This window comes from Lactuca saligna, chromosome 9, assembly GCF_052625555.1.
Source record: "Lactuca saligna cultivar CGN05327 chromosome 9, ASM5262555v1, whole genome shotgun sequence".
NCBI classification, from domain to species: Eukaryota; Viridiplantae; Streptophyta; class Magnoliopsida; order Asterales; family Asteraceae; genus Lactuca; species Lactuca saligna.
Window position 1 is genome coordinate 189,789,983 of NC_136425.1, and position 144,179 is coordinate 189,934,161.

Below are 144,179 nucleotides of genomic sequence, written 5' to 3' on the forward strand. Positions count from 1 at the left end.
TTTAGGTCTAATCAACATGCAACCAACCTAACCTAGTTAATTGCTCTAACATAATATTCACAAGTTGAAAGGGTTGAGCAACAAAAATCCTTTAGAGTAACAAAAAGAAATTAAAATTATTTGTTTTTTTTGTTTTGAGATGGGCCGGGTTGATCTTCAGGCATATCAGCCCAATCATCTTCTTCATCGTGATATATGTTTTCAGCCATCTTCCATATCTGAAGAATGTTATCTTCAGCAACACCAGCAATCACCCACTCTTCATTTGAATTCCATGAAAATTCCGACACTTTACTCGTATGCCCACCATGAATAAACACCAACTCCGGTGGCCCATCTTTCACATCTTCCGGCACTTGCTCCTCTCCAATCCTACAAACTCGTAATTAACCTAAGGGTAAAAAAGTAATTTCCTACTAAAAATGTGTATAGTTACCTACCTACTGATATCCCATATCATGAGTCGTCTATTAAGACAGCTAGATGCTAAAACTGACTCATTCTTCGGACTCCATGCAACTTGAATTACCTCGTCCCTAATGATCATGAGAGTAGATTGATTAATTTACGGAAAAGGGTAAAAACGTAATTTCATGCAAGAACTCTTACTCATGACTAAATGTGTAAAGAGCAGTCGTAAGTTTTCGTAAATCGAATAGCTTTACAGTCTTGTCTGTTGACCCCGTTGCCAATGTCCACTCGTTAAAAGGGTTGAATGATAACGACATGACCTAATATTTAAATACATGAATAATCAATTAAAAAATTTAAAATATACACGTATACATATATATATGTATGAACAAATAGTGAATACACATATAGTTATATATATATATATGTATGAAATATGAATATGTACTTCGTTTTGATGAGCCATTAGGGTTTGGATAGGTTTGGTGAATGTTGGAGATCGAAGATCAAATATGTGCAAGTATTTGTCATCACCAACTGAACCAAATAAATGTTCATGCTTTAAATGCCAAGATACATCTTCTACGACTCCTTTATGAATCTGATAAAAAGGAATTAATTGGGTATTAGAAATTAACAAAAACTTTATTAAAGATTTTTTCTATGGTGACTATTGATAAAGCAATTTCATAAAAAAAAAAAAAAAAATGTGTTTTACAAAATTGGTGGTTGTTTAGCGATAATTAAAATTTATTTGAAGAGATGATCATTTTTATGATTCTTGTAATAATTAAAATAATGTATAGAATAAATTTAATGAGCTTTTATGATGTTAAATTCTTTAATTCTTGTAATAATTAGAATAATGTATAGAATATATTTAATGAGCCTTTATGATGTTAAATTCTTTAAATCTTGTAATAATTAAAATTAATGTATAGAATAGATTTAAAATTATGCATTGTGTTTAGAATCAAATAACAAGATTCATATGGAAATTCATTTCATTCTTAAATTAATGTCAACCAATAATTAACATAATTAATATTATGTTTAGACTTTAGACTTTAAATGTACCTTGAAGATTTGCATAGCATCAAGAGTCTTATTTCTTGGAGTTGCATGAACATCCCACAAACAAATTCTAGAATCATCAGAACCACTCAACAAATAACCTTTCTTGAATTTACTCCATGAAAGACCAAATCCTTCAGCAGTGTGACCCTTCAATCTCAAATCAGGTTTGCATTCTTTTTCTCTTTCTGAAGGTGGATCAGATTCACATGGATGTATGCGATAATCAAAAACATGAACCTCTGCATTTATCGTCTTTGATGCTATCACGAAAGGGTTTTGAGGCATATAACGAGCTCTGTTCACCTCTCCATCGTGATAAATTTTCTGAATCACTTGTACCTTCATCAATAAACGCACAGTTAACTCCATTATCGAAACTAAAACCCCAGAAACCTAAGGATGTGAGAGTTCTCATGGCATCAAGATCGATAGCGAATGTCAAATAAACAATCAAACGAAACAAAATCATGGAGACGAAATTAGTAGAATCTAGATACTAACCTTGCCATTGGTGCATCCAAATCCGCCAAGATCAGGGCGGCTATCGTCGTACTGAGGAACGGCGATTTCAGCGTCTTTGACAGGCAAGTGAACCTTAGCGATCATGAGGTAATTAGGCTCGCCGACGGAGGTGTGGGTCCCGAGAATCAACTTCTGTACAGAATAGTCTTTTCCGGCGGGTTCTTCAAGATCAGGGAGCCATTCAACGGTGAGCGACGGCCATTCAAGCGGATGAGTCATGACCAGGTCGTATAAGAACGGGGTGTTCTTCTTCCAAATCTTGTATTCTTCGTTGATTTTTCGATCCTCAGCTTCACTTCTCATATCACCTTCACTTGTCGCCATTGTCAGTGAAGGATTTTGTGGGTGGGTATCGCTATGAATTTTGCGGATTCTGTAAATGGATTGAAAATTTGGAGGGAATGTGAGAGTCGAAGAGGAAGTGAGAGGTTTGTATACAAAATACAGTTGCAAAGAAAGCGGAGAGAATGAAACGAAATTAACAACTCAATGAGTCTTGTTAATTTTTATTGGGTATCCAAACCAAAATGTGTGATTTTCTTTTGATAAACATTGTATATTTTTTGTGAAAATTAATCTTAAATATGTGTCAAAAGATATTATGTAGCATTATCTATTTATAATTTAGGTTATTAAAACAAATTATTATTTCTATCGTATTAATATTAATTTAGTTTACTCGTTAATTTTTACAAATTAATGTAAAAAACTATTCAGATAATTGATACTTCCAATTTGCTTTTAATAAAAATTCTGAAAAATAAGTTATAATTTGAGGAAAGCAAAAAACTAATACATATATCTTATTAAAAATCAACAGTTGTTTGAAATATTAATCATAGTTGGTTATTTAAAATTTTAATGTTGTTTTAAATGATGGTGTATTGATAAAATTGTTTCTTAGAAACCAAGCTATTGATAAAAATGACCTACACTTTCTTCGTTTTGATAAATGACCACGATCTTTAGAAATGGACTGTTAGAGATATGAAGGTTTACCGAAATATGACATGTCACGGGAGACTCCTTATACATTTTGGACCAAACATCAAACATTTAGAATGTCTTTAACTTCATATTGAAATTCGAGGCCAAATGAATCTAATGGTTTACCGAAATATGACAAGATATCTTATTAAAAATCAATATTCTTCTGGAGTACAAAACATATTGGTGAGACAACATATAAAGGTTTATCAAAATAATACATGTCACGACCGGACTCCTCATACATTTTGGACCAAACATTGAACATTCTAGAACATCTTTAACTTCATATTGAAATTTGAGGCCAAATGAATTTAATGGTTTATATGATCTAAACATTGGTTTAGAGGTTGATGCGTCCCAATCCAAAATTCTATTATTGAAAATGAATTCATATAATCTAATAATTAGAGTCCTTGTTTGTAGTAGAGGGTGGTGGGAGCGAATAGAGGGTTTTATGCAACACATGGCATCAAATTACACATATTATTGTGTGGATTTAACCTATTATATCAATTTTTCTAGGTCGGTTAACTTGGTGGCTTTGAAGTCCAATTTATATACTAATTATATTTTTGTCTTTTCAATGTCAGGGATCAAACCTTGTTACACAAATTATTGACGACAATAATGTAAATATTTGCTTAATAGTATTAGCAATATTTTGTTGAACACAGTAGAATTGTTTCTTGTGAAACATGTTGTCGAAAGTGGTGTTAACCGATCACTTACACTTCTACAAACTCCTATTATAAATTAATTTCTTGGGGAAAACCGTTTCGATGGCAATGGGTCATCATGCGCCTAAATTAATCAAATATCTAATATATTACCTGTTACCTACGAGGCTATGAATTTGAGTTATACAGACTGTAACATCCGGACTTTTATCAGGTATCGTGTAAATTGTATTTTGTTGATTTGTGAGGGGGACTCGGTGAGTTGGAGCTCAGACTCGCCGAGTAGAGACGCGGATTTGGACGAAGGATCGCGCCTGGACTCGGCGAGTCCAGGATATGGACTCGGCGAGTCTGCGCTGAGTAATGAAACCCTAAATTCTCGGGTTTGAGACTTATTTAAAGGGCCTAATGGCCGTCATTTGTGCCCACCATCCCCTTGAGTGAAACCCTAATCGTGTGTGAGCACTTGAAGCTAAGTAGGAGGCCATTATTGACCTTGGAGGTGCCATTTTTGCAAGGAAGAGAAGAGCTAGCCAAAGGGGAAGCAAGAAGGAGCCATTTCTGTGGGTTAGGAGTCCAGAGCATCATTTTGTGGTAATAAATCCGAATTACCTTCTTGTTTGTTGTTGTTTATTTAGATTTAGGGTTTGTTAAACCCTTTAATGGCTAGATTTGGTGCCCTTTTGGCCCCTTATGAGGATGGAACCATAGATCTGGACCCTTAAAGGTCCAGAGAGTCCCTTTACCCAAAGCTTTTTGGGATCAATGAAGGCTTTGGATTGGAATCCTCATGCCTTGGGTCAAAAACGCCATTATTGAGTTATAGGGTGTGTTATGAGCACCAAGATAGGAGCTTTACGTGATGAATCAGTCAAGGGAGGCCAGATCTATAGTTTTTGGAAGCAGATCTGACCTTAGAAGCGAGTTGGAGTGGTTGCATGGCATGGACTCGCTGAGTCTGTTCATCCGACTCGGCGAGTAGCTTGAAGATTGCCTTGGGACTGCTCTGCGAGTGGTCCAAATCGAGTCATGGGTAGACTCAGTGAGTCAGGGTGAGTTGGAGGGGGTGACGAGTGGACTGAGTCAAACCTGGACTCGCCGAGTTGTCCTTGAGACTCGGCGAGTTGAGTCGGGGTGGCCCCGCGATTCATTCAGGTGAAACTTGTCGAGTAAAAGGGGGGATACTCGACGTGTAGTAAGAGGATTTCAGAGAGTGGTGAAAATGTCTAGACTCGCCGAGTCTCCTTGGTACTCGCCGAGTCCGGTCAGAGTTGACCGTTGACCGTTGACCAGAGTTGACCTGTGTTGACTCCTTATAAATAGTCAACCTTAGAGATACAAAGTGTTAATTAGAAGCATATAATGTTATAGGAGGATTAGAGCTCGGAGGATCAAGCACGAGGGATTTCCAGGATTCGTGAGATACCGAGATACGCGAGGTGAGTCTTCTCACTATACTATATTACCTTGAGTAGGTAACCTGAGTTATGTGACAGAGTATTGTATGCTATGTATGTTATGTGTTGTACTGCATTATTTCTATGTGATTTATGTAGTGCATGTTTATCAGAGCTAGAACCTGAGGGTTCACAGAGTTTGGGTGCACGAACCCACAGAGTTATAGCCTCGAGTGGATAATATGTGTTATATGTGGTATTTTGGGGAACTCACTAAGCCTTGTGCTTACAGTGGTTGATGTTATTGTTTCAGGTACTAGTGACGATCGCGGGAAGGCGCCGGCTTGATCCGTACACACACACGCTCGGAGTTTTACATTGTGATCTTGGGATTTTGTATTGACCTATTTTGGATAATTAAAATGGTTGTTTGATGAATATTGATGGAATTATGTCTTTATAAAAATTCAAAAATTTGTTTTGAATTTTACGGTATTACACAGACACAGGTGGAGTCATATGTACATGTGGTTGATGGTAAGTGTAAAGTTAAGGAAGTCGATGATGATGATCTTGCATATGATGCTAATTAATCAACAAATGATTATGCATACTTGATATTGTTGGTTGATGATTCAAACAATATTTCTTCATGGAAAACCAATAGAAAAGATGAAGTGTATATTGGGTTCAAATGAAACTAAATCTGATAACGATAATAATGAGTCCTAATATCCCAAAAAGAATAATTTTTCATTTTATTTTTATGTATTTTATTCATCACACAAACAAAGATCATCGATAACCTCAAATACCTCATCACATATCAAATTGTTTCAATTGTTTAAAACCAAAGAAAATATTAAGCTATCATTGGGAATGGAATTTGGTGAGGAGGGATTTCGGATTATAACCAATAAATATGCAAAAGACAAATTTGAGAAGATTGTCGTGCTAAAGATTGTAAATGAAGTATCAAATCTACAAAAAAGATAAAATTAAATAACTTTTTCAAGTTTTTAAGTTTGTGGACGAGCACACTTAACTATGGTTGTAAACGAACCGAACATTTGGTGAACCATTCATGAACTGTTAGAGGGGAAGTTCGTTTATGTTCATTTATTTAATAAATGAATGAACATGAACACAAGTTGTCATTCATTTAATTAAAAGAACGAAATTGAACAATGATCTCGTTCGCTCATTTATGTTTGCTTATGTTCGTTCGTTTATTTTCATCTATGTTCAATTGTTTTTTATTATATTACTATATTATATGTTTGTTTATGTTTGTTTATGTTCATATATATTTAATTGTGTTTTGTTTATCTTTGTTCGTTTATGTTCGTTTAGCATGCTCATAAAGATAAACGAACGAACATTAACAAGAAAAATCTTTCATTTATCTTTTCGTATTCGTTTGTTTGTTCTGCTAACTTAAACGAACAAACATGAACAAACCATTGTTCGTGTTCTTCTTCTTCATTTACAACCCTACACTTAACACACAACTATGTCCCATCATCCACATGCCAACAAAAAAAGTGTTGTCACTTCATAAATGATATATTGGTTGATAGTACAAAAAAACATATTGCATACAAAGCAAATCACCCGAACTTTGAATGACCACTACAATGTTTATATTCCTGTGGAAACGGATGAAAACAAAAATAATCATAATAATCAGTCATAAGCATACAAAAGTATGCAAAAACTAACCTAAAAGTTGAATTGAATAAGTTCCTTTTCTACATTACATATTCATGTAAAGTCATTATTGAGAAGGACCGAACATCAAGGTTTTAACAATCTAAGGAGAAATTCTGTAAAAATGTTGAAGTTTATGAAAAAAACTAATGGTAATCCCACCATGGCCCAAACATAGTCATCTTGTTTCGTGTTCGTGTAGGGTTAAAACTTAAATGTGTTGAGATAGTTTGACCATAACCCAAATCGTTTAATTATCGTATCATGTCATGTGAACCCGTTTATTATCGTAGGATTGGCAGGTGTAGGTTTTAAACCATGTAAATATGGTGTTTCGTGTTACATAGAATACTAAGTAGGTTGAAAGAGTAAGAATATATTGGTGGAAAATGAAAAGTGAAAAACATGGAGGAGGAGTAGTTTCGGAGGGGAAGGGGGGAATGGGATTGTGATGCATAGAATACTAATAAAAAGGTGAAAACAAAAAATAAATATCAAGTGGGCGGCTAATTAGCAGCTTCCACATTACAAAACGATTAAACCCAAAAAAAAAATTATTTTTTGTTTTGGGCATGTTTAGTTTAACTAAAAGAGTAAAAGAAATTTCATATACATAAATGGATCATTTTAATGTTGAAAGTTTGGGCCCTAACATTACTCATTTAATTAATCGGGTTGCAATCTCCGACCTATATTTGTTCATTTGCGTGTTGAGTTCGTGTTATCTTTCGTGTCGTATCGAGAATTATCACCCTACCCAAATGTTTCCGTCTAGACATGTCACATGCTACCGTGACTTCAAAAACCTAGAAAACCTATTACTACCGGTTATAATGGCCGCTTAAAAAACGATTACATTTTCACAACACTCATTTAGTTTAATGACCTTTTTCAAGTTTCAAGATCGAGATCTTATTTTAAAATCGTTTTTCATTTTGCAAGATCATGATTGGAAGATCCTACAAAACTAGTTTCCAAATTTTCTCACAAGGTATTGTTTGTGTGGTACCCATCATAGCTTATGCATTTTGATCAAGACATTGGTGGTGGGATTAACTTTAATTTTTGGTGCATTAACCATACATATTGTTGTTGCATACCGCAAAGAAAACATCTTTAGTAGAAATGGTGATACTAAAGCATTAGATCACAATGAAATTATATGGCTGTAACAATACACTACTTAATTTGAAATAAGCTTAATGAAATAATGATGTTGTATAAGACCTTTTGCAATCTAAGATTTTGGATTTCAAGTTCAATGGATGAATTTTTGAGGTTTAGATAAAGACCAAAGATGTGAGATCCAAATCAAGTTAAGATTTTAAAATCCTAATCAAGGATACTATGAATTTTTTTTTTCTCGTATCTACATCATTTCTACTAACATCTTAACATTTTAAGAACAATACGAGATCTTAACAACCAATATACTTTTTTTGTAACTTTATATTATTTGTTACCATATATATGTTATTACTTATTATCGTAATCATATTTACACAGAATCGTGGCTATTTATACCTTGCCGGTATCAACTAATTCAAAAATCTCCAGGGCGGGAAAAAAAAACGATTTCAGAAAAGTGATCAAATGAGAGGCCCCACCGGACGCCACCCTCTAACGGAGGGCTTTGTACCCGACCACCGCCTCTCGACTCCAACACCTGTAGATCCATTGAAGTTCAATGTCGGCGGCGGAGGAACCTGCCGAGATTCTGAGGGTATTTTCTCCGGTAGCCGTCCCTCTTCTTGCTACTCTGCTGGCGTTAATTACCGCCGTTCATCCTCCGCCGTCGTCATTAAAAACCGTTCCAACCAAAGCCACGCTATCTCCGCCATCAATTCCTACCTCTCCGAACGCTCCTTCCCGATCTCCTTTAAACTTAAATCTCTCCCAACCAGCAAAGACATCAACGACACCCTAAAATTCGTTCTCGCGCGTCTCGATTATCTGCCTAGTAATAAGATGGAGGATGATTTGCTTATGGTTTTGAAATACTTGAATTGCCCGATTAAGATTAGCAAGTCGGCCTTAAAATCCCCAGGAACTGATCACGTGTTTCCTACTGTTTTAGCGATTCTTCATTGGCTTGTACAGATTGCATTGTACAACGAGCACCTTGTAAATTCCATTCAATCACAGTCAATTTCGGGAGACAGTCTGTTCTATTATACTCTGAATACTTACATGGATTGCTTAAGGGGATACGATGATGAAAATATCATGGAGAAGTTACAACAGGTAATAATGTCAGTTTTCTTCGTTTAATCAAAATACCTAATAAAAGGTCGTTGATTTGGGTTCCTAAAACGTTGATAACAGGAGAAAAGCTTTCTGGAGGAGAATATAAAGATGAAATTGGAAAATGTGAAGGATTTGGAGGCAAAGCTAGAGTCAATAAAGTCTGGGCCATCACTGAGGGAATCAAAAGAGGAGGAACAGAGGATGCTGGAAAAGGATATTAAGAAGTTCAATGAATTAATCGAACAGTTGCAGACACATGTTGTGGCTATGGAGAAGCTAATGGAAGAAAAAGAGAAGGAATTGAGAATTAAAACAGAGGAGAGGATTAGGATGTGTGAGGAGAATGAAGAGATGAAGAAGAAAGTGGAAGAACAGGGTATGAATATGAGAGAAGCAGAGAGGTTGAAGAGAGAGTTACAATCAGTGGAAAGAGATATTGAAGAGGCAGAGATTGAAAGGAACAAATGGGAGGAAACGTATTGGGATCTTGATGCTGCCATGGGGACAAACTTAAAGGAGCTCGAAGCACTTCAGATTGAATGCAACCATACTATACAGAGGTACACTTTTTTTGAAATATGAATGATCTTTATCAATTATCACAACCTTATTGATATTTCTGGTTTCTTTTAGGTTGAAACTAGGAAATGGCTTCCAATATGATCTGAATGCAAAAGGGTTAACACCTGTTGAGGTTCTTGGGATGGATTATAAGTCAACACTGAAACCTGCACTAAAGTCTGCTAGTGATGATGTAAAGAGAAGTTCAATGGAAAATCTTGAAAGTTTGAAATATCTTCAACAATCATCCCGTGACATTAATGCAAAGATTGATGCAAAAAGAAATCGTATTCTTGTACTAAAATCACGAATTGAGGAAGTAAGTCCCAACTATTGCTGTTTATAAGTACTTTTTTTTGAAAACATTTGGGAATGTTTGATTGTGGAGAATAACTTGTTGCATATTGCGATCATTGAGGAAATGTAAGTGCATTTTTATTATTGATCAAGTGGAAACACGAATAAACTTGATAAAGAAAGAAACACAAGATTACAACTCACAATGTGCTATGGAAGCTCGGAAATTGGTAGAGAAATTTGAGGTCGAGTCTCATAAAGTGGATGTTGTTGAAAAAGAAGCTCGTGAACTTGTTAGGGTAATTCCTCAATTCATTTATTTACTTTTATGTTAATTATTTGAAATAAACAATAATGTGTGTTATGCATTTGTGAAGAGTTCAAAAGTGAAGTTAAAGGAAACAATGATGCGAAATGAAGAAGAAGTTGAAATGTGTGGTGATGAGTTATTGGCATTGATTGATTCGGTGTCCAAGTGTAAAGAATTTATGGTTTCAAAAATATTAAAAATGAAAAATGAGGTTTCGGAAACCGGTGTTGATATAGCACAAGTTCACAAGGCATCATTATAAACTTGTTTATGATGTTGATTGAAATCTTACCTTTCGTTTATATTAACTTTAACATATGATCCGGTTAATTAGAGTTTATTTATTGTAAATTGAGAATATTAAACATAACTTATAGAAATAATTTAACATATGATTTGGTTAGGTTTTTTTTTTTTTTTATATACAGTTATTATGGTTATTGCATTTGTATTATGATTTGATCATGGATGATTGGATGGTCCCTATTGCACTTGCACTGTTTGGTAACACCATCGGTCCTCGGACTTAACAAGGCTAACCGAATGGGTGTTAAATCTTTTAAAAGTAACAATATTGCCTTATACCACATAAACAAAAAAAATGTTATACATTGACTATTTTTGTAAAAACTGTAATTTATACACAAGACACTTTGGCATAAGAATCTCCACAACAACACAAACACAACCACCATCACATCTTGAAACCTGCAATGTGAAAACAATTATGTGGAAAAAAAAATCATTAAAATTCAAAGTCTTTTTATTATCCAACCAATTAACTCCAAAGACTTTTTATTATCCTGGATTAGCCTATAAATAAGTTTGCAATTTTAACTTTCTTACCCACAAATTCCCTCCAAATTTGATTGCAAACACAAAAACGGTATCATGTTGCATTCTTTGAGAAAATGACAACAAGAAAGCAACAATGACATATTTGAGACTCAAGGACAGTAACACCTCCATTTGAGCTTTATGGTTTTTACAATGCCATGTATTTCATCATCATAGTCGTTCATGTGGGTTATTTCACATTTTCCCCATAATGTTTTTACATTAAACCTATTGTTAATTATATCGAATGAGTAGACATAAATAAGTTGGCCCTGGGAATGCTTGAAGCATTACACAATCAGTGGTGTATCATGACAAGGTTCACTGCTATTGGTTGAAAATGGAAGAATCATTGCTCATCAAACTACAAAATAACACTGACATCGATCAATTTTGTAATGTCTCAAATTTTCGACCAAATTTTCTTTTTAAGCATAATTTAAACAACCAAAACCATTCTCTTAAAAGTAACATGAATATCCATTGGGTTTCAAATATCATAAAAACATAATCCGTTAAGTGAAAGTCTCAAAATCATTAACAAAATAAGAGTACAGTCACGTCGCGCTCTTCCCTTTCTCACCTGTAACAACCACCTCGAAAAAAAAAAAACATAGCAAGTAAGTACAAAACTTCGTGAATTCCTTAGTATACCACATCTTTCATCACATGCACACACATTGCATACCAACTATAAGCTCACATCCAACACGTTAGTAGACATATAGGCTTACAACCATCGTCCTAACAGACTTGTAGATTCCTAACCATAATTCCATTTGAGCCTAAAAGCTCATAACCAACACCTCAGTGGGCCTGTAGATACACAACCATCATCCCATCTGACCTGCAGGCTCCCAACTATAATCCATTCACCCCCTTTAACATGTCACATACCATAACAAACGACTACTCTAGTCTAATCACATATATGTACACTAACAGTACACAAGCATCATACCACACACAAGACATATAATGTCACACATAATATAATAAGAAAACTCACGTGGATCTAGAAGTCCAAGTATTACACGCAAGACTCCTCAAACAAACCGACTAGCACAAGCCACCTAAATTCACCATTAGCGCATTTCATTAACCATTACCACCAAGAGGTTAAACATCAATCCAAAACTCCATGTCAATAAAAGGTTGACCAAAAGTAAAACCGGCCAAAAAGTCAACGTTCAACAATAAACACATTGCGACCACTACAATCCAAAATAGTAGCGAACCAGACCAACTTTTGTGTCACGACCAAGCCTTGGTTGTGTCCAGCTTCTTTGGCAAAACAACCACTTCTTATTAAGTGCTTAATCCGTTAAGTTAGTGTCTATAACTTTCCAAAAACCATCTAGGTAGGTTCTTAGTGGATATAATTCTAAACATTATGGCCATGCAAGTCCCTAACATAAACCCTAGATCTAAAACAAGCCAAAAAAACTAAGATTTTCTTGCATGATTCAAAGAGAGCATATGAATGCACTCTTTATTGGGTTTTATTTCAAAATTAGTTTCATAAACTAGAAAATTTGGCAAAAAGAAGACTTGAGATTTCGAAAGAACATAAACAAATTTATAACCCACCAAGGATCTTCTTGCAAAGTTTGGAAAGATAACAACAACCTAAGAAGAAGAAAAACATAAAAACCTATGTAGCCTTTGAATCCTCAATGGGAGGTTAGGAAGTTGATGTAGAATGTGAGTAGAACTCTTTCCTTTGTGGACACCAACAATAATCCAACTTGATGATGATGCTAGTCATTAAACTCTTAAGCTCTTAAGTTTTAAGTGCACACCAAAATATGACTTAAAGAGAGAAAAAATTCAAGCAACAAATAACCTCCAACACTTTGAAAGAGAAGAATAAGAAAAAGTTGGAGGAGCTACAGTTTTTTCATGCCTTAAGCATGCCAAAAGGAAAGCCCCATGTTATGGTATTAAAACAAAGGTAATACCCTTAAGGTCTTAACATTTTTAAGACCTACATGCCCTAATGTTCCGCATACCTTTAAGCCATGTTTTCTTTTACTTAAAATAATGAAAAGGTCATGCTTCTTTTATTCATTCTTATAAAGATATAAAAGAAGACAAAAGTTTATAAATTTTGTAAACTTCTTTTATAAAATATAAACTTTGGTTTTTGGTTAAAAGATAAAAGTCTTACTAGTCTAAAATAATGTACATGACTTAATAAATCATACCATATGATATATATTATGTTACTTGCTAATGAAAATTAATATTTCCATGAATTAAATAATTTCTGGTTAATTATAAGAGTTTATTGAATATTTAGTAGAATCAATTTCTAATAAATAATCAATAGTATCAAGTTGTTGTTGGAACCTTTAAGATCATATGTTAGTTAGTAATATCATTTTAATATGACTCTTGAGCAACTAGATATTTCAATCTCCCACTTGCGCAAGACTCATATTAAACTGATATTAGTGGTGAACGTCTAGCAATATTTTACTGCCCCATCAACATATGACTTTGTGACATTCTATCAACACCTAATTCTCCAGAGACTCAAAGCTACAATTGGTGTATAAGGTAAGTTTATCGGTTATCCCGTTGTCACAGACATCATATTGAACATGACATACGGATCGCGATCAATCTCATTGGGTGTTCAACTTTTGGTAAGGCGTCTTAGATGTCTAACTCTCAACACATAAGAGGAACAAATCCCATATTGACTACATAAGCCTCTTTCATAGTTCACATTATACCTAAAAATGGCTTTTATAACTAAGCAACATTTGACCATATCAAAGCACAACACTCCTTACACTTAAGTCCCACTATGTATTGCAAGTGTTAAGGATACAAAGACAATACCTTTTAATCAAGTATCATTCATGATAGCGATCCATAAGATGATCTTGATGCATGTAAATTCAATACTAGTTCTCTAACAAGTACCTATAAAACTTGGTTACAACCCATTGCCTAATTTCATATGGTGAAAGTCAACCAATCTAATTCATATAGTCTTACTTCATAATTGCACCCACATTTATAACCTGCTATGAACCTTTAGAATAATAAGATTATTCATGTATTAAACATGTTAATATAGAACACAACAAGTATTGACATTATGATCATATCCCAATATATCAAAACATTATATAATAGTTGTTATAATGTTCCAATATCCAAATACTAAATCCAAATCAAAATCCCATTTCTAGAATAATAAAGTCTTATAGCTAAAGTGTGGCCATTCATACTTAGCTCAAAAGAAGGACTTTATTAATGGGTTCAACTAAACTTAATCTTTGTGAATTCTGCGAATACTATCATCTTTATATTTGACTTTACCTTACGTATAGTTAAATACCTTTGAGTATATGATTGTTTTTCTTTCATGACATAAAGTCTCTTAGATTGATTAAGTATACTCTCGAAGCCACAAAGATTTCTATGTGATCCTTGAATAGCAGAATTCAACATAGTTTTTTTAATGAACTCATTCATCTAATCATATTAGATTTCAAATTCTAAAGTGGTGTATTCTTATTTTATATTAGATTGTATCATTTTGTTTTACTTGGACCTCATTCCAACTTAAATTACTCTTCATCCCACAATGAAGTCATAATCCAATTATAATTCATAATTATCTATATTTTCTTAGAAATCAGAATCTTATGTAGCTCATTACATGAATATTTTATTCTAAACTAGTTATCTCTTATACATTCACTTGGTTCTTCTAAGAAATCATAACATGATCATATACCTGGTCTTATGCATAATATGGCATAAATGATGGATTTATTTGCCAAGCAAATCGAATATAAATCATTTCAATTAGTTCAAACCTATGAGCTAGGTCCTTTTGAGGTTGGATCAAACTTAGTGTCATGTGACGATACCAAGATTCCTCTAAAGGAATTGTGTATCTTGATCCATTTCAAAGATATTGTCCATATATGCAAAAATATATAAAACTTTTAACATTCATTTTATCTATCTCTATTGATTTTACATTCCAAGAATGTATCTTGTTTTTCCTAAGTCTTTCATTTTAGAAACACATTCTGAGTCGAGGTGAAAAGGCCTGGAATGGTCAGAATGGGATTTCTCATGATTAAGTATGTCTCATTCATACAATATTAGGAATATCAATATGCTCCCACTAGTTCTTAGTAAACACACATGTTCTATTCATTTTGATATAAAAGCATATACCTTGTGGTTTTATATTAAAATGATGATTGCAACCTTGAGATGTTTACTTTATATCCCCAAGTGGATCTAAAGTTTTACACATTTTTTAGGATAACATGGGTTAAGAAAACTTCCAAGTTAATCTATATTGATATCTTTTAATAGTATTCTATTAAGAAAAACATTATTTCTTGAAATCTATTTGTTATATCTCATATTAAGAATATGAATTTAAAGTAAATAATATCCATGTTGATCTAATCATAGACACTTTTGAAAAATGTTTGATCATAGTCAATGTCATAAGTATGACGAGGACCATAGTCAATGACATGAGTATGAGAAAATCCTTTTATAACAGGTCATGCTTTAAACGTGTATAGTTATCCATGTAATGTATTCTTTCTAGAAGAATCGCTTACTCCTTCTAGACTGTATATGGGGAGGAAGGTTAATCAAGACCATACTTGATAATTATACATGGATTACATCTCATGTTCATGACTCTAAGTCATTTATCAAATTCAATATCTCACATAGCATCTTGGTATTTGATGGATTTTCCAGAAACCATCAAGAAAAGCTCCTCAATGAAAGATTCCACATTTCTCAAGTCATAGATGATTTCTACCACTAATGAAAACAATTTGTGTTTGTGAATGTCTATTATTCAAGTTTAACAATCCTTGTTAAAACTGTGTCAATTATAACTACACCAGGTTGTGGCTCTTGAGCTGCTTCAAGTTCCATGTACCTCCTACTCGCTTTGTCATTAGAAGCTTGCTTTCTGCTTACTTAACTTTCACAAAAATAAAAGAACCTGTCTTGGTGGGTTTACATATAATAATCTAAGCCGCATTTTAGATTATTGTATAAATATGTATCTAGTAGATTTAGAGTTTAGAAGCTTTAGTCCAACATATGCTTCAAATCCATAAAACATTTAAATAAGCTCAGAACTAGTTTAGCCATGAAGTTTGTGTTCTTTTGGTCCCATGAGTTTGGTATTTTGAGTATGAGCTACTACAATCCATTTAAGTTGTCCTTTCAGACGTTTTGGGGTGTTTAGAAGCATAAAAATGTGGTATTAATCATTATTTCCCTTCCATGCATGAGTTACAAGGTCTTAATTGGTTAAGAAGTTATGGTTTTGTGTTTGGGCACTTAATGGCCATGCAAGACCACAAAGTGGGAAACTTTATGGTTATGGATGTTATTTTAGGGTTGGATCTGGATTATAGACAAAAGAGCGTAAGGATTAAGCTCTTAATGGAAAGGATGATGGGTTTTGAGCATTACATCAATCCTATGGTACACATGCAAACCCTAAAGCTTTGGATCTAGGTTTTTCTAATTGTACATGCAAATCATCCAAAGCTTGTAAACCCTAGATCTAGCATAAAAAAATAGAAACTAATAACTAATACAAATTTAGATGATTACTTTTCAATTAAAGCTTGAAGATCCTTGACTTAGAGAGCTTAGTATCACAAATGTAATACCTCTAATCGATCACAAACACCAAGTCAATTGGAAGAATGTAAGAGAGAGAGGAGGGAGGTGATTTTCGGCTATAGCAATCCTTCTAAGGTTAGGGTTAGCCGAAAATATGATGCCTAGGGTCCCTATATATAAGTGAGGAGTTAGGGTTTCAGTTAAACACTTATCCGGTTACTTAGGCTCTAAGCAGCCCATAAAATCCTTCAGGAATCCTTTCCTTGGACGAATTCTTAAGGCCTTATCCACAAGAATTCGTCCACCCTATCTTTAGAGTTTCCTCAGCCTACTTTACAACTATCTAATAATTACAATATCAGTCCCCCAAGTTTAATTAATATCTTTTGATCACAAAATTAATTCCTAATTAATTCTTGACCAATATTAATTAAACAATATGATTTCTCTTTTAATATAGACAAAACTTCAAAAATGGTCCCTATGGTTTTCGAAAATATCAAGTTTAGTCCCTAAGTTCAAAAAACCTCACGGATCGTCCCTGTGGTTTCAAAACTTTAACATTTGGTCCTTCCGGCTAACTCTGTTACCATTTAGCCGTTAAGTCAGGGGCATTTTTGGCATTTCACTACACAGGGACCATTTATGAGGTTTTCTATTACCTTTTTTTTAAATAAAAAATAAATAAAATTTAATATGCTTGGGTCCCACCCTCTCTCTCCCCCCTCTCTCTCTCTCTCTCTCTCTCTCTCTCGCTCTCTCTCTCTCTCTCTCTCGTGAATCAAGAAACTATACAGTCGACGGCTCTTCTGATGAAGCATCACCTTCTTTTTGGATCTTCAACAAAAAAAACTCGAAGTATAGGTGGAGGAGCAGGTCATATCGACTTGGCCGGAACCTGGATACAAGTAGGGTTGCTACACCTCCGTTTTTGTTCATGTTTGTTGGAAAAAACCATGGCAGCATAGGAATACCCAACTTCATGTGCAGTTGGAAAAGAAGAAACCCAATCAGAAGCATGTGTAGGAAGAAGCCCCAAAATTTTCAACTTCATCAGTTTGTAATTCCTCCAATGGCTCAGGTTCAACTAAAAATCCTATCTTCCTTATTGTGTCTTTTTACCATTTACTGGAAGAACAATGATTACATATTTTCCTTTATCTAAATCAGGATCAATGGTGGTGATATTATCTTCAACGAGACCTTTCATCTTCGAGAATCTACCACCCAGATTTTATGTTGGCATCTTGCATTCATTCCTCAGCTATCGGACTCCACACCAGACCAGTTTCGAAAGGAACCTACACACCATACCCATTTGCATGTTGAGTGCTTCCAGATTCTTTCTATGCTTTTGGAGAATTGATATGTAAAGGACAACATGGATTTAAACAAGAACCTCCAATCACGTATGCTATCTCTTCCATTCTTCTCCTTTTAAAAACGTAGGTACCTAATGAAGTCGATTTGTAATCAGGTTAGGTAAGATCGATGAAATCGGTTTGTAATTCCCTTTATTTATCCACAGACCCTACTGGTGTCAAGATGCATATATTGACGGTTTGTAATCGGGGTTTCCTAGAGATGTGTAATCAGGGTTTTCTAGTGGTTGATCTATGACTACAATCTGAGTTTTGGAAACTCCTCGAAGTTCTTGGAGGAACTGAAGACAATGGCCACAAGGAGCGACAGAGACGACTATATTCAGTAGTTTAGGACCGCCACCGTGCGCAACGAGATTGGTGATAAGGAACTATTCTACATAGGAATCCAAGATTCCAAACATTGAAACAAAAAAGAAACTTGTAGACGGATACATAGATGCATAGTATACACAGATGCAAAAGTTCATGAGAGAAATGAACCTTTCTTGTCCAACAGTATCCCAAATCTGAGCCTTGACAATTTTATCATCAACATGGATACTTCTGGTAGCGAATTCGACGTTGATAGTTGACTTTGATTCGAGGTTGAACTCGTTCTTAGCAAATCTAGAAAGCAAGTTCGATTTACCGACACCAGAGTCTCCGATCAAAACTAAATTGAACAGATGACCGTAGTCACAGTCGGCTTTGTAAGCCGCCATGATTAGATACAGAAATGTAAAATTATCTTCGAATTTCAGTGTCTGAGGAACAATTTGAGATGAAACTACTCCGCTTCTACAATTATCAAGTCTTCTGTGGGTTTATCTGAAGATCACCGAAATCGTGTCGACAAGATTCACGAGAGAGATAGAGAGAGAGAGGGGGAGAGAGAGAGGGTGGGACCCAAGCATATTAAATTTTATTTATTTTTTATTTAAAAAAAGTAATAGAAAACCTCATAAATGGTCCCTGTGTAGTGAAATGCCAAAAATGCCCCTGAATTAACGGCTAAATGGTAACGGAGTTAGCCGGAAGGACCAAATGTTAAAAGTTTTGAAACCACAGGGACGATCCGTGAGGTTTTTTGAACTTAGGGACTAAACTTGATTTTTTTGAAAACCACAGGGACCATTTTTGAAGTTTTGTCTTTAATATATTATTCATATAATATATTAATAAACCACATTTATCCTTTTTATCTATAATTCATCTAGTCAAGTTGCTTTGGTGAAGGCAACCCAAAAGGACCATGCTACAACCGGGTCAAGTACATACCAAATATAGTTATGAGATTAGACACATAATCCAACAAAGGAAAGGACTTAGACGTGAGCGTTGGGCGTTCGTGGTCAATCATCGCGTTTTTTAGTCAACTCGTGTACGCCAGACGTATAAGCTGAGTACACCAATTGTACTCGGTTGTGTTGACCAAGTTTGAATATTTAACGTTAACTTGTTTTGGCCAAGTTGACCTAAGGGTATTTTAGATATTTTGAGTGGTAATTGATAGTGCTCACTATTTGATGATTAGGTGACACGTAGAGTTAGGATTCAAAGCAGAGACCTATTTAGCTATTTGTTCATAGTAAGAGGTGAGTTTTCCTCACTATACTCGTAGGTCGAAGGCACCAATGTCGGCCAACTGGATTATGTATCATGGTTATATGTTTATTTGTTGTTGGATATATTTTATATGTTACGTATATATCGACATAGTATGGTTGATTTGAGGTAGTACTGCTTTGTGTTGTAGCCAACAAACCCAGGAGCAAGCCATACATAAATTATGGGCCCGGAAGGCAAGCCAAACTTACGTTGTAGGCTCGAGAGCAAGCTAGATATGAGTTATGGGCTCATTAGGCAAGCCAGACTCATACTGTGGGCTCAGGGGTAATCTATTCTTTTAGTTGTGGACCTAGTATATGTTGTTATTTGTTGTGTGTTGGTACTTTGGGGGAACACACTAAGATTTGGCTTACAGTTTTCAGTTTATTGTTTCAGGTACTTCAGAGGATCGAAAGCGAAGGCGTGATCGTGCACATCTTCCTGTTTTTTTTATGACATTGGATCTTGGTATACTCTTATTTTGAATAATACTTTTGAAACAATGATTTTATAAACACTTTATGGATGAAATTGGTTGTTTTTGAAAAGTTAACATTTATTGTGATTTTTGGGATGCTACAGAATACACAAAAACTGAAAAACACACAATGGTCGGGTTTTACAACACTATTCGTTTCAGTAAGAGATCGATCGGGGAGTACAGTGATTCTGTAACTCGCCTCGATAAGGGGACGAGTAATTGGCAAACTCGGCGAGTTTTACAACACTGGTACCAAGGACCAAGGTTGTTACCAAACAGTGCAAAAATCACAATACTAGAACCAAAAGTGATGCTTTAGGCAAACCATAAGAACCAAAACTCTAGTTTACTCTAATTATTATGATTATGGCTAAAAAAAAAAAAGAAAAAAAGAAAAGTAAGGATACAATGTTATAGATAAAAAAAATGAACTCACAAGCATAAAACAAAATATTAACATGTATCATAGAAAACAAACATAATTACATGAATGGTCATGTCCTTTGTCAAACTATGTTAGTTGAGTACAATTATGATAACCACTATGTGATTAGTCATGTGGTTTCATTTTTGGATGGTTGGCCATTGTGGTTTTATATTGTTTTATAATTGATCTAAAATTACTATTTTACTCTTATTTGATTTTTTATTATTTTTTCGGTTTTAAATTTATCTTTTATTTTATATATTTTATATGATGATATGAATTCTACCACAACCACCGACCATCACCACCACCTTCAGTCACCACCTAACGAACCACCTACCAAACACATACACACAAAAACTCCATCTAACTATGTTCCCCCTCTAATAAATATTGTTTAGTGACCCAAGAACATAACACACGTCCAAAACAAAGATGAAGAAACGGGTTTGTTGCTATTCACATATCTAAAATGAAACCTTAATCAAGAAATCAAATTAGTGATGTGTTTGTTCTTTCTTGAAAATAAGATGGAGAATGGTAAATCTAAAACGAAAACCACACACAAAACTCTAAAACGGAAAGCTACACACAAAACCATAATCCAGAAGTCGGAGATGGTAGTTTGAGAGATATATAACCACCATTGGCAAAGAACACATAAGAACTTCAATGAACACCGCCTAAAGTGACGGAGAATACGATGAAGATAATGGCTACCTGAAATGACAATGAACTTTGCACTCTGAAACGATAATTCCCCATGATGGAGAGAACAAAGATGGAGAGAGATAGAGGAGGGGATGGAGATGGTCTAATAGGGTTTTATTCGGAAGGGGTTGGTTTTTTTATTTTCTTTTAACATAACTTAAAAATGATATGATAGTTATTTTACATGTCTAAAGGACCAACCACGCAAAAATAGAAACTACAATGATCAAGCCGGTGACTCTTAATTGTTGTCGACTAACATGTTTTGACAAACTATAGGACCAACACATAATTTTTTTCTAGAAAACGCTAAGGTGAGGAGCTCGAAATGCAATGAAAACAATTAGAAAAGTTTAAGAGACTTAAACCATTATCTAATATTGATGTATAACCACTATTAATTCACATGATATACATATATAGTCATTTATCCTCCTACTTTTTGTTTCTACAAATCATTTTACCCAGTTAAATAGTGACATTGTAACATTTAATTCTCATTTAATAATATTTTTGTATATCAATATGACACATGTTATTATTTAAATAGATAGAATGATTGATCTAAACAAAAAATAGGAGAATATTTAATTTCTCATTTAAAAAAGACCCCTTCCATTTATTAGGTTTTTATAAAGTTGTCTAACATCTTTTTTGTTACAAAAACTTTATAAATTATATAAGTACATAAATAATCCATATATAATACATCATTACAATGGAATTAATCATTAGATTATTGAAACAAACGTTTTATTAAATAAAAAAAAATTACATTCATTACACATTGACAAATTTTTACAAAGTATTCAAGTGCTTAAATATATTTAAAGCATTTATTAATTTAAAATGTAACCATATAATTAAACTAATATAAAAAATATATAAACTTAATCATCGAATAACAGAAAATAAACTAGCAATGTATATAAAGTATAAACATCAAACTTGTAGAACTAAAATTGACATGTGAAACTTTCCATTTTTAGTGTTAGGAAATGGAGTTGGATTGGAGTATTTCGACTGAAATCCCCTAAATCTCAACAAACTCAATGTGTACTATTGAATGCTCATCAATAATACAAGTACAACATGTTCTCTCTTGTTCTAATCATTAGCAAACCATGCGAGTAAAAATGACGATTTTACCCTTTCCATGATAAATCTTAGGTTTGCTTCACTCACATGGTTTTCTGTGAGAGGTTAAAAACAGGAGAATACGTGTGTCGGAGGATGATAGTGATCATGACATAAGTGTTAGCAGCAAAGAACAATAAGCTTGCTGCCCAAAGCTGTAAAAAGACTTGTTTGCCCTTGAACTCAAGCATATAACCCCAAAACAGCCAATGAAGTTGAGCTCCAATCCAAAAGGATACACAGAAAACACCTTCCCATTTGAGCTTCATTTTTGTCCATGGCAGTATCAATGGCAACAGACAGAAGAACCACACAAAATACTGAGCTGTTATCACCTGTAAATAACAACAATATCACATATTTATATCATCATATCAAAAAAATAAAAAAATTAAATTAAATTAAATTAATTTCTTTCTATTAGTTTCTTTACCTTATTAAATGCAACAAACGCAACAGTCTGAACAAAGAAACAGAAGGAAAAATCATGCACGAAGCGGAACACCAGAAGAAGCTGCACCATCAACTGAGGCAAAAAGGAGACGAGTTTTTCCAAAACCGAAAACTGGCGTTCATAATTCAAATAAATATGATAAAAATAAATGGAAAAATTATGTCTAGGATCCGTTCGTGTTAAATGGTACAACAAGGCCTCGTGTAAGAACTCCCATTCGTATAAATAAAAGAATATTCCCGTGAAAAGGAAGAATACGGATGCTGACGTCAGCGAAAACAAGATTCTTGATCTTGAAAAGGGATTGAAAGATTTGGTGGGGCCCGAAGTGAGATGTGTTTTGTGGTGTTTTGAATTCCAGTTTGTGATAATGGGCTTTTTATTGGGCTTGAAATGGGAAGGATCAAGAATTATGACAATTGGAAGGGCGTAAATTATCGGGTAGATTCTCATGTGTACAACAACCCCATACCAAATTGCACCTTGAAAAAGATTACCTACAAATTAAAATATTGATTTTTCAAAGTAGAATATTGTAATAGGAAGAACTAAAATCAAGAATTTGATTATATAGTGATTGTACCTTTCATAAGACAAATAATGACCCATAAGATAATGGCACAAACAATGGGCTCACAGTTGCCACGTGTTCCAATTGTGAAAGTGAAAGGGTTGAAAAGCCAAACAATTACAGAGTAAATGCATAAATTTTCAGGCACTCCACGAAGCTTTAGAATCTTACGTATAAAGTAGCCCACAAGTAAATCTGCATTTTCAAGACAAATAATGACCCATAAGATGCTCTTTTTCCATGAAAGCAATAACTTTTTTTTTTCAAGAAATTGTTTACCTGAAGCAGAAAAGAGAAACTTTCCCCATGATTGATGAATAAAGGAATTTGGTGTGAGAAGAAAAGCGATCAAAGGAGAGTAACGATATGTGGATCTTTTGTAAGGGGATTTTCCAGAAACTATTAAAGCAGCAGCATCCGAGAAAACAAGGTAATCAACATCTGTATACCTAACTTCCATATGAGTATCTTGCCATTCTCCATAGACAATTAAGAAGACACGTAGAAAGGCTGAGAAAATTATAAGGGAACGAAAATTCAAAGCTTTCATTGATCCTTCAAGCTACAAGAAAAGATCATATAAGATTAGCATCCATTGATCGATATTGTATTTGAAAAGTGCTAGGTTTAATGTCAAGATTACAAATGTTCCATTTGTTTACCATGTTTGGAACTTAGGGAAAACTAGTTTGAGTCTTATGTGATTACTGGAGAGCCTTGCATATACAATGGCACTTCAATTTGTACTTGATTTCTTTCTAGTCCAACACCAATGTAGTATTGCACTACTCACTTCTTCTATGAGGCATTATTTCAAACAGTTGGTATGCATGTTGTCCAATTGTCTTATGCATCACAGAAATCACACAAGATCTATCGCAAGCCCACAAATATAAGATGAAAATCATAACCAATACATAACGAACAAGTTGAAGAAAAGGTTAGGAAGAATGATTTCTTCAAATCACCTGGGGGTACAAATTAATGACGAATCTGACCCACTTTAAAGAGTCGTGCAAAGTTGTGACGTTGATTTCTTTTTCATAGCATCTGGAGGACCATTAATCGTTATTAATCAAAGAAATCTGAAGAAGTTGGTAGCTATGGACTTCAGTCGAGCTGAATTTAGAGAATATGAAACCCCTGATCTTGTAATTCTGAGAAATCTAAGAATTTAAGAGCGGAAGAGCGCATAAAAGACGATAAATGTTACCCTTTGGCCCCTATACTTTGAAAATAATAAAAAAAAATGGCGGAAACTGAAACCCAATAAAAAGGCTTACAAATTTGCCGCGACTTCAACCACATATCAAAATGGGTCACCAGATTTCACCTCCACTGCCATTAACAGCAAACCTCCCCCTTCTTCAACGTTCTTCTTGTTTCGTTGACAATCTCGTTTTCCTTTCATCACCCATCAAACACAGATCAATTTACTCATCACCCAGAAGATCGTCGTTATCCTACCACAAACCCTCATGCCATCGAATTGAGAAGAACGCGAGATTACAGAGAGCCAGGGTTTCTTTCTTTCAGTCGACGAAAAGTGATGGGTTTGAGAACAACCTTAAACAGGAGCTTCTTGAGACTATAGCCCCACTCGATCGTGGTGCCGATGCTACTCTTGAACAACAGGAGCACGTTGATCAGGTTTGGATTTCGTAATCCTGTTGTTGAAGCAATTTAATGTTATTTCTTTGCTAATGTTTTAACTGGAATTCGAATTCACTGTTTCACATATACCATAGCATAAACATTTTGAAGATCATACTTTAATAATTGTGGAAACTACTTTATCCTCCTTGATATTCCTCAGATTGCGCGTAAACTTGAAGCAGTGAATAAGGTGAATGAGCCACATAAATCTGAATTGCTAAATGGAAAATGGGAGCTTCTATACACAACATCTCAATCAATCTTGCAAACAAAGGTGACATTTTATTCACACACAAGATTTCCATTTCACTGAAGGGTATTTTGGTCTTTTCATTAGAAGTCAAATACTTTTATTTTACCCATCATTTTTTTTGTAGAGACCTAAAATCTTAAGAGCGAATGGAAAGATTTACCAAGCAATCAATGTGGACACTCTCAGAGCACAAAATATGGAAACTTGGCCATTCTTTAACCAGGTGTTTATAAATAAATAAATAAATAAATATTAATATCCTTTAATTACAACAACTAAAATCATCTAATACATTTTTTTCAGGCTACGGCTAATTTAGTTCCTCTTAATGCAAGAAGGGTTGCAGTCAAGTTTGATGCTTTTAAAGTGCTGGGATTGGTAGGTTTAAACATGTTAAATGCAAGAAATAACAATTTACTTTCATTGATTTGTTTATTAAAATATTATAATTGGGTAATTTTTCAAAGTACAATGCCTTGATAAGAAAAAAAAGTGAAAGTAAAATGTATTGATTTGTAGATACCTATAAGAGCTCGTGGAAGTGGTCGTGGTCAATTGGAAATAACATATTTGGATGAAGAGTTAAGGTACAAAAAAAAAAAAATTAAAAGTTAAAAGTACAATGTTGTAAATTGTAACAGAAAGAAATGAAAAAAGAATTTTGTAATACACAAATATATGAAAGTATGTTGTTGTTTCTTGCATTTAGCCCTTTCTTCAATGATTTGATATTGTTCTTGTAGAATATCAAGAGGCAATGAAGGAAATTTGTTCATATTGAGGATGGTGGATCGAACCTATAAAGTCCCTCTTTAAATAAAAAAAAGTGTCAAATTTACCATAGTTTGAGCATGTTTGTAGAAGGTCAAATATGTAATTACACTTTGACCATGGATGGTCAAATGTTTAGTCAAGTAAGATGTTGATTCTTTTGTAAATTGTACACAAAAATATATATATATGTATGAAAATACATGATCACCTCCACCTTTATCTGTTTTGGAGTGTCCTCTCTCTTCTCAAGGGGTATTGTGGAAAGAAAATCAAAAACTCTACATATCTAAGGGTTTTTATAAAAGTATTGTATATTGCATTATAACATACAATTTCTCAAATACATTTATATCATATCCCTTTATGGAAAAGTTATTAAAAATCAACATCAATATCCAATTATCCATGCTATGACTTAAAAGAGATTATTATTTAATTCGTATATATTTACGAAAAATCATCTCCAATTCTCCATGCTATGATTTCACACTTGCATCATGTGGGGATTCGGTAAGAAGGATCAATCATCTTTAAAACAAACAAGTTTCCCTTATCGCCCCTTGAGACCCTATAAAACATAGTAACAATATATGTTATCTCAAGTTTTGAAAGATTTGAAATTTATGTAAATATTGAAAATTTCACCTCAATTCTTCATCCAAATATGTTATCTCAAGTGAACCTCGAGCTGAATCGGGTGCTTTAACCGGTATCTGTATGAAAGATTCATCAGTTTATTAATTACATAAATCGTGCATGGATTTTCATTTTAGACAAAATAAATAAATAAAAATGAAATAAACATATTGATATAATTTATTAAAAAAAATCTTACCAATCCCACAATCTTGAAGTAATCAAATTTCACTGCTACCTTTTTGGAGTTCACTGGTGTTAGATCCGCTGTTACCTAGAGATAGATGAAAACAAGTTAACGTAATAAATTTGTTGCATGTTATTTTTTTAGTTTCAATATGAATGGAAGACAACAGATATTAAAAAAAGATTAGTAAAATACCTGGTTAAAGGTAGGAAACGATTCCATATTTTGAGCTCTCAGTGTGTCTACATTAATCGCTTGATAGTTTACACGTGACCTAAGGAACTTGGGTCTCTGTCAAAAAAAAAAGATACTTGGTGCGTAAAAAAACAGTTGTTGTTTTTCTGTAAATCAGGTACACAACAGTCTGCTAAATAACTGACAAAAGATAAGTGTCCAATACCCATAAGGAACCCGATCCACAACAAATAAACATGAATCTTTGTAAGTAAGAGAAAAGATGAAGAAAAGAATAAAGGTAAACCTTAGTTTGTAGAATGGATTGTGAAGTGGTGTATATGAGTTCCCATTTTCCATCTAGTAAAGGAGACTTGAGAGGATCTTTTGTTGGATTTGCTGCTTCAAGTTTTTGAACTATCTAAATCAAACAATTTAGGTCCAAGCTAACCACAAACACAATAATAGATCATGAACTTTCATGGAAAAAATATAACCTACATTTCATTATTTTATGGATTTAGCTACTTTAAGTGTCTTTTTTAGTGATTAAACAATTATATTTTTTGACGTTAGGTTTTTTAAACTATAAAATATTGTATCTAGTTGTACTAGTTAACATTTTCTACATGTTAGGAGTCAATGCTTACTAGTAGACAGATGGAAATTTGACTCAAATTGTTACAATTTGGCATAAATGTTTGTATCTTTTCATAGTGTTTCTTTTGTTATGTTCCATAAAAGCTCAATTCAATTTTGGTATTGAAAAATAGTCCTTTTGAGTTTTGACTTTGACCCTGTATACCTTTGGGGCAATGAAGATCAAGAATCCAGACAGAGTATAATTCAATCCCAATTGTAAGACGAGAACCCAAATCATTGAAAGAGTTGATATTTACAAACAATTGTTTTCTATTATCAGATAAAAGAAAAAAAATAATAACTTTTCAATTTTGATTAGAATGGAAGGCTGACCTCCTCGATTGTCTGTTGGTCTTCAGCGGAAGCTTCAGCGCCACGATCAAGGGGAGCAATGGCGTCAAGAAGCTCTTCTTTAATGGGTTTGGCGTCTTTGGGTTTGTTCAAGAAAGATGTTAGAAAAGAGACATTGGTCCTCCATTTTGAGATGGGTGTAGCTGAAAAGAGGTGGTGGGTGGTGGTGAGTTTGGCCGGAAAAGTTATGGTGGAGAGGGAGGAGTGAGAGTGGAAGAGTTTAGGGAGTTGGTGTGTGGTGGTGGTGGTGGTGTTGACGGCGGTTGAGGGAGTGGATAAGGCCATAGAAACGGGAAGAATTGGTGGTTGTCGATGGTGGTAGTCTTTTTTTGTTGATGTGGGAGAGATTTTGTCAGCCAAATGGTTCGACTTGATTGGGAGAGTGGTTGGTTGTATAAATCATGATTTACTTACCAAAATTCATATTCACGTGATATAAGAATTTATATTTTCCTATGTTTTCACAATGTTATATTTAATAATTATTACTTAATTAGGACTTTAAATGATAGTAATGAATTTAAGTTGAATTTTGACGAATATATTAATAAAAGTTAGGTATCGTTAGTAGATAAATATACAAATCGGTACCACATATTAACTCCAATTTATGTTTTCGAATGAAAATGTATTATTTGACAAACCTCATATGTAGAAAACATATATAAAAATAAAGACGAAACGTACACAAAATTTAAGTTGAAATGTAAAAATTAAAAAAAAATTAAAAAAAAAAAAATTACTACAAACACGTAAATAAAAATAAGCAAGTAAGATTATTTTATTGTAAGTTAACAAATGGAAGTTTAGATAATCAAAAATATATTATATGTATTTAAATCATACATAAGAAGGGTATATAAAAATAAACATAAAACATAAAAAATTATATTGAAACGTAGATAAATTATAATTTATACTGGCACGTACAAAAAAATAATTTTTCTAAAACAAATTGCCGAACGAATGTTGTAAATTCACGTCAAAACATTGACTACATCGAATTTATACGGACACATATATAAAAATAAATACATAAAAATTAGTTTTTTTTAAATTGACAAAAGAAAGTTACTAAGGAAAATCAGAATATATATTATACATGTAAAGATGACAATTTAGAAAGTCAAGAGTCAACATAACATTTTATAAAGTCAAGAGTCAGCATGATATTTTATAAAGTCTGAGGGTGGTAACTATAGAAAAATCAAATTATATATACTACAAGTAATAAAAACAATCTTTCAAAAAATATGAGGTGAAAATAACATTTTAAAAAGTTCAAAGTTAACGAGATCAAAATAACATTTTAAAAAATAAATAGATGAAAAATATTATTTTATAAAGCCAATAGATAATACCAACAGTAACTCCACTTAACTTACCAAACCAAAGTGGTGCCATATAGATAATTTGTTTCACTAATACTAAATTATTATTTTGGATTATACTAGGGTTTTGGTTAAAGAATCAAACCGAATATTAATTTTTTATTTTATTTATATATGTTTAGTTTATTAGAGTTCTTTTTCTAGATTATATTAGAATATGTTTGGCTTGATTATACTTATTAGTACATTTTAAAAAAACAAATCATATAATTTTGGAATGTCTCAAGTCATGGCTCTTGAAAATCAAATTGTGAAACTTTTTAAATTGTAATATGTTTTTTTAACTTGATTTTAATGTAGTTTAAACTATTCAGATTTGTAATTTGAAAACCAAAATCATCTTCGATTCACGTTGGATCATATTGAACCGATCCATCCTATTCAAACAACCATGCATGGTTTTTCCTTTCTTGTATGCAAAGTTTAAACGTATAGACTCAACGTTTCCGTAAGTCTCAAGATTTGATAATTTTATTTTATTAAATATCAAACAACTGAGAAAATTAAAAAGACAAAATTCAATACAATACCTAGAAAATATAGTAAACAAACTTAATAGTATTTATGAAACTCAAATAACAATGTCACAATGTGTAACAAATCTAAACAGCAAACAAAATCAATAAAACAAATATTAAAGTAAAAGGAATATCAACCAAGTATTGTTTAAATATTAAAAAAGGAATATCAATCAATTATTGTAAAATATTAACAAACGAATATTAAACAAAGTGTATTAAATAAATATCAAGAAGCTAGTTTAGACATAAAAGCGAAACTAGTAAAAACAAACCAAGTTGTAAACAAATGGCTCTTTAAAGAATTTAAATTTAAATGTGTGAATATATAGCAACCATTTAGACATCACTACAAAAAAATTAGTGAAAACCGAAAGGACTGACAAATCTAATGGTGAAGAAAGATAGTATCAACCGTTGTGGAGTAGAAAGTAGAGCCCGACGATTGAAGAGAAGTCGGCATTTGAAGAAAGCACAAATTTAGAACAATTTAAGTGAATTATTTAGGTCAAAGTGTCAATTAAACAGGTAAATTTTATGTTTGGTTTACATGTATAAAAATCACAAAAAATATTACATTTCTTATTTACTTGTTTGGCTTTTTATAATGAGAGAGAGAGAGAGAGAGAGAGAGAGAGAGAGAGAGAGAGAGAGAGAAATTGTGGTCGGTCGTAGTTCCAACCATGACCACGGCACCCTTGGGGTGGTGTTCTCGTTGATGACGCCGATCACCACCGAATAACGCCCATACTCCATGTGTTCTTTATTTTATACACATTAATATTTGTTACCCATGATCTTTATGTCCATTTCTTTATGAATATATGAACGTTCTTTTATAAAATTATAAGTAAAATATATTACTTTTTAACGAGAATAATATTAACGAAAGTTGTAGTACACTCAAATACTAACATGTGCATATAAATATCGTTAAAATCTGAGATCGTACGAAGAAATTATAACGTTCAAAACAAAAGAGTTAAGTCAAACTTGTTAAAGTTGAACAAGACAAATCTCCCAACATCTTCATTTCTTATCATTAGAGGATTAAGAAACGGAAGGTTTTCAAGAACTTACAACTGAAAATTCACTACATAAACCCTAATCTACTCTCTTGATTTGTAACACTCAGCCTAATCTAGTCTAGCAATCTGTAAAACCCATTTGAATCAATACACAAACAAAGAGTATACACAAACTCAAAATACAGATGAACAATTGAGAGATTAAGAGACGAAGAGAAACCCTCTTTTAGAAACCTTAACTTTTGATCTGAAAATATCGACTGAATGAACAACTCTTCACTCTCTCTCTCTCTCTCTCTCTCTCTCTCTAGCTATATAATGATCCAATCAATACCCGGATTAGATCCGATTTAGGATTACGACCCGCGTGCTTCTTTTACCTGCAAGTTTCCTTTTAACACCCTAAAGAACCATTTTGAACATACAACAACCTTTTAACAATTTTTATTCCAATTATCTTAATAAGAAAAATAAATATGAGATTGTTATATATATTTATTATTTTTAACAAAACTACAAGACCTAAACAATCAAGCAGTCGATGCCACAATAGTCATAAGCATCAACAACCTCAAACACTTCATTAATGATTATCTCACGTATGATGACGTGACAAAAACCTAAAAAAAATAGTCATAAGTACTAAGTGTGTACAAAAACAACAATGGTTTATTTTGCAACAAAAAAAATATTAAAGACAAAATGTGCAAAAAATATTAAGGAATAAGTGTGCAAAAAATATTAAGGACTGAATGTGTACAAAGTGAAAAATATATTACCCTTTTAAGTTATTTTTCCCAGTTTACCTGAATAGCTGGTCATAAAGACTGTATGTTTACAGATTAACAAGTTGAAGATATAAATATGAACAGAAAAAACTCAGTGAATAAATATGTACAAATCGAAAAATATATTACCCTTTTAAGTCATTATCCCTTTTACGAACCTCCATCGTAATTATTGTGTGCGCCATCTATAGAGTAATTTCCTAAGACTAAACAAATTTGCAAATTTATTGTATGATGATATGATATTTATTAAAAAAAAGGTAGTTGTTTGTCATAGACACCCTTTCTTTTTGGTTAGTGTCGCGAGTAGCCCAATTATTTACCTATCCATGTGACCAATATTAGTATAACATTTTAGAAATTTGTGGTTATTGCATACGTCATGTGATATTCTTGTTATCCAAACAAATAACATAGTTTCAAAATTGTGTTTTATTTTAGGAACAATGAATAAGAAAAGTGACTTTTTAAACTTGTGAATAAATGATTATTATCCATCAACTACAAAAACATAACATATTGTCCCGGAAAAACACCATGTTTTTATAGATTTGTGGATAAGCTAGAAGTTATTTTCATTACAAATTTGAGTAAATTACACGAATGGTTCCTGTGGTTTGGGGTGATTTGCATGCTTGGTCCCTAACTTATTTTTTTAACTTGGAAGGTCCTTATTGTTTGTTTTTGTTACACGCTTGGTCCCTAGAATTCGTTTTTGTTACACGTTTGGTCCCTATCTTACCTAAAAAGACTATTATTTAAATAGGGAAAATGGTGATATAAGTAAGGTAATGTAAGGTGGGTAGGGTTGGGGTGTGTTTATTTTTAAAAAAATTAAAAAATCAAGGGCAAAATAGTCTTTTTAGGTAAGACAGGAACCAAGTGCGTAACATAAATAAACATTAGGGACCTTCCGAGTTAAAAAATTAAGTTAGGGACAAAACGTGAAAATTACCCTAAACCATAGGGACCATTCGTGTAATTTACTCTACAAATTTTGAATTGTAGGGCCAAAAAATTCATACATAAATCCAAAAAAATTCCACATAAAATCTGTAAACTCATACCCGAGCCGTTTTGGTAATACCGATAAATGGATCAATCATTAAACACCGTCATTGGCCACCTACCACCACCATGTGAACAAACTCACCAAAACAAACACTCCTCTTTTCTTTGTCGACAACCAAATTTCCTTATTCTGAACAAAAAGCTTCTGTATATGAATCTTCAACAGTATACTCCTTTTTTTCATCTCACATAAACAAATTCAAAAAAAATGAAAACAAATTTCCCAAAACCCCCTCAACTCTTTTCCTTAATCCTAAAACACCACCACCAAGCTTTCTGCAAGATCGTTTCCTGTTCCAACAATTCTTCTTCTTCTTCTTCTTCAGAGAACAAAAATGGTTTCAAGCTTATGCGCCAGTCTTTTGGTGATATGAAATTGCGTCTAAATGACTTCAATCGCAGTGAGTAGTATTGACCATATCATTTATTCTTCATTTAAATTGAATAATTCACTCTTTTAGTCGAAAAAAAAAGTCCTGTTTTCTTCATGGGTTTTCGTTAAATTTTATCTGTTATCAAGATTTCCATTGTGGGTTTTCCTGAAATTAGTTATCTTGATGAGAATAAGTCGAGGGTAATTTTAGTCGTTTTAAAGTCAGTTAATTGTGCAATTAGTTATCGTTTTTCTTTATTTATGTTGTGAAAGGTTCGATGCAAGATGCTTTAAACATTTGGGTATCAAAAACAACGAACTTTTTTAGCGAAGTGGCATCTCCACTTGTGAAGAATGTTCAAGATAAAAACCCTACAAAAATGGGAAACGCATATGAGATCGATGACATGGAGGAATTCTTCATGGCGGAGCAGACTGTTGATAGCAGAACAGCCGGCGGTGATCTTTCTTTGGCTGCCATTGTTTCTATTGAGCAGTTTAGCAGGTGAGCATAACCTTCTAAATTTCAAAAAATAGCAACCAACTTTCATTTATTTGTGAAAATCTACCCAATTATATAAATTGGTTGATTTTTCATTGTATAATTTTTTAATAGGAAATGCTTTATAAATAAACCAAAAAAGTGCTTTACTATTTCTTGCATTACACCTAACATTTTAGCATTTCCTGTTGACCTATTTAAAAAACAAAGATGTGAATTTGTAACTTATTTGCATTGAGTTGGAACTTACATCGAATTTCCATGTCATAAGAAAAAGAAAAAATATATATATTTATCTATTTAGGTAAACTTTGATTTTAGTTAGTATTTGTAGAAATGTAACAAAAAGCATAAACTTTCATGTGAATGGAACAAAAATGAAACTCGAGGTACCTAAGTGTAACACATCTGAAACTTGGTTACTATTTAATGACATTGTTCATAAAAATAAACAAAAAAGTTTGTAACTTTTTGAAGTTTAAGCTATGCAGGATGAATGGATTAACTGGGAAGAAAATGCAAAGAATCTTTAAAGCACTTGTCCCTCAATATGTGTCTAATGATGCACGTAATTTGGTTGAATATTGTTGCTTTAGATTCTTATCAAGAGATAGTTCCGAAATTCATCCTTGCCTTAAGGTTCGTGGGCCCAATTTACTTTATGATTTCTCAAATTTTCTTTTCATACTTTGAGCTAAAAAGGGATATTGACTTTCTTTGACTTTGTTTTGACAAATTACAATAGGATCCAGCATTCCAAAGACTTGTATATATAACCATGCTTGCATGGGAACACCCTTATGCAAATAACAAGGATTCTTGGAGTGATATCGGAGAGAAAGCTTCATTTCAGGTTCACTTTTCTGTACGTAATACTTCCCTTGTTTTTCACTACTTTTATTTTTTATAAATCAAGATACTTTTTGGAAATTAAAACTTAAGTAACTTGTTATTTATTTTTATTTTTTTTATATATATTGAAGAGGAAGCTTGTAGGAGAAGAGGCTTTTGTCCGAATTGCCCCTGCTATTTCAGGCCTAGCAGATTGGGCAACAGTGCATAATCTTTTCAAGGCTCTTGCTGGTGATCAAAGAAGCATCTCATTTCATGCATTTTCCAAATATATCAATGAACTTCTCAAGTGAGCTTCTTGCTAATATTATCCTACTTTTGTTTCTTTCTATTACACATTGCACCTTCAATCTTTTCTCTTTGGAAAAAAAAACTATCCAATTATAATATTGTACTTCAACTTTTTGATCTTGTTAGCACATTATAAACAAATAATTTTCTTGATGTTTTGCAACTGATGAATGATTATTTTTTTTTTCTTAAGAGTGTATGAAGGAAGGAAATCATATCTTCCAAAAGGAACTCCTCATATTTCAACAGAGAGAATCTTATGCCTTGGATCTAGCAGAAAGAGACCTGTTCTTAAATGGGAAAATAACATTGCATGGCCTGGAAAACTAACACTCACTGACAAAGCACTTTACTATGAGGTACATTTTGTGTCACTTTACAAAAACTTAATATTGTTTCTTTTTTACTTAATCTGGTAAGCTATATATATATATATATATATATATATATATATATATATATATATATATATATATGAGTCTTTCTTTTTGACTTAATGCAGAAAGAACGACTTAATAAGCCTTTCCCATTAAGTCCTAACATTTTACAAAACTACCCTTGTTTATTTTTTCCATAACTTAATCTTGTAAGCTATATATGAATACGAGTTTCTTTTTTACTTAATAAAGAAAGAACGACTTCATATAGAAAGTCAAGAAAACGAGCCTTTCCTGATGAACTTTAAAAAAAAAAATTCTTACAAAATTGCTCTTATTTATGTTTTCCTTTGTAGGCAATTGGATTGAAAGGCCAAGGGGATGTTATTAGAATGGATCTTACAAGACCCGGGTCACGGGTCGAAAAAACACGGGTTGGCCCATTCGGGTCGGATCTTTTTGATTCTGCCATTTCTGTTACCTCTGGTCCCGAGTGAGTAAGCTTTCAAAAACTCATCTTTTTCACATATCAAGAATCTTTATCATCAACTCACTAAAATACATTCCCAAACTTATCAGATTAAAGCCATGGGTACTTGAATTTGTTGATTTGGGAGGTGAAATGAGGCGAGATGTATGGTATGCTTTTGTTAAAGAAGTCATTTCTTTATACCAATTCGTACGAGACTTTGGACCTAAAGAAGGTGATCAATCCATACACCATGTTTATGGTGCTCAAAAGGGCAATAAACGTGCCACATCTTATGCCATTAATAGCATTGCAAGACTCCAAGCTCTTCAATTTAGTAGAAAACTCCTAGACGAGCCTACAAAACTTGTCCTCTTTTCATATTTACAAAACGCACCCTTTGGAGAAATCGTTTGTCAAACTTTAGCAGTAAATTGTTGGGGTGGACAATTGACTTCAAGATTTACAAAGATTGAGTCATCTTCAAATGAAGGAGCTTATAGTAGTAGTCATGTGTTTGATATTGATGGAGGTGTTTATTTAAGGAAGTGGATGAGACATTCTTCATGGAGTTCTAGTAGTTCGGTTGCTTTTTGGAAGAATAGTTTGATGAAACATGCACTTGTTTTGAGTAAAAATCTTGTGGTTGCGGATAAAATGTTGGTTGAAAAAGCATCAAAAATATTTCGGGAAAAATACACGGAAGTTGAAAAGACACAAGCTACAATTGATGCTGCCATGATTGAAGGGATTCCTAGTAACATTGACCTTTTCAAGGTTAAAATTCATAATATCTTTTAGCCTTTATTTAGACCCCATTTGTTATGCAGAACAAGACATGACAAAACAGGTTGTACTGTGGTTGGTGTGATTGGGACCAAGACTGAGACCGATATCAATGGGACAAAAGTTGACATTTTTGCCCCACCCGATACATATGAACTAAAGACAAGACTTGCTCTTCGACCTCTCGTCTATGCAAAAGACATAAATGCCCTCCTCATCCTCATCATCAAAAACATCCCTAAAAAGTTTGTCTAGTCCCATACTGTCAGTCCCACGTAACAAACACAACCTTAGTCAAAATATTGAAATTCATAGCATCTATATAATATCTTTCATCATTTTCTTTTTATACTTTAGGAGCTCATACTTCCTTTAACATTCATTGCAAAAAACTTTGGAAAACTTCGACGTTGGGAAGAACCACATATGACCACATCTTTTCTTGCATTTTTATACGCACTCATCTTCAGGTAAAAACCTATTAAATACTCTAGTATAAAGTATTTACATACATGGAATAAGTAAAGCTTTATACTTAGTTATGTCTTTCTATAAGTTGAAACATACTTACAAGGTATAATGCTATTTTGGGTTTCAGGAATTTGTTATCTTATGTCTTCCCAATAACATTGATAATTTTGGCATCAAGCATGTTAATATTGAAGGGGTTGAAAGAGCAAGGGCGCCTTGGAAGAACATTTGGCATAATCACCATACGTGATCAACCACCTTCTAACACCATTGAAAAAATCATAGCTGTTAAAGAAGCCATGCGTGATGTGGAAAAATATATGCAAAATATTAACATTTCTCTTCTAAAAATTCGCACTATCCTTCTTGCAGGTCAACCTAAGGTTAGTTAATACTTATCCACTTCATCAATCTTTCCTTTTTTGGAAAGTGATACTTTTGTTCCATTGACATCAGTCTCGGTCTTGGTCCCAATTCAAGCCAAACACAGACGCAGTACGACCTGTTCTATCCTGCATAACTACAAAATGCGGACTATAAATAGTTTTTTTTTTTTTTTTTTTTTTTTCAGATAACAATGGAAGTTGCCATGGTACTTTTGTTGGGTTCTGTGGTTCTTCTTACTATACCTTTTAAATATGTTCTTTCCTTTCTTGTACTTGATCTTTTCACACAAGAACTTGAGTTCAGGAAAGAAATGGTTAGAAAGCTCAAAAGCTTTTTAAAAGCTCGTTGGAATACAGTGCCTGCTGCCCCTGTTTCAGTGTTGCCATTTGATGACAAAGATGCCAAAAGTCAAAACAAGGAAACAATTGACTTTCCAAAATTAGAAAGAACTCGGGATAAGCAGTAAAGTCAAAATCCATTTATCGTGTTGTAACTTTTACTCGATAATATTTGTACAGAGATTGATTTTGTTCATAGAATTTAGGTAGCATGATTATATACTGTACAGATGATCTCTTCAAGATATAATTCGGATTTGAATTGCTATTGGCAAAAAAAACATGAAAAATAGCCATATGTAAGGCGTTGACTTTGACCTCGTTGACCCGTTACATACAAGTTTATTATCATGATACGAGCATTGTTGTGTCTGATTCCTGCAATTAGCGGGAAAAAAAACAAAGTCAAAGTCGATAAATAGTTCTTATCGAATTTTCTTGTTTGCATATTATAATAACTCGTCCCACATGATGAAACAATCACAAATTCAAGTGGGGTTGTTTATACTTTATACAACGGATCCCTTATTAATCTTTAACATAACAATTAAAAAAATGTTATTTTTTATTATTACAAAAGCCTAGACATGAAATTTTGTATAAGCTTAATATCAAATATGGCATCTAAATTAATATGCATCTTAAACGTGTCACTTCTATTTTAGCAAGCTTTCATAACATAAGATATTTAGAAATTAGAAAACAACTAATTAAATATCATAATTGTTATGTTCCAATAAAAATAGTGCGAGAATAAAAAGAATACGCCACTCTATTATTAGAATATAAATACATAATGTTTTTGATGCGTTATTTAGTGTGGCTGGAATGGAAATAAAATTTGGTGATAATGTGTTTTTTGGTGTTATGGTAGTTAGAAAATAAGAATCGTATGTTATTCGCTAAATTTAAGTTGTGGGTTTATTTTTACACATACCTTGGCGAACAAAATGAGACCACAAAATCCGTAGTAGAACATGTTATAATGCTGGTGGGATCATCATAAGCATAGCTATATGCAACGGGGCAAGCCGTTTTGAAAATCTTTGAGTAATTTGTTGCCACACACGTGACTGGATTCGAATACATTCCTTTACAACAAAACTCATCGGAATCAAAAACATTACACGCACTCCGACATGCAACCGTTTTCCCATCTAACCGGAAACTTAGCTCCGGTGGGCAGTTAACCCTAAGATCCGTATCACACCCAACAATACTACATTCCCCTTTCCCTTCAATCGGTGTAACCGTAAGTGGCAAGTTGAATCCATCTACAAGGCTAACATCGTAAAAAGCAGTGTCACCGAGGGTAAATTCGGCGATTGATGCGGGCGGGGTGCCTGGGGTGGTGCAAGTTAGCGTTGTACCGCATGATCCGGTTTGGCACGTGCCGTTGCCGTTTTTGTCGAAATTGCATCCTGTTCTGCCCCATATTCGGCCGCCCCACCCTGATGGGGCGGCGTAGATGGCGGTTTCGCCTGGTTTCAGGATGAAACCGCCACCTGGGAGGGTGGTGTTGGTGGCGGTTATACCCGGCCAGATGGTTTCGTGACAGTTGTTGATGATTGTGAGGTTCATGCAATTTGACAAGTTTGCTATTGATAAAAGGGTAAATAGGAGGATGATTTGAATGGGAGAGTGCATGATGGTTAATGAGTGTAGTTGGTTTGGTTGTGTGTGTGTGTGAAAGAGTGTGTGAGTGTGTGTTTTTATATTGGAAAAAGAAATGGGAAGAAAGAGTGTTAAGGAGTGATAGAATACTTACTCATCACATTATACCTTGCTTCCACCATTTTTGTATGCTCATATCTTCCTTGTGACACCAGAGTGTTTTATGTACCATACTACAGAATCATATGTGCACTTTATTATTATTCTAACAATTTACCATACATCCTTATAATAACAACTTATCAAATAATATTGGGAATTTGCTAACATAATAATATCTTATTAACATCGTTGGACCATAAATTAGTAAGTTAACAGTCGAATCCCATTTTTATACATAAAGATTGGGGTTTTAAATCTTTGATTTCTTTTAAAAAACAACAGTTAGTTTCGGTTATTCAATATATACATCTCATAACATTAATTAAAAAAATTAGAAATTTCTTTTATTTACCCAAAAGGTAAAAACTATAAAAAATATCGTAAATGACCACACACACAAATTATATTATTATCTTTAAATGAACCCCAATATATTAAAGGGATGAAAATTTTAAAGCGAATGAGCTCCAACATCTAGTTTTCCACCTTTATTTCATTTAAACTTGATTATCTCATATATTTAGCTTTCTAAAACATATATCAAAACGACTTGACAAGGATATAATCGAGTCTAGTTGATATGTAACTTTTTTTTTTAAATCACTTTTTACCTTTTTACTAACATTTAAACAGGAATCCATTTTATAGAGATGATTTGGTCGTTTAATGCCATGCCATTTTGAGGCCGTGTATCTTCTTCCGATTTGAGAAGATGATAGAGGGCAATTTGGGAAAATAAAAACTATCGGAGGGAATGGAATGAAAAAATGGGGGTACCCCAAGAAATGAAAACTCGGTGATTTGAAATTTTGAATGAATGGAATTGCTTCCATGATGGGTCTTTCCATTCCTTACCAAACATGCCTTTTTCCATTACCCTTCAATACCATATTCCATTCCACAGTTTGGCATCAGTTGAATGGTGTTTTTCTGTCAAAAGCAAAACATGCAACCTTGAACCTAAAGTTCATATAATCATGCTGTTCAAAGGAAGTCTCGGATGGGTCTAATTGGACCAACAAGATGGTCTTGAGCATGTGATATTAAAGTTGGTGTTTGATCCTGTATTCAACAATCATGAAAGCGAGGATTCAATCTGTCGTCGAGAATGGGAGCATTCTCTTTCAGCAAAATAGCAAGATAACCCAGTTTGGCAAAACGGGTAGGGTCGAAGAAGCCTGTAAATTGTTCAACGAAATGACTCATCGGAACACTGTGACATTCAACTCGATGATATCTGTCTACGCGAAAAATAGAAGAGTTAAAGATGCATTAAACCTATTCGATAAAATGCCTCGCCGCAATCTTGTTTCTTGGAACACGATGATTGCGGGTTGTTTGCACAATGACAGAGTCGAAAAGGCACGTCAGCTGTTTGATCAAATGCCTCAAAGAGACGTTTTCACCTGGACTCTGATGATCACTTGCTATACTCGGAACGGGGAGCTTGAAAAGGCTAGAAATTTATTTAATTCAATGCCTGATAAGACGAACCCAGCTTGTTGGAATGCTATGATTTCAGGCTATGTAAATCATAGAAAACTTAAGGAAGCTAGACAACTGTTCGATGAAATGCCTGTGAAAGATTTAGTCTCTTGGAATTCAATGCTTGGAGGTTATACCCAAATTGGAGAAATGAGTATAGCTTCAAAGTTCTTCGAGGAAATCCCAGTCAAAGATGTAGTTTCCTGGAACTTAATGGTCGATGGGTTTTCTCAAATTGGTGATTTCGATTCTGCTTGGAGTTTCTTCAAGAGTACCCCGAATCCAAATATCATTTCTTGGGTCACAATCTTATCTGGGCTTGGTAGAAACGGTCAAATCATGGATGCCAGGAAACTGTTCGATGAAATGCCAGTTAAGAATACAGTCTCATGGAACGCCATGATAGCAGCTTACGTCCAAAACTCCCAAATCCATGAAGCTTTAACCCTATTCAACCAAATGCCAGAAAAAAACGCAGTCTCGTGGACCACCATGATCAATGGATATGTACGTATTGGTAACCTAGACCAAGGCCGCCAACTGCTCGATCAAATGCCTTACAAAAACACCGGAGCTCAAACTGCAATGATCTCAGGATTCGCCCAAAACAATAGAATCACCGAGGCCCGTGATATCTTCAATCAAGTACACAATCGAGACACTGTTTGTTGGAACACGATGATTGTGGGTTATGTTCAAAACGGAATCATGGAGGAAGCACTCGATCTTTTCAAAAAGATGGTGAAAAAAGACGTGGTTTCTTGGAACACCATGATCGCAGGTTATGGTCAAGTTAATCAAATGGATAAAGCCCTTGCGTTCTTCAACAAAACAGAACAAAAGAACATAGTCACTTGGAATTCCTTAATTTCGGGTTTTACCCATAACGGGTTTTACATTGATGCATTCAAGTATTTTGGATTAATGTTACAAAATGGTTATAAACCAGATGAATCTACATATGCTTCAACTTTAAGCTCATCCGCAAATTTAGCATCTTTACAATTGGGGACACAAGTTCATCAGATAGTTTTGAAGACAGGTTATGAAGAAGACATATATGTGACAAACTCTTTGATTACTATGTACGCAAAATGTGGTCACATGTCAAGGGCAAAACGGGTATTTTGTTATACCACACGGACAGATGTCGTCTCGTGGAATTCTTTAATCGATGGGTATGCTTTGAATGGATATGGGAAAGAGGCAGTGAAGGTAATGGAGGCTATGGAGGTCGCCGGAGTTATCCCGGATGAGGTCACGTTCATTGGTGTTTTATCTGCGTGTGGCCATGGTGGTTTGGTGGATGAAGGGTTTAGGGTTTTTGAATCGATGGTTAAAAAATACTCGATTGATCCATTGCCGGAGCATTATGGTTGTATGGTGGACTTGCTTGGAAGAGCAGGGAGGCCGGAAACCGCCTTACGGATGGTGGAGGAGATGAAAATGGGTGGTAACGCGGGGGTGTGGGGTGCTTTGCTTGATGGTTGTCGTGTGGGGGGTGATTTTAAGGTGGCCGAAGTTATGGCGGAGAAGCTGGCGGAGATTGAACCGGAGAAGGCTTCGGGTTCTGTGATGTTGTCGAATGTGAATGCGGCGGCAGGGCGGTGGGAGGTGGTGGAGAGAGTGAGGGAGAAGTTGAAAGAGAGAAGAGGATTGAAGCAACCGGGGTGTAGTTGGATTGAGGTTAGAAATCAAGTTCATGTCTTTGTGTCTGGTGAGGGGTTGAAGGGAGAAAATAGTAATTTTGGTGGTGACTTGAAGGCACTATTGGCTCATGTTAATGACACAAATGAAACTTTTTTTGATGCTACATAAATTAGTCATAAGAAATGTAAAGGTTGAATAACTATGGTATACGATTAATGTTAGTTATGCAAAGTCAATTAGATGTTGGAAAATTCTACAAGGATCATGAACTTCAAGAAATATTAAGATGATGGAAGGATAAAATGGTAAAAGTTGTCTAGAAACTTCCTTGTAAATATCTAGAACACAATTTTCTACAACAGCTTCCATTTATTTGCTTGTCTACTATAAATAGATAGTTACTTGTAATTTGTTTGTATACATATCTTATCTTGACTTCTTGAGTAGACAATGTAGTTCTCTCCTATATAAGCACTTGAAGAGTAATAGAGAGATTATAATTTGCATTTAGTTCTTGAGTTGTTCATACATGGTTTTACTTGCTTGCTTTGCCTTGTTTGACATAGAGGTTCGATTTAGGTTGATTTGGTATGAGGACTAAGTGTCGGACAATGAACTTGTAGAAACAAATTCATGACAAGCATAACAAGTGGTATTACAATGGGTTCGTTTAATGCATAGGAGAAGGTTCAAGAACAAGAGGGGTTGGGAAGTGGAAAAAGGAGATTCAAGACAACATAAGGTGCATCCTCAGCATCCCAAGATATCCATGGACTATGAGAATCGATCACTGAGGAGTTTCGTTAATCCATAATGAGTTGGGTACATGATCTATAGTGAGTAGGACACGTGAGCTATAGTGAGTGAGATTATGGAATGTTAGTAGGAGAGCTTGCAAAGTTAAAGAAACAAATAGAGGGAGAACTTATGCGCACATATATAACAAACTAACATCACTCCTATCGTTGCTAACGTAGGTTACACACGTAAAACATATAGCCAATAATATTGAATATGGAACATGAAAGGAACATACATGTATGTTATGATTGTTATAAAAGTTAATTAAACTAAATGTGCAAACGTTTGTACATGTAATTAACTAAATTGGGAGACTCCGATCTTCTTAGCATGACCAAAAAGGCGTATCTGCCCTTAGGTGTTGTCAAGGGAAAGGTGGCCAAGCCCTAGGTGAAACCTGATGCTACTTGATATTTAAGGAGTTGTCATAAGGCACTGGATAGTTAATGGTCAATTGTAGTTTAGAGAGAAAACATTTTCTTGTGGGGTATAAACTATGATGCATGGAAACGCCAATTAGAGGCCATACCCGTATCTGAAACGTGGGGAAACGGTCGGGAAACGTTTCTGGGACGTATTAGAAACGTTTATGGTAAGTTTCCTCAAAGTTTCCATTTTTTTTTTTTTTGCATGGGCTTTTTAAGTCCAAAAAGGCTAATGGAGTAATGGGCTATAGTAATCGATATTACCCTACAACTACAAGCCTAAACCAATCACTGCCTCCCTGGTTAATTCTAATCATTTACTGCCTTGCTGTCGTCGATCCAAAACAAGAAAAAATTCAGCAATCAGTCACCTCTCACCAATTCAGAAATCATATCGACTATTATGGCTTCTCAAGAACAAGAAACACAAGGACCATCATCAAGTACATCAATAGACCAACCTCCATTGTGGGACTATGTGAGTAAACTCGAAAAACTTGCTGGAGCAGGAGGATGTTTGTAACATCCTCAAAAATACGGCCAAAATTTTCGTTTTTAAATCATTAATAAAACCATAATTATCATCATCATAAATCATGTATCTCAAAAATATCATAACAGCTGTATCAAAATCACATATCAAACATCAGAGTGAAACATCTCAGGCTAAAAAGTTGTGGTGTGTGTCATGCAGTCATCCCGAGCTCTTTATCTTGCTAATGGAAGTATCTGAAACCAAAACTGAAAACCGTAAGCACGAAGCTTAGTGAGCTCCCCAAACTATCAAATACCATACACATAACATATAACATAAACTTTGGGACTCCGCCCAATTGCATCGGGACGAACCCGACATCAAGATTGCCCCGGCATACATACAACATATCATAAGCATATAAACATAAGCACATAACATAAGCATATAAACATTCATCGGGCTTGCCCCGACATCGGACCGAAGCCCGGAACACATGACACATAACATATAAGCTAACATGCATCGGGCTTGCCCCGACATCGGACTAAAGCCCGGAACACATAACACAAACACATGCAAGAATCACGAAGTCATCAAGCATACAAACATTCATCGGGCTTTCCCCGACATCAAACCGAAGTACGGAAACATATAATCTACATCGGGGTAACCTCGACATCGGACCGAAGTCCGGAAACATATAATCTACATCGGGTTAACCTCGACATCGGACCAAAGTATGGAAACATATAATCTACATTAGGCTAACCCCGGCATCAGACCTAAGTTCGGCATATGCTAACATACATAAACAGGCCGGCGTTGGTGCCTTCAACCCGTTCCTACTAGAAGAAAACTCACATCTCAAGCTGTCTGCTGAAATCTCATGTGAGGAATCTCTTATGGCTACTTCAACGACTCCCCGGCTATCATCAACACAAAACACTTAGTCAAATTCTGATAATTTTCACAGGGTAAAATAACCATTTTACCCCTGGTCATAGTTAGCATTCTGATTTACTCAAATCGCCTGTTTTTTCGGATGGCTGTCACGGCACGGTCAGTGGTTGGCCACAACATGGTGGCTGACTTTTGATCAGTTTGACTTTTGGTCAAAGTTGAGTAGGACTGTGTTTTTTTTCTAAGGAATGGTCTCAGTTTGACATTAGGTACCATGGTATGATATTTTGTTACTGAGGTAGTTGTTGCGCTTTTGATGAGTAGTTTAAGTGAGTCTTCTCGATATACTATATAGGTTGTTGGACTGTCTTTGTGACTTTAGCATGATAGGAGGACCATGGCTCTTGTATGGAAGATCATTGGAGGACCATAGCAACTACATGAAACACCATGGAGGACCATGGTATCCGTACGAAAGACTATAGGATGACTATAGCAATGAAGATTGTAGGAGGACTGCAGCATTGAATGACTATAAGACTTTGGGGGGACAACAACATTCATATATTTTGTAACATCCCATTTAAGATAGAATAATTAAATAATAAATCTGGAACCCCGAGCGGCAATTATTATTATTATTATATGTTATTATAGTCCAAAATCAGATAATAATTAGTGGAGTGTTGGTTTCGGGGTGCCAACTGATATATTTTGATTACCGAGGGTTAAAAGTGTGAGTTTCGGATGGGTTTCGTAAATAATTATGAGGGCAAGGACTATAGGGTAATCATTGGGACTTAATATGAAGAGATGTTGGAAGCTAAGGGCTAAATGGTAAATTTCGGACCCAATTTGTAAAGAACTTTGATGGCGGGGGGTAAAAAGGGAAAATATGGATCTTCTTTGAAAGAAAAAGGAAAATGAGGGGTTGTTATAGTCAATATGGGTTGAAGTTTAATAAGGGACGGGATATATGAGGTCACCATTCTCGGTAACCCTAAGCCAACGCATGATACAGCCGACACCCTACCCCCCTCTTCATCCTCCAACCTCCATCTTCTTCTCCCTCATCTTGCTGCCATATCCCTTCTCCTTCATGCTGCTCCGATCAACCAAGGTCGCTAACGGGCCTTTGCTGCCGACGAAGACGGAGGACCATTGCCCATAGTTGATCCAGTCGCGAGAGTTGGAGGCGAGCGACCATGGACTCTGTGGTGGTTTGTGGGCGGGTCGCACGCACCCTCCTTTCTCCAGCCTTCTATCGCGCTCCTCAGAAATGCTCGTCATCGCCATCACCACCAAGAGCGTCAACGGTTGGTGCTACTGTTGCTCATGAATCGTGGTACACCGCTGCCACTACCGAAGATCAAAGATGAGTTTAGGTCCAGTGTTGTGGTCATGGGAGAAGCAGGTCAGATCAATTGGGTTGAGACTCGATATTGCCGTTTTCCGCCGACCGACCGTCATCTGTGCTGCCGATAGCCGCCTCCTCGTGTCACTGTCATTGCCTCACGCCACTAGGTGGGTGGTCGGATTCCTTTTGCGAGCAAGACTCTGTGTGTGTGTGTTATTAGTGAGTGTATGTGTGTTTATTAGTGTGTTTGTGCGTATTGGTTAATTAGGGTTTAGCATTGTAATTGTAACAAAATAGGAATAATGAAAAGAAGTTCCATCACCACCACCGTGAGGTGGTGGTTGCCGCCACCAGCCGCCGTGTCGGGTGGCGATGTGCTTTGATTGCGTTTGGACGTCGTTTGGGGGATGTTTGGACAATGTGGGATCAATGAAACCCTAATGGGCCTAAAGAAAGCCTAGTGGGCCCAGTCGAACCCTAATGGGCCAATAAGGCCCAAAGTGACCGAAAAGCCCAACCAATTGATTAATGGGCTAATATTAGGTAGGAAAACCCTAATTTGTGGAAATTGATCGGGACACACGCACACGGGAATAATTTAATAAACTTGAATTTTAAATTATAATCATTGGTAAATTAACCTAAGGAAATAATGGACTTGATGGATTAAGTCTTTAATGAGTTAAGTGAGAAAGACTTAACCCTAATTGTTATTTTATCTGAAACCCTAATTTCACTCGGGCTTTATGTTGGGCCTTTCTATTGGGCTTTGGTAATTGGATTATTATGGACCATCCCAGAATGATCATATGGACTAGAATATGTTGATGGGCTTTAGGGTAAGGCCCATATGAGGGGTTAGGCCCAATTTGGAAAATTAGGCCATAGATGGGACATAGTCAGGGCCTTTATGATTATATGACATTGGGCCATATGTTGGTCTTGGGCCTATTACTTGACTTTTGGGTCTTTAGAGTGTGAGTTGGACCTTAGGCTCGGAACCCAATTATTAATTGGGTATTGTTTGATGTTGACAGTTTCGGGAATTTGTCAACCAGCAGTTGGAGTTTTATCTGCAGGACTTCAGCAATGCTAGGTGAGTTATCCTCACTATACTCAAGGGTCTAAGGCACCATGGTCGGCCCTTTTGATTGTTATCTGGTTATGTATGCTAGTATGATCTGTTAGATCGATATCCTGGTAAATACGATGGTATGTGCTACGTGGTATGATACGTTAGATCAGTATCCTAGCAAATAGGATATTATATGTTTCTATGATCCGTTAGATCAGTATCCTGGTAGATAAGATGTGTTATGCTGTTATGATCTGTTAGATCGGTTTGTCTGCTTATAGATTGTTATGTGATTATCTGTTATATATGTGCACATGTTTGTTTGGCGGTTGAGGCTTATCTGCTTTATGCGAAAGCCAATAGACCTGGGCATTCCAACCTGTTGGTTGTGGGCCGTGAGTATTCCATCCCGAGGATGATTAGACTCATAGTATGTAGGCATTCCAACTTGTTGGTTGTGGGCCTGGGGTATTCCAACCTAATGGTTGAGTGGACATATAGTGTGTTGGTATTCCAACCTGTTGGTTGTGGGCCTAGGGTATTCCAACCTGATGGTTGATTGGACCCATAGTGTGTTGGCATTCCAACCTGTTGGTTGAGGGCCTAGGGTATTCCAACCCGATGGTTAATTGGACCCAGAGTATGTTGTTTATGATTATATGTGTATTATTGTCGGTGTGAGTATTTTAGGGGAACTCACTAAGCTTTGTGCTTACGGTTTCAGTTTATTGTTTCAGATGCTTCATATGACTTGGCAAGGCGAAGACGTGACCGTACACATCCTCGTGTTTTGGACTTATGGTTTCTGGGATACCCTGATATTAAACTATTTTGAAAACATTTGTAATAACTAATGGCTTTTGGATGTTTGAAAAAGTTCTAAATTGGCTTGAATTTTATGGGTGTTACATATTTGTATGGTATGTAGTATTTTTGTGAACCCATTAAGTTTTGTGCTTACGGTTTCATGTTTAAAAGTTTTCAGGTACTTCTGATTCTAAAGAAAATGGTCCAGCTTGATTACACTGCATCCCCATAAGTTTTATTCCGCACAATCGATTTATGATTTTACTCTGACATCTGAGAACACATTATACTCTAATTGGCTTTTGAACAAAGGAATGATTGATTTTTGGTGGTTTTAGTATTTTTGGGACGTTACATTTAACTTTATGAAATAGACATATTTCTATAAATTGTACATTTCTAACCCATTTGAAACTCCTTGTTGATAGGTTTTTTTATCGGTAGAAATATATTAAAATGAGCTAGCAATATGCTAGAAAAAATTATGTTACAAGAAAGGATAGGAGAATTACATCAATAAAACCAACATAATGTATCAAATTTAGCTCTACGTTATCCAATTATAAGACTAAAGTCGAATCTCATCCGTTGTGGTTACTGAATTACACGTTGGATTTTTGAAAAGAAAATTGTTTCTAGCAATCTACAAAAAACCACAACAACGAGTAAGATAAAGCCAATATTAACTTGGTACTTCTTCCTGATAGGTGAAAACGAGGTGAAAACGAATTTACTCGTACCCATGTATATAGGTGAAAACGAATTCACCCTTGTTGATAGGCGAAAACGAATTTACTCTTTACCCATGTATCATATAGTTTTGAAGCTTTGTTTTCTTTTTCTTCATCAATAATATAAAATATCCTTTTTGATAATTTACCATGTTTAATCCTAATTAGTCAAACAAAAAAAAAAAAACTCATCAAGTTACTGTCATACCACATAAGATAATCGATGAATTTATTAAAAAAAAAATAGTTTTGTAGCACATAAATTGCTCTTCTACTAAAAGAAAAAAAATTGAAATTGCTTTTAGTAAGAAATCCCAAACAATACCCATGTCAAAATCAACAAACAATAAACATATGCAAACATTAGGAATCATAAATGGACAAAAGGGGGGGTTTCTTTTCTTTCCTACGAGAAATCTCTTATTTGTTTAACAATTAACACTCACAACTTGAGTTTGAGTTCACAGAAAACTCCCAAAAGTAAAAAGCCATAAATGAGGAGAGGAACAGGGTGCACAAAATTCCATAAAATCTTTACTGGTGATTCCATAAATAACAAGAAGCATATCAATCATAAATAATTCCAGTTTCTTCTTAATCGATATTCTCATCATCATCATCATCATCATCATCATCATGATGTCAATGTCAAAAAGAAAACCTTCATTTTTGCCACCTGGATCATCATCATAAGTCAGCCGACCCCACCCCACCACCCTACAAAATTGATCACCAAACTCAACCACCCATCCAACTCAAGCCGTCACCTTTTTCCTCACAATTCTCTTTCTCCTGGCCTTAGGTGGTGGTGGTGCCGCCTCACCCTCACCGGAGGTTTGACTTTGACCCTGGTTGAACCCTAGAAGTCCAAGCCCTGAAGTGACTGCGTTCTTGGATAAGAACCATTTTGGTGAAGAAGTGTTGTTGGATTCAGATGGTCTGTTGTAAGCTTGTTTGAGCAAGTCGTCTGAATGGGCTAGTGGGTCCACCTCCACCCCTAGCCATGCTAGCCTTGATGTCTCTCCTAATTGTGCATTCATAATTCTGCATTTATTTTATTTTAAATTAATTAAAAAATCTTCAGAACGAATTTTGAATGATTAGAATACCTTAAAGCTGTGCTAAAAAACAATCCAACTCCAATGACATCAAACTGAGTGACCATGGCTCTATCAAATCCACTTAGAAGCTGATAACGCAAGTTTGCATAAATTCCAAGAAACGCACCATACCCTAATGCATTCGTACTCACACTTGGAATTGTCAAAGATAATCTGACAACAACCAAAAAAAAAAAAATTAAATCAAATTAAATCACAAGTTTAAGATATTCAACTCAAAATGATTAAAAAGTGACATGACAATATGACATACCTTGCTTTTTTTTTGGAAGCTACAAGATTTGACAAACCACCTTGGAGTGCGCCAGCTGTCAAGCCAACCATACACAACTCAGCAGCCTTGTAAAAGAAGGAATGGAGTCTTTTTTGCATGTCAAATTCCCTCATTGGATAACTTCTTTCAAAGACATTATTTGGTAATTTCTGCAAAGTGTTTTGCAAATCAAAGCGAAAAGTGTTTCCATATGAACGACATGGAGCAAGTGACCAAACAACCATCGCATTGCATGCGGTTACAGTAAGCACGTTAATCAGAGCCAGATCCCATTCCTCCTTTATCCTATAAAACATATATAACAAATTAATTTCAAAAATCATATAATCATTATGATATTATGTGGTTTTTGGTACCTTTCTTTCCGATTTTTGACCTCGTATAAAACTGAAGAACCGATCGTGGCTGCTTGTTCTAACAGGATTCGATATAAAAATGCAGGATCTGCAATCATCCTGTTTCAAAGATTTTTATTTTAGATGAAGGGAGAATGAAAAAAATACTAAAACTAAAAAATAAGATTTGCATGCAATGAAAATTTGAACAAACTTTATGTTAAATACAAATTAAGCAAATGATCTGATGTAGTGATGTCAGATCTCTTGAGAAAATGTTATTCATGACAAGTTACTTTTAATGTTTATGTTTACAAGTATGAATATTTTAGAGGATCATAAAAATAAAGATTTGCATGATTACGTGTAGAAGGTGGATAAATAAGAGGAATTTAAAAGAAAAGGGAATACACATGACATGGGTTGTTTGTTGTTTACATGTATATAGAAGATGAAACAATATCTTATAAGTTACATGAGTTGTAAACAACCCTTGTAAATTGAATTCTTGATTTTAGAACTTGTAAATTGGTTTAATAAAGCAAAACATGTACAGACTATTTGACTTTAAAACCATGATGTTAACTAATGATTTTGAAATTTCATCTTATTTTTTGGAAAAAAAAAAAAAAAAAGTTAAGACTTTCCAAAACCCTTTTAGTTTTATTGTCAAATAAATAGAAATCGCAAATTTTGAATGCAAACATTAAACAAAAGATTAAGTACCAAACAAGGCCTTAGTGCTCTTATTATACATACGGGTTTCTATTAGTATCATCAAAACTTAAAGGTCATCAAGTTTCCTCACATTACCCTCCATATTTCCATTGAACAAATTACCAAAATAACCCCATAATTGTCCTCTAACTTCCTCCCTTTCGACAAAAGGCTTTTTAGTTATCAATTTGAATGCAAGTATGACAGAAGAATTACAGAAGAATGTGCCTATGTTGAGACAAACAGAATATGATGAAAACAAACACTGAGAAACCCCCAACTGACAGGGGCACTTTCGTAAATTTACCTGCCAATGAATCCCCTAGACAACGATTGAGGAAGCGAACGTGAGATAAACCTTGCAGTTGTTGGCCTTGCATTGATTGCTATATATCTTACCAATTGGGCTGAGCTCACCAAACCCTAATTTCACCATTACACACATTAAAGATTATGATTCAGTTAAAGGTTATGTTTGGAATGATGGAATCATGGAAGGAATGGAATGGTTCATTCCATTCCATTCCATTCCATTCAACTAAACAAAACCTAATTATGAAAACCATTTACCATTTCATAGGCTTGCCGGAGTCCAGATGGCAAATCCATCATTGTCTTTGACCACTCATTCAATACAGCTTCAAGAAACTTCCGATCAAATAACTGCCAGAATTTATATGATATTCAATCATATAAGTTAAAGCTAAAAAAAGAAGAAATCAAAAGCTATAGATTTGATTCACAACCTCTGGGAAAATAATCCGTCTCCTAAAGAGTCCACCTTCATCCCCTTCATCACCATCATCAAATTCATCAAAGTAATCATCATCATCACCATCATCATCACCGCCATCACCACCACCGAAATTGATGCTCTTTCCGATATTGCCCCCGCCTCCTCCAATTGCAAGCTGTAGAAGAAAAAAGAATATCACTTTTTCGTCATACTCGATGCATAGCACAAACTGAGATTACTGTACTATTATGTATATTCCCAATTCCCAAATAGGGTTCAAATTAGCTCTGTCGATTCCAATAAAGGAAACAATAATATTGAAACCACGAAGGCTTCCTAATGATCATCAAATAGAATGGGGCACAAGATTACGAAACTGAATAGAAACACAAACCTCTGGACTAGACTTGGTTTGTTTCTGAGTCATATCAAGCTTAGATTTCTCCAGAGTCACTCCACCAAACGCACCGTATTGTCCTCCCTTCATAACCGGTCCATGGGACGGCGCCGAAGAGGAAGACGGCGGGCACTCCGGTGTTGAAGACGGAGACATCCTGAAACAACGTTCAAGCCCCGCCATAGCATCTCCATCAACAATAGCCGAAGAATTCTTCACTGTCAAACCCTTCCGGGTCAACGGAAGAACCCGGTAATTAGAGACCGGTAACAGAGGATTCAACGGCGCTGATGATAAGATTTTGACGGTGGGTACAACATGGGTATTGATTGGCATAATTTGAGCAGTCTGGAACACTGTGTGCGCCATTTTTCCTTTGAAATCTTTATCGGTTTTTGGATAGAGGGAAACAAGATGATGTAGTTTCACAGTGAGATATGATGAAAAGGGGGTTTTTTACCCTTGTTATTTTGAGTTTTCTCTCTGGGGTTTTCTAGAGAGAGAAAGAGAAGGAGGAGTTGTGAAGGGGTGCAGGGTTGTTTTGATAAGGAGAGATGATGGCTGGCCGTCGATTCATACGACAAGCTACATACCGAGTTCACTCGGTAATTGAATCAGTGAGTGACGCAATCATTGACTCAGCAAAAGATAATCACCTACCAGTACTACACACGTTTAAACAACTCCAACAAAAGTTCAATATTAAATTATCAATAAATAAGTACAATATCTTTATTTCTTCTGTATATAACTTAAAAGAGTTTTTTTTGGTTGTTGATTTGTCGTAAAGAGAGCGTTTCTAGGCTGTCGTAGCGTCATGTCAATTTCAGTTTGGTTTGAGAAGAACAATATTTCGGATGCTTTCGTTTTCCCATATGGCATTCGATTGGGGATGGCTCTTCGTTGATTGTGGTTACGAGTTATTTTCGATCGTTTAATGGTAGCCTTTGATCCTATATTTACATCGTAACCGGTGTTTTCGAATGTATAACTGAGGTATACTGCCCAATTTAGTCAATAAATAATGCTTACTACGATTATGGTAAGATTTTTAACGTGTATTATTAATTTTGTGTATGTTTATAGTTTATCGGTTGTTGATTTTTATTTTTTGGTTTACATGAAACATCATAATCAGTGTTGTTCTTCGTTGTGGAAGCAATATGTGTACATAAAGGCATCAAAATTGAACAACATTGATATGGTTTTAATGGACCAAGAGGTAGCTCTATGACATATCTATTTAGGGAAAGTGTTTTTATGGTACTAATGAAAAGAGCCTCATAAGGAAATTTGATACATTGCTCAAGCGAGGAACATATATGTATTTCTAGATGATAATCTTGTCCATTTGAAAATGACACGTGATAAATATAAAATAGTGGAAACAAATTAAGAATATTTAAATTGTTTTGGTGTTTGTTGACATTAGGTGATGTAACGTCTGGTTCTGGTACGTATTTAAATAATAATTCTTTCATTTTTATAAAGCAACTCGTCGAGTAGATACTACTTGACGAGTTGAGAGCCTCAATTCGGCGAGTAGATCTGCCAGAATGAAACCCTAATTTCGGGGTTTTGCACCCTATTTAAGCATCTTAATCCCCACTTGTTAGCCTCATTTCCAGCCTCCAAGTCTTAAACTCTAATCCACGAAACTCTAGTGCCTTGTATGAGCTTGTGAGTTGTTTTTGAGTGATTATTATGTGTTTTGAAGCTTGTTGAATAAGGAGGAGCTTGGGGATTCCGAAGGAAGCTAGCAGATCCATAAACAACATCTCATCATCTTCATTTTCTGGTAAGTAGGTCTTAAACTTGCTTAGTAGCTTGTTAGATCTCTTTGATAGCATTTTATGGTTTTTTTGGTCCAAGAAATAGGATCTTTGGGACAAGGACGTCCCAAGTGGGTATACCTTCAGATCTATGACCTTGAGGGGCTCATATGGTATAAAGGTGCAAACTTTATGGCCATGGAAGCCCCATGCAAGCTATAAGGTGTTATTTTGGCCTTTAAGCTCCAAAATGCCATGCATGGAGTGAAAGCTTCACGTGTTCATGGAGTGCCTAGAGTCTAGATCTCAGTAAATATGCCTTAGTTTAGAGAAATGATGGCTTGTGGACCAAGATCTAGGTCCTAAAGGGTTAGGGTTTGAGCTGAACCCATGAAGAAGAGGTATTAACGGGTAAAGTTGGAAACTTTACCCTTAAAAGGACGTTCTCAGTATGCACGAGGGATAAGAAGCTTGGATTTGAAGAGTAAGGGCTTAATCATTTAAGAAGGCCCAAAATGACTGAAGAACTCGTCGAGTCCATAGAGGAACTCGGCAAGTTGAGTCATTTTGTCTCGATTTTGTACCATATAGAACTCAACGAGTTGGGGGTGACTCGGCGAGTTGGATCGCGATTTCAGGATTTCGGAGTTATAGAACTCGGTGAGTTGATAGGTCAACTCGTCGAGTTGAGTCAACCCAGAATGTTGACTTTGAATAGGGGTAAAGTAGCCATTTTACACTAAGAAAGAATTTGGATATTGATTAAGTGTTATTGTGACGATGTTAGCTGGGGAGTTGCGAAAGCAACCGATAGAGATTTCATTGCCAAAAGATTCAGCAGCCAGCTTGTGAGGTGAGTTTTCCTCAAGTAGGAACGAGTTGAAGGCACCAATGTCGGCCTATTTATGTATGTTAGCGTATGATAGACTTAGGTCCGATGTCGGGGTTAGCCCGATATAAATTATATGTTTCCAGACTTCGGTTTGATGTCGGGGCAAACACGAGGAATGTTTGTATGCTTAATGTCTTTGCGATTCTTGCATGTGTTTGTTTATATGTTCTAGGCTTCGGTCTGATGTCGGGGCAATCCCGAGGAATGTTTAGCTTATATGTTATGTGTTATGTGTTCCGGACTTCGGTTAGATGTCGGGGCAAGTCCGAGGAATGTTTATATGTTTATGTTATATGCTTGTTGATATGTTATATGTATATCGGACTTCGGTCCGATGCTAGGTGGGGCCCGACGTTGGACTTCGTGCCCGATGCCAGGCAGGGCCCGATGCTGGATTCGTCTGATGATGGGTGGGGTCCGATGTAGTGGGCAAGGCCCAATGTATGTTATTATGTGATTTATGTGTATGGTATGTGGTAGTTTGGGGAGACCTACTAAGCTTCGTGCTTACGGTTTTCAGTTTTGGTTTCAGGTACTTCTGCTAGCAAGGGGAAGAGCTCTGAATGATTGTATGACATACACCACAACTTTAAGCCTGAGATGATTTACTTTGATATTTGGACATATGATTTTAATACAATTTTTTGATATGATGTTTGAGATACTATTACTTATATTTTTATGAGATGATTTGGGTTTCTATGGTTTTATTTATAAATTTAAAAATGAAATTTTTTGATCGTATTTTTGGAATGTTTTCAGGTGAGCATGTTTTTCTTAACACTTTATGGATCATATGTTGAAAAATGGTAGTAATTGCAGTTGCTATCAAATTTGGGGTTTGTTTTCTAATATATTCCTGGCACCGACTATAAGTATCCTCACATTGTCAATTTCATAGAGAAGTTTGATAGATTGTTCAGGCGATAGCCAATGAATAGTATGTGGTATTCACATACGTTCCTGACACCGAATATAAGTATCCTCACATTGTCAATTTCATAGGCAACCTTGATAGATTGTTTAGGCGAGGAAATGTATACCTATTTGTTGGTGATAATATTGTTCGTTTGAAAATGGCAAGTGATAGAAGTTCAAATCCTGTACATTGAACATAAATTTATCGGAACCAAACAGTAACCAGTTCACCGCACATAATCATCGGCAAAGAAAATTCATTTTGACTTGCGATAACAAATGAACAATTTGTGACATTCACTATACGTTCTCAACACCTAATATAGTTTTTCGACAACATTATGGTTAGATTGAACCAAACATAATTTGAAGAATGTTTGATTATTAATGCAAGTATGGGGACCGAATATATGTTGTTGGTCCGTTAAATTTAGATTGAAAGAACATAATTTGAAGGAGGTTAATCTCATATTGTCGTTTCAAACCGAATGTATTTTTTGGGTGAACGATTCTCAAAACCAAACTTATTATCGTTGTTATTACCTTAGCGACGTTTTTTACGAAATATGTTTTTCTTGTCTATACAATGTTGTTCTACATTAAATTGGCATTTGTATATTTTGTTAGTACCATTTGTATGTTAGATAACATTTTCATAAAGCATGTAATCAAAATATATTGCAATAACTTGAAAAGCTTCATTGATAGTACAATTCGATTGATAATTAAACTATTGCATCTTATATATAGGATGTGTTCAGCACGGAGCGTTTTGAAGCGTTTGAAAGCTTATAGCTTCTAGCGTTTAACAAAACGTTCCGTTTAAAACAGAAAATCTCGTTTGTTACTACAAACTTCTAGCGTTTAGTTTAATCAAAACGTTTTAAATCCAAATGCTACTTCATATAGCGTTTAACAAAACGCTACAAGCTACAAACTACCCGCTACCGGCTAGTTTTGCCCAACACACTCATAAACTCAAAATTACAATTTAATATTGTGTATAATATTCATGATCATTTTTCTCTTATTCTAGCACTTCTATAACATCTTTATATAAAATTGTCGATACTTTCGCATCCTTGATTTCTTCCGTAAGATATGATATAACAAAATCTTTTGTCAAACTCTTCAAAATATCAATTGTTATTTATGTAACAGGTTTTGAGCAAATACTTATGGACCTGAAGTGCTCTAAGGGAAAATGACTTTTGAGAGTAATTATCTTTTCGTCATGTTTACGTTTAGGGAACTTCATTTTTTTTACACATTTGATCATTTAACTTGTTAAATTTGTTTACATATTACCATTGTCACCTACTATAGCAGGTGACTATGATAATATGTGAACACATTTAATAAGTGGTCACATGTATACAAATATAATATTGTTCGTTTGTTGGTAGAGGGTAAGGAAGATGAACAAAACGATAAAGATGATTACCCGGTAAATCATTTTCCCATGCTCTGATGTTGTTTATCTTGTCAAACTTTGATTTCAGAAATTTGGAAAGTTCCTTTACAAAAAAATAATAATAATAATAATAATAACAATAAAAAATATGAGGTTTGGGGCATCTAGTTTGTTGGTAGAGGGTGAGGAAGATGAAGCCACTAAAAAGGGTTTGATAAAGTTGATTTGGTTTCAAGTATAGAAAAAATAAGCGTGATATGAATCGGAATCAAATTAATGAAACTTCATGGATTCAAAGTTGCAAGACTTAAATTTCATGTTCCACCTTTGGATGTGGAACAATAATATTGCAATTTTATCCTATTAACAACAGTCTCAGTCTCATATCAGGCAGCATCAATACCCTCTACAAAGATAGAAAAGTACTTGTTTTCCATTAAGTTTCTAACCAAACTCCTTGAAACTTCTTTGTTTCGAGTCACAGACAACACTAATAATAAGCATGCAGATGCTCAAAAAGAACCACAAAAAGAAAAAGAAAAACACAATGCATTTTCAACTTTCGATTTCAAGATACAGTTGGATCTCCTTGATGATACTGCATGAACATGAATACACACACACACACACAAACATTAACTTTGTTGATTTGATGAAGATCAATCTTTTTTTCTTCCCTTAGGGAATATTCAGTCAGCTGTCAGGAACGCAAAGCGGCCCGCCACATTTTGGCTTTGACCCGCAACTGGTTTGTATTATATATTTATATTATTTATATTTATATTTATATATCATATATATATATATATATAGACGATCGTATATCTATAGCTTGACTTTCAACCCTTTTCATCTTATATATATATAACTTTTGTATCATGTTACCAATACCAAAACTGTAAGCCACCAACACCACCACCATATATGCATGCTGTAACAAGATATCGAATGTAACCCACCTGCAAAAGCATTGGAGAAAAAAGAAATTAATATCAGAAATTGCAATTATACCAACTATCAAATTTTGACGGAATCCAACGGAATTGGAATTCAAGATTCCATTCCACCGCACGTTTGGTTGCCAAATGAACGGAACGGAATTCAATTCCGCCGTCAATGTTCGATATGTCTCACACCGTTCCTAATAGACGGTTGAAACAATTCAATTCAATTCAATTCCATTCTTCTTTCTTTATTAAATGACCAAAATACCCTTCGCTATAACACAAGAGGGATAACTTACAAGAAGAGGATGATGGCAGAGGTGAAGGCGCCAAACCACTTTCATGGCTAGGAACCGATCCATAAGACACAGCAGGCAAAGGAGAAAGATTTGGTGGCAAACTAGTAGAACCGCCAGGTGGAACGCCACGCTGACGTGGACCAGGTGACACGTCATCATCGGACCCACCAGGAGACGGGGAACTCGCCGGAGCTCCGGTGGGACTGTTTTGCTCCGGTGAAGGAGCCGGGGAAGGTGTGGGGGCATCGAGGGTACGAGACAGAAAAGACGACAAACTGATTTCCTTAACTTTTCCAAAAACTGAGTGATCAAGTCCAAGGTTTTTTCCCGGGGGCGATCCGGTAATTTCCTGTGCTAATTGCTTCAGTCTTTGAGGGTCGAGACTGCCTAGATTTGACACGATTGATGCCTGGACTGTTACGGGTGGATCTTGGGTTGACCCGACTTTGTTTGTCACTTGCAAGAATACACTCTGTAGAAAAAAAATTAAAAATTAAAAAAAAAAAAATGTAGGATGCTATAATACACAAATGAATTAAAGTAGTTTGATATTTCTTGAATATAAAAAAGCATATAGGTATACCTCATCAGGCATTAACTGCAATCCGGAATTTAATTGTTCCTTCAACACAAGAAAATTATATTCTATTTCTTGTAGGGAATTACGAAGAGTAAAATTAAAAAGAACTTCGGGTAGAAACCAAACAGGAGGAGATAGTCTTGGGATAATTGTGATCCCATTGGGAAACTTTAGAATTTCAAAATTAGAAGTCAAACCAAAAATCGATTTTGTCAAAGTCAAATTGGAACGTTGACTAAAAAGGTCAAGTAATGAAGTTTTCAAGACACTTAAAGATATGGGGTTTATAGGGGAGTTCATAGGTTTATGAAGAACACCAAAGACCACATCAGTGTAGTTATATTCACTGGATTCATGCATTGATAAGATAACAACCTGAAAAATAAACAATTATTGATAAAGGTTGAATGCAATAAATAGCAACATACTTTGGTTTCTTTTTTTATTATACCAACCTACTTTCATTTTTTTTTTCTATTATAGTAATCAGAAACTAATTAATTTCTGCAAAACAAACAATATTTCACATTCTTATCAATTTATGCAATAATGTTTCACCTTTTTACCATTTTACGCAACTAATGATTGCAGCTTTTGGTCATAGAAAAACGTTGTTGCAAATTTTGTATAGAAGAACACTTTGTTGCATAAATTGGGAAAAAATGTGAAATTTTTGTTGCATAAATGTACACTTAACACATATTAAAATGGACAAAAAGAATGGAAGTAGCTTTTGTTGTTGCAACAAACCTGTGTGCCAGGGACACCTATTTCATTGTATATATCATACTCTAGTCTTGTAATTTGGGGAAGAAGAAACGAAACTGACTTTTCTAATCTGAAGTATGCCTGAACTTTAGCTGAAATAATAACAACAAGGTCAACTCAATAATTCAAAAGAACCATAAGAATCATACATACATCCATGGATAGTTAGTTGCATACACATGATTTCCCCAAAAGTTTGTATATGAAGGGAATGTAAGATCAATAGATAAATTAGAAAGTGTTTTAGGAACCCTAATTATAAGAAGGGAGCTGCATAAACTTGGTTTTTTCGAGAATTCGCTTTGATGTTTGAAGTTTTTGAAAAAAAGGTGTGCGAGAGTGGAAAACAGAATCCAGGGTCATTCTTATTCCAGGAGAAAATTATAAACCCTAAATTGCTGTTGAAAGTCATCGATCAACGATCACGCATAAAACCCTGATTCAAGATCACTAAAACTTGGCTTAAATCTGAATCCCGGGTGACCCATTTGCTCAATTGATCAGAATTACATAAATCCTATATCAGTGTTTTCATAGTCAACAGTCAAGAGGAGTTCAATTCAGAGATCATTAAGTAAAATTTAGAATAACCCATTTGTTCATATCCCAAAAACAACCACCCAAAACCCTAACTACAGTAAAACTAGAAATTCAAATTCCAAACATTCAAATAAAGAAAATCGAACGAATAAAAGAATCAAAATACATACCACTGTGCTTGATTGAATCATTTGCATCGTACCCAGATTGTCTATGGTGAATACGAACGACCGAAAAGATCGCGGAAAGGGAAACGGAAGCGCTAAGGAGCAAAATGAAAGCACACTTGAAACTGAACAATCGAGCAGTTCTTGAGAAACCCCTTGAACATCGAACAAAGAACGAAGACCCGTGACGATTTTGCTGCTGCTGGAGGTGATTAAGTGGCAATTGGGGTTGGGATTTCCCCATTTGCAGAGCATCTGTGCACTCAATCTATGTGTTTATCTGTCGATTTTACTCTAAAACATGAATGACTTTGATGGAATTTTGAAGTTGTGCAAGATGATGAAAGAATTCATGGTTAATGCATCCCCTTTTCTCCTTCTCTTTATCTGTGTTATTTGCACAACTGTTACTAGTGCTGATGAGGAAGCATCTCTTTTGTACCACTAATGCTATTTTGTCCTCTTCTAATTCCAATATTTTCACCTTCTTGACAAAATAAACTTTTATCAAATTTCAATCATTTTTATTTTAATAATTTATTTTCAATATTAATATTTAACAGATTTATGGATTAACATAATCGTAATTTGTGAGACAAAAAGAACCTAGTAATAAGTACAATTCTCTAAAGATGCATGTACTATTGGTGTAATGTAATGTCCAAAAAATATAATTCAAAATTTTCATTTTTAGTTTAAGTAAAAACAATATTTTAATATTATCCATGCATCCCGAATAAAATAAGTGCATCAAACATTATAAAAATGAGAGTGAAATCTCAAATGCGTAATCTATTTGGTGTGTGTGATGCCGTCAACCCGAGCTCTTCTCTTAAGAACCAGAAGTACATAAAACATAAACTGAAACCGTAAGAACAAAACTTAATAAGTTCCCCAATATACCGCATATCATAAATACATAACATATAACGGACCCCGTCCAAAAAGTATAACGGGCCCCGCCCTAACTCGTATAACGGGACCCCGTCCAATGAGTGTAACGGCCCCACCCTAACTTGGATAATAGGCCCCACCAAATGAGTATAACAGGTCACGTCCTAACTCGGATAATGCGCCCCGCCCACATACAAATCATAACACATAACAACTAATAGCATACTGAATAATCATCGGGCCCCACCCAAAAAGCATACAAGCACATCCACATACTAGTGTCACACGAACAATGAGTATTCTAACAGGTCAGATCATGGGTCAACATTGGTACTTTTGACCCGCTATACATGGTGAGGAAACTCACCTCAAATGTTGAATCCCACTGAAGATCCCTAGTTGTTGTCTTGACGACACCCCGAGCTATCAGTACAAAATATCACCCAATTAACACTTGGGTTCCATTCTATATCCAATAATCCATACTTGGGGTAAAATGACCACCCGACCTAGTTTGATCTAGGGCCCAAATCCACAATCTAAAATGCCTAAAACCAAATAATCATTCATGACCCATTTATGGCCCAATATTCCAAATTGGGCCCAAACCCCTTTTATGGGCCTTACCCAAAAGCCCAATAATTTTCCTTAGTCCAAAATCTTGATTCCAGATTGCTCATTAAGGCCCAAAGCAACAAGGTCCAAAGAAGTTGCCCAGCCAAGGCCAAAAAGATGTGAAGCCCAACGAACTAAGTACGTGGGGTGTACTTGGTTGTACGCTAAGCGTACACGTAACCTAGATTGTACATCGTGTGTACGGACTTGTACGCCCAGTGTACGAAGCCATTAAGCCAAAAATTAGTCTTAAGCTTTTAATGCTTAAGACTGTAAGCCCAAAATACATATCTAACCCTAAAAGACGTCTAGAACCATAAAGTCATTGACTTGGTGACTTTGTATGCCCCCAAAAGATCCCAACTTCAAGATATAACATTATACTTTCACAAAAATGGCATAAACTCATGCACGGATGGATCTAAACATTAAAGATGACAATTTTATGCATCTAGAACCTCAGAAGCACCAGGATTGGCACCTCAAAGCTCCTAGAGTGGTATCAAACCACTATATCTCATTTATGGGCCAAAAGGGACAAAAACTCAAACATAAGAGATTTAAACCATCATTGATCAAGTTCATATCTTTTTACCTCAAATAAGTTGGAAATGAAGCAAAAAGGTCGAGATCCACAAGCTCCTCCTTGATTCACCACCTTGCACCAAGCTTTTACTTCTTGAATATGAATAAAAACACACCAAATGGACACTATAAGCTGAAAATGGAAGAGAGGAGCTTAGGGTTTTTAGTATAGGGCTAGGAGGACAGATGATGCTAATAAAATAAGGGTTTCATGGTCGATAATAATGTCTATACAGTGTCCACACTTGAAAATTAGGGTTTTCATTAAACCTTGCGTACACCCCACGTACAAGGCTATACGCCCCACGCACACATCCGGAACCCCGTCCAAGCCTTTGCATGAGTATGTTAAGCATACCTTTTGGTACGCCCTGCGTACTCACTTTACAGCTTGTACGCTAAGCGTACCTTGTGGTACGCCCCACGTAAAACTCAAGGACTAAAATGCACAAATTATTGCATTAGGTGTCTAAGTTCATAACTATAATTAGTATATACTTGAATTGATAGTAGCACAATCATTTTGGGTTGCTTTCAAACCTGATAATTGAATAGGATGACTGTTATAGAGAGAAAAATGATTTATTAATTTATTACCTGGTTAAAAAATTAATTAGAAATCAAAACAAATGATTTATTAATGTATTATTGAAATATTATATTAATTAGAAATCATATTGTTTAAATAATAATTAATCAGAAATTAATTTGGAATGGGGTTAAAGGAATTACTAAAACTGCAGGGTCTAAAGGTGACAATGTTCAATAGTTGAGCATTGGACAATTCTAGAACCTAATGAGGGGGAACGAAATCCAAAGCATCTCCAGGGTTTTCTTGGGCTCTAATGGTACCTTGGATGCCTTACGGAGGAAGTTAATGGATTATGGTTATCTTTGATATATCTGTCTTATCCAATGCCTTATGAAGGAAGTTGAGGGATTATGGTTATCTGAATAGAGTCAGCTAGTTCTCTAAATTAACAAAATCATTTAAATTCAAATTCGTTCATTCATTTTATGCTAATATACTATTTTTAAAAGTCTCTTTTATTGTACTTTGAGATTCTATTTAAGTTTTGAGGTACTAGCCTAAACCAACGCATGTGCCCCCTTAATCCCATGCCATCTTTCACAGTCGGGTTCATAGTTGAGAGAGAGAGAGGTGTTTTTTTTTTCTTTTAGTTATTAAAGTATATAAATAAATAAATAAAACTGAAAAAGAAAAAACAAAGGCAAAATCGTCATTACCAAAAAGTTTAAAGTAAAGTGAACCATAATGAAAAGAAAATGAAAAATTTTGGACCATAAATGCTAGTCCAAACATATTTGACGCAAAGTGACAATTTCGACCTAATCACATAGATCATTCTTGAAATTTTATCTTAAGTAAATTTATGAAATAGTTTAGAAATACACTAAAATTTCCCTTAGAAAAAAAAACAATAATAGTAAATTTTCAGGGATTTAAAAGACGATATAAAACATTTTGTTAAAGTAGTTGTCTAGTTGTTATAAATGCAATAAACTTTTGACTTTTGGGCTCTGAAATCCAAAATAGCCTGTTTAGGACATTGGATGCCGCTTCTATATTTTTCCTCATATGGACATGGTCCCATACTCCCATGGACGACATCTGTATATATTCTGCTTATATTAATTAATTTAATGACATGTTTTTATCTAATTTTTGTCACTATTCCTTATTATTATTATTATTATTATTATTATTATTATTATTAGAGGCCCCTTCACCCTATCTGCCATATCATATGTCGACCGTTTTCCTATTTGTCGTCCACTTCAGGGGTAACAGAAAAAAGATAAATCGTCTTCCTAATGGCCTACACTGAATCCTTTTTATGAATAGTATTTAAGAATAAATTGCAGAATATTAATAATTATTCGACTGTATAAAATTTGAATCTTGAACACTGTTTTTTAAAAAACATTTTAAATAGATATTCTAATTTCATATGATTATTTATTACTCGTTTGTGTGTTTTAAATTAACTTTAAGCTAAAAAAATTATGAGTAAATTACGCGAATGGTCCCTATGGTTTAGGGTAATTTGCGCGTTTGGTCCATAACTTATTTTTTTAACTCGGAAGGTCCCTACTGTTTGTTTTTGTTACGCACTTGGTCCCTGTCTTACCTAAAAAGACTATTTTTTCATTGAATTTTTAATTTATTTAAACAAAGACACCCTTAGCCCCACTCCTCTCACCTTACCTTACGCACCCCACCATTTTTCCCTATTTAAATAATGGTATTTTTAGGTAAGACATGGACCAAGTGCGTAACAAAAACAAACAGTATGGACCAAGCGCGAAACAAAAATAAATAGTAGGGACCTTCCGAGTTAAAAAAAAAAAAAGTTAGGGACCAAACGCGCAAATTATCCCAAACCATAGGAACCATTTGTGTAATTTACTCATTAATTATTTAGATAAAATATCTAAATAACTAAATTCATGAAAAGGAGATGACTAAAAAATTATAAACTCCTTGTCTTTGGAACTCTTCTGTCGACATAATTAATTAATTAGAAAGAATTGAGTGGTTAAGATTTGTAGTTCATTATTGGCTTTAGACTTTAAAATAATCATTTGACTAGTTAATGGCCATTTATTCATCAGTATGCATCATATTTTGTTGGAGTTTTCAAAATATTTGTAATTAACTTGTTTTGTTGGAATTTTCAAAATATTCCCTTTATATATGTAAAAATAATTTAAAAGTTTTACATATATGATATTGGGCAAGTTGCAAGTGAAAATAACATAGTTACTAATCTATAATGATATAAGAAACAGGGTTACATAAAATTCGTTCGTATTTAAATAACTTAGTATTTTATTTGAATGTAACATAATGACATATATTTTAAAATGCGGATTATAAAGAATACATTCAATAAAATAGATATGGACCGAAGGTATATTCTTTTTATGTCTTTTGTCCGTAAGGACCATATGATACGTGTTATAACACAAATAATAAAAAATCGGATAATCTTTTTAGATGTGCACGCATAAACTCAGCACAGCAACAAATTTTCTTTTGTGGTTTCGTATCATTCTACATTCATAAAACAAGGCATCAAATCATCACATCAAAAATTCTTTGTCATTTTTTTTGAACGTTAGAATTTTATAAAAGAAGTCTAACAAGACGTGAGATAACCAAAACCTAGTTTAAAACATTAACAAGGCTTTGAAGTCAACCTACCCAATTAGCACTAATCTTATTGTTCTTATTTGATTAAAAAAAAAAAAAAAAAAGGATTGTGTGGCAATAAAATCAAGGATAGAAGCCTTTTTAGGTGTGATCGTTCCAAATATATAGTCATTCCGAAATGCCACATTGCCCAAAAAGTCGTAGCAACCACCGCATGTAAACATCTCATTTGTAAAGCTGATTTTTTTTGGTGCGCAACCCATGTTTGTAATTCACCATACTTATGTATGTATGGCATAGCAATCTCCCACCAGCTTGCAATTTGTCTCTAAATTTCCACTGCCATGGAGCCTGTGAAAAAGACATGATCCCCTGATTCGACATCGAAGTCACAACTATTACAAAGAAGTGAGTCAATATCAATGCCTCTTTTATCAAGATTGACTTTAATATGAAGTTTGTTCGTTTTCAATATCCACTTCAAAACATTGATCTTGATCGGAACAAGATTATTACATTTAGTGTGATTACCCTTTATAATTAAGGTGCTTTTATCGATCAAAACTCTAGCAGACGCAACCATGAAGACTCCTCACAACTCCAAATCCCAATTCCATCTATCTATTTGATCCGAAAATACCACATTTTGCATAAGCTCCAAAAGATGCAACATTTCCTCCAACTCGGATCCCCCTCTTGGCAGTCTTCTCAAGCAAGTATATCACACATCCATAATCTTTCTTTCGTCTACTATGGCATGGTTATTAATATCAAGCCTATACACTCTTTGAAACTGACTTTTAAAAGGAATATCACCAATCCAAACATCATTCTAGAAAGAAGTATTCTTACCATCACCAATTTTTTTTGGAGCAAAAAGAGTGGAGATCAACACCTTCATCCATTAGTTGCTTTTCGGATCTAAGGATATCAATCCACGTTGAACCCGTAAACCCGGAAGGGATAGGGGAATTTCCAAAGATCATTCTCTCCATAAATGCTTTTAATAACATGGGCCCAAAGATCATGTGCATTAACCAAAAATCTTCATTTCCATTTGAAAAAGAAGAGTTATATTATAGGCATACAAGCTTCCAACTCCTAACCCACCATCTTCTTTACTAGCAAGACCCTTCTTCCATTTAACCCAAGTAAGTTTCTCTTCATCCATATCACACCCCATAAAGAACCGGTTTCGAATAGATTCATCTATGAGTTTTTGAGGAGCTCTAAAGATGTTCATGAATTAGGAAGCAATACTACCAAGAACAAATTTGATGATTGTAAGATGTTCGCCAACTGAAAGAAGCTTTAATTTCCATTTGGATAATTTGGAGAAAAAAATTTCCCCAACTTCTTTCCAAGCATCAATTATAGCCATACTAGAACCCACCGGAAGACCAAGGTACATGAATGGTAGTTTTAAGGTCACACACCCAATAACTGACATGATCCGTTCAACTGTCGTAAAATTAATCCCAATACCTAGTAACTTGCTTTTATGAAGGTTAATCTTTAATCCGGAAGCAAGGTGAAAGCAATTCCACATTTGAGCAATACTAGTGAAATTCTCTTCATCCCACCCACCAAGGAAAGTTGCATCATCCGCATAAAAGAAATGAGTAACCTCCATAACATTTGACCCTACTTGAATCTCTCGTAAAAGAGAATTTGAAACAACTGCTTTGACTGTAGCATGAAGACCTTCCATGGCTAAATTGAAAAGAAAAGGGGAAACATGATCTCCTTGTCTAAGACCTCGTTGAAGTTTGCATTCAGAAGTATGCGATCCATTAATAAGAATAAAATCCCTTGAGGAAGTAAGACAATCATGCACCCATCCCCGCCAAGAAGCACCAAACCCGATCTTGTTGAGAACATCATATAAGTAAGCCTAACATACCTAGTCATACGCCTTCTCAAAATTAACCTTGAAAATCATTAACTTTTTCTTTTTCTTCTTACACCAAACTACAATTTCACTCAACATGAGCGGTCTGCCATATTTAGTTTCATAACGAAAAAAACGATATTATTGTCTAATTAACTAGCATATTTAGTTTCATAACGAAAAAACGATATTATTGTCTAATTAACTAGCATAACTACATAACAATTAGACCAAACCACTTTCAAACAAGTACAACTTACCATCTCAAAAAACATCATGAAAACATGATCAACCGACTCTATCAATTTTTTCTTTCCTACTTTTCTCGTTTCTTTCATATGCACTATTCAAGTTTTCTTGTTCCTCTCAAATGTCATATTCCAGTTTTCTTATTCCTCTCAAATGCACCTCCTTGTCTCCTGCAACTTTTTGAATTGTACCTCTTTTGGTGGCATTTGCTACAAGTGACTATCATGTGTTTCCTAGTTAGCTTGTTCCTTTGACTACTATCATATCCTACTTGTTCATCTTCATCTCTTTTTCTCTTATTCTTTCATCTACCAACTTGTTTTATGATGCTTTGGTGCATTTAGTATAGTTGGACACCTAAACCTTAGCCATATGTATAGGTCATTAATAGGGTCAGTCGTCACTCTATATATATTTTCCATGAAACCAATCAAATTTATGAACCCATTTCTATGGTATACCGGCACCCATACTATGTAGTCTTATATCCCAAATATATGTTACTTTCTTGCATGTCCTGGACTAAATGGATTGTGTGGAGAGGTTTCCTTGGAATATATACAAGCATAAATAGGCACACAACTTCCATTGTAGATATTAGAGTTTTTAACCATTCTTGGGCCTTTCTTAATGTTGCAATTGTTGTTATCCTTGCTACTTTCTAAGACTAGGGTTTTGTATAGTGCATACATTTGTCATATACTATATATTGTAGTTATTATTTTTCTAAAATTCTTTGCTGAAATTTATGTTTTATTATTATTGTTCTTATTATTGATCGCCCACACACTAGGTTACTTATTATTCGCAAGTTATAAGTTATGCATTTAGTTATTTCATATCATGTAGGGTGCGGGTGACTTATTGTGTTCTTTTGAGTGGTTGTGACATTTGATGTGATGTTGCATGTCATCGATGGTGTATCATGACAACCATATATCATTATAGATCGGATCAATGGACACTACTCATGTGTTATGGGGTCTTCCAATCATGTGTTATTAACATATGGATTTCCCTATGTTGTTACTCTTCCCCCTTACATTGTTGAGTTTGGGTCAGCTGTTATTAGTATTTTTTTGATTACATGGGAGGGAGATCATTACATTCAAGGTACCACATAGCTAATGCTAAAAACAGATGTTGGTCACTTATATTAATATTGGAGCTCTACTTCATCTGTTACACTTACACATTGCTATATAATTGATAAAGAAACACAAGTTACGACTTACGAGTAAGTAAGTAACTATAAAATTGACAAGCATGATGTGGTCATAACTCATAAAAACTAATTCCAACTATCTGAAAATCACACATAAAAAGGATATTCTTTATATATCTCTACATATCAAGAATCTCGAATCCACCATAATCAATATTAAAAAGAAAAAAAAGGAACGATGATTCTATAACTTAAGTCCCGCTTCATAATATTACCATTAAGGGTTGAGAAAAATCTAGATAAGTTTCTTTTTTTGGAAGAAGCGCGTTAAGTACCATAGTTGTCCACAAGAAGCCAAAATGCAAACACCCAATGAAAAGATACTATACCATGCCACCCTGGCATTTGTAGCCTCACTCACTCCTCTCATTTCTGCTTCTCTGTTTGAAATAAAAAAAAAATTGTTATTAACTTATTAGAATAGATGAACATAGTAAGAAAACTCACCTGCCCTTGAGGTATAGCAAATTATCATGAATTGCCTCCACAGCTCCTTCAAGCTTTCTCAATTCAAGCTCAACCCCCTGTAAATCAATTCAAACAAACATCAAGATTCAATCAATAACTTTCAATGTATGATGATTTTCACCAAAGTGTGTGACAATTAGTCAAATTTCTAAAATACCCTTGTCCATCTTTGATGTTTTTATTGGGAAAAAAGAAGTTTATTCTCACCTCAATCTTTTCTTTCCTAGCAACACTCTCCCAATCTTTTGCTGCAACTCCAATTTTCCAGTCAATATTAACACTCAAGGCACCACCTTGATTAGGGTGATCTGGCCAAAAACATGTCACATATTGACCTGCTTCACTTGATGTGAATGCAAATTGACCATGTGTTATATTCTCCTTATGATGAAGGATGTTTCCATAAGGTGATGTGACCTGTTAAAGTAACAAATGTCACTAAGAAAGAGAGCATAGTAGTGAGGTTGGATGAACTTAAAGAATATGCAATATAACATAATCTGTAGTATATTAGTAACATTCTGATTCTGGGAGAAAAATGAGTATTTTTGAGGTTTAAATTCTGCTAATTGACTTTATGTATTATGATGCAACTATTTTTTAGGAGATCATTGGTGTAAAATTTTGCATCAATCATATACTCCTTTTTGTCCCCAAAAAGAAGATTCCACTTCATAATTCTTTCTGCAGGGGAAAAGAATCATAGTTGTAATTTAGCATAAAGTTAGATATCATGCTTCCAAATTGCCCTTTAAAAATTAATGAATACTAAATCTTTTATTTCTTAAAAAAAACAAATTTGGGGGAGGGATGAATGGTTATAATTACTTCAAACTTTCAAAAAGGTATTCCCAACAGCTCAAAAGTGAAATAAAGGCACAAAATTCATGAGCTAAAACCTAAGAATTATCGATAAGTAATTGATCAAACACACAATTCTACGCAATAAATTCCAAAAAGAAAACCTCAGACAGATCATAAAGGACTTCTTAAGTTGCGGCATGCAGGTGCTTAGGAGAGTAAAACATATACATTGACACATCTATAATTACCTTAGCGGAGATGGTCGGAGTGGGATGAAGGTGATCATCGGAGATAACGACGTAATCGCCGACGACGACGACGTTGTTGTGGATTTCCTCCGTCACGCACTTGTTTCCCGATCTAGGTAAATTCAGCCATACAGATTCACCCTTTTGCACCAATAGTAGCATCAATAAGAAAACCGGCAACAATACCCTAGAATTCTCCGCCATTTTCACTCTATATGTAGAATTACGTATGTAGATGAATTATGTGTACCGATATCTACGCCTCTGAGTATCAATCGATCGCTGAATTCTGGTAAGATCGAGGAACAACCACGTTAATCGTAGACGGGTGTCTCATGCGTTTGGGGTTGCATTTGGTTTTCAGTTGTACTTAACTTGTGTAGGGATGTAGAAGTGTAATTTGGGCTGCATGGGTTCATAATTAACTTCATTTTAGGATTGTTTAAATATTTAATTGGGCCTTCATTCTCTTTTCATCCTTTCCCATTTTCTAGTTAGTTTTTACTATTGAAACTCATATGCAATTAGTCTTTCACATTTAACCAAGATTGATGCTTAGTCCTTCTCGAAAGTCTAACCCTAGCCATTACCACAAAAATGAGTTTAGTTTAAGCCTATGTTTGCCATTATAATCCCTTTATTTATGTTGGTCATTCGAATGCCTTCTTTAATATCACACATTATCTCTAGAAACTATGATAATTATATCTTTGCATTTTGCTAGCAATAGTGTTTAAAATATGGACTTTTGTGTCCATTGGATCAAGACTTTGATACCCTCAACATATATAATAAATGGTTATGTTTCAATTAAGTACATGAAAGCCATTTAAATTTGGTTTTAATGGTCAAAGATACTGCATTATTGCTTTTTTTTTTTTTGGGTATAACAGAAGCTAATCTCGCATTGTTTTCCATGAAACTTCATCATGGTGAGAGGGTTAATAAATTTCTAGGAATAAGAGGTGATGATGGTCATATTTCAATTTATCAATTTGCTTTATGTATATGAGTTTTCAGTTTATGAGATGGACATAATAACATGTGAACCGGGCTACATTGTTCCGCTTGTGATATACTAACATTTGAAAATCATATAAGCAAGAATAGATTTTAGATTAAGGGCTTTGACGTATAATGATGACATCTTCACACTAACTTAATATATGGGTGCATAACAAGCTCATAAAGGTGTATACTTAATGTGTGGCAACAATTATTTCATGTCTCTAAAACCAAGTAAAATGAGTAACAACAAATATTTTGAAGGGGATATTTATTGATGGCCTGATGGGTATACAAATATAACGTCCTAAAAATCAAGGTAAATTTTTTCAAATTTTAAACAGAATTAAAAGTCATTTCCATAAAAGTTAAACATCATAAAAGTTTCACAACATGGAATAAAATTAGAATATCATATCATATCATCTTTCAATCATGAAGTCTATTGGATAATGTGTACAGTCAAGTCTTTGCCTTGCTCTGATCCTCGGAAGTACTTGAAACATTTAAATTCACAATTGTAAGTCAATGCTTGATTAGTTCCCCAAAGTATTACATACAACACAACATGGCTAACAAATAAAACAAATATTGGTTATCAGTAACCCTGAGTTATCAGCAATTAAATTACAACAATTCGGGTTATCAACAACCCCGAGCTATCAGCAACTAACATACAACAAGTTGGGTTATCAGCAACCCCGAGTTATCAACATCCCACATACAACACACTATAAAAGTAACACAGCGAGAAAATTCATCTCACATACAAAACAAAAACCTTTACTGAAACGTCCTAAAAATTCATAGTAAAAATTTCATTTTTAAAACAAGTCATACAAATAAGTTGTTCCAAAACCAATCAAGTGATTACATCATGTACACATCATAGTAAAAATCTTAAATAGTCAATGTAGAAACTATAGGGGATGCAGTGCAAAGACACTGAACCCTTCCTTTTAGAATCGGAAGCACTTGAAACCATAAATGTAAATCTTAAGCACAAAACTTATTGAGTTCCCCAAATACCACATACCATACATACAATAGAGATTGCTATGTTCCAACCATCTTCTTATAATTGTCATTATGCCATGAGCTATATCATGGTCTTTCCTTGCCAAGTCGGGGCCCACAACCCACGTCTTACAAACAAGTGACAAGAGTCACCTCCTGGTCTTCCATGCAAGTATCACAACGACAACTAGCATTCTACATACAACTGCGAAGGTCCATACTCTGGTCTTGCATACAAACTGTCGGGAGCAATATCCAGGTTTTTCATGCAATTGTCACGTGCCACCACTTGGTCTTTCTACATAACATAATCCAGTGGGCCGACATTGGTTCCTTTGACCCCCAAGTACAGTGAGGAGACTTGCCCGAATAAAAAAAGACGTTTAAAAATCATGCTCAAATTTCCACCGACCACAACTAACAGCTCTCACCACTAAAAGATGGGTGTTAAACATCTCCTATCAATCCACACAAGGAAAACCCTAAGTTTACCTTATAAAATAGAAATTTGAACAAAAGTAAACCCATGCCAAAAGTCAACAAACAATGTTGGCTTTAGTCAGTCGCCATGTCATGGCCTTCCTTGGCCACACTATGACCCTTATATGGTCGACTAGATGGGAAATTCCCAATCGCCACAGCGTGGCAACCCATGGCCACATCGTGAAAGCTAAAAATCCAACAGCTAATGTATTAAGTTGTTTCCTTCGATTCTAAGAGCTCTAAAGCTCATATCTGGTCCATTCTATGGTCTAAATGGATAAAGTTGGAAACTTTATCCATTAAGACATCCAAAGAGATCAAGATCTCAAACCCTAGGTCCAAATAAAGCCAAGATCCATAATGTCTTAACCATTAAGCCCTTAATCAGAAAATTTCCTTAACCTAATCACTCCATAAGGATTTATAATACTAGATATATTAGAAAGATGGAAGCTTTATACTTAGGCATATCCAAAACATGTCTAGAATCCATTTTAGGTCATAATAAGCTAAAATTGCCCAAAAACTCATGCAATGATAAGAACTTCCGACCAAAGTCTAGATCTATAACATATGATGCTTCTATGACTCATGAAAGTCATAAAGTTGCCTACTTTATGAGTTCCTTTCTTCCAAACTTGCTTAAACATTAAGAAAATGGGATAATATTCTGGATCTAATCGCAATAAGCCATAAAGTTAGAGTCTTTGACCCTTATAAAGGTCCAAAAGATATGAGAGATGTTGATAATGCTAGTTTCTTGCAAGTTCCACCAATGGAGCACTTTCTTCTCCTTCTTCTCCAAGCTAATAATGCTCCAAGAAGGCCATAAATCACTAAGGGAAAGATAGTTAGGATTTCTCTGAGGTATAAGGGTGTTGGAGGCGGATTATCAACCCTATAAATGGCTTAAAAGGGCTTAAATATGAAGGGGGCCCTAAAAGAATCATGGGCTTGGGCCAAAATAGTTTCCATGCCGTAAAAACCTTGCCCACATCGTGGCATTCCAAATAAACACGCGATCCTTCAAACCATTGCCATGTCGTGGGCATCCTTGCGCTACGTTGTGGCATAGAGTCTCTTCTAAAATTTCATATTTGGTCCTTGATAAAAGTAAGCTTAACCAATTTGGAACACGGGTGTTACATATATAGCTCATAACACAAAAGGTCAAACATAGTCAAAAGTCAACGGTCAAAGTCAGTTTTATCATAACACCGCATAGTGGAAAGTCCCTTGCCATTTCATGGTCTAAAATAGATCAATCGCATTCCTCGTGTATGCCACGCTGTGGCCAACCACTTGACACGTCGTGGTAAAAGACAAACCAATTGTGAATCAATAGCTCATCATGTTGTGGCCATCCCTTGGCCACGTCGTAGTCCTCTTCGAAGGTTTAACTCTCTATTAAGCTTGTAATCCTTTAAGAGCAATGCTTAAACTTTCCAGAAGGATTAAACATGTTAAGATGTGTCATAAAAATCATAACTTTATGAAATTACACACTCCATGTGAGTCCTACTCCGTTTTAGGTAAAAAAAAATGTAACCTTGATTCATTGCATGGATCCAAAACACACTTTGGCCTTAGATCCAAAAGATGAAACACTCTAAGGATACATAATATCAATAAAATTGCAAGCTTTATCTGAAATTCTTCTCTCCACTTCCACAAAAAACCATAATAAGGGACCAGAAATCCTAAACATGCTAGATCTATGAAGTTGAACAATTAAGATAAAAACGTGAATACTTATAAAGGTCTATGAGATACACAAGATGTTGGACCTCTTCAAAAATCTATCTCAAGCTCCAAGGGATGATACTCTTCCTTCAAGAATGCTACCAAGACATACAAAAGGCTTAGAGAAGAAAAAGGGAGGCTAGGGTTTGGAGGATACTTTCTAGAGGGATGGAGGTTAGGGTTGAAGGAAAACCTAGCCCCATAATCCCTTAAATAGGGCTCAATATCCGAGCCCTAGGGTTTTGAGCCCATGACTGCACTACGTTGTGGCCATAAATTGGCACTATGTCGTGGTAAGCCCATCACCTCGTTATGGACTATGTTAAAAGGCCAAGCTCTATTCTTAAATCGACACATACAAAAACATAAATTCATACCAGGATTTAGGTGTTACAACAAATTCTACTAATTAGATGCATGTAAAAAAGGCATATAAATTCAAGGTGAAACCAATAAAAGCAAGATATATTTCACCATGGAGTTTTATCTCCTAAAAAATTTAACCCCTCCCCTACATCACTAGTAGGAAAGGAGAGCAAAAAAGGAGCATAAGCAAATTAAGGATGAAAGGTTGATCCAAAGCCAAAAGTCCAGTCAAGGTGGTAGTCATAAATAAGAAAAATAAGGTGGTGATTGTTGTATTTTATTCAATAATAAAGTACAAATTTAGCAACGACGATATTTTAAAATGAATAAACTTACAACCATTTTAACCCACCAGGGATCATTTTGTAAAGCATGGAAAGATTAAATCAACCATAGAAAGAAAAAGAACTACGGCCTTTGAAGACTTTGATTCTCATGAGAGATTGGAAGTTGATGAAATGAGTAAAAAACTCAAAAGTAGAAGCTCTATATTATACCCACCAAACAAGGGTAAACCACTTCAAGATGTTAGTCTTCACTTGTATTAGGAACTTCTTAAGCCTTAAAGAACTTATACTAAATAAGAACTTAGAACACTTAGATCATTCACAAAATTGCAAGACAAAAAGAAGGAGAGTGAGAAAAGGTTCTCGGCTTTTGCAGGAAAAAGAAGAAAAACCAAATTTTTCTTCACCTCATGTATCCTTATATACTTACATGTATTAGACAAGGTCCATACTTATATTAAATATAAGATTCACACCTTGTAAGAGATCATTGGTGCAAGATAAGTCAAAGAAGTAATCCTTCCTACTCCCTTATGAGCTCACATAAATAAGGAGGTGATGGGAGGGATTAAGTATCTTTCACCCAAGCTCATAACTAGTGTAACATCCCAAAAGTAAGACCCAAAAAAATTTTCATGTTTAAATTAATAAAACAGTAAACCATATCATCATCATAAAACCAAGGTAATCAAATTCTATCAATACATCATCATTATCAGAGTAAATCACAATATGTTGAATCAAATGATGTGTGCTTTGCAATCACCCTGGGCTCTTCCCTTTGGAAACAGAAGTACATGAAACATAAACTGAAAACCATAAGTACAAGGCTTAGTGAGTTCCCTAAAATACCATAAGTCATACATAATAAACACATACTGGCCCCCCGCCCTTCATCGGGCCCCGCCCGACATCGAGTCCCACCCGGCATCGAGCTGCACTCGGTTTACAGATCAGTCAATCACCAGGCCCCGCCCGATACAACTATAATCATATAAACATATAATCATACTAGCACATACGATAATCACAAATACAATAACATAACATACAGTCATCGAGCCGCGTCCGACATCGGGCCTTGCCTAGTAAGCATAAAAACACATACTGATAACTTGCATAAAATATACTCATCAGGCCCTACCTGGCATCAGGCCTTTCCCGGTAAGCATACCATCACATAACAAATGAAAGAGTCACCCAAACATCTAACATCCTAACGTATGAACCATGAGTCGACATTGGTGCCTGCGACCTGCTAAACTCAGTGAGGAGACTCACCTTACATTGTTGAATCTCATAGATAAATCTCTGGCTACTGGCCTGCTAAAATCCTCGCACTATCAATCACAAAATAACACTAAAATAATAATTGGATCTCGACACACACTAAGAGTCCAAAGTAGTGTAAAAGACCTTTTTACCCTTTACCGAACTTGGCCCAGGGCCAAGGTCCAATCTAATTGTCCAAAAGCCCAAATTCCAAAATAATCACCCAAAGCCCAAATATGGTCAAAATTTCCAAATTAGGCCCAAATCCCTTTTCATGGGCCTTCAACCAAAAGAGTCCAATAAAATATTAACATCCAAACAATAGAATTATGATGTCCCAACAAGGCCCAAGACAACTAAAGTCCAACATGGCCCAATACCGAGAAACCCACAAATCTGAAGCCCACTGCTGAGTATGCTTAGCGTACTTGCTTTAGGTCTTGTACCGCAACGTACCTACTTGTACGCCCGACATACTCCACCGACTTGGCCAACTTCCATTATTTTTTTATGTTATAAAAAATTATAAAAATAAAATATAAAAGGAAAATTTTCTTTTTTATTTTTCTTTTAATCAGAAAAATCTCTAAATAATAAAAAATCTGAAAAAAGGAAAAAGTAAGGGAAAATTCATCATTATGAAAAAGTTTATAGCAAATTGGACCAAACTCGCAACAAAATAAAAAGTTTGGATCTTTGGTGATAGTCCAAATATTTTTGGACCAAAGTGACAGTTTTCGACAAACAACAGGGACCATTTGTGCAGTTTAGTCTTATAAAAAAAACTAAATGAGAAAAGAAAATAATTATGAGATAGGAAATAGTGGTGGAAAAAAGAGTGTTGTTGAGAAACACATTGAAAAGACATAAAATGAGTTGATATAGTAAACCTGGTGATGTAATGAAGTAGAAGAGAGGGTAACGCCTAGATAGAATGAGAACGACTTGTCGTAGCGACACGCCGTTTTGCCTTTGAAAAGGGTTGATGCAACTAAGACCAACTTGACTTACAATGTCCCTTAACGCAATTATAAGAAGTGGTGGTTTTTGGTAAATGCAATTTCATTTTTGTTCTATCTATGGTATTTACTTTGTCGGATTTTATGATTTGCCATTGTTATTCAATTTATCTGCCTAATAAACAAGACATTGGCTCTATTGTTTCTATCATGATAGGTCAAGTTGAGAAGCCAACGTTAAAAAAAAAGAGTAAGTTTGAGAAATATATTGAAGGGAAAAAGAGTGAGGTTGATATAATTAATCTGGTGACGCGGCTAAGTAGGAGAGGGGGTATTGCCTAGATAGAATGATAGCGACATGTCGTTTTGCCTCTAAAATGGGTGATGCAACTAAGGTCGACTAGACTTACAATGTCCCCTAACGCTTTATCAAGGCCATCATGGTTTGTCGTTTTGCCTTTGTCGTTTTCTTATGAGAGGGGGTGGTTTTTGGTAGATGCATTTTCATTTTTGCTCTCTCTTTGGTATTTACTTTGTCATATTTTATCATTTTCCATTATTATTCAATTTATCATGCCTGATGAACAACACATTGGTTCTGTTGTATCTATCATTATGGTCACAAATTAAGAAGACAACGCTAAATTATCACTTCGAAGACAAAACAAATAGCTACATGGAAAAACCAAAACAATTACAATATAATAACAAGGATTGAATTTTGAATCCAAGAATTCTTTGGAGTTTGGTTATTTTTCCAACCAACTTTTTGTCAAGGATGTCTTGTCGTTTTATTGCCTTCATATCATTCGTTTCAAACATCATACAAATACTCTATAGGTAGAATCTCCAAACTCTTAAATATATCCAAATAGGTTACCTCATAACTATTTATCGTTAATATTTTTTTATACATGGTTGAACCGTTCACAGGAACAAACAAAAAACATTCACTATTTTTCCAAAAATATATGATGCACCAACCCTTAATTAGCTTAACTTGATAGAGAGCGTTGGACGTATTATAACAATTCCTTACGAAGCCGGAATTGTATTCACAGTGATGTTCTAGGTTAGAAAAAACATTATTTAGAGTTCGTGATTATCCAACCTAGGCGTCTGCTAAAAAAACGGTTCAGGAACCAAACTGGTCGCTGAACCGAAAACCGGTTTAGCCCTGAACCGGTTCACATAAGAACCGAATCAATGCTGAACCGAACCACCAGATTGGACCAACTCGCACTTTGTACCCTTGAGACCGGTTTGGAACCGGTTTTTTCTGAACCGGTTTGCGCTTATTACCGTTGGAGAACCAGTTTTCGAGTATTATCGTTTTTTTGTCTATTCCGAACGGCTATATAGCCATTTTAGGCTGTTAAAGACCCGATTTTGGCTCCCTTTTGACCATATTAACCATTCCTTATAGTGTGTGTATATATATATATATATATATATATATATATATATATATTAGATGTTTAAGTCTCAATTTTACCTTAACCAAACCTCAAAAAACCTCTCTTAGTTCAAAAAGCGCTCTTAATTCAAACAATGGGTTCGACTTCCGTTGGTGTTGGAGATTCATCAAACAATCTTACAGTTGTTAGCATCAAAGAAACAAATAGAAATCCGGCTATTTGGTGCAACTATGATTTGTGTGTAATGTCGAACGGTACAAAAAGAGCGCGATGCAAGAAATGTGGTGTTTGTTTTTAATGAATATGAGAACTCGACATTGAAAACTCATATGACCAAAAAATGGCCCGCAGTGAAATTTGGGTCGGGACATAATCAAACAACAATGGAAAATGATGCAACACTGTGGAGTTATGATTTGGCTAAAGTTCGGGATAAGATAGCGAAGTTCGTGATTCAAGAATGCTTGCCTTTTGACCACTTCGACAACAAAAGATTGACTTCACTCATCCAAGATACTCTCCAACCACGATATTACCATGTGAGTTGTACTTCTATTAGACGTGATTGTATTGAAATGTGGAAACTTGCAAAAAATGAATTGATTTTAGGATTTCAATCTTTAGAAACCGGTGTGAATTTAACTTGTGATGTTTGGACGACTCCTCACGGTTCACCGGATGCGTGCCTTTGTGTTACCGCTCATTGGATTAATCCAACTAATTAGGTAATGATGAAGCGATGATTACGTTCGAATTGTTTGGGTACTCGTACACCGGTAGAAATTTATTTAAAATTTTAGATTGTGTGATAAAAAATTATATACTTGAAGGAAAGATTTTTTCTATATCTTTTGATAATGCTTCAAACAACACCGTCACGGTTGGACAACTTAAACTAAAATATAAACCAATTTGCGTTTGTGTTTTTTTTCATAGTCGATGTGTTGCACATATCATTAATTTGGTTGTGCAAGATGGACTAACTAGAATTGAAACTATAAAGGATGGTTTCAAAGACATGCTAAAAGATATTTTTATTTCTAGGAACGCTCGATATCATAATTATATGCAATTTTCTGTCGATGAGAATGCCCTCTTTTTAGGTCCGAATTGGGAAAATAATAACCGATGAAACTCCACTTGCAAAATGTTTGAATGTGTCTTACGTTAAAAAGATACTTTAAAAATATTACATGACAACCTTGCGGGCCGTAATAAGGTTACGGCTTATCCGGAATCAAGTTGGGATACTATCAAACTTGTCACAGACATGCTTGATATTTTTAAAAAAACAACTACTTTTTTATCGGGGGTTTATTATCCTACAAGTTGTTTAGTTTTAAACCAAAATTTTTTAATGTGTGCGAAAATAAATGTGTTTGAAATGAGGAGCACAATGTTTGCTAATATGATGAAACCGATGAAAGCAAAGTTAGAAAAAAATATTTTTAAGAAATGTCTCCCATTATTACTTGTTCCGCCGCTTTGAATCCGACTCTAAATGTTGGGGGGTTGAGACTTTAATTGAAAATATTTGTTACAATTTAAGTTTATTGGATGATGACATGGATTATGCATCAAAGGAAGTTTCAAAATTTAACAAAGTTTTTCAAAATTTGTTTGAAGTTTATTTAACAACATATGGTTCAACAAACATTCATGACATGATGCAAAATAAGGGGGCATCCAGATCCAATTCTCACCAAAATAACGAAACAGTTAGGCTTTATAATACTTTGAGGAATGAAAATTCCAAACGAGCTCGGTCTAACACCCCTAGTAGCAAGCTTGGAAGGTACATTGGTTCCGATTTCTTATCTCAAATGAGTATTCAAGAGTTTGAAATTTTTGATATTTTGGCTTGGTGGAAAGGAAAGGAAACGCAATTTTCAATTCTAGCCGCTATGACTCGTGATCTAATAAGCTCCCAAGCTTCTACAGTAGCTTCGGAATCAGATTTTTCTGTTAGCGGCAGTGTAATATCATCAAGAAGAACAAAACTAACCCCTTTGTCGGTGGAAGTGTGCATTTGCTTGAAATGCTACCTTGATAGCGTGGAACGGATACAAGACGTTGAAGTACTAGAAGACACATCATTGCATGTCGAAGCATGAGTACATGAGGAAGAAGTAGCGATGGGAATGTCGGTGCCACTCACCCTAGAAGAGATCGAGTATGAAAGAGAATTACGCAACGATATGACAGATGACGAATAAATACAATGACTGCGGACTTGGAATGAAGAGTACGAAGACAACAATGCTTTATATTTGAAGATGTATTAGTTTGACAATTTGGATGTTTTGTGTTTTTATCCTTGAAGTTGTATTATGTATTTCCTATATAAAAAAATGAAAAAAGGTTGAAAATTGCTCCAAAAAATGTGTTGATTCAAGTTGAGCAATTTTGTACACAAATTATGTTTTTGTACATATACCCAAAATCAAATTTAAAACAAAAAAAAAAGTTATATATCAAAGGATATGTATATTATTAAACAAGAAAAAAAAAAAGAAAAAAACCTTTTGGCATATATATGGACGTGTATGTGTAATATGTGTGTGTTACCATAAGGCTTTATGCCTTCCCAATTCCCGATCAAAAGCAATATTATCTAAACAAAAGAAAACCATTCCTATTTTACACTTATTAGCCCAAAAAAAAACCCTTATATGCACCGAATCGTTTTTGAACCGGTTTTTGAACCCGTTGTTGAACCGGTTTTGATAAAACCGAACCGGTTTACATATGTTCGGATTTTTTGGGGACTGGACCAGTTTGGAACCGAACCGGTTTCCGGGTGAACCGGTTTTGACTACGTTGACCAGAACCGGTTTTCCGAACCAGTCCAGTTGATAAAAAAAAGCGGTTTGTGCATGCCTATTCCAACCCAACTTGTCTAATGTGAACCAAAATTGGTGAATTAGCTATTGGCTTTTGCCTTATTGGGCCTGTTTATTGGTCTATGAGAAAAAATAGGATGGGCCCAAAAGAGATTGGGCCGACGAAATCCTGAAGCAAACAGGCATAGCCGTACGTAGGCCGTTCATTTTGTCAAATACTCGAGGATTGTAGTGGCCCACAGTTTCGTGTTCCTCTCTGCCTTTTTTGTCGACTCCACTTCATCATCTGAGTTTGTTTCCCCACCCGATAACAGAGGATTATCCTCGCAATCTCGTCATGTCGGAGGTAAAGTGATTCAGTTTTGAGCTCAATTTGTTTAGTTTTTCTTTTGAATCTGGTTAATTGTACTTTTGTTCAGTGACGTCACAGTTTGATTCACTGTAGCTGTAAACTTTGTAAAATTTTGAATGGATTCGTTCTCTCTTTTCTGTATTATTTTGGTTGTTTCGGTTTTATGGAGCCTTTTAACTTGAATCGACTTGTATTTGTGCAAAAGTTTGTTGATGATTTTATATTGTTTTTTTTTTCTTTTGCAGGTGAACGAAAAGGTTTCTGATGTCAAGCCTAAGACCAACACCGGTGTGTTTTTAGTTTTACTATAGCGCTTTGATTTTACGTGGATATTACTAGATCAACTTCAAATTGTTAGATTGCTATAAGATGATGATTGATAGAAGATTAAAGGTGGTTCAATTTAAGCTTCTTATTAAGTTGATCAGCTCTTTTGTAGTTGAATTACAGAATTACACTGTTCATTGTAAGCAACTTAATAAAAATAGAGACTGATTATTCATTGTAAGCAACTTAATTAAACGCGAAGATGGAACTAAGGTTTTTCTTTGAAAATAGATATTGATCAGATAATATTATTTGATTGTATTTTGTGACACATAATTTGGTCCATCAACCTCAAGCCTTAACAGTAAAGAACGTTTTTTTGTAATGATTTTGAAGTAACACAATAAACCATTGATGGTCTTCATCTATTGACTTTGATCTTGATTTGAAATGTTTATACCTCAAGTACCTATAATGAAAAGAGAAAGAAGTCTTTAAATCCTTACATATATATCTTTAATGTATTCAGAAGAAAAGACTGATCCAGCTGTGAAGAAAACTCCCTCTGAATCAAGCTCCTCAAATACCAAATCTGGAACAACACCTGCAATACCATCTATGCCAGGAGCTGGAATTCCTGCAAACCCTTTTGACTTCTCATCTATGGTTGGTCTACTTAATGTACTCCCTTTAAGTCCATTAAGTCAAAAAGAAACAATACCTAGTTACATCAATAGCTGTCCACTAGCATATTCTTTTGTGTTTCTTGATATATGCAGGATCCAAGTGTAAAGGAATTAGTTGAACAAATAGCAAAAGATCCATCATTCAACCAAATGGCAGAGCAACTCCAGAAGACCTTTCAGGGAGGTGAAGCAGGAGGTCTCCTATAATTTGATACACAACAATACTATTCCACCATGCAACAAGTTATGCAAAACCCTCAATTCATGAACATGGCTGAACGCCTTGGATCTGCATTGATGCAGATATTTTGTTTAGTTTCTTATATAATAAATAATATGGTACAAAATTACAAAAGGATTTATGATATTGTGTGGTATTTGGAATTGGCAGGATCCATCAATGTCTCAGATGCTTGACAGTTTATCTAATCCAGCTCAAAAGGATCAGCTTGAAGAACGGATGGCACGTATCAAAGAAGATCCTTCACTGAAACATATTTTAGATGATATAGAAACCGGTGGGCCCACTGCAATGATGAAGTCAGTAATCTTGCTTTTGCATAATAAGTAAATAAATGAAAGAATGTTGCAGAAATGTAACTTTTTGTATGATTTTAGGTACTGGAATGACAAAGATGTTTTGGTAAAACTTGGTGAAGCAATGGGCCTTCCAGTCACATGGGATCCTACTACAGCTTTTGGTGGAAATTCAGGAGCAGGTGAAGAAGAAGAAGAAGAAGAAGAATAAGTAAATGAAGATGAGTCTTGTTCATCAGACTGCTAGCACTGGTGATGTGGTGGTACTACAAAAACCCATTTTTCCTGTTTAAAAAGAAAAAATTGATGAGGGGCAAAGTAAAATATTAGTAAGAAATTTATAACGGTTTAATTAATCACTGTAGTAAAGAATTAAAGGGATAAATGGTGTTGTTAATTTAAATTTTCTCTAAAATATGGTTTGAAGAAGGCCTTAGAGTCTGGTGCATATAAGGATGAGGAAGATTCAGAAGGAAGGACAACATTGCATTTTGCATGTGGATATGGAGAGGTGTAAACATTAATTTTAATTTTAATTTTAATCTTGGTGGCTATTTTTTTTTTAAATATTTTTCTTACAGGTGAAATGTGCTCAAGTTCTCCTTGAAGTTGGAGCCAAAGTTGATGCTTTAGACAAGAATAAAAACACCGCCCTTCAGTATGCTGCTGGTTATGGAAGGAAAGACTATGTTGCTCTTTTGCTTGATAACAGTGCTGCCGTGTAATTTCATTAACCACTCAGTTAACAGTTGACATTTGACAGATGACAGTTAACAGTTGACAGGTGATAGTATTTTGAATTAATTTGTGTGGGGTTTTTATGCAGTACGCTACAAAACATGGACGGGAAGATGCCAATCGATGTTGCAAAACTGAACAACCAGAACGATGTATTGAAGTTGTTGGAAAAGGATGGGTTTCTTTAAGTGTAAGCTTTTGAGGGTGTTGTTGGTTAGTGAGTGTAATGGAAATGATTTGGTTTTCATTCCAGCTTGTTATGCTACATGTCTTGTGCTAATTTTTTTAGTCAAATCACATGTTTGACCTCTTTAATCAATCGTCTGTCCTTTGTAAAGAGTGAATGATTATAACAAAACAGTCAAGTTTCATGTTTTTATTCTGCCTCATTTGGTTTCCGTAGTGGATTTCAGATATTAAATTAGGGTTAGATAGAGATTAGTTTATAGGAAGGCACATTTCAAGTCGTTGTAGCCTAGATGGCTTACAAGAGCATGGTTTCAAACTTCCGAGTAATTATTTTGGTTTTTTATTTAAAAATTAATCCATGTTTCTGTATAAAAACCATTTTATTCATACAAAATATTAATTTTAACTTAATTGGTTAAAAGTTGTAATTGTGTTATGTCTAAGCAAAATTTAGGCACGACATGTGGATTATAAAACTGTGCGTCGGACGTCCTGATTTATCATAAAACCTTATTATTTTATGTTGTGAGTTGTAACCCTTACAATCTGTACACATAACACGTATTTTATATAAATTACATCGATCCATGTGGTTTGTCAGATTGGACTAGTTCTAGGTGTTTTTTTTTGCACAACTAGCCCTTATGGTTGTTTTTTCTTGAACAATTGATGTCAATTTCTCCTTGCCTATCCTACAAAATTATTGATGCCATTTTAAGTTACAATTATGGCCTATTATATCACAAGTCCTTGTGTCAAACTATAATCACCCTATTATATCACATAAAGTCCTTGTGTTAGAGACTCTAGCGATAAAGTCCTTGTGGTAGAGACTAGCGACGTAAAAAATAACTTAGTGTTATAACTTGTATTTTCTATAAATATGTAAAGAGGTAGTACCAAAAATTGTAATAATAAAGTATTTTAATGTGAAACATGTATACCTAAAAATGTATAACTTTTCAATAGAAATTATATAAGAAAGTTGTAGTTCACTTTGATACGTTCGATGGATATTAAATTCATCAAAATCTAAGTTCGTATGAGGAAGTTATGAGGTGTAGAAGTATATAATATAAATTACATTGTCTAAGTGAGTACCAGAGGGCATTACACGATCGTGTGAAGGCCTTACATGGTCATGTAATCATCCCGGAGTACCTAAAAAGGAAGGAATGATTACATGATTGTGTAAGTATGTCAAAATGCTAAAAGAAGATTTTAAGAAGTAGATTACCAGTTTGGGGCCTATGTAGAGTTACACGATGATGTACGTGATCGTATAATCAGGATGATGTTTAAAAAAAAAAGAGGATAACTGTTCATTTGTAGCCAAACTATCACAATCTTTCCCATTTCATAGGACAACCTCTTAGAGCAAATTTTGGAACTCTTTCCACCAAGAATTGAAGATTTAATCAAGTGATTTCAAGGAAAACAAGAATCAAACCTCTATTTAATGGATCAAAAGGTCAAAGCATCTTCTCTAACAAGCTTGAGCTGGTGAACCTTAGAGGAATTGTTTGTAATTGCTGCAAATCGTTTGAATTGCTAGTATGATGTTGTTTCAAGTGTTGTGATCATGATTTTAAGCTTATTATCACTAGTCTGTGGTTAATTTAATGAATTGGAAATGGATGAGCTCAAACCCTAAATAGGTGATATGTAATATAATAAAAATTGAGCTTATGTCTTAAGAAATTAAGACATATAAACAAGTTATTCGTGGGGTACAATTGATTTTAATGAAATATTGAACTTACACATATTTAAGCATATGAACAACTATAACTAAATTTGATGAAATATGTGAAATCAAGTTAATGTCCGAATGAATTAAGACATGTAGAGAATATATATGTGGAACTTAATTGATTTTTAGACAAAAAGTTGTAACATGAAATTTATGTGATCAAGTGCATGATCATTTTGGATATGGAATTGGATTATGCTCTTTATGGAACGAGTCATATTAAGACTTTAATGTGTTATTTGAATAGGTTTTTGGCAAGGGGGTCTGTTTAATGCAAATTTGACGAAGAAGCACCAAGTGAAATAGAAGGGTGATAGTTTTCACTAACCAACAAGGTGAGTACATGTGGCTTTTTCCCAATAGGATACAAGGTTACATTGTGAGTTTTAACTCTGGATGATTTAGAATGAATATTTCATATCCTCAAATGATTTTTTAAAAGATAAAAGCATAACTTGAGTTTTAAGTATTAAATGCTTCTAGAGTAATTTTTAGCTTAATGGTTTGATCAAATGAACTCTTTGAAAGAGTATGTATTACTTGAAACATTTTTGAAACGAAAAAGTAGTGATGGAGCGGTAAGCTCTTTTCAAAATAGTAGTTTAAGGATTTGAATAATATGAAATTTTTGAATAAGGAAACTCTTATTAAGAGTATTATTGAGTATACATGATTTTGAAAGATAAAAGAGTGATATAAGTTTATGTTATAGATTTTGATATGTAAATACTTGATTGATAAATTGCTTACATTATGCAAGTTAGTATTTATTGATTGCTAAATAGAACAAGATAATTACATCTAATTGAGTCACAAAGAGGAAAGTAGTGAATTTGGATACATTGGATGCGAATGCATAATTAAATAGTGTTCGAACAATTTCGATATCCCAATAACAGGATAACGGCTGTACATCCCTTTGCGAGGCAGAAGTTGAGAGATACTTCAATGGACTGATTTGTTCTTCCTATTTTGGTAAGGATTGATAGGGTGTTATTTCTTTGATTTACCCTAAGGTTTAGATCGGTATGTAATCGAAGGATCGTATGTCAATACGTGAGTGTGATACAGGAAGGCCCGTAAGATTATTTTGATTTTAATCATGCATTATATACATGTAAACTACATTGTATAAAGTAAGCTGAAATGAAAGAGTTTTATCAAATGTTTAATAATGATTAGATAAGTTTATAACCAAATAGCTATGCAAACCTGAATATATGATACGAGAAGGCTCGTAAGAGTTAGTTATCTTTATGAATATGCACTTTGTGAACATATGTTAAATCGTATAAAACATGTGGAAATGAAAATTTTGTTCAAATGATTGATAATGGTTTTGTGTCTAACCCATGTAGCTCATGAGACATTACCGTCTTACGTATATTCTTTTAAATGCCATGTATTCTAGACTTAGATATGGAGTGCTAAAAGATTTGTGATTGCATTGTTGGCAGTGGGCTTTTGAAGTAAATTCACTGATTTAGTATGGTTGAAAGTTGTACACCTTATAAATTATTTTTAAAATAACAAGTAAATTGTTTTAGGTTTTTGTTGGACCGTGTTGTAAACCTTACTCAAAGTTTATAAAATAATGTTTTCAGAACCATTGTATTTTATTATACAAAAAGTATAGGTGTTACATTTGCATGTTTTGAGAACGCTATTTCTTTATCTTCATCGTCTCCATCTTCTTCTCCCCATTCTACTTCTGAGATTTTAGGTTTTCATTATAAAGTTCTATGTGTTTGTGTGACACATGTTTCCATATCAGATATTATTACGAGAGATATAACTTGTTGATAGGACAATTGAGGTGCTATGTGACACATTACCAACGTGAATGGTGTTAGTAAGTTGTCGAAAATAATCTAAGTGTTGAGGGTAATGTACTTTGAATACGTGATGAGTGAGAGTATGTTGTTATAGTTAAAATATAGACAAGGAGCGTGATGCGCGCAAACGTCAAACATGACACGTAAGAGATCGAAAGTTGATGTCATTAAATGATCGTGCAATGCGTTCAAGGGCTTGGCGCAGTGGCGGATGCATAGATTTTGAGTAGTGGTGACACAAAAAAAAAAAAAAAATTTCGATCAAATCTAGAATAGTAGTGACACTTATATTTCAAGACGTTGCACCTAATAAAAAACATTTTTTTTACACTAACGGTCAAAATCGGAGTGGTGGCCCGACCCGGGACCTCCCGGACACCATATAAGTTCGCCACAGGCTTGACATGACACATCAATATCAACATCAGTGACATCGTATTAGCACAAATGAGTTTATTTTACTTTTTTCGTATATCCTTGTGTGAGTAAGAATGTATGACATAAACTATGAAAAAACAAGAAATTAGAAAATAATAATAATAATAATCATAATTGGTGTAAAAATGATGGTTTAATGATTAAAGAAAATAGTTAAGGGGCTAAGTTAACAAAATGATGAAAGTACTTGGTGCATTTTTGTATTCTATACCAATATCAAAACTTGAAACTATCCGTTTGATAGTTGCTAACTGAAAAAATGTTGACTAAGAAATGTCTGTATAATTAAGAAATTCTAACTAAAATCATGCTGTTTGATTAAACCTCTTGTGCTGATTAATACAAAATGATCATTTTACCCTAGTTCTCTCTACATTTATAATAATAATAATAACAACAACATTATTATTATTATTATTATTATTATTATTATTATTATTATTATAAACGTATAGAGCACTAAGGTAAAATGATCATTTTGTATTAGTGAGTACAAGATGTGTAATCAAACAGCATGATTTCAGTTAAAATTTCTTAATTATACAAACATTTCTCAGTCAATATTTTTTCAGTCAGTAACTATCAAACGGATAGTTTCAAGTTATTATTAATATTAATATTAATATTAATCAGCATTATACATTATAGAGGGAATTACTGAAATCATCCCTATGGTTTGATCAAAATTGCATGTTTGGTCCCCAATATTTTTTTTGCACTCGGATGGTCCCTATGATTTGATTTTGTTGCGTTTTTTGTCCCTATTGTTTAGTCAAAATTGCACGTTTGGTTCCTAACTTTATGTATGTAAATGACAAAAAACGCAACAAAATAAACCACAGAGACGATCCGAGTGCAAACAAAAAAGTTAGGGACTAAACGTGCAATTTTGACCAAACCATAGGGACGATTTCAGTAATTTACTTTACTTTATAATAAACGTTTGAGCAAATAAAACACAAAAAAAAAACTTCTAGCATAGTGGTAATGATGTTGCCTTGTGGGTATGATGTCACAAGTTCGATTCCTATTGCCCCTTTTTCCTTTATTAGGCTACCCGAATATTTAAGGGTAGCATTGAAAAGCCCTGTGAATATGATGTCATGAGTTCGATTCCTATTGCCCCTTTTTCCTTTGCTAGGCTACCCGAATATTTAAGGGTAGCATTGAAAATCCATTTTTCCTTTCCTAGTTAGCCATCAACCAACTTCTTTCTCAATGATACATATCAAAGATCGCCTAAAATATGGGGCATACAAGGAGGAGGAAGATTCATAAGGAAGGAGAGCCTTGCATTTTGCATGTGGTTTTGGGGAAGTAAGATTGTTAGTATCTTCCTTCAATTAAATTACTTAATTCTTTATTGCTTATAGATTTATATATTTATATATTTGTGTAGGTGAAATGTGTAAAAGTTCTCCGTGAAGCCGGAGCCAAAGTTGATGCTTTAGATAATAATGACACTCCCTTGCAATATGCTACTATGCTTATGGAGAGAAAGAATGCGTTGCTCTTTTGCTTGATTATGGTGATGACATGTAAGCTTATGAAACCACCCACCCGAACAATATATTATAATATCCGTATTCGTATCGGTCGTATTTTTGTTGGGTTTTATGCAATACACTACAAGACAAGGACGGTGACACACCTATTGAAAGTGTGAAACTACAATATTAGGATAATGTGGGGTCTCATATTTACAAAATCAAATGAAACATCTGCTAGTATGCTACTTAAAAAAGCTATCGTGTAAACAATTATGTACCTACATAATACATAATTGGTATACATATAGCAATTGGCAAGCAAACCCTAATCAATATGCCAACATTCTCACCAAAGGTTTATCACGTTCGCTATTCTAAAATTTTAAATCCAGTTTGAGATTTAACTATATCATGTTCAAATTACTAGAATAGAATTATAATTATTTGTAATTACATCTTTATATATGGAATGCCCCAATTAGATCGAGTTTCACCTTCCTTATCATATACATACATCTAAATTGGAATACTTAACAGATTAAAAGATTAATACGAAACTTTAGTTTTCACTTAAAATGGGAGCACATCCACGTTAAGATCTTTAACTAGAAATAAGTCTTTTCTTTCGTGGGAAAGTATGAGCTTATTAAAAGGATATTCGACAACCAACTTTTGAGAGTTTCTAGTTTTTAAGAAAAAACTCGTAATAAAAAAAAGTTTTGTTTGACAGTACGAACTTTTAGATTAAACTCTAAAAGCTACTTTGGGAGCTTTTTGTTTTTGGTTTGTACTTTGTAGGTAATTTTGCACTTTTAAAATGTGAAATTTTTTGCTGAAGTAAAAGTTATAGCTTTCCGCTTCAACTACTGACTATCACCATCCGATATCAAATTGGTATCACCTAATTTTGCTAAACATATTCTAAATCTTACACATCATCCTCAATTTATTTTTTTGACAAAAGGATAGAGAATGGAAAAGAAATAAAAAGAAAAGATTTTAAAACGTTTTATGATAGAAAAATGTCTCATATTTTTAATTTCTTACCATTATCAAATATTATGACGGATTTGTGATATCATAAGTTTTTTTTTTTTTTTTTTTTCCTTCATTTGGAAAGAAACAAACCGGCAACTTTTCTTTATTGACAAAATTATAAAAACATAAGCTTTTAATCATTTTCCCTTTCCCTATAGAAGAAAAGAAAGTGCCTAACGTTTTTTAGATCAATCAATAACATAAATAAATTAATAGTTCATTTCTTTATAGACCATAGATTAGACTAAATAGGTTGGTTTATTTTAGTTTTTAGACTAAAAAGGTAAAATTAAAAGTTAAGGGAGTAATTTGCAATTTCAAATAAAAACTTGATAAGCATTACTATATTACATATAATGTCATAAAGAGCCCCTTAGATTCACACAGTTATTATTTCTCATCCGTGTTTGGTTAGGATTGAAGTTCTAAAACTGAAAGGAAAAAAAAGGACACAATCTACATTCTAGGGTTCCAACGCCTTTTCAGGTACGATCGTCTTCTGCACATCTTACTAATCGTCTTGACAGGTGAATGCGTGGTTATGATTCGTCAGACTTTTCAACTACCAATACGAAATTTCTATAATTTTTCGCTATAATTTCAGTCAATCTGATTCTTATAAAACTTTGTATTAATATCGGAAAAATACTACAATTTCAGGAGATACTTTGTGTTTTAGATATAATCTATTGGTGGAGATATGGCTCGAGATAGGGAATTGTCTCGGTCACCGTCGTATAAAAGGCGGAGGTATTCAAGGTCACCGTCGCCGGTGGTACACAGGTATAGCAGCCGCCGATACAGAAGCCGAAGAGATAGAAGCAGCCGATCTCCTTATTCTCATAGCAGGTGATTGATACCCGATTAAGATTATCCTAATCCCTGTGCGTTTGATTTTTTAGCAGTCAACTGAATGTAGATTTTAATTCTTAATACACTTTTGTGAGTTTTATCAACATTCCTCTATGATTTTAAACAGTTAAGTTCTTATCTTTTACTTCGAGTGATGTTTGGGCGTTATGATATGTGACATAGTTAAAGTTATGTGATTGGTTTTGGCTTCATCGAGCTTAAAAGAGCATTAACTCTCCAAATTTAAGAACTTTTTCGGTTTTCTCTGGTACTTGGCTTATATCTTTACAAATCTAGGATGCTGCAGCCATACCGTGTTTGTGAGATTGTTTCTGTACAAACACAGTTCTTATTATTCAGTCATGAGGAAGAATTTAGAGAGGAACTTTCATCATAGGGTGGAGCAATGATTAATAGATATGGACTGCATATTTGACAGGAGCTTTCACCAGAAACATTGGGCTTTTACTTGAATTCAATATGTGCTTTCCCCCTAATGCTCAAATGACATGTAGCAGTATTCATATGAAACCTGTGATATTTGGTTTTGAGTTTTGACGACCCTCAAAATCTTTCTCCAAGTTTTTGACTTGAAAACATATCTCGTAAGAGATCCATCCGACTTCAACTAAATCTTGAAAAGGCATATAGAAGAGTCTTGTGAAGAGCATACTAGATGTAACATAACTCAGAAACAATCCATCCCTTTTTATACATAAAAAAAAAACATAATAAAGCAATTGCTCCCCTCCAAATGGGGAGTGAGCAGGTGATGGGTGCTGATTCGTGCTCTTTTCTTGCTCGATTGTGACATTTAGCGGTTTCTTGTGATAAAAGATGGAGCTCACAGTTTGTACTTAGCAATATAAGAGGTAACTGTAAATTGCTTTTATCTCTATTGTGCTAGGTCAGACAGTATGGTGGGTATTATGGTCTTATCTGTTATTTTTTTTCTAAAAACATAAAAACCATTTCTCATTTATTTTCTTGTTTTTTTTTATAGAAGAAGAAGCCGATCAATATCTCCTAGAAGACACAAGAGTCGCACACCAACACCAAGGCGTCATAAAAGACAAAAAAGTAGGAGCACCTCATTGTCTCCTATACCTAAGTCTCCCATTATTGCCCCTATTGAGCGCAAAGTTGTCACTGAAAAAACCAAATTAGAAGAAGATGAACAAAAGAAAAGGTATATCATTTGCTGGAAACTCTTGTATTATTATCCTTCTCATTTCATCATGCAAATACTTTTCTTCTTTGATGTTGTATCTTGCTCTTCAGATATTTATAGCATTTGTGAATGCATTTTGAACTCTACTTTGGCATCCTCTTAAAAGATATATACATTTGAAGTGCTAACTCATACTGAAATTTGAACTGGAGGATATTATTTTAATAATTGTCATGAATTCACATTCTTAGACTTGTAATGAGGATAACCCTTTTTTCATGATATGCTTGGAGAATTTGTGTATATAAATTTCTATTTGCTTCCTTTATCGGCTTTTCATCACATGCTTCTATGAGCAATTCCAAATCAGAGAATCTGAGAGTGTGTTTTGTTCATGGATTCCAATGGGTTTGGACTTTGGACTTTGGAATTCAAGATTCCATTCCGTTGTGCATTTGGTTGCCAAATTGATTCCATATTTAACGGATCTTCACCATTCCTGGGGGAGAATGAAAGGAATGGAATTCAATTCCTTTCTTCCTTTTTATTGAAAGACCAAAATACCCTTTACCCAACTAAATAATCTACCTTAATATGAATATATAATATTGGAAACTTTAGAATTTAACTTTATAGATTTATATTATAATCTAAACATGAAATTATAAACAATAGGGTTAAAAATTGCAAAAAGGTTACTTTGACATTTTTCTCCACAGGCTATATTGAAGGAAGATATTATCATACTTCAGCTATATAATTTTTCAACTAATTGTTTTATTTGATCAGGAACTCGATAAAGGTATAAAGCATACACAAACATACGCTTATAAATATTGCTCTTGTCGACATAAAGGTCAGTTTGTCATTTGTAAGTGTAAAAATAAAAAAGAAAAAAGACAAGACAAACAAATCCAGATGAAAATTGGAAATATGGAAAAATTAAATGTGTCTTTAGATGCTAAAGCATATTGGTTTGTGAATAAACGATTAATGACCTTATTTTGTTTAATGTTTTTTTATATATATATTTTTTTATCAGGCGTCAACAAGAAGCGGAATTGAAGTTATTGGAGGAAGAAACTGAAAGAAGAGTGGAAGAAGCTATAAGGAAGAAAGTTGAAGAAAGATTAAGTTCTGAATACATTAAGATGGAAATTAAGATACGATTGGAGGAGGGAAGGAAGAAAGTTGTGAGGGATGTTGTAGAACAACTTGAGAAAGAGAAAGAAGCTGCAGTTATTGAGGCTACAAGAAAAGAGGTATTTGTTAAATTTTTAAAATTGTTTTTTGTATTTAAAAAAAATAAAAAATAAAAAATAAAAATAGGAGCAAGCGAGAAAAGAGAAAGAAGAGTTGGAAAGGTTAGTAGAAGAGAACCGAAAGAGAATTGAAGAAGGTCAAAGGAGAGAAGCAATGGAGCAACAAAGAAGGGAAGAAGAACGATATAGGGAACTTGAAGAACTTCAAAGACAAAAAGAAGAAGAATTACTTAGAAAAAAACAACAAGAGGAGGAAGAACGTGCAAAACAACAAAAACTACTTGGTAAAAACAAATCACGCCCAAAATTGTCATTTGCAATTGGGTCAAAGTAAAATCAAGATCAAGGTTTCTCATTTTCTAAGATTATAGTATCATGTCATGTTATTTATCAAATGTTTGTATCAATTGATTTCGGTTGTTTGTAACATGTTTGTTAATCTTTTTTTTTTTTTAATAGTTTTTGGACCATGTTAAAAGGACTTAATTTTATTTTGGTTTGGAAAAGGTAAAATGATATTTAGTCGCAACGTTTTTTTTTTTTTAGGAATGAAATCTTTCAAAAGAATTGGAAGATGTAAATTGTTATGTGCTTGGTTGAACGAAAATGAAATGGAATTTAATATATGTTAAGGTTATTTCGGTATTTCAGTTTGTCTGTTATTACTCGTTAATGAATTTTTCAAAATTGTCATTTTAGTATATTTAAATATCTTTAAATAATCATTAAATATGATATGTTATCATTTAATTGGGTAGGAAGATTTTTAAGAATGAAAGGGAAGAAGATATTTAATTTCTCTTGTAGTTAATATTGGGTAAATCGGGCAAATCTTAGGGAAAAGGTCAAAAGTGACCATTATAAGCAAAATATTCGATTTGTCCGGTTTTAGTTATTCAACTTATTACGTTGTTAAAGTGATTTTGGAAAGTTCATTACTAAAAGTTACGTTGTTAAAGTGATTTTGGAAAGTTCATTACTAAAAGTGCATAGAAACAAGTTGAGGGGACTAAAAATGTAAAAAGTCTCCAAACCGAGGAATCCTCTGAATTGCCATTGCCAACCTTTTTATGAAGATACACCTGAAAATCAAAATATTTGGCGTGATGTCTTTAAAAGAGTAAACACTATTACAATTTACAAACTCCTTGAAACTTTTAACTTTCTCGAAACCCTCTGATGGAAGAATTTAAAAGGTGAAGATCCGTAGTATTACTATTATGCATGACCACGCGTTCATAAGAAAATCCAATTTGTGAATGAATTCATTAAAATTATATACCGCAAACTAATCAAAAACCGACCCATAACAGTCTGATTCTGAAGAAATCTATTATCAATAAGAAGATATTGATATGTATCTTTGTATTTAAATAGATCTCCTATAGTATATTATTCCATCGTGTATTCAAACAAAGGCAAAAGCCTCTTTCAATGATAAGTCAAATTTCCAATTAACGTGTTAATTTTTTCATGGTATCAAAACAAGTTCTCTAGCCTGCGGACCCTAAAACAATACTGCCATGACAGGAGACAACGACAGACAGAGTGGCGAGGAAACACACTACCGATCAATCCATCCTCCGATCCAAATTTTCCATTCTGTATCCACCCAAACGATTATCCCCGACAACTACATGTCAATGAATGCCTCAACGGCAACAATTATGCCGACTAGGCAAGAGAGATGAACGATTTCTTGTTTGCCATGAATCGTGCAGGTTTCATTGACGAGACTATAAACCAACCTAATGACGGATCAACGTAATTGAATGCTTGGCAACGAAGCGACGCCATAATAAAGGGTTGGTTGACTACACCAATGGAAAAAGAGATACACAATAGTGTCAAGTATGCAAAAATGGCTTAAGAAATCTGGAATGACTTGGAAGAAAGATTCCGGAAGGAAAGCGCACCTCTTGCGTATGAGTTAAAAGACCCCTAACAACAATGAGTTAAGATAATCAATCTGTTTCAGCCTATTTTATTACAAAACTCAGAGGCCTATGGGATGAGATCCAGTTGACATCTCCAACACCAAGATGCACTTGCGGCATGTGTACATGTGATGTAGGAAAGAGACTAGTTGAAGCAAAGGAGAATGAACATATTTATGAATTCCTCATGGGACTTGATGATGTCTTCGACATTGTTAAAACCTAAATACCAAGTACCAAACCAATGCCTTTTCATGGTACCAATTATCACCTTGTGGCAAAAAATGAGATGAGCAACAACGAAACATTACCGTAGCAAGAAAAACAAATATGAAAGCCGCCACTCTTCAAATGCGTTTGACTGTTACTGATAAAATCCACACTGAAAAAGAAGTCAACCGGGAAAACTTGAAGTGTAAGCATTGTGGGAAAAATGGCCACACCATTGAAGGGTGTTTTGAGAAGATATGATACCCTGATTGGTGGGACACACGTCAAAAGAAACCCAATACAAAGCCAAGAAAGACGATAAAGCAAAAACCCGAAGTTGTAAATGTGGAACAGGAAACTAGCCCCATGGACTCACTCTTGAGCAATATACCAAAGTAATGAAGCAACTAAGTGATACTCAGAAACCAAAGATCACATGACAGGTAAATTAAATTTCAAATCTACTTGGATCATTGATTAAGGAACCACCATACATGTTTCTTGTTGTGAATCAGATTTCTCAAACTTAAAGAGAACCGACAGTGGCATACCTGTAAGTATACCTAATGGTGACAATGTTCTAGTCAACGGTTTTTGTAGTGCACAATTACCAAATGACATGAAGATTGACGATGTCCTGTTTATACCAAAATGTAAATACAATATACTTTCCATAAGCAAAATAACCAATGACCTAAATTGCTTTATGACTTTCTTTCCAAAATTCTGTTTTATTTAGTACTTCACACTCGAGGAAGCTGATTGGCATGGATAGATGTGAGGGTGGTCTATACAACATGGAAGGGATGGATGAAAGAGTAAAGATATTGGAAGTAAGGATGAACACAAAGATATGGCATAAGAGACTAGGTCATGCCTCCAAAAAATAAACTTCAAAATATTCGTTCTACAGGAACTATCGTGGATTTAGAGCATTGTGACTCATGTGTAAGGGCTAAACAAACCCGACTCCCTTTCTTTGACAATTCAATTAAAAGTGTTAATTGTTTTGATTTAATTGATTGTGATATATGGGTGTGTATCACACACCTTCATTACATGGTTCCCAAATATGATCACATGCGCACTTTTGGGTGTCTTGTGTATGCAAAAGAGAATAAAGTGGGACAAGATAAGTTCGATGAAAAGGGGAGACCGGGGATTTTTGTTGGCTACCTGCAAGCACAAAAGGGTTATTGGATCTTTGATCTAAGGGACATAAAATTATATTATCATGGGATATAACATTTGTTGAATCAAAATTCCCTTATGAAAAGGAAAATGAGCCGTTACCTACTGATGAAAACTTGGATAAGCATGTATTTGATGATTTTGGTCAAGTTCCTAACAAGATGCTGAATTTGACAACAATGAAAAACAAAGGCTGCGTGATTAGTTGTCTTTACACCACACTAATGTTGATCAACAAAATGGAGATGATCGTGAACCACAATATCAAAGCAACCCTATCACCATTGGTCACTCTCTACCCAACGCTAATCAACTTCCTCCACGGTTGTCACACCCCCGAACCAGAACGGCGGAAACATCCGGGGGTTGGGTGACTTCATCTTGTAATATCATCATAGTGTATATAATTGGATCAAGACAAACATCATCATCACACATACAATAATACAAAATACTACATACGGGATTTACATCATTGTAATTGTTCACAAAAGTACATCCCCAAAATAATAAGAGTATGATGGAAACAAAATGCAACATAACCACAAGTTCCTGAAGACCAACCTGCTTAACGATTTCCTGAAAATACAAGTTATTTTGCAAACGTCAACATATATAATGTTGTTGAGTTCATAAGCCTGTTTATATGAAAAGCTTTGTATTACTTTGTAAACACCAGAAAATCCAATATTTTCTGTAAAAATGGTTTGGAAGTTTTATGTCAAATCTTGTATTAAAGTATGTGTGTTTCTGTTTTTAAAATGTATAAAGAGAGTATTTCGGAAAATCCTATATTTCTGTTGTAAGTAGAAAGTAGTGTATAATGTATATTTCCTAGAAAATTCGATATTTTCTGCTTGTAAAAGTGTAGTGGTCTAAAAACCCTAAGACCGAGTAACAATGTATGTATGATTTTGTATCACCAGAAATGCATATGTATTTCGTAAATTTACAGTGGAGTTAATCTCTATATGAGTCTTTATAACCATGCTTGATATGACTGATCTGCCTGTCATGACATTTTTCAGGCGTCAACTTTTTTAAGGTAAGACATTTGTCACCCTAGACTGGCCTAGCCTAGCTGTAGCAAACAGCTCGGGTGTAGGGCTGTCAACCCTGTATAAATCTATACACAAACTCTCGTTCTCCCTCCAGGAGACTCTGGTTATAACTACAGGACTTAAGATTGTACACTAGGTAGGTACGAATGAAAGAACGACTCACAAGAAACTTAAATAAATTTATGCGAACAATGTATCACATTGTTTTCCGTTTTAAGATAATGTTTTCGGGTATGCATTTGATCACAAAACATTGGTGATGAAAATACCATTTGTTTTTATCAAAGTTTCAAGTATTGTTTGTTATTGGCCCGATTAACATAAAATATGACATGAGGCCCAATAAGAAAATCAATGGGCCCATAATACAAAATACTACATACGGGATTTACATCATTGTAATTGGATCAAGACAAACATCATCATCACACATACAATAATACAAAATACTACATACGGGATTTACATCATTGTAATTGTTCACAAAAGTACATCCCCAAAATAATAAGAGTATGATGGAAACAAAATGCAACATAACCACAAGTTCCTGAAGACCAACCTGCTTAACGATTTCCTGAAAATACAAGTTATTTTGCAAACGTCAACATATATAATGTTGTTGAGTTCATAAGCCTGTTTATATGAAAAGCTTTGTATTACTTTGTAAACACCAGAAAATCCAATATTTTCTGTAAAAATGGTTTGGAAGTTTTATGTCAAATCTTGTATTAAAGTATGTGTGTTTCTGTTTTTAAAATGTATAAAGAGAGTATTTCGGAAAATCCTATATTTCTGTTGTAAGTAGAAAGTAGTGTATAATGTATATTTCCTAGAAAATTCGATATTTTCTGCTTGTAAAAGTGTAGTGGTCTAAAAACCCTAAGACCGAGTAACAATGTATGTATGATTTTGTATCACCAGAAATGCATATGTATTTCGTAAATTTACAGTGGAGTTAATCTCTATATGAGTCTTTATAACCATGCTTGATATGACTGATCTGCCTGTCATGACATTTTTCAGGCGTCAACTTTTTTAAGGTAAGACATTTGTCACCCTAGACTGGCCTAGCCTAGCTGTAGCAAACAGCTCGGGTGTAGGGCTGTCAACCCTGTATAAATCTATACACAAACTCTCGTTCTCCCTCCAGGAGACTCTGGTTATAACTACAGGACTTAAGATTGTACACTAGGTAGGTACGAATGAAAGAACGACTCACAAGAAACTTAAATAAATTTATGCGAACAATGTATCACATTGTTTTCCGTTTTAAGATAATGTTTTCGGGTATGCATTTGATCACAAAACATTGGTGATGAAAATACCATTTGTTTTTATCAAAGTTTCAAGTATTGTTTGTTATTGGCCCGATTAACATAAAATATGACATGAGGCCCAATAAGAAAATCAATGGGCCCATAAGGCCCAAGTAACATGTAATGAGTATACATGGCCCAATAAGCATATAATTGGGTCATTAAGGCACAATGAACATGAAATGTGTATACTAGGCCCAATAAAAGAATGAATAGGCGTATAAGGCCCAAGTAACATGTAAGGAGTGAAAATGACTTAATTAGCCCGTTTGATATTATAATACATCGTTTTAGCTTAATTAATATCAAGATGACATAGAATGCTCACTTTTCTTTAAAATTGATATTCTTGGCTCATTAAGCCGAGAATTTACATTATAAGTCCATTTTTGATAAAAATGACACTTTAGGCCCATTAAGACCGGAAATTTACATTTAAGGGCCCATTTTGAATAAAATGACATCTTCAATCCAATTTTGATAAAAATAACCCATCTAGCATACCATGGGGAACTTTTAAACATAAATGCTAGAAAAAGAACATACCTTTTGTAGTTTGGATTCCTTGAGAACCTTGTGAGCCTAACACCTCTAGCGTGATGCCTCAAATGTCTCACACAACACTACAACTCTTGGAATAGACTTGAGAGAAGTTCACTTACACCTCAAAATCGGCTAGACCTCTATCTTGTACAAGTAGTGTCGATTTTGCTAGACTATAGGTCTTTATATAGTTGTGGCACAAGTAGGGTTACACCATGTAAACCCTAAATGTCATGGATTTTCGTATTCCATGATCCATGGGTTTGTAACCTCCATGGGTTATATCCATGAAGCACCTTATGGGTTTTAGCCCAATCCATACACACCATGGATCATTAGCTCACTATATAAGAATAGATTATTTACACAATCAACCCCATATATTTAATTAGTCTCTTTTTGAGCACTTAATTAATTCCAAATTAATTCTTTGATCAATGCTAATTAAATAATATGATTAATATAGTAAAACTTATAATATATTAATAATCCTTAAGTGTCCTTTCTCTCATTTAGTCTATCCAAGTGTTGCAATGCCATGCAACCCAAATGGACCATGCCAACCGGGTCAAGTACATCCTAGAAATAGTTATGAACTTAGACACCTAATCCAACAATATATTCTTTCTGTTTCTCATTACAGTATGTTTGTATTGACTCTTGAATGAACTGACTCTTGTATGTTTCATTGTACCAGAAATAGTGAGTAGTAATTCCCTAAACTATACTTATTATAGTTTACTAGTAATGTTGTTTGAATGATTGAGTATGTTTTTACACCTTTGCTACCCAAAGGTGCTGACTGATGTAAGAACTTTTATATCTATACATATATACATAATATATAACTAAGATTCAAACGACACTCAGAAAAACAACCGGATACCCTAAGTCCACAACCAAACAAGGAACATGAAATAAAGTGAGTTATCAATCCTACGCCCTTTCAACCTTACTTATATAACTATATCTATATAGACATGATTTTGACAATATATATAAGTTTAAAAAGAGTTTAGTATATAAATGGTTTTAACCATTTGAATAGTTATTGATGAATTGATGTCAGCTTACAAAAATGTTTTAAAGTAGTTTGCTTGATAAAACTGTTTGAAGTATAAGAAATCCACTTGTTTGATAGTTATTAATCACATGTGATTGATATAATAACTATAATGTTTCTACTTGTATTCCTACCATAAAAGCATTTAAAATATAATTTAAGGGGTATGAACTCACCAGTAGTGAGTGATACGAATGTAATTTCGATATAAGATGCTAAGTGTCAAGTGAAGCCTCGAGCATAACGGATCCTATTAAGCATATAATAACATATATATGGATATAATTAGTGTTTATACAACTAATTATGCAAGGAAACCACCTTAGGGACTAGGAAACACTTAGATTGAAGTGTTACAATCACAAATGATTGCATCAAAGGGGTTTATGGCCACACTAGGGTGTGTACGACTTAGATGTGTACGGCCAATATGGTGTATGGTCATGGAGTGTACGACGGTACGCTCATTGAAGAACATGCAAAGGAGGTGTTTTACGGTCCTAACTAGCATCCTTTAAGTGTTTATGATCCTATGTTGGGACATAAGGTGAGTTTGAGGCCAAATCATGCATTAAACAAGGGTTTACGACCATATGAGTGGTGTACGACTGTACACCCTTTGAGTTCTTGCATTATATGATGATTTAAGGCTAGGAATTAAGTGTTTCTCATGCTTCACTAGAAGATGGAAGAGATACTCACACTTTTGAAGGTTCCTATGGAGTTCACGGCCCAAGAACTAGTAGGTGTTCTTGGTGAAAGTGATGAATACTTCAAAATCTAACCAAAAAGATGAATTTCATGGATGAAATCAAAGGGTGATACTAGATCAGAAGGATAACAACTAATAAATGGAAGGAATGCTTACATTTTTGAAGATCAATGATGAAAAGCTTGATGATAGTTGAGAGAGAATTGACTTTCTTGACTTGGAAGTGTAAGAAATGAAGGCATAACTCATATATGGGCATGAGTTCACGACCATATTGAGTGTACGGCCGTACACCCATGTGTACGGCCGTACACTCCTCTTGAAGGAGTGTTTGGCTTGAATGCAACTCGATGAACTTAAGCCACTCAATCCTAAACCCTAAAACTTGAATGTACTAGGCTTAGAACACTTAAACAGACTCTACAAAATGCTAAAAGATAGCGGAAATGAGTATGACTTTGATTGAATTGAATTGTTGTACACGATAGAAATTTCGGGTTGTCACATCCATTCACCAAATGGATGTGAACAATGCCTTCTTACATGTCGATCTTGATGAAGAGGCCGCAAGGATTTGCAAAAAAAAAAGGCGAAACATGTGTCCGTCGGTTGCGAAATTCACTCTATGGGTTATGACAAGCTTCTCGCAACCCGTATAATAAGTTCAATGCTATTTATCATATTGGTTTCCAACATTCTACGATTGATCATTCTCTATTTACCTATAAGAAAGATAACATATATGTGCTACTCTTATATATGTTGACGATGTTATCCTCCTTAGAAAGAATGATGATTATATTGCAAAAATCAATACCTTTTTGGATGGTCAGTTTAGCATAAAGGATTTGGGGCCTCTAAAATATTTCCTTGGCATAAAAGGTACTCAAACCACGTATGGCATGGTTCTGAGTCAAAGGAAGTACACTCGTGATATCCTTGCCGACCAGAGGGTTATCGGCCTAGTTCATTCCCAATGGAATATAATGCAAAACTCAGTCTGTCCAACATCACACCACTTGTCGAGCCTGGATCTTACCGATGCCTAATTGGGAGGTTACTTTATCTACAAGTTACCTGATCAAATATTACTCTTGCAGTGAATACCCTTATTCAATTTGTTTCTTCTCCCCATTAGATCCATTTGGATGCTGCAAATAAAATACTTCAGTATATCGAAAACAACACCGGGACAAGGCATATTTCTCCAGAAAAATGGAGATTTAACCTTGGCAGCTTATTGTGACTCCGATTGGCTTGGCTGCCCCTTCACACGACGATCTAAGACAGGCTAATTCATCACTTGGGGGGGGGGGGGGGGGGACCTATTTCTTTGAAGACAAAGAAACAATATGTAGTGTCTAGATCCTCTGCAGAGGCCAAGTACCATGCAATGACCTCCATAGTCAATGAACTTTTGTGGCTCAAATGGCTCTTAACTGATCTTGAAGCTTCAAAATCTAGACCTGCCACACTATACCGTGACAACCAAGCTACTAGATACATAACAAACAATCACGTGTTTCATAAATATACAAAACACATTGAAATGGATTTGTATTTTGTTCGTGAACGAGTCGAGTTTGGTTAGATAAAACACGTTGCAATAAGTGGCGATGAATAACCAACTGACATAATTACCAAACCTCTTGGCAATGTTCGTTTTAAATATCTATTTGGCAATTTGGGTGGTCGTGATCTCCACACTCCAACTTGAAGGAGAGTGAAGAAAGCTATTATTGATAGGAGATAGCGATACATATCTTTATATTTAAATAGAACTCCTATACTTTATGAGTTATCTCTTATTCCATTGTGTATTTAAACAAAGACAAATTCTCTTTCAATGATAAGTCAATTTTCCAATTAAGGCGTATTAAACTTTTTAGATTCCATCGAAACTTCGTCTTCACAAGAATCCTCTAAGCGAGTCCTACATAATTTTCTTGTAATGCAAATCCCAAGGAGCACAATTGTTAATAAAACTGATATTGACATTCGTCCCAATTGGTCAACATACATGGGCCTCCCTCTTAGCTGCCATCGAGCATAAGACATTTGTCTGATATGAGTGTGATACCCCCTCCTTTTCATGTAGAAGGCAAGTATAAGGCACAAAAGGATGGTTGTTCATACACACTTTTGAGAAAAATGCATGTTTGATAAATGATTTTGGATTTAATGTTTTACTTAATAAGCAAAATATACTTAATAAACTAAGTGGAAAATAATGGGTTTATTCATTAAAACATTTATTTATTTATCAATTATACTTATCCTAAATTTCAGTTTTATAAACAGCGTCCATTTCTTCTGATTTTATGTATATATAGTTTTCTCCAAGATTGAAGATCACATCACATATGTATATTTGCATTAGGTTTTTCTTGTTCACAAGGCTCAACATGGTACTCATTAATTAGTATTATTATCATTATTTTATTGTTTATTTTCCCTTACATACTTTTTAATCTACCGACTGTTTTATAAGAAATATACATCAATTCTTTGCTACATAAAATGCAAAAAATATCTCATTTCTACGTAAAATTGACAAAAACCTTTACTGAAGTTGCTCTTTTACTATACAGAAATTTTCATATATAATTCCTTAATGCAAACTAATATATCATATTTTTATTGTTATTAAATAAACCACATTCGCTACTCATTTTTAAACATGAAATACAATAACAATTTATTTATATTTAGGTTGCTGGGTACGAGTAACCCATTCCACACCAAAATTTGGCACATCATAGGCCACACTACTCTTCACACAACACAAATATCCACCACACCATCACACCAAACCACTTTAATTTCCAAGTCATTTTTTCTTTTATTTTTGAGTTTCTTTTATTATTATTTTTTTCATTTTTCATTTTTTCAGTAATTATAAAAATAAATTATATAATTTTATAATTTTTTTAATAAAAACTTACTATTTAAATAAAAACATAACATTTAAATTGAAAATGAAAATATTACAAGATATTCATGAGTTCTTCTTGTTTGTCGCTTCTGTTTAGTCGTTTCTTGTTTGCACATAGTATTTCTATGCGCCGACGTTTTAAAACATTTTTTTTGTTGTAATAGTATGTGTTCTTGGGATTTCGCTTTGATTTCCGCCATATGATTCGTTTTCCCGTCACTTTCCTTCGAATGTTTTGCCGTGCGCTTCGTCTTGTCACATCCTATCGGTCGTCGAGAATGAGAGATCTCTTCAATGTTGTCCGGAATTTCATCCATATCGGCATTAAGGTCAATGTGATTCATTGGAAATGTTGACTGAACTCAAATTTCGTGACCTCTTAGATTGCACTTCCGATGACGTTGGATAATGATTACAATTAAACATTCAAATTATGAATTAATTGATCTAGCGGTTTCTTATCAATGATCATGCAAACTAATCTTGCCTATAATGAATATCTAATACTTTCTTACATATTCAAGTTAACAATTATATTATCTAACTCTAGGATTTGGTCAATCACTAGTTCTAACAATTTATTGTCATAAAGTAATTAGGATACACGTTCATATAGTTAGATTTGTCCTCTAAACTACAATAAATTTAGTAGTAGATAACAAAAATTGAAACTTTACTATATAAGGTAAACGATCAATCATACACAATAAATAATCAAACCTTATACATCCATCTAACAAATCAAACTATAATATTTAGGAATCATGTACATTTAAGCAGAAATAATAGGGTTTTAGCCCATAAGCTCTATTGAAAAATAGAAAACAATCATAATAGTACTACTAAACATGATGTCTAAGACAAACCGAATGATTAAATTACGTTTCTAAGCTTCGATCTTCAAAATGATGCTTCAATCGTGTTTTTCAGCCTTCAAATCGACCCACAAGGATTATGGACGACTTTATTTAGCATGTATAATCCTAATTTCAATCTCCATACCCAACACTTAAGTTACAATGTCGTTATTATATAAATAAACAATTAAACATAAAATAAAAGAGAGAACTAGAACGAACTCCCCTTTGTTATGTGGTGGTGAGATTCAATGATTTTTGTGGGTTACTTGTCGATATAATGCTTGTGTAACGACCCAAAATTCAAGACACGAAATTCTTTTAATAAAACATTACTTAAAGCAAAATCATCAATCCAAAACATAAACAGAGTATTAATTTCCAAAACACATGTTCGTTATCAGAGTAAAACATTCCCAGGCTGTCTAATCAATGGTATGTGACATGCGATCACCCCGAGCTCTTCCCTTCGCTACTGGAAGTACCTGAAACCAAAACTGAAAACCGTAAGCACGAATCTTAGTGAGTTCCCCACCCTACCACATACCATGCATAACCACATACTGCACATACTGGGCCACACCCGCTATCCTGGGCCTCGCCCCCTGCCTCGGGCCTTGCCCGCTATAACGGCCCCGCTGCTCCAGGCCCCGCCTGGCTTCGAGCCCCGCTCGGATACAAATATGTTTCACTTAGGCCTCACCTGTCACAAGGCCTCACCCGCCAACAAATAATAACACATAAACATATCACAGGGCCTCGCTCGTCGACAAATAATAACACATAAAAATATCACAACACATAAGCTAAACTCAGACGACTAATCCTGTCCTAAGGTCTCTCCTATCGTGGGCCTCGCTCTTGTCTTGCTACTGATGAGTCATGGAACCCCGTCCACGCTCCTACTGGTAGTGAGATACGACCCTAGCCCATCCTCACTCCTTCTTTAACTTGGGCCTCGCCCCTATTTTGCTACTAATGAGATGTGGAACCCCATCCACACTCTGCTATTGGTGGGATACGGGACCTCGCTCACACTCACCTCCCTACCAGGCACATACATGTATCACACAGACAACAAGTATAAACTATCATATAAACAAATCATTGGGCACCCGCCCGCTATTAATGGACCTCGTCCTGAATATCATACTAGCATACTGTGCCTAGGGCTAACCCCCGGGCCTTCTACTCATAACTACATGGGCCGACATTGTGGCCTTAGACCCATTCACACAAAGGGAAACTCACATGCACTTGCTGAACTTGCTGATGATCTCACTAGCTGCTTCCCAGTAACTCTCTGAACTCCTACTCCCCTTGCTCCCCGAACTACCAATATCAAAGCAACACTGAGTCTAACTGACCCCCGAGAGACAACCAAGTCAATGCTGGTCAAAGTCAAAGTCCTGGTCAAGGTCAACCTCCCAGGTCAACCTTACTCGCCGAGTCAACTTATTGACTCGCTGAGTTCATATATTCAGAGTCCTTCCTTTCGCGTCTCGACTCACTGAGTCAGTCCATGACTCGCCGAGTCTACCGATTTCTGAGTCCTGACCTGTCCAACTCACCGAGTCTCTACTCGACTCACTGATTCGAGTCTCAACTCGAAGGATTTGGGGTTTCGCGACCTGACTCGCCGAGTCCAAGAATAGACTCGCCGAGTACAAGGCAATCTTCATCTGACTCGACGAGCTGCTCATCCCACTCGTCGAGTTGCTCCTACTCTTCATGCTACTCGCCGAGTCCACTCAAAGGACTCGCCGATTCCATTTAGATCTCCTTACATGCAGAGGAATTTTGAGTCATGCATGGACTCCAAACTGTAGATCTACCCTTTTCAAGCCTATTCCTCACGTAAATTTGCAAACTTTATGTGTAGAGAAGGAGATCTAGGCAAAATACACCATAAACTAGGGTTTAAGGCAAAGAGGCTCCATAATCAACTCAAGGGCAGATACTTTATGCTTCTCAAGACCATAATATGCTTAGATCCGAAGTAGCAACTTCAGATCTGGCTTCTAACTCAAAAGAGGTAGCTAATCATGGCTAGAAAACCCCCAAAACTGACAACCATAATAGATCTAAAGGAGAGAAATGACTTAATACCTTCAATAACTCAGAAAGTTTCCCTAAATCTTTAGATCTAAGGCCAATCCTTGAAGCTTCAATGATTCCCCTTCTTTTTCTCCCTTCAAATCACCCAAAAATGGCTTGGAAGCTTAAATGAGCAACAATGGGGCTTAGGGTTCGGTGTTCTGGGTGAAAGAGGCAGTAAAGGAACCCTAGGGGAGAGAATGAGACGTTTAAATAGGCTCCAAGTCCTGAATTTAGGATTTTCCTCGCATAGACCAGACTCGCCGAGTCGATCACTTACTCCTTGACCCGGATCCCACTCGGACTCGCCGAGTTCATCCTTGGACTCGCCAAGTCGCCCTTTAAAATTAGGGTTTTCTTTCCTTTCTTGGCCTTCCAGACTTTGGGTGTTACAGCTTGAATCTTTCGGATAAAATTTTCCAGACAATTAAACATCATTGATAACATTGGACTCTTGGTAGTAGCATTTGGCCTACATTTCTTAACACACGAAGTGTGAATGGATCTGGAGCGTAGTCGCGACGTCAATAAGTGAACGTTGCATCACACATCTTCAAATTTTGGTAATGTGTATAACGATGAAAAGGATAGCCACGACGCATGTTTTCAAGGCCCGCATCCTGAACTTTACAAAATTATATTTTTGAATCGCTAACCGAAATTGACGTGGAACAATATGGATCTTTCATTTTCCAGTCTCCCGTATACGCTCTCTTCTAGTAAAAAGGTAATTATCCATGACATGCTCCTTGAATTCTCTATTTCAAAAATCCACTTCACACTTAAACTTTTGTCATTCCTCTTGTTCTCTTATTCTAATTGATGTTGCTATTATGCTCCTGAATATGGCAGCGGTGGTCGATACGATTGCACAATGGGAACTTCTGGAATCTATATAGTGGTTCGCATCGTGTCATCCTTCTCATCGCGTCATGATTTTTGCATAGCTGCATCACTTTTTTTTTTCTAGATTTTTCGACCTCTTCATTGGGTTGATCGGTTTTTGACGGTTCTTTAGAGTCTTCAGGAATTAGAGGCTAGAATGTAGCACTACTTCTAGTGGTTGTTACCTTTACTTGTTCTTGTGGCCTTTCCATGGCATTGCTTGGGAACAACTTCAAAATGTTTTGTAGGAATAATTGAGAGAGATGACCGATTTTTTTTTCGGTGTTTAGGATCAAAGATTGCTGAATCCTTAAAGTGACATCGATGTCATTGTGTCGCTTCTCACTATTGTTTTATTGTATTGTTTTCTTTATTGTATTCTTCACACTTTTGCTTCCCGTCCATATTGTTTTTATCTTTCACAAGTAGCACACTCCAACTCTATTCTTCCCATTCTCATTTAAACCACAATCCATTGTAAGAATGGGACCACTATAATTTTCGAAACCCTCTTGCATATCTTGGATCATTGCATTTACCTTTTCCACATCTTGACACATATTGTTGAGCTTTGCATTAAGAGCCGCTAGATCATTTGAACTATCCTCTATTTCTCATTTTCTATTCTTTTTTCGAGTGCCATTGGTGTGAATGATGAACAAATTCTTTTATTATTTCTCTTCTTGCCTTGGGGGTCTTCTTCGTAAGAGATCCTTACGAGTCTACAAGTAATCGAGTGCACCCTTTTATACTGATAGATGACATTTTATGCATCTTTTAGGGTAATTTTTATTAAAATTTAGCATCATATTTTACACATTTGCAAGTCATTAGTTTAAATAATGTTTAGCTCATGTTTATCGTCAAAATTCCCGTACTGCTCATGTTTTTATGTTGTTTTAAGGTATTTCGAGTGGAGCAGTACTTTGGGACCAACTTTGGATGCATATTTGGAGCTTAAAGGAGCTAAAAAACCCAAGGAAGCTGGGTTGAATTCACTAAAACTGAAGTTTTTATGTCCGAACAATGAAATTTTATCACTTCTACGATTGCATAAACTGGTCGAGGTTTTCTAGGGTCGAAAAATATCAATATGAGGCAGCGATTTGGGAGTTCGATTCTTTAGTTCAGATTGGCATTGCGGGGTAAGTTATTCTCACTGTACTCAAGGGTCTAAGGCACCAAGGCCGACCCTTTGATTTATTATTTGGAATTGTTACTGTTGTGATATGTTAGCTTGGTATCCTGGTAGATAAGATGGTTATATGCTTGTATGATCTGTTAGATCGGTATCCTGGTAGATAGAATGTTGTTATGTTTTGTGACCGATAGTTTGGTCTGACTGTCTATATGCCAGTAGGAGATTACCTGTTATATGTGCACATGATGGATTGGTAGTTGAGGGTATTCCATCTCGACGATGATATGACCCTAGTATGTTGTGTTTATAAACTATTATATGATTATCTTATATAGGTTCACATGTTTGATTGGTTATGGGGGCATTCCAACCTAATAGTTGTGGGCTGAGAGTATTCCATCCCGATGATGATTGGACTCGTAGTAGTAGGCATTTCAACCCGATGGTTGAGGGCTTGGGGTATTCCAATCCGGTGGTTGATTCGACCCATAGTATGTTGTCATTCCAACCTGATGGTTGAGGGGCTTGGGGTATTCCATCCTGATGGATGATTGGACCCATAGTATCTTTTATATATGTATTGTGTGTAGGCATTCCAACCCGATGGTTGTGGACCGAGAGTATTTCATCCCGAGGATGATTGGACTTGTAGTAGGTGGGCATTCCAACCCGATGGTTGAGGGCCAGAGGTATTCCAACTCGATGGTTGAGGGGCATGGGGTATTCTATCCCGATGGATGATTGGACCCATAATATGTTGTTTGTTATTGTATGTATATTGTTGTGTGTATGAGTATTTTGGGGGTAACTCACTAAACCTTCGAGCTTACATTTATCGATTATTGTTTCAGGTACATCGGATGACCGCGGGAAGATGAAGGCGTGACCGTACACTTCCTCGATTTATGATTTATGATTTCTGGGAACTCAAATGCTTAAACTATTTTGAAAACACTTTGTAATAATTAATGGTATTTTGGATATTTAAAAAGTTTTAAATTGGCTTGATTTTTATGGATGCTACAAAAGTTTCCAACTTTACCCGTTGATAACTCTTTTTGAAGGGTTTAGCTAAAACCCTATTTCCTTTAGGACATGGATCTTTTCCAATTAGAATCTCAAATCCATGCATGCAAACCAAGATCTAGGGCCTAGCTATCAGGTAACCACGAAAAATCTCAAGCTTGCTTCCATGCATGGTCTTTTTGAGCTCAAAAGGCCATAAATACGTCTTTAGCACTTGCATGGGGGCTCTAAGGACATAAAGTTTGCACCTTTATGTCTTCACATCCCTTCTAGGTACTAGATCTGGAAGAGTAACTCTTGGGTCGATCCTTACCCATAAGCTAGCAAATCTTGGACCAAAACGCACATAAAGAGGTCATAAATAGATCTAAGAAGAGAATGATCAAGTTTAAAGCTTTATTACTAGAAAATGAAGCTAAAGGGATGAAACTTCTGGATCTACTGTTTCTCTCTTGATTCCTCTAACTTCTTCTTCTTCCAAAGCTTCAAAAGGCACAAATAACACTTAAAATGACAAGATATAACTCAAGATCACTCTAGGTGGATTAGGGTTTCGAGATTAGGGTTTTGAGGTGATAGAGGCTGGGGTGGAGGCCAGATATGATGCTTAAATAGGGTGCAAGCCCTAAAGATTAGGGTTTCATCTAGCCTGTCACTAGCCGAGTCAAAACCCCGACTCGTTGAGTAGCTCACATAAAACCCACGTATATACTGCCTTCTACTCAACGAGTTAGGGCCACCAACTTGTCGAGTAGCCCTTCTAAGATGCATAAATAATTAAGTTAAATACGTACCAGGACACTGGGTGTTACATTCAGGCTGTTCAGATATGAGATGAAAGGATGCAACATGATTGCACAATCATATTAGTATTGTTATTGTTTAGGAGACTTCCAATAATATCACGATGCTACTCTAATTTAATACTATGTTTTTGGAAACTAAGTTTTATCATTTAAGTTAAAGGGTTTTTAATAATTATTTGGAAGAATGGTTTTCAATGTATAATTATTTCTTTTAAAAGAAAATTTTAGTTTGAAATTTATAACGTTAACAAACGCATTCGTTATATCCTTGAAATATTTTTATTTAATTTTTAAAATATAAATATTATAATATTTAATTAATAAAAAAATATTAAATTAAATTCAATAATTCGGTTTGATTTGGTCCGAACTTCATTAAATCATAACTCAAACCATAAATCTTTTTTTGGTAACGAAAAATATCATTAATGGTTGACAATTAACAAGTAACTAAATCGCAATTGGAAAAACAATACATAAAAGTCAAACGAAAAAGAAGCAAAAAGAAACAAAAACAGTTACAAAGATAAATGAGACCATCCGTTATACTCTCCACGACAATGGTGGTGGAGAGCTTCCATATCAGCCACCATGAGCCTTCCGTGAACCACCACAACCACCAGGGTACTCTCCAGTACCCAGAAGAAGAAAGAAGAGAAAGAAAGAAGAGAGAGAAGAAGAAGTGTGTGAGAAAAGAAGAATCATATTCGTCGTTTACCTTCGTCGTCGGCATCATGAAGGAGCACGCGCATTGCCGACCATGAATGGTCGGGATAATGTGCACATCAAATTTTCGTGGTCACATAGACCGCGATGGGCTTTGTTAAAGGCATACCAAACGTCCTGAGTAAAAGTGAGCAAATCTATTTTGTCTAGAACCATTTTTTACTCCTATTTGTATACCATGAGTATAAGCTAACAATAATGGCATCCTTTATATATTTTAATTTGGTTTCATTTTTGATTTCTTCAATTCAAAACCAAATAAAGACTACCCATATTTATTGAAGACTTTTTTTTTTTTTGGATTAAATCCAGTTGTTAAAATCAAACAAAAATTATTATGGGAGATTTTTTTGTAATGTTCATTGCAAAGCCTTTTATGTCACTTTGTGTGTATATTTACAAACTAGTTGTGAGACTCGTATATTATACGGATTGTTTAAAATAAAATGTTAAATACAAATGATTAAACCGAAATTTTATTTGAATTTGAAAATTGAAATAAGTAAATATTATGAAAATAAAGCATGCAAAAAGATTTTTGTGTTTAGTTGTCAGACTCATGTATTAAACGTGTTAATTATATACAAATATTAAATACGAAAGTTTAAATTGTAAATTTATTTAAAATTGAAAATGAAGTTTGAAATTTGAAATATGTAAATTTATTTAAAATTGAAATTGAAGTTTGAAATTTAAAATTTGAAATTTGAAATTGATATAATTATTATGGTATGTTTAATTTACAGAAATAAAATTAATGATATATTAAAAAATGAAAAATGAGGTAATAACAAATGGAAAATAAATATTTCAAAATTATAACAAAATGACATGTGTCATAATGCATAAGAGGATGACATTTGACAAAAAATTGTATATTTATTAGGGAGGATTCTCTCCGTAAAACAACTTTATATTTTTTTTCTATTTTTTATATTGTTTATCTTATTAATGGTATATACATATATAAATAACTACCGTAAGATCCATAAATGAAGTTTGTGAGAGGTATAATATTATTAAAAAAAAACTTTTATTTTTGAAAATTTTCTGTTTATACATAATTTTTTTTAATTTAGAATTTATTTGAAAATTTCCAATCATAACTTTTTTTTCCAAATAAGTTTAACTTTTTATTGCCATCTTATTAAAGTAAATATTTATATTTAGGAAACTAGACGGTTTGAAAAGAAAAATATTTTATAGACATAAATATATTTTATAGAAAAATAAAATTATAGACATAAAGTTGTGATCCAATCACGTATGTTGTAAACTGGTTTCGCCTACAAGTGGTTTGAATTAGTGACCTATAACATAGATTGGGTTTTCTAGTATTTCCTTTAAAATAAAATTATTGTAATTAAAATATTTAAGTCAAAGTTATAGATATAAGAATTGTTTTTGAGAGACCATACAAGTTAGCTAAATAAGAATATACATAAAATATTCTTTTTTGGTTTTAAACACAATATAATTGATTGATGAAATATAAAATAATAAATTTAAAAGTAGATAATTATCTAAATAAGACCTTTTAATTTGCAAAGTTTTAGAGTATAAATAAACTAACAAAATCGATTTTTGTTTTCAAATTTACAACTAAATATGAAAACTTAATTTGGTGTGTCTCAATTGGATTTTTTTGACAATTTTATAAATAAATTTCGAACTTGTTAAATTTTTTGCTTCTAAAAAAAGAAAAAGAAAAAAAAATAAGAATTTGAATGAAGGAAGGGTACATTGGGAATTTGCGTAGTTTCTCTCTTTCACTCTGACAATGAGTAAATAAATAATATATATCATTAAGACATCATTGCTCTTTCCATGTCGTGGGCCCAATCCAACCCAGCGCTTGATGTTGTCTTTCCTATGAACAAGGGTCCCACCTCTCCTGCGCCAAACTTATATTAACTCCAATCCACTACGTGGCCAATTTACAGCCGCAAGATTAAACGGCCATTCTGGACCGTTGGATGTTTCATCCATGTTTTCAAACTCCGTTTGAGTTATGTCAAAAAGAAAAAAAAAAAAAAAAATTTATGTTTCAATTGCAAGCATATTTTATTTGGATTTTGTCACTGATATTTTGTTGTTCTATTATTAAATAATATTATATTTATATTTCTTGTTTAAATATTAAACAATATTTGATTCGTTTTTATTACATATATGATTTGTTGACATATGTATAAAAATACAATATTTTCTTTCATGGTTTGAATAATTTGAATTTGTATTTTTTTTTTTTGTAAATTTATTTAACTATCATATATATTATAGTTTAAGAAAGACATTAATTAATAATCATTCCTAATAATTAAAAAACTTTTTGCCACATGTTCTATTATCTTTCATTTGGATATATGATATTTTTTAGAAATTTTAAATTTTTTATTTTCTACTTGTTATTTTATTGTATTTTTTATTTTATTAAATTAAAATTCCATATTTAATATATATATATATATATATATATATATATATATATATATATATATATATATATATATATATATAATGTATTTATTAGAAAGAGTTTATATATGGCCTTATTAATTTTAATAATTCAAAAATTTTCTCATTTTTCTTATAAATTCAAACTTTTCAAATTGTTAAAATTTTATATTTAATTTTTTTAAAATAAACATATATAATACATAGGTCTCGCACCTACTATTGTATATATAAAAAATATTATTATGTACAATTCATATTTTTAATGAAAAAAATATTATTGTATATGAATCATTTCTTTTATTAAAGAGTAATGTCAAACAAAACATACATATTACTGTTTAACATAAAAAACATTATTTACTTTGAGCCTATCAAAACTGTGACAAAATATTAATATAATTGTAAATAAAACCTTATTTTAAACACAAAAACTTATATATTACATATTTTTTCTATTTAAACTCACATTTTTTCAATCCATACAATAACTATTATATTAATATTTTGTCATCTTAAAAAACCCCATATATATATATATATATATATATATATATATATATATATATATATATATATATATATATATATATATATATATATATATATATATATATATATATATATATAAAAGAAAAAAACATCTATGAGAACACAATTTGACAGTTTCATAAAAATGTTTTAATAGACACAAAATAAATATATAGTTTTCCCGTAACTATACTATGATATTTTGAGCTTTTCTTTTTTTAAAACATTTTCCCTTAGTCAAAACATATAAAAGCAAACATTATTCTTTACATGGTTTTTGTATGAAAGTTGAAATAGAATTTTAACAAATATGATTGTAACTATAGATAAAATGGTAATTAAAAAATTAAATATGAAAATAAAAAATACAACATCATTTATTGTGATTTCATAAAGTCTATTCTAGAAGTGGGTGATTGTTTTCCTAATACCTATCCATTTTGATATTTTACTAGTTAACCTTCAATTAAATATAAAATGTACGTAAAAATAGTATATTTTTGGTCATTGTTTATTTTAAGAATATGTTTTTATATTATAATAAATGAACTTCAACTTTAAATAATTATTTTTTATGATATTTTATTAAAATAATAAATGATAATAAATATCTTTCTAAGATACAACTATGTGACCCGCAGAGTGAGCTCCTTTTTGCTTCGATCATGTATGGGTATTGCAAAACTTTTCTTTTGTTTAAGAACATGTCAACCGGTACACATAGAAGAGACAACGTTATTCTTTGACAAATGATTGCGCAGGTCTATCGAGGATATGATGGTATGTGGAGGCCCCTTCTTTGGAGATATTCAGTGGCGCTTGACTTCCTTACTTATTCGTTTCGGTGGTTTGGGTTTGTACTCAACCTACGAAGTTTTCTCCTACGTATTTGTAGCCTCGAGGGCCCAATCTTGGGCATTACAAGACCACATCTTACGTGACAGTGACATATGTGGTATGGATTCGGATTACCTATATGCTATGACTCGTCTTCAAGATACGATTCCGAGATTTGACTGTAGCGGTTTCACTAATAAGGACACCCCCCAAATCCCAAAAAGCTTTGGCGTGTGCCCTTTTTAGCAAAATCATCCAAGATATGGAAGTCGACTTCGACATGACTGTCAGACAGAAAGCAGTCTTTGAGTGTCTGCGGACGCCTCATGCTCATGATTTTCTGCTAATTATCCCTATTGATGGTCTTGGCCAGCATATGTCTCATGTGGAGTACCGAACTATCCTTCGTTACCGCCTCATGATTCCCATATTCCCAATTGACGAGATATACCCAGTTTGTCGCAAGGCATGTTTGGATACCTTTGGGGAATACGCGGTTCATTGTAGAGAGCTCCCTGGTTTTAAGTATAGACATGATGTGGTTCAGGATGTTCTCTTTGATGCTTGTCGGTGTGCTGGTATTTCTGTGAAGAAAGAAGCGCTAGTAAACTTTTTAACGGACCTGCAGGATGGCAGGTCCACACTTAGACCGACTGACATTTTGGTCTTTCGATGGATAGGAGGGAAACATGTGTGCGTAGATCATACTGGGGTCTCTCTTCTCGTTGATTTAGGGAGCGGGGGTTTCATAGCTAGGCATGCCGCTTTGAAAGCCGCTGCATGCAAAGTGGTAAAGCACGAGAATGCATGTAGAGAAAATCAACATGTGTTTGTTCCTTTTGCATTCGATAAATTTGGTTTTCTCGCACCAGAGGCGTTGGAGCTCCTTAATAGAGTCCAACGGGTCATGCATTCTAATGTCATATCTCCTAGATCCACAAATGTTGTTTTCAAAAGAATTGGTTTTGCCATCCAGAAAGGGCTAGCGGCTCAGCTTGTTGCCCGTTTGCCTTCAATCGATATGTATTGAACTTTTAAACTTATATTAATTAATCAAATTGAGTTACAATATGTTCGAACGAAGTATCAATTTTCTTTTAGAAATTTTACATAAATAATAAATTAAAGGTAGTATTGATTTTAAAAGCGAAATTAATTACTAATTTTATAAGTTTGCGGTGCTTACACTTGAAGTTGACAGCGAGTGTGTAACATTCCGAAAATACGAGCCAAAAATTTTGTTTTTAAATACACATACTTAGCAAAACATTAGAATAAAACATTCACCGATCATATCATTTCATAAAAGATGTGCGTGTCTGGAAACCAGTTAAAAAAAACATAATAAAATCAGAGTACAAATCCCCAGGAAGATCTCATAGTGCGGAATACATAGCGTGTGTGTGATGTGCTGCTACCGCGCCAGCTCCTTCCCCTTCGAAGAAGAGGTACCTGAAACCAAAACTGAAAACTGTAAGCATGAAGCTTAGTGAGTTCCCCCATCATACCACATACCATACAATCACATATCATACATATTGTCAGACATTTCTGGGGTGCCCGACCTACCCGGTACGACCATTCTGGGGTGCTGACCTACCCGTGTCAAGCCATTCTGGGGTGCTGACTACCCATGTCAAGCCATTCTAGTGTGCTAACTATCCTTCGGTCTTGACGACCGAACCTTGGGGACTATTTCACCCCTACTGCTACTGTCACATATATCATAACATAACATATTATCAGACATATCTGGGGTGCCTGAACTACCCTTCGGTCCTATCAACCGAACTCGGGGACTGGTCCCTTCATACTACCTCTATCTCATATAATATAACAAGCCATCACACAAACATATAATCACACACTATCAGATGTGTCTGGGGTGTCTGACTACCCTTCGGTCCTAACAACCGAACTTTACTACTATCACATACAACATATCATGCTAGCATATAACATATCAGGTAGTATCAACCTAGATGATATCACAAAGACAATCATCTATCATACGTCTCCTATTGGTGAGCTAACATTGTGGCCTTAGACCCACCGCTACTGGAAGGTAACTCACCTCGAAAGTAGCTGCTGAAGTCTGCTTGCTGAGCGTCTGACTGTTGGATCGCAAATCCTCCGGCTATAAACCATAAACATAGGTTAGACAACCATAAATACCCTTAGGTCAAAAGACTGACCCTCCCTTGGCCCAAGGTCAACTCCTTGGTCAAAGTCAATGTCCATTTGACTGGACTCGCCGAGTCCTTTTCCTACTAACTCGGTCCCACTCAACCAGTCCTTCTTCCTACTCACTGAATCTCCCTTAACTCATGACTTGGGACGATTGAATCGACTCGTGATCCGACTCGCCGAGTTTGAATAACAACTCGCCGAGTTCCAGGCAATCTTCATAGGACTCGCCGAGTTGTTCATCCAACTGGCCGAGTCTAAGGCCATCTTCATGGAACTCACCGATTTCCTCCTTGGGACTCGTTGAGTCCCTATGACCCATTTCCCATATAGGCCAAATCTGAAACATGCAACGCTTCAAAACCATAGATCCATGTTCCTTGAGCATGCTTATCACGTAAAGTTGCAAACTTTACGTGCATGCATGGCCCTAGAAGCTCAAAAGGTCAAAAACAAACTCTTCAAGAGGTCATAGACTCAATGGGGACCTCAATCACTTCAACCACAGAAACTTTATGCTACTAATTCATCCAATAAGTCGAGATCAAAAGTCCTTTCGGATCATTAAACACCACACATGGAGTTTGGTGTTTTAGGGCTTGAAAACCACCAATTTGGGACAAAAATGGTAACTAATGATCTAAAGATCAAGGTAGAGACTTTTCTACCTGAATGGAAACTTCTCCCTGAGTAGAGTTCAGATATACTCCTTTCCTTGCACTTCTTCAACCACCTCTTTCTTCTTCTAAGCTCCAACCTCCTTCACAAGGCCAAAAACACTCTTAAGAACAATATGGGGGATAGGGTCTCACTCTAATGCTCTCTGGAAGTGTTAGGGACAAAGGAGGCCAAGATAGAGTGTTTAAATAAGGTGCAAACACCCGGATTAGGGTTTTTTGCCCAACCAGGGCCTACTCGCCGAGTCCGGGGACCAACTCGCCGAGTCCAGAGTCCAACTCCCGTACCTTGTCCCACTCCTACTTGGCAAGTTGGCCCATCAACTCACCGAGTCCAAGGCAAAATACATTATTTAAGAAAGTAAATAGCAAGGAGTACGTACCGGGAACCAGGTGCTACAGAGTGGGATGAGTTTAGGTCTCTTGAAGGGAAAGAGTTGGCATCGACGATTAAATTGTTGCATTTACCCTCATTATTTGAGCTATCAGACTGGGTGGGCACGATTCCTAGATTCTTTGCTTGCGCTGACATACCTGAAATTATCGGGTTTCCCCCAGGACAAACATTCATTCTTTATCCTAGGGATGAGAATTTAGACCCGTGGACCAGACCCAACCAGTGTACATGCTCGGACCGGACCTGGAACCTGAATCTCTTTTTGGACCCTCAGGCCGTTTCTCGGTTCTAGTATTTGATCAAAACCGATCCGGTCCGACTAGTTTTGGGTAAGAATCGGTTTTGGATCTAATTTCTAAAATACATTTCAAAATATATTTTCTAATTATCCATATCATATTGACGGTTTGACGAATACGGGATACCTATTGCATCATTTATCAGTTTCTCTCATAACATGTATGTACGACGACACGACTTAGAAAGACATATATTCCATGAAATTCTTTAAACAATTATATGTCATTCGTTTTAAGTCGGATTGATATTTGGTTTTATCCACCGTGTAATTTAGAATTTGTATATGAATTTACACTATAATTTTTTCGATTTTATTATCATATTCAATGAGTTACAAGCGTTTAAAATTGCAATATTAAAGCTGGAATATTTCAGCTTTTTAGCAATAAATTTAAAATTTTGTATTCTTTGAAATTCTTTAAATCAGAATATCTCATTATTTTTAAGTCATATTGACATACGATTTGTTGTAACGTGTAATTTAGAGTTTGTAGATGAATTTAGAGTATAATTTTGATGTTTTTGGTGTTACATTTAATGAGTTACAATCCTTTAAAGTTAGGATATTGGGGGCGTGTTCGGCATGCAACGTTTGAGAGTTTCTGGTTTCTAGCTTTTAAGAAAACGCCAGTGAAAAAGAAAAAGTCTCGTTTGGCAACAGGAGCGTTTATCTTTTAACCTAAACAGAACGCTCCAAAATCAAAAGCTACATGGAGTAGCTTTCAACAAAACGCTCCAACTTGCAGGCATAATATTTAACTAATTATATGCATTTTGTCAGGGCAACTCGACGAGTTGAAGGCCCCAACTCGCCGAGTAGGGATTGAGATGGCCGCGTGATTTTTAGAGTCTACTCAACGAGTTGGAGGACCCCAACTTGACGAGTAGGAGCTAAGTGTGAAAACCCTAATTTTTAGGGTTTGTACCATATTTAAAGGACCTTAAGCCTTTCATTCTGCCTCCCTTATCACCTTAACACACTGAGAGAAACCCTAATCGATCTATTACCATCTGTGTGTGTGTGTGAGAGAGAGAGAGAGAGGCTAAGATTGAATTTTTTAGTACATTCTTGAGATAGATGAGAAAAAGGCTTGGAACGAGAAGGAGCCCATGGATCCAGTGTTTTTTCAGTGCTAGCTACTATTTGGAGGTAAAAAGCTATCATCGTGATCATTGTTTGGTTAAATCTCTTCACTAGGGAGTTTGTGGCCATTTCCATCTTCTCTTTGAGTCCTTAAGTTGTTTGAGCATGCCATGAAGTTGAAACTTTAGATCTGGACGGTATGAGGTCCCTTGGGCCTAAAGATTCGAGCTTTATAAAGCTATTGGTCAACTTTCATGAATTAAACCCTCTATAGAGATTTGTTTTGGCATTTTCAGCCCTAGATTCCATGCATGGATGTAAAGCTTGCAGCTTTACGTGATACTTCAGCCTTAGAAGGCTAGATCTAGAGTATGGAGCCTTAGTTCTACTTAAAAACATCTGAATGAGATACTGGAATGAAGGGAATCGATGAGTTGATGAGCCAACTTGACGAGTTGGTTAGGGTTTTCCCCCGATAGTCTGGACGCGTTACAACTCGGAAAGTTGGTGAGACAACTCGACGAGTTGAGTTGGATTTCCCGAGATTTCATAGGAAATGAAGGAACTCGACGAGTCGCATAGATGTACTCGCCGAGTTGAGTCAACATGGATTATTGATTCGAGTGTTGACTTCCGTTGCCTTTTAGGGTTTGGTCATGATATGGATTATGTGGACCATGGAGGGTAAATGCTCTTTCACCCTTTCCGAGAGTTAGAAAAAGGGTTAGCTTAACATCTTTAGAGTTGTTGTTATAAAGTGTTAATTAGAGATGATTATGATATACAAGGCAGAGTCTCGACCGATCGTTAAGTACGAGACCTACTTGATTACGTACGAGGTGAGTCTTCTCACTATACTTACCTGAATGGTAATATCGTATGACCGGAGGGTCTTATCTAAGTTATTGACCGGAGGGTCTTATGTGCTTATACTAGGTATATGATATTATGCATTTTTATTTGTGATGCATGTTATATATATATATATATATATATATATATATATATATATATATATATATATATATATATATATATATTATCTTTACCTTACTGAGTTACGACTGGAGCGTCCAAACCAAGTTATGAGATCGGAAGGTCTTCACTGAGACAGAGGACCGGATGGTCCATACCGAGCTGTGAGAGCGGAGGGTCCTCACCGAGATGCATGACTGGAGGGTCCATGCCGAGCTATAGCCATGAGAGGCTTATTATTTGTGTATGTGGTATTTTAGGGAACTCACTAAGCTTCGTGCTTACAATGTTTGTGTAAAATGTGTTTCAGGTACATCTCAGGATCGCGGGAAGGAACCAACATGATTGTACACACCAGCTTGAGATTATGTTTCGAGGATTCTAGGATATTATCAAATGTCTGTTGTCTTGTGTTTTAAACAACTTATACATTTGTGATTTGAGAAATGTGAGATTGTGTTTTTATCTGGTTTTAAAAATGAAAAATTTGTTTGAATATTTAGAGTGATACAAGTTAGTATCAGAGCCTTGGTTTGAAGGATTAGGATGTACCCTTGGGTATGTATGGACTCAAATTGAGGATTTGAGAAAATTTTACAAAAAGAAATGAGTTTCTAAAACGAGTAAGAGCTTTTAAGAGAAAACGAGATGAAACAGTGTGTACAATCAACCAGCGCCCAAACGGTGATTTCCCAAAATATGATTACTTGTATATATTACAAGATACTTATGAGATATTAGAGTTGCATGCTAGAGGATAGGTTAGGTATTTCAGGAATTTAGAGCTAGAGTTGCATGATTCATGATGCCTTAGCCTAGGGTATGCTATTGATTGATACTATCTGCTATTTGCTCTATGTATGTGTTGAGTAGGAGTACCTAGCAGGTATCCTTTAGAGAGAGCTTTAAGTAGAGGAGTAATCTAGGATAGATACCTAGATGCGCATTGAGAGATATACTAAGAGAGTAGTTTGATATCCGTGAGGGATATAGTACTTATGAATTAGGATCCTATGAGGAGGACTTAGGGTGACTATAGGTTAGTGTGGAAGTTAGTACTGGGCCTGTACTACTAATACCGCCGAATCTGTATGCGAACCAAGTAAGAAACATATGATGCTAAAGAGCATGTAGGGGTGGGTAATCGAGTGTGTTTTTTTGCATTAGTCTTTGATGATTTTCGTGTTTGTGTTTCAGAGACAATATGGTTATTACCTGCAACAACCCCAGGGGCAGTGGTACTAGTGACGAGGAGATCCGCTAAATCATTGCTGAGGAGGTGGCTACAACTATTAGGGAGGCCATACCAGAGATGTTTAAGTCTATTAAGACCACGCTGATTGAGATGTTTAATGAGCGATATGCTGCTGTCACAGAGGCTGCTGATGCCGCAGCCGTCGTAGTCGTAGTTGCTACGAGGCCACAGGGGGGGTGACTTATTGTTGTTTTGGGAGTTCATAAACACAAAACCACCATAGATTGATTGGACCTATGACCCGATTTTTTTCCATGAGATGGATCCCTGACATCGCAGGGTGTTTCTATACGTGTTCATGACCGAAGCATTTGAGAGTTTGGTTTTCATTGAACGAGCGTCACTTAGGAGTGAAGGACTGGTGAAAGTTCTGTTGGGTTTTGAGCATTATAACACTCCTAAGTGTACATGCAACCCTAAATACCTTGGATCTATGTTTTCTCTATTATACATGCAAATATGAACTTTCCAAGGTATTTATCCTAACTAGCATAATAACATTGATTCATATGAATATATCAAGTTAGAATTACATACCTCTTTGATGTAGAATGTATTCATGAAGCTTGAGTGTCTAGTGCCCCAAGGGTGACACCTCAAATGGTTCACACAACACCAAATGCACATGGAATGACTTGAGAGAAAACCACACTTCATGAAAATCGGCTAGCCCTTTTTTTCTCACACCTTAGTGGCCGATTTTCCCTAGAATATGATCTTTATATAGTATCACAATTAGGGTAAACCCTAATTGTCATGGCTTTCCATTTCCTTGGATCCATGGGTTCAAATACACCATGGAGAATTCATGGAGCATCCTATGGGTTTTAGCCCAACTTGATAATCCATGGAGTCTTAGCCCACTATATAAGTACAAATGATTTACACAATCAACCCATATATTTAATTAGTCTTCTTTTGATCACTTAATTAATCCTAGATTAATTCTTGATCAATACTAATTAAATAATCTTATTAATATATTAGAAATTATTATATATTAACAAACCTTAAGTGTTATTTCTCTCATTATAGTCTATCCCAATGCATGATGCCATGCAACCCAAATGGACCATGCCGGGTCGGGTCAAGTCTCACCAATTATAGTTATAGACTTAGACATTAATTCACTGGAAATCGTTGCTCTCAAAAGCTTCATATGGACTGCGACATGGATTATAATCATTCTCTCCGTCCATTTGTTGTTTCCTGATTTTCGATTTATGATGACTGACTAATTAAACAAATCAAATCAGTCCTGGCACGGCCGAGCACTTACATTTGTCATCACCAAATCATCGAGGGTCCCACATATATCGCTTTTTATCCCAAAGCTAAAAGGAATGGATAAACTTCGACTCATATGGCTTGTTCCACTACTTGTTGAAGCATACACAAAGGCACGTTTTATAACATCGAGTTACCAATGCGTTTTCGTGCAATCAATGTATAACCAACTCATAGTAACAACTCATATCTCTAGGTTTGAAGAATATAAGATATTATCATCTCATGATCACTCGTGATAAAATCCATGAAGTGATTCCAATGAGCGCGGGTTGAATCCAATACTCAAAACTTATGAGCACTCATGAGTGTTGTAGCAACACCTTGTCCAACATCTTAGACCTCTACAAGCCCAACCCATGATAGTCTTGATTCATATCTACTTCCAACATATGACCGACTGTGGATGGTTTGAATGACTTAGTCATTCTTGAAGAATAACCTAGTTTATTCTGGAAGTCAAAACATGCAAAATGAAACATAAGAATAATTGAATCTAATATGGTATCAAAACCTATGAACATAAATAAAACATCTTTTATTTATCACCATATGATTACACATATTCATTGTATACTGTTCCAGCTATCAACTTTATTCTCGAATTAAAACACTAGTTGTCCTATGCTCCGAGCATGTACAATATGTTTTCTAAGAACTAGTCATGCCACACACCAAGTATGCATGCTATGTTTGTCTATGATCTCTACTTTGTGAATTAGATCAACTGAACATTACTCCAATGATCCTCTTTTCACAGTCCCAAATCCTTACTACAAATGCAAGAATTCCAAATTCATGCCATTTACTGAAATCTATTAGATTCGAAACTTATATGCATTGATCCTCTTGTAATGATTATGCAAAAAGTCAAAAAGACTTGACAACAACCATTACATAGCATTCCAAAGGAGACGAGCTCCTTGGAAACATCCTTTCAGGTTATAATTGGTTCCAAATTGTTGTGCAACCAATTGAGAACTCTAATAACTCATATGCAAAGCCAACTTTAATTGAAATGAGCACAGAATATGTCAACACAGTAGGTTATAAACCTCAAGTCGTGTGCTAGTGAAGAACTTTAGGTTTTATTCTTGATTAGTTCTTGAGACTTTCAAGACCTGTAAGACTCCCACTGTCCTCTTGACATATAAGACTTTCTTGTCAGATATTCAAGAGATAGTGTGGATTCTAATCAAGACAAACACTTCACACAATTGGACTTAGTTGGTCTTTGTTTTATTCAAAACATCACAACTTACCAATTTCAAATGTACAAGAGTAGAAAACTTTTACTCTTACATTTGACAAGTATTTTAAACCTTCTTTAAGACATGTCACTCAAGTTACATTCTTAGAGTATAACTCTAAGAATTGTTTTTGGAATGAAGTATGAAACATCTTCTTGATTTAATCACTTCAAAAATTCATAGCTCCTCTTCTTAGATATCAGAATGCACTTAGAGGATGAATTGTGATAAGGTCTCTTAATCATTAAGATGATCATATAACATGATACTAAAGTACTCTCCCATCTTTTCAGATTTGAGAAACTTTTATCCTTCTGCGTAATTTGATTCTTCTTATTCGCTCTACCATACATTGGAACCTTTTCCAACGTCTCAGAATTACACTTAAGCTTGTAAGTATAACCATATTTACCGAGCTTTAGTAAATTATGACAAATAGTCTTATCGATCTTTTGTAGTGGACTTGACCAGTGCACAAGAATGTGTACTCGATCCCTTAGTCCTTCACTTGACTCACATATACATGTGAACAAGGAACTAGTCTTAATTTTCCAAAGATGAAAAATTCTCATTCATCATGCTATACAACTTGCATGATTCCAAGTTTCGGTCCAATTTAAACTTGGGTGATGTGGATCTTTCCTTATTTGGTAAATTTAGACATTACCACAAATGAAAGAATCAAATTCACTTTCCAATATTGCTATCAGTGGAATCTTATAAGCAACAATTTTCCAGAAACGCCATTGTAAGGATACATAAAATAAATAAAATAAAAAATTTCCTTTTATTTTAAAACTTTGCGAAAAAACTTATCGTTACAATCCATATGAAAACTTGTTGTTATCTATTCCTAAGCAATATATCATAACTATTAAGCAACAACTCAAAATTCTGATCACCGAACCATACGATCGAAATCCATATTCGCAATCAGAATCAACATATACTTTCTTTAAATTTCTTTACTTTTCTTTGATTCTTAAAACATCAACATGTGAGCCAGTCACATCTGTAATAAGAATCTCCAAGTAGGAACTTAATAGAGTTAGACAATGGACTTTACCTGAAATAAAGTCAAACTTATTGACTTTACCATCCTTAGGTAAGTTTGGCAGCTTCGTAACCAAAGCCCCTTCCTTTGGCAATTTAACCTATGGACGTTTTGGTAATGGAACATGGGACTATCACAGACTTAGCCTTTCTCTTTACCATTTGGTCAACTGAGTTGACTATAGCCGATCCCTTTCCATTGGGAAGAGAGAGCTTTACTGGATGTCTAATGTCATTATTGTCAATGTCCATAAGTTTTTGGAAGTTGATCTTAGCAAATAGATAAGATCATTAAGGGTTTTGTTATATTCTGTTTCAAAGGAGTCCCAAAGGAACTCACTATGTGACCTAGAAAGTGATTGAACCACCAACTTTCTCAAGACTTTGACACCCAACTCTCCCGGCTTGTCAATATGTGACTACATCTCCAAAATGTGATGACACATAGACTTTTGCTTGCCAATAGGGCTTGAGTGACCTTAAACTTTTCAAGAACTTGTGGGCTAGGGAGAATAATTAGAGGAGGTGAAAGAAGTATGATTTCCATGGGACATCATCTTCATTTAGGAAAGCTTGTTTCAAGAGATTTGGGAAGATCATAAATGTCTAAACCAGACATCTTTTTGGGAGATATTCAAGATAGTTGATTTAAAGTCCTTAATAGGACACCCAATATGAAATATTAAGGCTAGGACCCAACACAATACTTTTATAACTTGGAAGAGGGATGACATAATCCAAGCTATAAAATATTTGAAGGTAGGTGAATGACGATTCACCAATTTCCACCAAGATAAATGAAATGTATTATTAGGTTTTAATTGGTTTTGAAACTCCTAGATTCTTTTGAGATTCATTGAACTTTTTAATGGCATGTTTCAATCTCGAGTGTGCCCTTTAGGTTTTGTGACTGGGATGCCGAGGATCACTGTAACAACCCGAAATCCAGGTACCCTTTTATTTAGACCTTCATCTTTAATTTTGTTGTCATTTTAGGGCTTTATTGTTGGGCAAGTATGCTAGGCGTACAAGGAGTACGCTACGTGTACTCGTGCGCTTCATTTAAACGCATCCTCCCTCGGCTACGCTGGGTGTAACTAGTCCAGACCCAAAAACCCTAATTTTTGTGGTTGGCTATAAAAAGAATGAGATGGCTTGATTCCTCAGCCACCATCCCTCAGAAAGAAACCCTAAGAGAGTGTTCCTTCGTTCCTAGCTCATTTGTGAGTGTTCTAAGCTTGGTGGTGTCATTTCAAGGTAGCAAAGGAGAAGAGGAGTCCACTGTGAAGGCTAGAAGTTGGTGTTCAAGTGTAGATCCGTGCTTAGCAAAGGTTGGAGCTTCATTCTAAGGTAAAAAGTTCGGATCTTGACTTGTAGTTCTTGTGGTATGCTTTATGGACCATTTTCTAGGGTTTTGGTCCCAAAGGTGGAGACTTTATGAGCAAGTGGTCTCCATTAGCTTAGATCCATCATATTTTTGGTCCATTTGAGTTGTAGATTCATAAAAATGTAATCTTGGACGCGAATGATTAGCTATTCATAAGATCTAGATCCTTGAGTTGAAATGGAAAGGAGTTAAGGAGTGTAAGAGCCTTTACAGCCATGCCAAGGCTTAAAGGTTTCGACTTTATGAGTAAGGAGGCTTAAATAAAGCCGGATCTGGAAGTTGAAGAAGTGGCTTAACCGATTAAGACAAGAAATGAAGAGTGTCTAGATCTGACTATTACGCTGGGCGTAACTCCCAGTACGCGCATCGTACTGGGTGGAGACCCCGACTTTTGGGTTGGCGATGTACGCCCCGCGTACTGAAGATGTTGACTTTTGTTGACTTGTAGGGTTTTGGTCAACATGTGGACTTTGAGTCAAGGAAGGGTAAAATGGTCTTTTACCCCTCTGAGGAATGATAATAAGGGGTAAAGTCTAGTTGTGGAAGTCTATATTAATTAAAATGATATTCGTTATGATTAGGTGAGGTTGAGTCTTCGTTTGGGATTCAGAGATAGCGAGCACGTGAGATTCTAGACTTTCCACGAGGTGAGTTTTCTCACTATACTGTATCCAGAAGGGTTTTATTGTGTGACCGGAAGGTCGGATATGTTATGAGTTGTATGCATTGTATATGATAAGTTAATCATTTGTATGTGCTATGTATACTATGCTTGATATGGGCCAGAAGGCATTATGTTATGGGCCGGAAGGCATATATGTTATGGGCCGGAAGGCGTTGTGATGTGGACCGTAAGGTTGATGCAGGTAGGACCGGAAGGTTTACCGAGTCGGGACGGAAGTAACCTGAGACACATGGACCGGAAGGTCAGGGCCTGGAAAGGCGTATGTGCATAAGTAGTATTTTGGGGAACTCACTAAGCATTTATGCTTACAGTTGTGTTATGTGTTTCAGGTACTAGCGAGGACCATGAGAAGGCGCCGACGTGATTTGTACACACTGACGATGGAACTGTTTTATGATCATGGGATGTATTTTGTTACAATGACATTTGTTACACATGTGATTTCAGAATATTAACTGATGGTTTATGATGTTTGCAAAAATGAAAAGTTGTTTTGAAAATTCACGTTGTTACAATCACAAAACAAGGTGTGAAGTAACCATGTAAATTACTTGATACCCTTAAGTGTTTACCCCTCAATCGATGTGCCGGTTAAACACACACGCTCCATCGATACTATGATAAACATTAAGTTACCCTTTGCCTACCTTGTTAAATACGAGTTAGTGTGCCGGTTAACCACACACGCTCCACTAACCGACTTAAACAAAGTGCAAAGTGTAATTTCATGGATTAGCACCTTATTCACTTTTACCTAAGTAACTAAGATTGGGTATTTATAAAAGGTTTAGTTACTTAGTATTTATCATTAATACTTTTAATGAAGGGAGAATTATAGTCCTTGTCCTACCCATTCGGCTAACGACCCTCCATCTGTCAAGGAAGCGGTGGGTGAGAGTGGACACCCATTAAACTGCCATTTTATAGGCAGTAACTTTATACCCCCTTATAGATCGACTTCGTGAATGAGGGCTAATAACGGTAAGACTGACTTTACTCTTATACATAAATATAAATATTATTAACTTATAATATTATAAAGTATAAGGGTTGAATTTTAACTTTAAAAATTCTAAGGGCTAACTTGGAATTAAAGTATTCATAAGTGAAAACTTTTCAAATTCGAAAACTTGAGGGCAGGTTTTAAAACTATTCAAAACTAATTAATTCCATAACTTATGAGTTTAAAGTAGTTTTAATTAAAAGACTCTTCAAGTTCCGTAACTTGAGGACAAGTTATGGAAGACTTTAAACTAATAAAAGAATGTAACTTTTCTTTATTTTGTAACTTACGGAATTAATTAAGGTTACACATTTTGTTACTTAATGAAGTGACTCTTGAACCTCCATAACTTGAGGACAAGACTCTTCATTTTTGTAACCATTACCAACTTTTATGAGTTTTATGAGACTGAAATGTGACTTTTCATATAACTTGAGGACAAGTTACAAAAAAAAAAAATTTAGAATCAATTCTTAGATTAAAATGGATTGAAAACACATAATCAATTAACTTATATATTAATCTAAGCAACTCATATGAACAAAGATAATTCACGTCAAACTTTTTCATGTAATTAGCATAACTTTTATACTAATACAAAACATGAATCTATTGACAATTATCTTTGAAATTGGATTAGCATGAACATTACCACATAAAAAACAAGTTTATAAGTTCAAAAATAGCTCAGGGTAATGTTCCTAGTCCAATTCCAGCCAAAATAGTAAACAACAAGCTGTTAATACCCAAAACTCATTGAGTTCATGCCCAAAATGATGAACTCGTCGAGTTTTTTTTTGCATAAACTCATCAAGTTTTATGGTCCGGATAGATTCAACTTTGAAAAAACACATCTACATCAAGTATAAGAGAAAGCAAGCCTAGACTCTGATACCACTATTGGGTTTTGAGCATTCTAACACTCCTAAGTGTACATGCAACCCTAAATACCTTGAATCTGTGTTTTCTCTATTATACATGCAAATATGAACTTTCCAAGGTATTCATCCTAACTAGCATAATAGCATTGATTCATATGAATATATCAAGTTAGAATTACATACCTCTTTGATATAGAATGTCTTCATGAAGCTTGAGTGCCTAGTGCCCCAAGTGTGACACCTCAAATGGTTCACACAACACCAAATGCACATGGAATGACTTGAGAGAAAACCACACTTCATGAAAATCAGCTAGCCCTTTTTTTCTCACACCTTAGTGGCCGATTTTCCCTAGAATATGATCTTTATATAGTGTCACAATTAGGGTAAACCCTAATTGTCATGGCTTTCCATTTCCTTGGATACATGGGTTTAAATACACCATGGAGCATCCTATGGGTTTTAGCCCAACTTGATAATCCATGGAGTCTTAGCCCACTATACAAGTATGGATGATTTACACAATCGACCCATATATTTAATTAGTCTTCTTTTGATCACTTAATTAATCCTAGATTAATTCTTGATCAATACTAATTAAATAATCTTATTAATATATTAGAACTTATAATATATTAACAAACCTTAAGTATTATTTCTCTCATTAGAGTCTATCCAAATGCATGATGCCATGCAACCCAAATGGACCATGTCGGGTCGGGTCAAGTCTCACCAATTATAGTTATGGACTTAGACATTAATCCAACAAGTTCATGATGACTGAATTTACTCTTGCAGATCATGTTGTAGTGATTTTGGAAAGGTTCACCCAACTATTCAGAGATGAGTATGTTCCCTAGGTGGAGAGGGAACGTTTTGGCCCAGGAGTTTCTGTCTCTCAAGCAGAAGAAAAAATCAGTGACAAAGATTACGAGGATGTTTCACGAGAGGGATTTGTTCTGTCCTGAGCACGTGTCTACTGAGCAGGAACATGTGATTCGATACTTGAGCATTTTGAGGAGGGATATTCGGGAGTTTGTGGCGAACTCATCATATCGTAGATTGGTTGAGTTGCAGACCAATGCCAGGATGAAAGAGATTGAGTTGGAGATTCAGACCACGGTGGAGGGAGAGCATCAGGGGAGAGACAGGAGACCAGTATAGTCATAGCCGGTGACAAAGGGGGCTAATCCTGCTGATTTGAGAGCTGGAGGCCAGAAGGGAGGCACTTGTGGAAAGTGTGGAAAGAGGCACAATGGATCTTGCCAAGCAGGGATTTGCTACAAATGTGGCAAGGTGGGGCACATGACGAGGGACTGTCCCAAGGGATTTTTGGTTTGATTTCATTGCAACCAGACTGGCCACTGGAAGGTCGAATGTCCTCAGCTCACCCAGGGATTAGCCCATGCTTCTACTCCTACTGCTTTATGTCTTACTGATGGTCGGCCGGGGAAGGCCGAGGCTCCGAGAGCTCATGGGAGAGCATTCCAGTTGATTGCGGAGGAGTTCCACGCAACACTGTATGTTGTTGCTGGTATGTATCTCTTTATTTATGTTATTTTTAGATTTGTTTGTGCTTATACTGTGTTGCATGTAGGTACTTTTCTTGTGAGTTATGTGCCTGACTTGGTGTTATTTTACTTAGGTGCAAGTCGATCTTTCGTGTCTTTATCCTTTAGTCGTCACATTAGTGTTAGACGCGAGGTATTGAGTCGTCCAACGAGGGTTGCTATAGCCGATGAGCATGCGGTTTTTTCCACTGATGTATTTTGGGGATGTGTATTAGAGATTTTTGATGTCGAGTTTCCGATACATCTAGTGCCGATAGCGATGGGAGATGTTTGTGTCATAGTGGGCATGGATTGGTTGAGCCAGTTTGGAGCTGTGATTGATTGTGAGCGTCAGATGGTGACCATACAAGACCCTAGTATGGGAGTCCTTACCGTGTATGGCGAGGGAACCAGATCGGGGTCAGCTTGCTACTAGAGTCTACACTAGGGATGCATGGGCTTTTTATTATACGTGATGCATATATAAGTTACCAATGAGAGACCAAGTTCTATTTCCGATGTTCCAGTAGTATGTGAGTTCCCAGATGGTTTCCCGAGTAATTGTCGGGTATGCATCCTAAGAGGTAGGTGGAGTTCTGGATTGATTTGATCCAGAGAACGATGCCTATTGCCAAGGCACCTTATCTCCTTGTACCACCTGAGATGCAGGAGTTATCCTCGCAGCTCCAGGAGCTGCTATGGAAGGATTTTATTAGACCAAGTAGCTCACTGTAGGGAGCGTCGATCCTTTTTGTTAAGAGAAAAGATGGTTCATACCGAATGTGCATCGACTACTGGGAGTTAAACAAGCTGATGGTTAAGAACCGTTATCCACTTCCGAGGATCGACGATTTATTCGATCAGTCTTTGTTTTCCAAGATTGATTTGAGATATGGGTATCATCAGATGAGATTCTGTGAGGAGTATGTTCAGATGATGACCTTTCGGACTCACCAACACACCTGCAATGTTCATGGACCTCATGAACCGGGTGTGCAGGCCCATGTGGACCAGTAGGTGATTGTGTTCATCGACAACATTTTGGTGTAATAGAGATCTAAGGAACAACACGAGGAGCATCTTTAGGAGATTCTTGGGGTATTGACGATGGAGAGGCTTTATGCCAAATTAACCAAGTGGAATTTCTGGTTACATGAGGTCCAGTTCTTGGGACACCTCGTTAACGAGAATGGGATTTTGGTCAACCTGAACAAGAATGAGGCAATTATGTGATTGGAGGTGTCGGGATCCCCATTCGAGATCAGGAGTTTTTTGGGTCTGGCGGGTTACTATTGTAGGTTTATCAAAGATTTCTCCAGGATTGTCATTTCTCTCACTAGATTGACCAGGAAGGATGTTTCTTTTGTCTAAGGACCAAGTAGCAGGATTCATTCTAGAATATTTGCCAGAGATTGTGCAAAGCTCCAGTGTTAGCTCTTCCGGAGGGGTTGGAGGAGTTCGTAGTCTACTGTGATGCATCTATATTGGGGATGGGTTCCATGTTGGTGCAGAGGGGACAAGTGATAGCATATGTGTCGAGGCAGTTGAAGCCTCACGATATGAGATATCCCACCCATGATTTGGATTTGTGGGCGGTGGTATTCACCCTCAAGATATCCCACTCATAAGAGCGTGAAGTACCTTATGGATCAGCCCAATCTAAATATGAGACAAAGGAGGTGGTTGGATGTAGTGAAAGACTATGAATGTGAGATTTTGTATCACCCTGGCAAGGCTAATGTGGTAGCAAATGCCCTGGGTCATAGAACAACGAGTGCTCTGATCCGAGACGTGTTCATGAGGATGTTGGTGATGACTCCAGTCTTAGATACCATCCAGGAGGCCCAAGTGGTGGCCATGAGACAAGAGAACCGTAAGAGAGAGCGGGTGATTGGTCAGATTTCTGAGTTTGAGACTGATAGTCGGGGGATTATGACCTTCTGTGGGCAGATATGGGTGCCATATACGGGTGGAGCTCGACGTATTTTGATGGAGGAGGCCCATAGGTAGAGATTATCGATCCATCCGGGGGCCACCAAGATGTATTTGGACTTAAAAATGGATTATTGGTGTCCCTGTATGAAGAGAGATGTGGCATGGGTAGTCGAGAGATGCTCGACCTGTCGTCAGGTCAAGTCAGAGCACCAACGTCCTCATGGCTAGTTGCAGCCCTTGGAGATTCCCCTATTGAAGTGGGAAAAGATCTCCATGGATTTTATTACCAAGTTACTGAGCACCGCGCGAGGTGTCGATGCGATATGGGTGATTGTGGATCGGTTGACGAAGAGTGCTCACTTCCTGGCTATACGTGAGAGCTCATCTGCGGACAAATTGGGCAAGATCTATGTTCAAGATGTGGTGGCACAACATGGTGTGCAAATATCGATAGTGTCAAATCAGGATGTGTATTTTACTTCTAGGTTATGATGCTCACAGACAGACGGGCAGAGCGAGCGGACGATTCAGATGCTCGAGGACATGCTACGCGCATGTGTTATGGACTTCAGTGGAAGTTGGGACACTTACTTGCCTTTGGCTGAGTTTTCATACAACAGCAACCATCACTCCAATATCGGTATGCCTCCCTTTGAGCTTTTATATGGGAGGAGGTGCCAGACTCCCATTTATTGGGTAGAAGTAGGGCAGAGAGTGATGGGGAGCACTGAGATAGTTCTCAAGACGACAGAGCAGATCCAACAGGTCAGACAGAGGTTACTGACGGCCTAAAGCCGTCAGAAGAGTTACGCGGACCAGCGACGTTTAGAGATAAAGTTTTAGGTCGGAGATTTTGTCCTCCTGAAGGTATCCCCATGGAAAGAGGTGATCTGATTCAGGAAGCGGTGCAAGTTGGGCCCTAGATACATTGGTCCTTTCAGACTGATCGCTCGAGTGGGTAAGGTAGCTTATCGGTTAGAGCTGCCTACAGAGTTGAGCCAAACTCATAACACCTTCCATGTGTCCCAGTTGAGGAAGTGTGTAGCCGATGAGACGGAAATGGTCCCTTTAGAGGATATTCAGGTTGATGATCGCCTGAAATACACTAAGAAGCCGATATCGATCTTGGATAGGAAGGTAAAGGTCTTGTGGAATAAAGTGGTGCCCTTGGTTAAGGTTCAGTGGCACCAACAGAAGGTATCCGATTGCACTTGGGAGCCGAAGTCCGAGATGCATGAGCAGTACCCATAGTTGTTTCCGGAGGATGACTTCGAGGGTGAAGTCTAATTCTAGCGGGGGAGAATTGTAACATCCCGAATCCCAGGTATAATATTTAATTAATTATATGCATTTTGTCAAGGCAACTCGACGAGTTGAAGGCCCCAACTCACCGAGTAGAGATTAAGATGGCCGCGTGATTTTTAGAGTCTACTCGACAAGTTAGAGGACCCCAACTCGATGAGTAGGAGCTAAGCGTGAATGCCTTAATTTTCAGGGTTTGTACCATATATAAAGGACCTTAAGCATTTCATTCCACCTCCCTTATCACCTTAACACACTAAGAGAAACCCTAATCGATCTATTACTATGTGTGTGTGTGGGGGGGGGGGGGGGGAGAGAGAGAAAGAGAGGGGTTAAGAAAGTATGTTTTAGTGCATTCATGGAAGAAGATTAAGGAGTAAAAGGCTAGGGAACGAGAAGGACCCCCTGGATCCAGTGTTATTTCAGTGCCAACTGCTATTTAGAGGTAAAAAGCTATCACCTTGATCATTGTTTGGTTAGATCTATTCACTAGGGAGTTTGTGGCCATTTCCATCTTCTCTTTGAGTCTTTAAGTTTTTTGAGCATGCCATGAAGTTGAGACTTTAGATCTGGATAGTATGAGGTCCGTTGGGCCTTAAGATTCGAGCTTTATCAAGCTATTGTCCAACTTTCATGCATTAAGCCCTTTATAGAGCTTTGTTTTGGAATTTTGAGCCGTAGATGCCATGCATGGACATAAAACTTGCAACTTTATGTGATACTTCAGCCTTAGAATCCTAGATCTAGAGTATGGGGACTTAGTAATGCTTAAAAACATGTGAATAAGATAACAGATTGAAGGGACTCGACGAGTTGATGAGCTAACTCGATGAGTTGGTTTGGGCTTTCCCATGATAGTTTGGACGCATTACAACTCGGCGAGTTGGTGAGACAAATCGACGAGTTGAGTTGGATTTCCCGAGATTTTAGAGAAAATGAAGGAACTCGATGAGTCGCATAGATGCACTCGACGAGTTGGGTCAGCATGGACTGTTGACTCGAGTGCTGACTTCTATTGCATTTTAGGGTTTGGTCAAGATATGGATTATGTAGACCATAGAGGGGTAAAATGGTCTTTCAACCTTTCCGAGAGTTAGAAAAAGGGTTAGCTTAACATCTTTAGAGTTGTTGTTATAAAGTGTTAATTAGAGATGATTATGATATGTAGGCGGGGTCTAGACTGATCGTTGAGTATGCGACCAACTTGCTTATGTACAAGATGAGTCTTGTCACTATACTTACCTGAGTGATAATACCATGTGACTGGAGGGTTTTATTTGCAATTTGAGACATGTGAGATTGTGTTTTTATGTGGTTTTAAAAATGTAATTTTTTTTTTGAAAATTTAGAGTGTTATATTCCTCTTTGCATATGAGCTCTCTCTCGCGAAAGACTCCCTTTTGTGCCACAAATATCACATTCTCACTAGGTCTATAGAATAAATTTACAAAAGACTTTTGTGGTTAGCCAATGAAAATACACTTCTCACTTCTAGATTCTAGCTTGTCTTGAGTCTCTCGTCTAACAAAATCTTCACAGCCCTATACCATGATATGTGCTAACGAGGGAACTTTCCATGTCCACATCTCATGAGGTGTTTTGGCAACCTTCTTGGTAAGGACAAGATTAAGGATATGGGCGGCTATCTCCAAAGCATACCCCCAAAAAGAAATGGGAAGAGAAGCTCGATTCATCATGGAACAAACCATATCTAACAAGGTCTGATTATGCCCCTCAGTCATACCATTAAGTTGTGGTATACTAGGAGGAGTCAATTATAAAACTATTCCACATTCCTTGAGGTAGTCGTGGAACTCGATTAGATTGGAGCATATTTTTCTTCCTACCTAATTGATTCTTGACTTCATGTTTAAATGCCTTGAACTCTTCAGAGGTTTCTGATCTATGTGTAACACTCGTGTTCCAGGTATCTTTCATTTTTGTCTTAAAGTATAAAATTATTTTCAAAATTAGTCCTTACACGGGGCGTACATTTTGGGATGCCAGGCGTAGTGGATTAAGTGGATGACAGGGAGCTTGCGACGTATGCCAAGCGTATTCACAAAGATTCCAAACCCTAATTGTTAGGGTTTGGACCTATTTAAACACCTTTATGGCCTCAAACCTCTCCTTATCTCAAGCCTCCATCCCTCTTAGCGCTCATCTTGAAGCCGTAAATCTTGTGTGTGAATTTTAAAGCTCTTTAGTGTTATTTTAGTGTTCTTGGAGGCGAAGGAACATGCTTGAAGAGTTTTTGTTGCACTCAAGCTTTTGGATATGGGCTCTTTACATCTTTGTGCATCTTTAGGAGGTATAAAGTTGTAATATTGATTCTTGCATTGTTAGATTTTGTTGAGTTTCAAGTTTTATCCTTTTGTCGTAAAAACCTTGGTTCGATAAGTATATTCTACCCCAGACCATTTGAGTTGTCTTTTTGGACATTTATGAAGATTGTAGATATCTGATCAGCACGTGGGGCATAACCCTTAGTACGTCGGGCGTACCGGGTGACTTCCTCGTAACCCTTCTTTGTTCAAGTGGTACGTTGGCATAGGAAGCTGTATGCATGGCGTGCACCTTAAAATCCCTCTTGGACCATTTTTAGGCTTTGAGTCATTAGGGGTTTTGGGCCTTGTATCTTTTGGTCATGCATGGAAAGGGAATAATAGTCTTTTTCCCTTGTAAGATAGTTTATGATTTAGACATTTGAATATGGATTAAAGTCATGCTTATTAATTAAGGATGTCATTAGGATTTTGATTCATATGACGAGATGTGTTAGCAATAGCTTTAGTGTGTGTGATTCAATCATCATCAGTTTGAGGTGAGTTTTATCACTATACTTTTAGGTCGAAGGCGACAATGTCGACCCACCAGATTGTTTATGTGGAATGCTAGATTTCATGTGATTCTTACATGTTTGAATGATCGGGTTGAAATAGACCCCACGATTGAGCCCATTATTGTGTGTTTGGGTTGAAATAAACCCCAGGGATGGGCCCATGAATATATGATGGGTTGGGAGAAACCTTAGGGATAGGCCCCAGGGTCGGGCCTATAATTAAGTATTGGGTTGGAATATAGCCCAAAGATATGCTCAGTTGCATGTGTGGTATTTGTTACTTTGGGTAACTTACTAAGCCTTGTGCTTACATATTTGTGTATGGTCTTAGGTACTTCTACTACAAAAGGGAAGGGCGCAAAATGAAGGCACAACATCCTCCCCTCTTGATTTCCATAGTTTTTGGATATTGTAATCTGATATTTTGATATTTTATTTGATGATTGATTTAAGAATATTTGGTGAACAAACCTATTGGTTTTAAAAGTGAACAATTTTACCTTTTTTTTTTGGGTTGTTACAAGTTGGTATTAGAGCCTTGGTTTGAGGGATTCAGACATACATTTGGGTGTGTTAGAACTCAAACTGAGGACATGACAATCTTTTTAAAGAAAATGAACTTGAATTTCTAAAAAGATATTTAATAAGTAAAAAGGGGGTGTGATGTTTGCAATCAACCAAGCTCAAGTAAGTGGTTCCCAAAATACCCATACCTATGTGTTATGATTAACATGCTTGATATGTGAATTGCATAATAGATAAGAGCTAAGGATACTTTTAGGAATCATATGCTAGAATTACCTGATTTGTGTGATGCCATATAGCCTAGGAGGATTGGGTGCTATGAGTTACATGGGATTGATATCGACTCAGTCATTTTCTAAGTGTATGTAACATCCTAATTTTCAAGACCAAAAATATCATTTTAATATAACGATGTAGAAAAACATTTATAAGCAAACATCACCGAGTCTCATCATTTCATAAAACCACAATCACATGTTTCAAAACAATATCATAAAAATAACAATAGTGTCAGAGTACAATCCCAAGAATCTCGTAATATGGAAATCTTATGTATGTGTGTGATGAGTTGCTACTGTGCCAGCTACTTTCCCTTCGATGAAGAGGTTCCTGAAAGTAAATCTAAAAACTGTAAGCACAAAGCTTAATGAGTTCCCCCATCATACAACATACCATACATAGCACATATGGCCAGACATATCTGGGTGACTGACCTAACCTATTGAGCATACCAGGGTGCTCAACCTACCGCTACTAGGCATACCGAGGTGCCTAACCTACCCCTATCAGACATACTGAGGTGTCCAACCTACCCCTAGGTCCTATCGACCGGTCATGGGGACTATTCCTCCTACTATCATATAACATCATATCAGGCTAGCAGATAATCTTAACAGATAACAACATACCAGACAATTATCACAAAGACAATTATCTCTACTATAACTCATACTAGTGGGCAGCCCTTGGTGCCTTCGACCCACTTATACTGGAAGGTAACTTATCTCAATGTCGTGAAGTGTCCGAAATGTCCTTGATGTCAGGATCAACTCCTCTAAACTCCTACACATAACAACCTTCCTTAATTACCATTTCATACTCTTAACCCTTTCAAGGGTCCACTCAGGTCAAAGTCAAAGTCAAGGTCAATACCCACGTTAAAGTCAACTTTTGGTCAAGGTCAACATCTGGTTGACCTAACTTGCCGAGTTAGCCCCCCAACTCGTCGAGTTTCATGATCCTCAAAGTGATGAGACTTCGATCCTACTCGTCGCGTCTTTCAGGAACTCTTCGAGTTCTCCTTCATATAGAATCGGGACTGTTTGCTCATGACTCGCTGAGCTCATCCTTGAACTCGTCTAGTCCTGCTTCATACAAGTTGAAGTGTTTAGTCCTTGACTCGCCGAGTTCTTCCTTGAACTCGTCGATTTCCTCTTCATATAGTTGGGACATTTACTTGAACTCGCCAAGTTCATCCTTGAACTCGTCGAGTTCTTCAATCTCCAAGTCCATATTCACGTCCATTTTGCTGAGTCCTCTTCTAGACTCAAACAAATCGATCAAAAACCGAAAAGGTTGGGGAACCATAACCCGAATTGCCTAGTCCCATTAACGGCTCTTCGAGTCCCCCAAAGTCCATGTCCATATAGTTGATTTTAGTCAGACTTAATGCATCTAGAAGATAGATATGACCTCCTAGGGTCCATATTACATGTAAAGTCATGAACTTTACGTCCATGCATGGGTCTTCAAGCTCAAAAGTCCAAAAAATGAAGTTCACAAGGTGCCTGGGACTCGGATTGCCATAAATTTGGCACATTTATGCTATGAGAACCCTTAAGGGTTCAAGATCTAAATATACCACCCCAAAGAGATACACAATCTCGAAATGGCATCACTATGACCTAGAAAAGGTAGAAACTTGCCCTAACTAGAGATCTAAGAGGTAAATGATCAAGGTTGAAGCTTTTTACCTCAAACAAGCTGTAAATGTGACAAAAAACTCTGGAGCTACTTGTTTTCTCTTGATCTCCCAAGCCTCCTCCTTCTTCCCAAGCTTCAACCACACACACAAATGGCACAAAGCCTCAAGAACACTAAATAATCAGTTAGGGTTTCATGAAGAGAGTATGAGGGTGATGGAGGCTGGAGTGAAGACCCTATAAGTTGTTTACATAGGGTGCAAACGCTCAAACTTAGGGTTTCATCCAGACAGGTCTACTCGTTGAGTCGAGGCCTCCGACTCGGCGAGTAGATTCTTCCACCCACATTCAATCTTTGCCTCGAATCGACGAGTTGGGGCCTGCAACTCGTCGAATCCCAGAGTAAAAGTGCAATAATTCATATTTTAATTACGTACCAGGAACCGGGCGCTACAAATCTCCCCTGCTTATTTTAGACTTCAACTTCAAAGTCTGCTGTTGCATCTGGAAAAAGCTCGGGGTAATGCTCCCTCTTCTCGTCCTTCGGCTACCAAGTCAATTCAGAGCCCTTGCAGTGCTGCCATTGCACGTTCACCAACTCGACCCTCTTATTCCTTAGATCCTTCGACTTCCTGTCGAGGATAGCTGTTGGTCGCTCGATGTAGTTCAGGCTGTCGTCCACCTGAATATCCTCTAGAGGCACCACTACAGAGTCGTCTACCAGGAACTTCCGCAGCCGGGAGACGTGAAAAATATTGTGAATCTGGCTAAGCTAAGCTGGAAGATCCAGCCTATACACCACCTTGCACACCCGAAATACAACCCTGAATGGCCCAATGTAACTGGGACCCAACTTTCCTTGCTTCATGAACCGGATAACACCTTTCCAAGGTGACACCTTCAAGAGGACCATATCCCTAACTTGGAACTCTAGGTCCGAATGGCGCTTGTCGGCATAATTTTTCTGCCAAATTTGAGCAGTCTGAAGCCTGCTTCGGACCTGTTGCATCCTCTCCGTCATCTTTAGTACCACTTCGATACTCCCCATGACCCTCTGCCCAACCTCACCCCAACATATCGGGGTTCTTCACTTCCTCCCGTATAGCATCTCGAAGAGAGGACGGTCAATACTTGTGTGGTAGCTATTATTGTAGGAAAACTCTGCTAAGGGATGGTTGGTATCTCATCTATCACCGAAGTCTAAAATGCATGCCCGCTGGATATCCTCCAAATTATGGATGGTTTGCTCACTCCGACCATCCGTCTGTGGGTGAAAAACGGTACTGAAGTGAAGACGAGTACCCAACTCATCATGAAACTTCTTCTAGCATCTGGAAGTGAACCACTCATCTTTATCGGAAATCACGAAGACTAGCATTCCGTCTCATGCTACTACCTCTATAACATAGATGTCGACCATCTTATTGGCCGCACTACTCTCTTAGATCGGAATGAAATGGGCGCTCTTGGTCAAGCGATCCATGGTGATCCAAATCGAATCCACTACGTGTACGGTCCTGGGAAGCTTTGTGATGAAATCCATGGTAATATCTTTCCATTTCCATATAGGGATATCCAATGACTGTGTCTTTCCATGAGGCCTCTGGTGCTCGGCCTTGACATTCCTGCAGGTCAGGCACCTCTCAACGTTCCAGGCTACATCCCGCTTCATGTAGGGCCTCCAATAATCAAGAAAAAGATCTCCGTACATCTTCGTCGCCCAGGGATGGATAGAAAACCTAGGTTTGTGGGCCTCATCCATCAAAATCTGCCATACTCCACCCCAGTACGGAACTCATACCCTCTTGTGCAGGGTCAGCAACCCATGGCTGTCCTGGTCAAACGAGGTCACCTGGCCTATGATCCGCTCGCACTTCCGACGCTCCTCCTTCACACCCTTAACCTATGCCTCTCGGATCTGCTCTAAAACCGGAGTCACCACCATTATCCTCAAGCAAATGTCTCTGATCGGGACTGCCTTGTTCCTAAGCACATCGGCCACAACGTTGGTCTTCCCCGGGTGGTAGATGATCTCGCAATCGTAATACTTCACCACATCAAGCCACCGACGTTGCCTCATGTTC

The 144,179-nt window shown here is 35.5% G+C and overlaps 13 protein-coding genes, 1 long non-coding RNA gene and 1 pseudogene across 19 annotated transcripts in view; 6 read left to right on the forward strand and 9 right to left on the reverse strand.

Moving 5' to 3' along the window:
• The window catches only part of LOC145015906 (histone-binding protein MSI1-like), a 2,490-nt gene extending 56 nt beyond the window's left edge, over positions 1-2,434 (reverse strand). Inside the window, exons 1-6 of the mRNA XM_078974376.1 lie at positions 1,993-2,434; positions 1,492-1,830; positions 863-1,015; positions 610-731; positions 441-536; positions 1-372 (exon numbers count right to left, since the gene is read on the reverse strand). The exon at positions 1-372 is cut by the window's left edge and continues 56 nt beyond it. Of these exons, the coding sequence (XP_078830502.1) occupies positions 117-372; positions 441-536; positions 610-731; positions 863-1,015; positions 1,492-1,830; positions 1,993-2,337 (1,311 nt within the window). The 5' untranslated portion in view covers positions 2,338-2,434 and the 3' untranslated portion in view covers positions 1-116. The remainder of the gene's footprint in view (positions 373-440; positions 537-609; positions 732-862; positions 1,016-1,491; positions 1,831-1,992) is intronic.
• Positions 2,435-8,360: 5,926 nt separating this feature from the next.
• Positions 8,361-10,732, forward strand: LOC145017048 (kinetochore protein NDC80 homolog). The gene is made up of 6 exons (XM_078975152.1): positions 8,361-9,031; positions 9,113-9,594; positions 9,668-9,918; positions 10,046-10,191; positions 10,270-10,452; positions 10,631-10,732. The coding sequence occupies exons 1-6, from the start codon at positions 8,381-8,383 to the stop codon at positions 10,730-10,732; spliced, it is 1,815 nt and encodes a 604-aa protein (XP_078831278.1). The 5' UTR covers positions 8,361-8,380.
• Positions 10,733-11,554: 822 nt separating this feature from the next.
• LOC145018005 (uncharacterized) lies at positions 11,555-18,931 on the reverse strand. The gene is made up of 2 exons (XR_013666769.1): positions 18,548-18,931; positions 11,555-18,135 (listed from the first exon to the last, which is right to left on the reverse strand). It is a non-coding gene; the product is annotated as an uncharacterized LOC145018005 (long non-coding RNA).
• A 3,205-nt stretch (positions 18,932-22,136) lies between these two features.
• PNT1 (mannosyltransferase family protein) lies at positions 22,137-24,544 on the reverse strand. 3 transcript variants are annotated; one of them, XM_078975372.1, is made up of 6 exons: positions 24,404-24,544; positions 24,098-24,308; positions 23,715-23,997; positions 23,448-23,630; positions 22,844-23,361; positions 22,137-22,745 (listed from the first exon to the last, which is right to left on the reverse strand). In XM_078975372.1, exons 2-6 carry the CDS (start codon positions 24,098-24,100, stop codon positions 22,455-22,457), a joined length of 1,278 nt encoding a protein of 425 aa, XP_078831498.1. In that variant the 5' UTR covers positions 24,101-24,308; positions 24,404-24,544; the 3' UTR covers positions 22,137-22,454. The 3 variants fall into 3 exon arrangements, with proteins under 3 accessions (XP_078831498.1, XP_078831496.1, XP_078831497.1); XM_078975370.1 differs by having other exon boundaries at positions 23,448-23,997; XM_078975371.1 differs by lacking the exon at positions 24,098-24,308 and having other exon boundaries at positions 23,448-23,997; positions 24,404-24,542.
• Positions 24,545-24,749: 205 nt separating this feature from the next.
• Positions 24,750-26,331, forward strand: LOC145017327 (putative plastid-lipid-associated protein 4, chloroplastic). Of its 2 annotated transcripts, XM_078975373.1 has the most exons (6): positions 24,750-25,085; positions 25,252-25,365; positions 25,469-25,567; positions 25,648-25,722; positions 25,864-25,931; positions 26,088-26,331. In XM_078975373.1, exons 1-6 carry the CDS (start codon positions 24,750-24,752, stop codon positions 26,158-26,160), a joined length of 765 nt encoding a protein of 254 aa, XP_078831499.1. In that variant the 3' UTR covers positions 26,161-26,331. The 2 variants fall into 2 exon arrangements, with proteins under 2 accessions (XP_078831499.1, XP_078831500.1); XM_078975374.1 differs by lacking the exon at positions 25,864-25,931.
• Positions 26,332-26,411: 80 nt separating this feature from the next.
• On the reverse strand, positions 26,412-28,505 carry LOC145017328 (putative plastid-lipid-associated protein 4, chloroplastic). Its single transcript, XM_078975375.1, has 6 exons — positions 28,091-28,505; positions 27,423-27,536; positions 27,137-27,232; positions 26,954-27,028; positions 26,764-26,831; positions 26,412-26,686 (listed from the first exon to the last, which is right to left on the reverse strand). Exons 1-6 carry the CDS (start codon positions 28,391-28,393, stop codon positions 26,614-26,616), a joined length of 729 nt encoding a protein of 242 aa, XP_078831501.1. The 5' UTR covers positions 28,394-28,505; the 3' UTR covers positions 26,412-26,613.
• A 4,402-nt stretch (positions 28,506-32,907) lies between these two features.
• LOC145014921 (uncharacterized) lies at positions 32,908-38,012 on the forward strand. 2 transcript variants are annotated; one of them, XM_078973365.1, is made up of 11 exons: positions 32,908-33,305; positions 33,551-33,782; positions 34,271-34,418; positions 34,525-34,644; positions 34,763-34,920; positions 35,116-35,281; positions 35,656-35,792; positions 35,879-36,545; positions 36,912-37,024; positions 37,153-37,408; positions 37,597-38,012. In XM_078973365.1, the coding sequence occupies exons 1-11, from the start codon at positions 33,113-33,115 to the stop codon at positions 37,876-37,878; spliced, it is 2,472 nt and encodes an 823-aa protein (XP_078829491.1). In that variant the 5' UTR covers positions 32,908-33,112; the 3' UTR covers positions 37,879-38,012. The 2 variants fall into 2 exon arrangements, with proteins under 2 accessions (XP_078829491.1, XP_078829492.1); XM_078973366.1 differs by having other exon boundaries at positions 34,525-34,632.
• Positions 37,990-39,738, reverse strand: LOC145014922 (pathogenesis-related thaumatin-like protein 3.5). The gene is made up of 2 exons (XM_078973367.1): positions 38,688-39,738; positions 37,990-38,128 (listed from the first exon to the last, which is right to left on the reverse strand). Exons 1-2 carry the CDS (start codon positions 39,395-39,397, stop codon positions 37,990-37,992), a joined length of 849 nt encoding a protein of 282 aa, XP_078829493.1. The 5' UTR covers positions 39,398-39,738.
• Positions 39,739-40,185: 447 nt separating this feature from the next.
• LOC145018330 (uncharacterized) lies at positions 40,186-43,171 on the forward strand. Its single transcript, XM_078976223.1, has one exon. It carries the CDS (start codon positions 40,604-40,606, stop codon positions 42,827-42,829), a length of 2,226 nt encoding a protein of 741 aa, XP_078832349.1. The 5' UTR covers positions 40,186-40,603; the 3' UTR covers positions 42,830-43,171.
• Positions 43,172-49,612: 6,441 nt separating this feature from the next.
• Positions 49,613-53,356, reverse strand: LOC145014938 (plant/protein, putative (DUF3411)). The gene is made up of 8 exons (XM_078973385.1): positions 52,813-53,356; positions 52,429-52,593; positions 52,253-52,345; positions 51,990-52,105; positions 50,987-51,085; positions 50,610-50,915; positions 50,345-50,509; positions 49,613-50,279 (listed from the first exon to the last, which is right to left on the reverse strand). Exons 1-8 carry the CDS (start codon positions 53,182-53,184, stop codon positions 49,991-49,993), a joined length of 1,605 nt encoding a protein of 534 aa, XP_078829511.1. The 5' UTR covers positions 53,185-53,356; the 3' UTR covers positions 49,613-49,990.
• A 4,986-nt stretch (positions 53,357-58,342) lies between these two features.
• On the reverse strand, positions 58,343-61,528 carry LOC145015818 (uncharacterized). Its single transcript, XM_078974296.1, has 5 exons — positions 61,113-61,528; positions 60,385-60,494; positions 59,638-60,009; positions 59,055-59,526; positions 58,343-58,770 (listed from the first exon to the last, which is right to left on the reverse strand). The coding sequence occupies exons 1-5, from the start codon at positions 61,351-61,353 to the stop codon at positions 58,688-58,690; spliced, it is 1,278 nt and encodes a 425-aa protein (XP_078830422.1). The 5' UTR covers positions 61,354-61,528; the 3' UTR covers positions 58,343-58,687.
• A 6,099-nt stretch (positions 61,529-67,627) lies between these two features.
• LOC145017049 (uncharacterized) lies at positions 67,628-68,092 on the reverse strand. Its single transcript, XM_078975153.1, has one exon. It carries the CDS (start codon positions 68,090-68,092, stop codon positions 67,628-67,630), a length of 465 nt encoding a protein of 154 aa, XP_078831279.1.
• A 1,681-nt stretch (positions 68,093-69,773) lies between these two features.
• LOC145018693 (transmembrane emp24 domain-containing protein p24delta3-like) lies at positions 69,774-71,655 on the reverse strand. Its single transcript, XM_078976556.1, has 4 exons — positions 71,267-71,655; positions 70,422-70,631; positions 70,194-70,270; positions 69,774-70,126 (listed from the first exon to the last, which is right to left on the reverse strand). The coding sequence occupies exons 1-4, from the start codon at positions 71,468-71,470 to the stop codon at positions 69,982-69,984; spliced, it is 636 nt and encodes a 211-aa protein (XP_078832682.1). The 5' UTR covers positions 71,471-71,655; the 3' UTR covers positions 69,774-69,981.
• An 11,230-nt stretch (positions 71,656-82,885) lies between these two features.
• On the forward strand, positions 82,886-85,618 carry LOC145015289 (ankyrin repeat domain-containing protein 2B-like; annotated as a pseudogene). The gene is made up of 9 exons (XR_013665817.1): positions 82,886-83,005; positions 83,257-83,299; positions 83,808-83,959; positions 84,058-84,279; positions 84,356-84,504; positions 84,583-84,762; positions 84,918-85,012; positions 85,083-85,222; positions 85,328-85,618. The product of XR_013665817.1 is annotated as an ankyrin repeat domain-containing protein 2B-like (transcript).
• A 6,734-nt stretch (positions 85,619-92,352) lies between these two features.
• LOC145014770 (arginine/glutamate-rich 1 protein) lies at positions 92,353-95,796 on the forward strand. The gene is made up of 5 exons (XM_078973214.1): positions 92,353-92,468; positions 92,643-92,831; positions 93,838-94,023; positions 95,048-95,267; positions 95,335-95,796. Exons 2-5 carry the CDS (start codon positions 92,683-92,685, stop codon positions 95,599-95,601), a joined length of 822 nt encoding a protein of 273 aa, XP_078829340.1. The 5' UTR covers positions 92,353-92,468; positions 92,643-92,682; the 3' UTR covers positions 95,602-95,796.
• Positions 95,797-144,179: the final 48,383 nt, after the last annotated feature.

Bases quoted from the DNA above. Each gene is read 5' to 3' on its own strand.
- LOC145014770 (XM_078973214.1), top strand. From the start codon at position 92,683: ATGGCTCGAGATAGGGAATTGTCTCGGTCACCGTCGTATAAAAGGCGG. The intron at 92,832-93,837 runs GTGATTGATACC...TTTTTTTTATAG, and splicing joins TCTCCTTATTCTCATAGCAG to AAGAAGAAGCCGATCAATAT. The intron at 95,268-95,334 runs GTATTTGTTAAA...AAATAAAAATAG, and splicing joins TTGAGGCTACAAGAAAAGAG to GAGCAAGCGAGAAAAGAGAA.
- LOC145018330 (XM_078976223.1), top strand. From the start codon at position 40,604: ATGAAAGCGAGGATTCAATCTGTCGTCGAGAATGGGAGCATTCTCTTT.
- LOC145017327 (XM_078975373.1), top strand. From the start codon at position 24,750: ATGGGTCACCAGATTTCACCTCCACTGCCATTAACAGCAAACCTCCCC. The intron at 25,568-25,647 runs GTGTTTATAAAT...CATTTTTTTCAG, and splicing joins CTTGGCCATTCTTTAACCAG to GCTACGGCTAATTTAGTTCC. The intron at 25,723-25,863 runs GTAGGTTTAAAC...ATTGATTTGTAG, and splicing joins CTTTTAAAGTGCTGGGATTG to ATACCTATAAGAGCTCGTGG.
- LOC145014922 (XM_078973367.1), bottom strand. From the start codon at position 39,397: ATGCACTCTCCCATTCAAATCATCCTCCTATTTACCCTTTTATCAATA. The intron at 38,129-38,687 runs GTATGTGTAAAA...CGCTAATTGCAG, and splicing joins GTCTCATTTTGTTCGCCAAG to GAATCAGACACAACAATGCT.
- LOC145015818 (XM_078974296.1), bottom strand. From the start codon at position 61,353: ATGGGGAAATCCCAACCCCAATTGCCACTTAATCACCTCCAGCAGCAG. The intron at 60,010-60,384 runs GTTTGTTGCAAC...TTTATTTTTCAG, and splicing joins TAGGTGTCCCTGGCACACAG to GTTGTTATCTTATCAATGCA. The intron at 58,771-59,054 runs GTAAGTTATCCC...ATGCTTTTGCAG, and splicing joins TCTGCCATCATCCTCTTCTT to GTGGGTTACATTCGATATCT.
- LOC145017049 (XM_078975153.1), bottom strand. From the start codon at position 68,092: ATGGAAGGTCTTCATGCTACAGTCAAAGCAGTTGTTTCAAATTCTCTT.
- LOC145017328 (XM_078975375.1), bottom strand. From the start codon at position 28,393: ATGGCCTTATCCACTCCCTCAACCGCCGTCAACACCACCACCACCACC. The intron at 27,537-28,090 runs GTCAGCCTTCCA...TGTTTGATTTAG, and splicing joins ACCAACAGACAATCGAGGAG to ATAGTTCAAAAACTTGAAGC. The intron at 27,029-27,136 runs GTATTTTACTAA...ATCTATCTCTAG, and splicing joins CGTTTCCTACCTTTAACCAG to GTAACAGCGGATCTAACACC.
- LOC145014938 (XM_078973385.1), bottom strand. From the start codon at position 53,184: ATGGCGCACACAGTGTTCCAGACTGCTCAAATTATGCCAATCAATACC. The intron at 51,086-51,989 runs GTAAATTTACGA...TCTTTGAAACAG, and splicing joins TCTAGGGGATTCATTGGCAG to GATGATTGCAGATCCTGCAT. The intron at 50,280-50,344 runs GTATTCTAATCA...AAATAAATGCAG, and splicing joins TTTTTTAGCACAGCTTTAAG to AATTATGAATGCACAATTAG.
- LOC145017048 (XM_078975152.1), top strand. From the start codon at position 8,381: ATGAGAGGCCCCACCGGACGCCACCCTCTAACGGAGGGCTTTGTACCC. The intron at 9,919-10,045 runs GTCCCAACTATT...TTATTGATCAAG, and splicing joins ATCACGAATTGAGGAAGTAA to TGGAAACACGAATAAACTTG. The intron at 10,192-10,269 runs GTAATTCCTCAA...GCATTTGTGAAG, and splicing joins AAGCTCGTGAACTTGTTAGG to AGTTCAAAAGTGAAGTTAAA.
- LOC145018693 (XM_078976556.1), bottom strand. From the start codon at position 71,470: ATGGCGGAGAATTCTAGGGTATTGTTGCCGGTTTTCTTATTGATGCTA. The intron at 70,632-71,266 runs GTAATTATAGAT...TTACTTTAACAG, and splicing joins CTCCGACCATCTCCGCTAAG to GTCACATCACCTTATGGAAA. The intron at 70,271-70,421 runs GTGAGAATAAAC...ATTGATTTACAG, and splicing joins CTAGGAAAGAAAAGATTGAG to GGGGTTGAGCTTGAATTGAG.
- PNT1 (XM_078975370.1), bottom strand. The intron at 23,362-23,447 runs GTACAATCACTA...TTTAATTTGTAG, and splicing joins CATTATTTGTCTTATGAAAG to GTAATCTTTTTCAAGGTGCA. The intron at 22,746-22,843 runs GTAAAGAAACTA...TGTTATTTACAG, and splicing joins CGTTTGTTGCATTTAATAAG to GTGATAACAGCTCAGTATTT.
- LOC145014921 (XM_078973365.1), top strand. From the start codon at position 33,113: ATGAAAACAAATTTCCCAAAACCCCCTCAACTCTTTTCCTTAATCCTA. The intron at 34,419-34,524 runs GTTCGTGGGCCC...AAATTACAATAG, and splicing joins AAATTCATCCTTGCCTTAAG to GATCCAGCATTCCAAAGACT. The intron at 34,921-35,115 runs GTGAGCTTCTTG...TTTTTTCTTAAG, and splicing joins TATATCAATGAACTTCTCAA to AGTGTATGAAGGAAGGAAAT.